The following is a 144,179-nucleotide window of genomic DNA, read 5'->3' as shown; positions in this document are numbered from 1 at the left end:
CACCAAAGGCCCGCGGGGCAACATTAAAACCCCTCCGCGGCATCCCGGGTGGGGCGCGCCCCGACACTGGGGCATCCTGGCGTCCAGCAGACAGCCCGTGTCGGGCCACGTCCCCATTGCTCCGGACACCCGTAATTCACCTTCCATTTTGTCAAAAGCCTCGGGATGAAAGAAAGTGCCCGTGAAATCGACTGCTACCACCCCCAAGCCGAGCGAGGTGCCGGGGGCGGCGGCGGCGTGGGGGGGGACGTGGGGCCCGGTGGGCGACAGTCGCGGCCGCCGCGCCTCCGAGCCCCGCTTGCTAAAATGGCTGATCCGCGCGCGGCCGGCGCAGGCGGCGATGGTGAACAAAGCGGCCCGGGCCCCGCCACCGTCGCCCGCTCGCTGGCCCCCACCCCGCCCCGCCCCGCCCCACGCGGGCCGCCCGAGGGCGCCGAGCCACCAGCCCGGCCTCCCCGCCCCCGACGCGGGCCGCACTCCTCGGGATAACAAAGGCGCCCGTGCAGCCATGACGCTCCACGCAGCGGGGCCCGAGGCAGCGCCCCCGGCCCCGCATGTTGTCCGGCTCCGCGGTCACAGCCTGCCGCCGGGCACCCCCCTCCGGCCTCGCCCGAGCCCCGCACCAGCCATACTCATCCCGCCGCTGCGCCGGCGACACCTGCCCCCCCTCCCCAGGCCACCGGGCGCTCCACGACGGCCATGTTCCTGCAGAGCCACTGGCTCTGCCCGCGGACCCGCACCGTGTCCCCCTCGGCCTTCCCGCGAACTTTGCCCGCGCCTCGGCCCCCAGCCGCGCGGCCGCTCCCTGCAGAGTCGCTCCCGGGCTGGGGCGCGCCCAGCACCCTTCCCGCCGCCACCGCCGAGACGCGCTCCGCCAGAGCCCGCAGCCGCCTCTCGCTCGCTGCGCTTCCGCAGCTGCGGAACATCTGGCCAGGGGCTGTGGAGCCGCCAGGCTGCTGCCCCTGGGGGTGACCGCCGAGCGCGGCTGTGCGGAGAGGGCCGAGCCCGGAGGAGCAGCGGGCTGGGAGCGCAGGCACTGGAAAAGTTGAGACACCTGAATTGCTTCTTCCTTTCTGGCCACCGAGCAGCAGAGGAGGAGACCGGGCGGCGAAGGCGCGGGGGCCGAGCCGGCGAGAGCAATAGCGGCGCGCTCGCGGAGGCGCGGGCCGGAAAGTTGTGCGGGTGCCGCTGCAGCTGCAGGAGCGGCGGCGGCGGCGGCGGCGGCGGCGGGCGCGGGCGGTGCGAGACGTACCTGTATTGTTCGCGAGTCTGGGCAGCGCAGGGCACGACGCGCGGCTCAGCGCACCCAGCCTCGCGCTAGCTGCCTCCACGAGAGCCGCCTGATTGGCCAACGGGCTCCGCCGTTTAAAACAACCTCCTCGCCCAGGCATTGGCTGCAGACCTCATGCATATTAAGCAGACTCCCGCGCCCATTGGGCGCGGCCTCTGGGCTCATTCATTCAAACACAACAACCCGCGGTCGCCTGCTGCGAAGGCAAAACACAGAATAATGATTTTCTCTCGAACCCACCTCCTGCACCGCTCCCGCTGAGCACAGGCGCGAGCTCTAGAACTCCAAGGACTTTGGGGAGGTGGCCCTAAGGTTCCCGCAGGCCTTGGCCTCTAGCGTGAGAAAGCGAGGTCGAGCTCAGCTGCTCTGCCCTCTGCTCCTGCAGCGTGACACTTTGGCCGCCTCTCGCCCTAGTCGTGCCCCTGGAAACCCCCTGGGTCGTTTGGCGAGGGCCGACGGCCCACCTCTGCCCAGCAGTGACGCAGCAGGGGCCTGGCTGCAGGCCCCCACTCGGTGCCCAGCCAAGCTCCAACAGCCTCTGCTGCGTCCTAGCAGAAGCCAGCGGCTTTCAAAGCCTACCTGAAAGAGGCCTGACTGTGCCTTCATGAATGGCATTCTTTGCGGCTCTTTCCAGTAATTACCAGTCTCTATGTAAGCACCTGCAGTTGAGAAAACGGCGGGCTAGGATAGCTAGGAGAAGGAAACAAAGTCCAACAAGAGCAGAAAAAAATGTGAGGAAAGGTAGTTTTTTGAGCAAGCAGTGTTACAAAGTGACACAGGTCCCCCATCACTGTCCTGTGCAGACATGTATTTCTTTCTTTTCCTGGCACTCCCCTGGTGAATAAAAGTACGTGGAATGACAGACTAAACGCCACTGGCTTGGTGGTATCAGTCAAAGTATCAGCCCTGCTTTAAAACGATCTGAGGAGACTGTTGTATTAGTCCAGCAGTACAGCACTCCGGTGTGTGTGTGTGTGTGTGTGTGTGTGTGTGTGTGTGTGTGTGTGTGTAGGGGAGTGGTTGATTTCAATAATGCCCTGCTAAAAAGTATTGAAAAATAGCTTCAGGTCCTTGCATCCTTGAGTTACCACAACTTTCAGAAAATGTTGGGAGAAAAAGATAGGGTGCAAAGAACATTTTCAAAGTCAGCAAAATCTGGAGACAGTAAAGTCTCACTTTTTATAAAGCTCATGGGCAGGTAGATGTTTCCCCCAGGTAGACAGTCTCAGCTCTAATCAGATCCTAAACACCCCCTACCCACTCAAGGAGGGTTGTCTTTCCTCCAAGCCATGCTATCTCTGTGTAATTCACCAGCGAGTAGAGTGTTTTTGTGGGATCTGACCTCTCCACCAAAGCACCCAAGCCTCTCACGGTTGCCAGGCATTTGTAGGCCTGACAACAGCTTAGACCTCTCTGTTGTACAGTGCTCTGGCCACACGGGGAAGTCAACCCTTCCAGAAGGTCAGACCAAAGAAGAGTGTCTCCAAACAGCAGCACAGCCAGACCCTCGTGTCTCCATCAAACCTCAGACTCCTCCTTCCCCACCCCTACCCCTCCAGACTTATTCATTCCCTACTGCACTGGTAACCCCCTTTCTGTATACATACTCCAGAAGAGGAAGGGTCTATTTTTGTCATTCATCTCTGCTCAAGAGACAGTCATTACTGCTAGGCATGGTAGTACAAGCCTTTAATTCCAGCACTTGGGAAACACAGGCAGGCAGATCTCTGTGAGGTTGAGATCAGCCTGGTCTACGTGGGGAGTTCTAGGTCAGCCAGGACTACGTAGAAAAATCCTGTCTCAAACGAACAAACAAAGGCAATTGTCAGCCTTGAAGGTGGTTGCCATGGTTCTATATACACCTTCCTCCTAGGCTCCTATGTAGGTGATCTTCCTTGCCTCATTTCCTTCTGCAACAGCATGCCAGAGAACAGGCTGTGTCCTAGTGGGCTCCGACCTTGCAAAAACTCTCATACTTTAAAGCCATGTATGTATGTTAAATACCTACTAATGGCTAGGCGAAGTGTGGAACACTTATAATCAGTACTTAGAAGGCTGAGAATTGAGGACTTCAAGTTTGAGGCCAGAGCTGGACTGGCTACACAGTAAGACCTTGGTCTCAAAATCATGCCTCCTACTAAATGGCAGAGGAGATGAAGTGGTGGGCTGTGGTAGGGCTGGAAGGAAGAGACAGGAAAACCAGTGTCACATCCCTGTGCCCAGAGGCACAGCCCAGTCTGGTCTCAGGTACTAGAAGGCAGTGCTTTCAGAGGGTAGCAAATGGCAGCTGGTATCTGCTGGCTTGGCACTGTCAGAAGTGCCCAGAGCAACTGAACAAGTGAGTAACTGGCTAGGGAGCAGGAGAACATTCCAGGCCTTAGAGATGGCCCTCCAGGGACCATCAGCCATCAGTCAACCCCCAGGCTCAGAACCAGGCAAGGCCTAGCCACAAAAGACAACCACTAACCAGAATCCTTTAAGCTGCTTCGCTGCCAAGAGAAGTTATGAAAACATCAAAAGTAAATACGAAAGGGGATAAAGTGTGGCAAATGCTATTTAGAGAGGGTTTCAATCTCTGTCAGTTGAAGGCCCCCAAAAGATTAAACAGAATCTTCATCATTCAACAAAAATGAGCTCCTGGGCCCGTGGCACAATCCCCACCCCACCCCTACACACAGACCCCAAACTCTTTACTTGGGTACCCAGGGATTAAATGTGACTCCCCAGAGGCCCAAGAAGGCCAGTTTCCTTTTAAGATCAATAGAAGCCCCGTGTAGTGGCACATTCTGGGAATCCAGTATTAGGGCGACTAAGACCTGAGGAGCAGAAGTTCAGGGCCAGAGGCCTTCACAACAAGACCCTGTCAGAAAAATGCAACAAAGGTGCTAGGCATGGTAGCACTCACCCTTAATCTCAGTATTCTGGAGGCTGGAACAGACAGACCTGTGAGTTCTAGGGCAACCTGGTCTAGATAGTGAGAACCTGCCGCGCCAGCGCGGGCTGGAACCAAGAGTCTCGGCGGAGGGTGTCCAGGTTGAATGAATACACAGAGCACGAGCTTAAGGTGGAACAGCTTCTTTTTTATTGTCTGCTGGGCTGGTTTTATACCATGGCACCAAGTGAGGAGGGGGCTGCGAAGGGACTGTAACCTGACCCTAGCAGGGATCAAAGACTGGTCATCATGCACTTAAAATTCCTTCCTTCCCTGCTCGAGAAGCAGAGGGAATTTATTATGTTTTCCTTGCAGATAAGCACCTCAAATGGGGGCAGGGATATCAACTCGGGGCTGCAGTTCCCACAATTCCCCCTATTTTATTTTATAATGAGGGGTCCTGTCTTAGGTCCTGCGAGAGAAGTACCTTCCCTTACCCGTCATAGGGCCCCCGATGCCCTGTCTTAGGTGGGGGGTCTCCCCACAGGTTGCCCGTCCTTGGAGACCCTCATTTTTTCAGCATCTGTAGCCACACTTCATGACTTCCGGAAGAGTCATGCGCCAGACTGAGTAACACCTGACGGTGGACAAGCTCAGTCAGGGTGAAGATATTTAAGACTCGTTTTAAGAGGAGCAGGCCTACTGCCACCCCTACTAGTCCCAAGATCCCCAGGGATAAGGCACCTCCCCATCGCTGTGCCCAACCCCCAATCTGGGCCATGGTATTCCACCATCCCTCAGCAGATACAGGTTCAACACGAGTTTCATTAATTGCAATAATTTGATGTACCAAAGAGTGGGTAAAGTTTACAAAGGAATCATTCCAAGGCCCCCTAAGGTAAGCATTAAGGCATTGCACCTCAAAGGACATATTTTTCACTTCCATAAGGGTCACACAGGCAGAATGATAAAAATGAGAACAAGAGGCTTGTTGCACCATCCACAATACATTAATCTGTTCCTGTAATAAGGCCGTTTGCTGGTTTAAATTTAACATCCCCAGCTGAATATGTGAGTTAATGGTATTTTGAGTTTCTAAGGCCTGGGTAACACGGGCAGCAAGAGTATTAACAGTCTCTGCAGTAGCTGCACTCTGGGACACGGTGATTCCTGCAACGGTGGCGGCTGTGGCTGATATGGCAATAGCTGCGATGACTGCGGCGGTGATCCCAAAGTCTCTCCTTTCTCTATACAAGATAAGCTCTCGTCCATCATGTGGGTCTTCTACCACCAGGGGAACCAGGGCAGGAATTCTCACCATCAGCACGGACTCATCCGTCGGGGACCAGCAGTTGCTCAAAAAGCAGGAGCTGGAAGAACAATTAAGGACACCATCCTCCCCGACCGACCCATTAAAGGAAACAAACATAAAAGGAGGTAGAACACAAGCTAGGCTGACAATAGAGAAATTCATTCCCGCTGCATAATTAATCTGGAGGGAGGTTTCAAAGATGTCCGATGTATTCCATCGGGCTGTGGCATTGAAGGCCAAGCCCCTTTGAAGGGCTAAAGGTCTAATATCTGTACATGCACGAGGGCCACAGAGAAACATGCCTGCGAACGTAGGTGAAACTCATGCCATATTTGGATTTCTATAGGAAAAATCAAAGGCCCCTCCCAAGGAGTTTTTAAAGGTAGGTCGGTGACCAAACCACCATAAATATTTATCTCCCTCCAATTTCCATGGTTCCTTAGGAGCACAATTTCCCCAAGGCAATGGTAAATATAATTTGAAGGACTGTGGCGTCTTCCAACATAAAGGAGCTGGTCTCGGAGGGGTAGGGAGTCCAGAAACATTTCTTTTAAAATTTATTGGGTAAAATATATCTCTCAATCCAAAACAGGGATGCCCAGAAGAATTAGAAGAGAAGTCTCCCAGAGAATAATTACTAAGGACCACACATGGTCCAGAAAGGGAGGCACTAGGCATCGCTGAAATATTGTTAATCCTCCGGAAGCAGAGGGCATGGGATATATCAAACGTTAAATTACCCAATGAGGATCTTTCTAATGCTGTATTTGCTGCAGGAACTCCCAAGGTATAATTGGTAGAGTAAAAGGATGGAAAAACAGAGCTTATTTTACTTACCGGCATCAGTATGGGTGGATTCCTCACCAGTGCCCATCTCAGGCCTCCCTCGATGTTCTTCACTTGAACCCATATTATCAGGGCCAGTAGGGCCCGACTCCACCGGCCGAACATTCCGCTCCGGCACCCAGATGGGTTTTTTGGTTCCTGGAGGGAAGACACAAATGGCTCCCCTCACCCTAGCCAGCATAGGTGTGGGTGATTGCCATTGTCCCGTGATACTATCCTTCCATATAACCCAGCCCAGAGATTGGGAGGGTTTCTGCCAATGTCTTTCCATTGCTGATAGACCTTGTTTATCTACTGTTAAGAAATTTAAAATGTATAAAATTGTAGATAATTGGGTATTTGGGGAGGTGATATACTCCCCCTTCTTTATTTTACAAAAGAACTGTTTAAGGGTAGCATGTGTGCGCTCCACTATAGCCTGTCCTGTAGGATTATGTGGAATTCCAAAGGTATGTGTAATTTGTTGTTCTTGGCAAAATTTTGCAAACCGTTGGCTCGTATAAGCTGGTCCATTGTCTGTTTTGAGAAAGTCTGGGATGCCCATATAGGCAAAAGCCTGTAGGCAATGGGCAATAACATCCTTAATCTTTTCCCCTGAATGTAGGGAGGCATAAATTACCTTGGAATAAGTACCTACAGAGACATGTAAAAATTTAAGTCTGCCAGCTTGGGACAAATGGGTAACATCCATCTGCCAAAGGTGGTTAGGACGGAGGCCTCGAGGATTAACACCTTCGTTGGGGGCATTATGAAATGGAGCACAAGCTGGACATTGGGACGTGATTTGAGTAGCCGTGGCTTGAGAACAGCCAGAGTGAAACTTTAGAGAAGAGGCATTTAGATGATACTTTTCATGAAGATGACGGGCTCGTTGTTCCTCAGAAAGGAACAATGCCATTGGGCGAGTGAGGGAATCAGCAAGCTTATTTCCCTCTGCCAAGGGCCCTGGCAGATCAGTATGGGCCCGAATGTGGCCAACAAAGGCAGGAAACACTCTTTGGCATATAAGACTTTGTAGCTGAACCAAAAGGTGGAAAACCTGAGAGGTAGGTAATATGTATGGTGAGGTTTCCAATGGCCCAACAATCCTTGCCACATATATACTATCAGTATACAAGTTGAAGGGTTGATCCTTGAAAAGAGAAAAGGCCATAAGGCAGGCCGTGAGTTCTGCAGCTTGGGCAGAAATTGGACCTAGGGGCTGCTTTTCTTTAATTGAATCAGAGACTACCACTGCATAGCCCTTGGAAGAACCATCAGTGAACACTGAGCGCACTCCCTTAAGGGGGGAAGTTTTAATAATTCTTGGAAAAATAACAGGATGATTCTTAAAAAAGGAAATTAAACGGGAATCAGGATAATGGTTATCAAAAATGGCTCCAGTGGTGGCGATGAACAAGGTCCATCCATCTTGAACCCTCTGTAGCCTTGTTATTTCCTCTTTTTGATAAGGGATTAGAAATTTATTTGGGATCCTACCAAAAACTTGTAAACTAAAATCATATGCCTTCCATAGGAGCTGTAGCACCATTTCATAATATGGAGTCACCACCTTCTTAGGGGAAGCGGGTAAATGCAGCCAATAAATGGGTCCCCCTTGCCAAAAAACTCCAGTAGGAGAAAATTGTGAAGAAAAGACCATGAAATAAAAAGGGTGGGCATAATCAAGGCGGCGGAGATGTGCTCGCTCAAGAGCATTAAGCAAGGCATATAGGGCTTCTTTTGCCGCTGGAGTCATGATCCTGGGGGAGGCAGGGGAAGGGTCCCCAGGTAGCATGTCATACAGGGGCTTAAGAGTTCCCGTAGGAATGGAAAGGGAGGAACGGATCCACTGAACATCTCCCAATAATTTTTGCCAGTCATGGAGGGTCTGTAAATGGGAGCAATCCAGCTGCAACCTCTGAGGCTGAAGCCCAATGGATTGGATTTGAAAGCCCAGATAGGAATAGGGGGGCTGTATCTGCACCTTCTCTGGGGCCAAAATGAACCCATGTTCCTCCAGAAGGGTCTGTAACTCTGCAAACATTAATAAACTTTTCTCTTTTGTTGGTGCTGCCAGAAGTATATCGTCCATATAAAGGACACTATGGAAGGAGGAAAACTTATGCCTAAGTGGATCCAAACAAGCTGCAACATACATTTAACAAATTGAAGGACTGGCAGCCCTGTTCTGGATTGTTAGGGTCAGGAATTTTTACAACAGGGGCAATCACTGGGCGGCACTTAACGCCTCCACAGGGAGCCTCCTCCTAGCAGAGCCTCCTCAGAGCCCAACCAAATGGGAGGGGCTGGAGAGGTCCTGAACTGGTCAGAAAGAGGATAGGGAGGGGGCTTGTCCTGCTCCCCAGAGGTCCCCTTTGTCTTTTCTTTTAAACTGGCCCTGCGTAATTCTCGCTGTAGTGCTGCGATTTCTCCCTCCAAAACTTCTTCTTCTGAACCTGTTGATTCTCCCAAGCTCTCTTCCAAATCAGACAAAGAAGGGTAGAGGCGTGTTTGTGCCGAAGAATTTTGCTTGCGACGAGCCCCTAAGCTCTCAGAGGAAACTCTGTCCCGGGATTCATTTCCCTCCCCCTTGTCTGGAGGTTTTCGCTTTCTTTTAACCTTTCTCTCCTCTACCTTACCGGGCTTCCCCTTAGCAGGCTGAGAAAGTGGTTTGGCCTCCGCTTCAGAGGCAATATCAGAACAAAGGGAAGCCTTAGTCTCACTATCTTGAATCTCAGATAACACCTCTTTTGTTGCTTCCAAAGCCTGCTTAACCCGGACTTTCTCTGTAAGTAAAGCATCCCTGATCAGTCTCCAAAGGGAGAACGTGGCCATTGGCAAGACCTCAGGCCCCTCCTCTCTCAACGTTTTCTGAAGATCCCTGCGCACCTGTTCCCACTCAGAAATATTGAGGGCTCCACTGGTGACGAACCAGGGACTCCATGTCTCTATAGTTTTAAGAAAATCTTCTAAAGTCTTAGTTTTTACAGCTGTTCCCTGCTCTTTCAATAATCTCTTTAACTGAAACTTTAACTCTGATTTACTCGTAATATTTCCCATATTTCTTAATTAATTCTATATAATTCCCCCAATGCGTCCTGGCCGGCTTACAGGACGACCCAGTCCACTTACCTCACTTTCCGATCTCGGTGGGACCTCCAGATGCCGCGCCAGCGCGGGCTGGAACCAAGAGTCTCGGCGGAGGGTGTCCAGGTTGAATGAATACACAGAGCACGAGCTTAAGGTGGAACAGCTTCTTTTTTATTGTCTGCTGGGCTGGTTTTATACCATGGCACCAAGTGAGGAGGGGGCTGCGAAGGGACTGTAACCTGACCCTAGCAGGGATCAAAGACTGGTCATCATGCACTTAAAATTCCTTCCTTCCCTGCTCGAGAAGCAGAGGGAATTTATTATGTTTTCCTTGCAGATAAGCACCTCAAATGGGGGCAGGGATATCAACTCGGGGCTGCAGTTCCCACAAGAACCTGTGGAATCAATGGAAGATTTGGGTTGTAGCTCACTAGTACAGTGTGTGTGTGTGTGTGTGTGTGTGTGTGTGTGTGTGTGTGTGTGTTAGGCTCTGGGTTCCATTCTAGGGCTCACATAAAGAAAACAGAGATGAGCAAATGAAGCCAGAGTGTCCATTCCACAGGAAGGTGTGGGTTACGCTGGGGTTGTCCAATCATTTAAAGTTTATCAAGGCTCTGAAGACCTCTGAGGAAGCAAGACCTTCACTATCAGCCATTGTAAATCAATCCAGTTCTAGCTAGCTTTCAGGTCTTCCAGTCCTTGACCCACCCTGCTCATCCTCCCGTGACCAACAACAGCTCTCAAATATCCCACTCCTATACCTAGAGTCCTGGCCCTCCTCCCCTGCCTTTCTATTTGCTTCCCCCAGGAGATAAGGTGTTTTCAGAGGTTTCAGAGGTGATAGCACAAGAGCTATCAGAAACCACGTGTACCTTGTAAAGACTGCAGGGTCCAGCTTTCTGGAACACCAAACAACCCCGTCCCTGCAAGGATCCGAATAAAAGCTTGGTCATAGGCTCAACAGACTTCGGTGAGCAGCACCTCAAAGAGGGGTTCCCAGTTCTATGCAGCAGCTAGAGAGAAGTCTGCTAGGAGTCAGGTAGGTGGGTGAAACTGTGCCTCCTCTCCTGCCCTGTTGCACAGTAGAAGTATAGAAGCCTCCAGGGAATCAGTGGCCTAGAACCAAACCAAGCCTTGAGCCCTGGGGCTGTGTGCAATTTATCTCACTGCTTCAGCCAAGGTGGCTGAAGCGGTGCCTTGCTATAGTACTGCCCTTACTCAGCCAGGCTAAACTGCTTCTCCTGGGACCGGTGGAAAAGAACCCTGAAGCCACAGTCATTTCCCATGCATGACACAGCCCTCTTGAGCAGCACAGGGATCACAAGAGTCCTGCTAAGACCGCTTTCATGTTGACTGAAAGGCCACTAGAAATGGGCCGACCTGAGAAACTAGCACTCATCGTACTACCTAAACCCAGACCCTTGTGGGTGGGGCACAGTCCTAATCTACAAAAGCTTAAGTGTTAATAGCAGGCCAGAGAAGGTAGGGACAGACCCTAGACCCAGACCCTTGTGGGTGGGGCACAGTCCTAATCTACAAAAGCTTGAGGGCTAATAGCAGGCGTGGAGGATAAGGACAGGCTTCTGGAGAAGGCCTTGCTCTCCCACAGTTAAGGCCCAGGGGAGGAGAGTAGAGAGGGGACACTACCATAGGGTCCCTCTACTGGAAACGTCATTCCCAGAACAGCCCTATCTTGCTGGGCCTGGACAGCTTCGCTAAGCTGTTAGCTGATGGAGTTGAGAGTGTCTCACCCAGACCTGCATCGCCTGTCCGGAGTCTCACATTGGCAGCAGCTGAGCCAGCTACCCCAAGGGTATTTTTTATTTCATTTAATTTTGTTACTACTTTTGTTTGTTTGTTTTGAGATAGGGTTTTGGAACATAGCTCTGACTATCTTGGAACTATGTAGATCAGGCTGGCTTTGAACTCACAGTGATCCTCCTGCCTCTGCCTCCCAAGTGCTAGGATTTAACTCCTAGCCTCCTAAGTGCTGGGGTCAAAAGTGTTCAGCCTATTTGTTTTGTGGTACTAAGAATTAGGTTCAAGACCTCATGCATGCTAGATACATACTCTACTACCAAGCTATAGCTCTGATCTTCATTTCAAGACTGGATCTTGCTGTGGTCCAGGCTGTCCCTGAAGCTGCTGCCATCCTCCTGCCTCAGCTTCCCAAGCACAGGAATTCCAGATACATTCCCTGGAGTTTGGACAGGCTGAAGTGGTAGCCCTTCTGTGCCTGAAGGTATGTATAGAATTTAGCTCTTTAACCTGTACTGAGAACTCAAGAACAATCGCAGAGGGTTTTTGATCCTACTGCACGTACTGGCTTTGGGGGAGCCTAGGCAGTTTGGATGCCCACCTTAGGAGACCTGGATAGAGGTGGGCGGTCCTTGGGCTTCCCACAGGTCAGGGAACCCTGATTGCTCTTCGAGCAGATTAGGGAGGGTGACTTGATCGGGGGAGGGGGAGGGAAATGGGAGGCGGTTGCGGGGAGGAGGCAGAAATCCTTAATAAATAAATAAATTAAAAAAAATAAAATAAAAAAAGAAGAATTTAGCTCTGATCCTCAGAGGAAGAAACTAATTGGCTAGCACTGTGCTCCTTGAGAAAAAGAGAAAAGCTATTACTCTTCACTGAGGCAAAGATGGGGGCAGGACACTGAAGAGGAAACGCGTGGGGGCAAGAGATGCTTTTTTGAGTCAGGATTACACTGTGTAATGTACCAAAATCTCAGAGACCCACCTGCTCCTGTCCCCCAAGTGTCAAAAGGTGCACGCCACCACATCCTGCTCAAGAGTTACAGTTCGAAAACTGCTCTTGGCTATGACTCAGTCGGTACCTGGCAAGAGTCAGGACTTGATTTATAATCCCAAAACCCACAGAAAAATGGGTACTAAAGCCGGGCGGTGGTGGCGCTCGCCTTTAATCCCAGCACTTGGGAGTCAGAGGCAGGCTGATCTCTGTGAGTTCGAGACCAACCCGGTCTACAAGAGATAGTTCCAGGACAGGCTCCAAAACCACAGAGAAACCCTGTCTCGAAAAACCAAAAAAAAAAAAAAATGGGTGCTAAACTGGTCAGTGTGATGCACACCTTTAATCCCAGCACTCAGGAATCAAAGGCAGGCAGATCTCCGAGTTCAAGGCCAACCTGGTCTACAGAGTTAATTCCAGGAGAGTCAGGACTACTAACACAGAGAAACCCTGCCTCAAAAAAAAAAAAATCCTACGGGCGGTGGTGGCGCACGCCTTTAATCCCAGCACTTGGGAGGCAGAGGCAGGCGGATCTCTGTGAGTTTGAGACCAGCCTGGTCTACAGAGCTAGTTCCAGGACAGGGTCCAAAGCCACAGAGAAACCCTGTCTCGAGAAACCAAAAAAAAAAAAAGAAAGAAAGAAAGAAAGAAAGAAAGAAAGAAAGAAAGAAAGAAAGAAAGAAAGAAAAAAAAAGAAAAGAAAATCCTAAACAGAATCAAACCATGGGGCACCACCCTTGCATGTGGCTGTACCCCAGAGATGGTAAGATGGAAGAATGGCAAGCGGGTCCCTGGAAGTTCACCAACCAGGTGAACCACCGTCTGACAAAGTTCCAGGCTAACAAGCAATCTTGTCTTTAACAAAATGCAGAAGAAGGTACACAAGGATGAGCACTAGAAGTGGCTTCTGACCTCTGAACTCTAGTACCAACAAATATCCCCCACTTCGAGTGAATGCAAACTAAAGATACTCTTCCTAGAACAGGAGGCAAGGCTCAGTGGTAGAGAGCTTGAGAGTTCACCAGGCAATACAAGTCCTGGGGTTTCTTCATAGCCAGAACCACAAATTAAATATCGCCCACCCCCACCCCCCGATTTCTTTTCTTTTTTAATTTTTGTTTGTTTGCTTTTGTTTGTTTGTTTGTTTGAAACAGGGTTTCTCTGTGTAACAGCTCTGGCTGTCCTGGAACTCACTCTGTAGATCAGACTGACCTCAAAATCACAGATCTGCCTGCCTCTACCTCCCAAGGAAGGGCTGGGATTAAAGGTGTGTGCCACCACCACCCAGCCTGGTTTTTTTTTTAACGGAATCTGTTTCATATAACCCAGGCTGGCCTCAAACTGGCTATGTAATGTGGGCTTTCCCTCTGTATGCTGTAAATATACATTATTACCAGTGCTTAATAAACAAGCTACTTTGAGCCTATGACAGTGCAGAATAGAGCAAGGTGGGAACTCCAAGCAGAGATACAGGAGGAAAAAAATGCGGAGTCAGGGAGATGCCATGTAGCCATGGAGGAGAAAGACACTGGTGTGTCATTACAGTAAACCAGGAGCCTCGTGGTAAAGTATAAAATAATAGAAATGTGTTAATTTAAGATATAAGAGCTAACTAATAAGAAGCATGAGCTAATAGGCCAAGCAGTGTTGTAATAATACAGTTTCTGTGTGGTTATTTCACGTATGGGCAGTCATTAAACAGTCTCTAACTACAGCTATGTAGCCCAGGCTTGACTGGAGCTCCTAACTTTCCTGCCTCCACCTCCCAAGTATTGGGATTATAGGGGAAGAAGGTTTTCATCCTAAAGATAGATGGAAGAGGGTCTGCGAAGACTGTACAGACTCAGAGTATTTGTGAGGCTTCTCTAGGCAATAAAATGTAAACTGCCACAGGCTTTGGAAAAAACACAACCCCTTAAATATAAGTGTTAAAGTACCCTAAGATCCAGTGGAGAACCTAAAGGCTCAGGTTATGTGCTTAGGCTTACAAGAAGAGCTACTTTGTGAGCACAGAAGTGGGGCACGGGTGTGACAGGCCAATCTTGTTCATGGCAGCAGTTGTCACACACAGATACCGCATTTACAGCAGGCAACAAGGCGTCGCCCATTCAAAACTGTGTTTAAAACTGTGTTTGAGACAGTCCAGCTGCTGTGGAAAATGGAAAAGAGGAAGAGAGATTCCTGATAGGCTCTGGGGGCATCCCATAGAACTGCCTAGATGCCGTGAAGAGAACAGAGTGGCTGTATCTTTCATAAACCTCCTTCACCAAGCTGGTATGGGCTTTTCAATGAGGCAGTTCCCCTTTTTCTTTTTTTTTTTTTTTTTTTTTTTGGTTTTTCGAGACAGGGTTTCTCTGTGGTTTTGGAGCCTGTCCTGGAACTAGCTCTTGTAGACCAGGCTGGTCTCGAACTCACAGAGATCCACCTGCCTCTGCCTCCCGAGTGCTGGGATTAAAGGCGTGCGCCACCACCGCCCGGCCCCCTTTTTCTTTTTATTATTAAAAAATGTCACATGTTTTCATTATATGCTTTCCCTCCTTCCAGCTCTACCCAAGTCCACCTTCCACTCAACACACAGCTTAACAGACAACCCCCCCCCCGGGAGAGAACAAAAAAATAAACAATGGAAATCAAACAAACAAAACCCAAAGAAAATAAAACAAAAAGTACATAAAAGACACAGAGACCTTTTTGTGTTGGTCAGTTACTCTCGGTTTTGGGGCCTGCCCTGGAGTGGGGTTGATATACCCAGTGACAATTCCTGATGCAATTCCCATTGAGTCACTCATACTCCTGTAACCCCAACTGAAGCACAATTAATAAAAACTCAGAGAGAGAAATTGGGGTTCAACCTGAAGATCCAGAAAGCAAAGCAGCCAACCACTGGCTCTTACCTTGACCTCAGTCTGAAATGGTGATCCCGCCTCCAGGAATCTCAGAATGAGACTGAACCTGAGAGCTGTCTCCTCCCGTTTTATAATCCTCTCTAGGGCTGGGATTAAAGGCGTATATCACTGGGATTAAAGGCTTGCACTGCCTGGTTTCTATGGCAACTGGTGTGACTACTAGGATTAAAGATGTGCGCTACCATTGCCTGGTCTGTATGTAAGGTTGGCCAGTGTGGTGGCTGTTTTACTCTCTGAACTTCAGGCAAACTTTATTTATTAAAATACAAATGAAATGCCACTACTACACCAAATAAACTCACTAATTTACTAAACTGGGCTTGTGTGGAGCTGTTTGCTCATTCCCAGCACAAAATGAACCATTTGGTCCTAAAGTAGAGAAGAGTCAAACTGGAAAGGAAGTGAATTAGCTTGTTGTTTAAGGACGAGGACACAGCGTTTGATTGTAGGTGCAGTATCCTAAGTCCCTTCTGGGAGTGGAGGTGAAGATAAGGAAAGGAAAAGAAAATTTTCAGTGGCCCTGGGCTGCTGCTGCTGCTGTTCCTGCTGCAGCTGCTGCCGCTGCTGCCACTGTCTGCCTGCCACTGTCGCTGCCTCTTGACATAGCTGGCTCCTGGAAGTGCTTCCCAATAGCGTCTTGGCTTTCATCTTAAAAGTCAGGTGATGATAATGATGATGAGGGCACACACTGAAGCCCAGCTTCTGGAACACTTGATTGGGGGGAGTGGGGCTACGGAGGGAAGAGCACACCAAATCAGCCATTTACCCTGTCTTCTGATCCTGCTCCCCTAACATGGCTCCTGATTAAGTGATGAGCCAGCATATGTTGCTGGCTAATTTAAATATTTATGGTGGATTTTCAGATTACTTCTTAGCATGCCAGAGTGTTGACACCCTATAAATCTTGTAACTTCCCAGGTGGAAGAGCCATTAGTGTCTAGCGTGAATTTTTCCTGCCTAGCTGTCTGTGTGGAGAATTTGGTCCCCGAGAGAGCCAAATGGTGCGTCAAGGTCACATAAGCATTTGTGGAGAGATGCTGGTTCATTTCCCAGGGCTCTGGCCATTGCACCACACCAAAAGCCTGTCCAAGAGAGCGGGGACTAGAAGGATGCTGAAGCTTTGGAAACAGATGGGGACCATGCTGCACTTTTCCCAGGCAAAGGAGACACATCATTTTCCGAGGACAATGAAGGAAACAGACAGAGATGGTGAGCCAGCCAGGTACAGGCTGAACATAGTACCTGTCATCTCCCATCATCCTACATGACAGTAAAGCTACTACATTGGGATGCTGTCACCCTGTTGTGCCAAGTATGAGACCTGGCTCTCTTGGAATATACCACTCTTCCAAATGGATGAAGGTGGAAAGCTAAGGTTCCTTAGGCTCTTAATGAACTCAAAGCTGTGCGAGCTCTCCACAAGCTGCACTCCACCACCATGGTATCACAACTTAGCAAAGAGACCTGGGAAGACAGTACGCATGCGTCCTGCTGAGGATGCGCCCTGCTGGTGCTGTGTAATGGTGGCCATGCAGCCTAGCTTCATGCTGTCTCAAAAGTCGGGAACACAAAATGTTCAGAACACATGTGGTGAGCACAGAAGTCAAAAGCATGGGCTTTCAAGTTAGCGGGATGAGTATTCAAATCATAGGTCTGTCCGTTTGCAGCCAAGTGCTCTTGGGCTGGCTGCTCACTGAATCTCTCTATGCCTGTTTCTTCATCAGTAAAATTGCTTTCTACTGCTCACCTCCTCACCTGGAGGTACAATTCTGAGACATGCAAAGGCCTAATTAGGCTGTGTGCTTAGTCCTAGACACCCAAAGATCCGTCAGCAAATGCAATTGTTCCAGAAAGCTGGAGTCTTAGGTAAAATTTTATTCCAATTCCTCACACTATTGTACACAAAGAAGGGCTTACTTTCATGACCAGAAATAAAGTATTTCAGAGAGAGAGAAAGAACACTATCCTTGCAACAACATAGTCCCAGACTGTTCTAGGTAGGTACTCTTCTATCCTCAGGAGAGGGACAGGTGTTGCTAGTAGCCCACTTGACAGGAATGCCCCCAAACTGTGATTCCAGCCTGATCCTGAGACTAGCACTTGCTCTTCGTCTTTGCATTCCTTGTGGGCATGCACGGCACACGTTATCATCTGGTGATAAAGCCAATCAAAGCAAAAGCAACTCTCAACTCCCATTTAACGTCTGCAGAAATAAGAACAGGAGTTTAAAATTCTGTCATAGAGACCTTTATGGTTTGGTGAAAGTTTGTCCACAAAAGGTTTAGTATAATAGAGGCCTTATCTTCAGTATGACAGTATTGAACGGTGGTAGGATTTTAAGAGGCAAGATATCACAAGAGGTGATGAAGTCACAGTCATCCTTGGAAGGGATTCATGTGGTTCTTTCTGGTAGGACTGAGTTAGTTAAGAGTATGGCGGGATGGGAGGCTACAAATCAAAAGAACACACGTTCTCAGCCTTTGCTGCTTAAGGAAGTTTCTGTTTTACTTGTCTGCAATGTTAGGACAAAGTCAGATATTGACGACCTGTTAGCACTTTCTAGTTTCCGAATCATGAGCTCAATAAAACAATTTTCTTTATAAAGTAGTTAGTTACAGCAACATAAAACAGTTGAAGACTGGGAAGTTATCCTGGATTATCTGCATGGGTCCCAAATGAAGTCATATATACATACATATACATATGTAACACATGTATATATGAATGAGGGACACAAAGGAATAATTGATATACATACAGAAAAATGTAATGCAAAGGTGGGGCAGAAAGATTTGGAGATGCTAGTCCTAAAAACTGGGGTACCAAGGGATGCAGGCAGCCACCAGAAGCTGGAAGAAACAAGTAATGGATTTGTTCTTGGAGCTTCAGGAATAAGTGGAGCCCTATCAACACCTTGTTTTCACCCCAATGATATTTATTTTGGACTTCTGACCTCTAGAGACAGTGAGGGATTAAATTTCTACTATCTGCTCTTTCCAGTTTGTACTTCTTTGTCATGACAATTTCCAGGAAATTAACACAAGATTCTCTGAGCCTATCTAGTCCTATGGTTTCCATACATTGCAAGCATCAGAATCCACCTCCTTAAACCATCGTCTCTATAGACAACAGGTAAAGAAAATAAAGGAAGATGGCTGAGAAAGAAAGCCAAAATATCCACCTGTTGGGAACTATCTCCATGGTGACTACTGAGGCACCTTCCAGAACCTTCTGCCAACACAGTGTAAAAACACACATCTAGTTACAACCACCTCACTGTATAGATGAGAGTTTGAACTGGGTGGGGTGGGGCATTTAGCGAAAGTCCTCTTGCCTGAGTGCAGGTTTGACTCAACCCTATCCCCAGATCCCAAGCAAACACTTAAGATTACATTGCTGTCTCTAGATGAATTTTGTTTTTAGTACCCAATTCTGTTTTGAACAAAGACTGCCAAGTATGTCAGATGTGGCAAAGCCAAATGAATTATTTGCTCATGGAGAGCACAGACCTTGGGCAGGCTGGTAACGCAAAACAAGGCAACACTGCTTCATCCTTACCTGCATCTGGGCACTTAGTCTCCTGAATAGAAGCGTAATAGTGGGGGTAGTCAGGAATGAACAGCCATCAGTGTATCCAAAAACATGCATCCTCAAGGGGATAGAGGAGAGTCCAGACAAGAACACAGCAGAATGCCACAATCAGATTTTTCCTTGTTGTTGTTAGATTTAAAAGTTTTGAAGGTCAGTTCTACCAAGAGGCCTTTGTGGTGGATAAAGCAAAGGTTACAATGAAATATTACTCCCCTTTTCCCTCTGGCCTTGATACTAACAGACAAAACATTAAAAGTCAGGTTCTCTTTCCTCCCCAAGCATCGTCAACAGAGGATGGCATTTTCAACAAGGAACCCCGAGGAACTCCTGGGAAATTAAACAAACAAGATCAAAGCCTTCTCCCCAAGGTCAGAGAGGTGGACCATTTTCCAAACTGATTCTGCATTCAGGGCAATGTGTATGACTATTTTCAGGACCACTGACTTCTTTGTATTTTGTATCTCTGTTACTTTGTATTTTGTATCTCTGCTACTTTCGCTGCAACTTTGTCAACAGCCATTAAAAGAAATATGGCCTCCCATTCCAGTACTAACCAGGTCTGACCCTGCTTAGTTTCCAAGATCAGGCACGTTTAGGGTGGTATGGGCCTACTACTTGTTCTGGCTTTTTGGAACCCATTCTCTTTGGATGAATACCTTGATCAGCCTAGATATAGTGGGGAGGGCCTTGGTCCTTCCTCGCAGCAATGTGCCTTACCCTCTCTGAGGAGTGGATGGGAGGGAAGGTGGAGGGAATGAAAGAAGAAGAGGGGAATTGGTATGTAAAATGTTTTTTAAAAAGATAAATAAAATAAAAAGATGTATGGCAAGATGGGTATAGTGGCTCAGGCTGGTCATCACAGCTCTCAAGAAGTTGAGACAAGAGGATCTCTACAGGTTGAAAACCATCCTGACTGACACATGAAAATCATGGCAATCATGGGCTACAGAGAGAGACTATCTCTCAGAACCAAAAATAAGGGAGGGAAGAAAGAGGAGGAAAGAAAGGAGGGAGGGAAGGAGGAAGACAGAGAGAGAGAGAGAGAGAGAGAGAGAGAGAGAGAGAGAGAAAGAGCGCACAAAGAGAGCACAAAGAGAGAGCGTCTAAGAAGCTTGTTTCTAGAGATGGAGTGAGGGTATGTTTTGAGAAAGAACATGGTGGCTCACTCCTGTAATCCCAGCATTTGGGAAACAGAAACAGGAGGGCCAGGAGTTCAAGGTCATCCTCAACTACGAAGTGAGTTTGAGATCACCCTGGGTTACATGAAACTAAACAAAACAAAACAGAAAAAAGAATGCGGTATGAAAGCACACACACAGCTACACATTTTGTTTGAGCTCACTCAAGTGACTACCACTCCGAGAAACAAAGTTAGAGTAGAAAAGAATGACTACAAGAACTAGATAGATTCAGCTAGAAAGGGATACCAAAGACAGGGGTGTGTGAACAAAGGCGTGTTTGTTACTTTCTTTTCACCAAAATAAACAAGAGTGAAGTGTGCAAGGGTCCTCCCAAGCATGCCACAACACCGCTCCATTAGCTGCAGCCTTTGGTGGCAGCCAGTAAGCTTCACAGTCCTGTTCAGCTTCAGAAGAGCTTTGTGGGCTGCAGCCTGAGGGGGCATGCCTTCTTTAGCAGCACTAAGGAACAAAGAAGTCACACACTAATGCCACTTGCTGTAACCTGACAGTTGTCTTGGTTTAGGATGCCCATCATTTGTTTCTCCCTCCCTCCCTCCCCCCCTCCCTCCCCCCTCCCTCCCTCCCTCCCTCCCTCCCTCCCTCCCTCTCTTTCTGAATTGTGTGTGTCTCCAGTCTTGGTACGAAGCACTGGCTGGCCTAGACCTTGTTATGCAAGTCAGGTAACCTTGAACTTACAGTGACCACCATGCTTGTCTTATGCCATGGGAGGGCTGGAATCCAGGGCCTTGTGCATGCTAGGCAAGGACAAGTGTCATGACACCTAGGCTGTACATTCACTGTTCAATGAGCATCTTCAGGACTGTGATGGAGAAGGTGTTCAGTTTCTTACTGAACACTTTTCTACTCCCCGGGGCTATGTGTGTTCCTGAACTGGATGCCTTTAACCACTCAATGACTTCTTTTTCCTAGTGGCCAGCACTTGGGTGGCCTCTGTTAGTGCAAGTACTGTTTGATCAGCTCCCTGACTAGAGCCTCATAACAGGCTGGATGCTGCTGCTTCAAGTCATCATATCCCTGGAACCTGAGAGTGTTACCTTTCATTCAAGTATGATTAAGATAAGGATTGTAAGCTTGGGCAAATTATCCTTGATTGTCGGGATGAGTAACAACTGCAGTCCCATGTTTACTTAGTGGCTTATGACTGATATAACTGTGTGCGCCTCATATATGACAACATAAAAAAAAAACCAGCAGCCTAACCCTGCAGCTCCAGAGGCTGGAAGTGTGACATCAAGGTATAAGCAGGGCTATGCTCCCTTTCCAGAGTCTGGGGGCAGATACTTCCCCACTACTTCCATATTTGAGGGGGCCTAGATGTGCCTTAATTTGTAGCAAAATAGCTCCAAACTCTTCCTCTTTCAACGCTTCTGCTTTTGTGGTGCTGGGGATCAAACCCAGTGCCGTGCACATGCCAGGCCAAGTGCTTCTGTTTTCACATGGCTTCCTCTGTGTCTCTGTGTGGACTTTCCTGTTCACAAGACTGCCAGTGCTGGGATCAGATACCTCTTAACGCTTAACTACTGACATCTGCAAAGACCGCTCCTTTTCTTGGGTTCTGTGTGAGTGTAAATTCTGGAGGGCAGAGCAGAGTAGTAGTTGAAGATCCTGGCCTTGAAGATAAGGGTGATACAGCCCACAAACCATTGTCAGTCACTAGAGGCTGTCAGAGACAAGAAAGTCATTGTCCTCTGGAGCCTCCTGGAGGAGCCAGATCCTGCGCCATCTTAGTTTCAGCTCAGGGATCCTGATTTTGGACTTCTACCTTCCAGTCCAGAAGTTGGAGATAAAACATTTCTATTTGTTTTTTTTTTATTACTGCTGTCGTTATTATTAATGTTGTAGCCCAGGCAGGCCTCAAGCTCATGATCCTCATACCTCAGCCCAAATGCTAAGAACACAGGTGTCTATCATCCCATCCAGCTAATTCATGTTGTTTGAAGCCACAGAGCAGGAGGCAGTTGTTCCAGTAACCCTTTTGTGGGCCCATGGGAGACTATGTCAGGGTATACCCAGAACTGGACCAGCCAGGGCAGTGTGGGCTACTTAAATGCCACCAGGTGACTTTCCACAACAGCTGCCACCAATCCCAGACAGTGGTTCCTCTTTCTTTTTATGCCAGCCAAGGCTTGGCATGAGGCAGCTGATTATTGCCAATCTGACATGTGCAAATCCCATCTCTTTGTTTTCATTTGCATCTCCGATTCCTCAAGAATCTGGAATGTGAGCTTCTCCTCCGTATTCACTCGATAGCCTTTTGGGTGTCTCCTTCTGGTAATTGCCTAGTCACATGCTTTGCTCATTTTCCTCTTGGGTGTCTTTCTTGTTGGTTTGCAGAATTTCCTTGTATATTTTCCCTCCATTAATCCCCTGTTGGTTTTAAACAGCAAATATCTTCTCTCCATCTGTCATCTGTCTCGACTCTATCTGTGATGTCCTTAATGGAAGGAAATCCTTAATTTTGTAGCTATCAAATCTACCTAATTCAAAGCTGCCAGTGGAGAGGTGGGCTGGGCAGGGTCTTTGGAAAGGCAGCATGAGGGCTGCTGTACCTGTGAAGGGAACTGTATGCGCAAACTGTACTTATGTGCAGTCGGCTCTGCAAGAGCGTGTACCGCTTACTGAGTGCCCATCCCACCTTGGGCCCCTGTCTACGCTGCTCCTCTGTTCTCCCGCTGATACAAGCGGTTCAGTACCAAAGCATTTAGACTTCATTGTGCACTAAAATCACCCTGAGGGGAGAGCTTGTGAAATGTAGCTCAGTTGAGAGAATGCTTGCCTAGCATGCACAGGCCCTGGGTTTGACTCTCATCACTCTGGATGTGAAGACAGGAGAACCAGGCTACATAGTGATTTTGAAGACAGCCTGGGATACATGAGATTCAGTCTCAACAAACAAACAAGCTAGAAAAACAAATTCCTGGTACTTGTTGTGTGACAAAGCTTTTCCTGGGGTGACATAACACACATCTACTCACCCAAGTTGGCGAACAATGTGTTTTATTGGAGTTACTTACAGGAATATGGGCGAGGAATTACCTGCACAAGCATAAATACTCAAAGACAGCTGCATCATCAAAGCTCACCCCAGCATGAATGACAGCTCACAAAACTAGGAACCTGGATCACATTGTATATCCTGCAGGCTGATCAACAGATTGGAGAGTGTCCTTTCCAACTAACTCAGTTGCTCTGAATCCCTTCTGGATAGCTCAGCTGGTTTCTGCCTTTTCCAGGCAGCTGGTTGGTTCTCAGAGTCTTTGAAGCTTGGTTTTTTTCTATCTGAGGAGAACTCTCAGCTTTTTATTGTTTACACTGGCAGGGAGGGAGGGAACCTAGTGAATCTGGTCAGTTTCAGGGACTTCCTGAAGCTATTTTGAGTTGTTTACCTTCCTGCTTAAGGAGCTTCCTGCAGGATGGAATGTTAACAACAGTGTCACACCTAGAATTTTGGCACCAGTACATCTGGGACACTTCCTGATAAGCTCTAGGTGGTGCTGTGGCTGATATCCCTGAACGAAGGACCTAGTACAGACAAGATATTTGACAGAGGAGAAAAATGAAGCCCAAGTTGGGGGTGGGTCATACCATTAGATAGTGGCCAAGTGCAGATTGCTTGGTGACTATTCTTTCCTCTTCATACCTGCCACTCCTATTGTCCTGTGGGATATGTGCTTTGGAATGGTCACAGGTTCTTCTTCACAGTCATCTTTCCTGACACTCTGACCATTTTGTGGCTTGTCCTGCTGAAAGCCAAGCACTAGCTAGAGGACAAGCAATGCAGCGGTGCAACTGCCACATGATTCCTCTAGAGCAGCAAGAGGCTGCTGGGTGCGTGCAGGAAGGGGAAGAATGGGCAGGGCATCAACTCTGATAGCCCCTGCCCTGTAGCCAAGATAGGAGCCTCCCTTTCTTGTTAGCTGACTCTGCTCTGGGTCTTCTGTCTTATCTAGTAAAAGAAAAACACAGACCTGAAAAGATTGCTAAAGAATGAAAACTCCAGGAAATTCCTACTGGGCATCAGAATAATCCAAGCCTTGGCACCAGTAGGGGCTTCCTTTCTTGAAGGAGAAGTCTCAGGTCTCAAAAACAAAAATAATTTGTGTATGTGGGACAGGGTCTCACAGTGTAACCCTGGCTGGCCTGGAACTTCATATGTGAACCTTATTGGCCTCGAACTCACATTGATCTGCCTGCCTCTGCTGAATTAAAGATGTATGCCACCATGCCCAGCAGATCTTGAAATTCTGGGACCCCCATCTCAGCTACATAAACATTTGCGTATTTCCTTGTGTGCTCTTTATATTTTCTATAGAATTATAGCATGGCTATAGGAAAGGTGGAGAGAAGAACATTCTTTTTCTCTTCATTTGTGATGCAAATTATAAATCAACACATTTCCCTTTATCAGTTTCTGTCCTTTGATTTTCTGTTGAGAAAGCTGTGGACAGTTGTCCTCACATTTCCATATTGCTCCTTCACTTGACAAGGGGAAAGAATGTCTCCTGGCCTGTGGCACCGAGTAAAAAAGGTGATGCCCTGCATCAGCTAGAGGACATGCAGAGCAGAGTGAGAGAAGGAAAGCAGAAAAGGTACTTTAAGAAAAGGATGCTGCTAGCTGGGGAAGGGGGGAAGGGGGAGGAAAGGAGGGAGGAGGGGGGGAGGAAAGGAGGGAGGAGGGGAGGGAGGGAGGAGGGAGGGAGGGATGGAGGGAGGGAGGGGAGGAGGGGAGGGAGAGAAGAAGCTCCAGGAGGATTTAGCTCATTGTGTTCTGTCCTCATCGGCTCCAGATCCAATGAAGCACAGTAGTGGGGAAGATAGAGGTGGGAGGGATGCTGGCAGGGGCAGGGCAAGGGAAAGGAAATGAGGGTACAGCAAAAGGAGAGGACAGCAGTAGAGGGGAGGGAACCAAGAACAGCCTCCTCTGGGCTACAAGTGGCTCTCCCAGAATGTTTCCAATGTGAGGAGCAGGGCTGGGGGCCTTTGGTGCTTTATTTAAATGAGGGCAGGAGCGGATGAAAGGAAGAGTAGGTGCCAAAGGCTTTGGAAAGGGTGATAAGCTTGCTGGGAAAGAACTGAACCTCCCTCCTGGCCTGCTCCTCTGAAGTTCTCACGGGCCTGTGCCTCTGTCCTCTAAGCCTTACTTTGGTCTCCAGAAACCCCATCTTCCAGTTGCCAGTGAAACAGCAGCCAGACTGACAAAATTGACAGGGCACTCGGAGATTTACTACCTGGGTTGCTCCCACCATGCCAAGCCACCCTTCTACTACTACGAGTGACCATGAACATGTGCCTACCAAATCCTGCTGCTGGTAGAGCCACAGAATGGAGGCATAGGCCCTGCCAGCCCAGTCCACTACCCAGGGGCTGCTTTGAGATTTTGCCCTTGCTCTGGATCCTTCTGAGGACCTTGCATCACATAGTGGAAGGCAGGCCAAGAAGGGGCAGAAGGACATGGCCCAGAGTGACCATTAAGCCACTTGGCCTGCTACCTCTGGTTTCCTAGGCTTCCCTGGCTGTCTAGCGTCTTCTAGCTGCCACCATCACCCTCTACTGAGCTTACAAGGTCTCATGCATCTGGCTTAGCATAGAGCTGGGCAAAGGCTTTTAGGGTGCTTTTCTACAGAAACCTGATAGTCTGCCATAGAGGCAGATGGGAGTTCACTCATCTCAATGTTCCCACTTTGCCAGTTTTCCCTAATCCCTCTTTTCTCTCCTTCCCAGTTCACTTGTTCAGTTTTGCTTGGGGCTGGGTCTAGATACTCTCTCCCTCAAATGACAATCAGGCCATCAGTGCCTTGGGCCTTCAGTAGAGGTTTCAGAACCCCCAGCAATAAGGGAGAGTCCTTTCCCCTTCTGCCAGTGTAGGGAGTGACTCAGATTCTAGCATGCAGGTCTTCTGTATACTTTGTACAATTCCCTCCCACCACCATTTTCCATACACTGGTTCTCTTTCCTCTCCAATTTCCTATCTCCCCACCATGCCTCAAGCGCTGGGGCCACCCTTGCCTTGGTGGCCACTCCAGAAACAGCTGTCTTTGCTGACAGTACTCAATGAGGCTGCTAGCCAGTCCCTCCTCCTGGGGCACATGCTACCTCCTGGAGTTCAGGTTTCCTCCTCCTTTTTTGGATTCTCCTCCTGGTTTCTCTCCATCACATCCGCTATGCTCTGCTACTTAGAAGTGTTAGAGAGCAAGGGGAAACTTGAACCTCATACGTGATCTTGGGAAAACTTCCTGGTCCTCTGAAACTTCACCATAGACTTCCCTAGTAACAGTGCAGCTAAGTAAAGCCCCAAAGGCAATGCCGAGACTCCGGATCGCACACCCAAACAAAGGGTGCCATTACCTTCATTGCAGCATCGTTTAGAAACAATACTGCAGCACCAAGTAAAAACAACAGATGCCATGCTGCTTACCTGAAATTCCAGAACTAGGGAAACCTGAGACAGGAGGATTGTTATGTCTTTGAGGCCAACCTGCTAGTGAGTTCCCAGCTAGCCAAGACTAGCTTGAGACCCTGTCCGTAAAACAATGGAGTTGGTAAGATGGGTCAGTGGGTAGAGACTTGTACTACCACACTTGGCAATCGGAGTTTGATCTCTAAGACTCACTGTTATGATTTATGATTTACGGTTGGTGACTATGACAGGTCCAGGTGGGAGACTGAGGTGGCTGGGAACCAGACAGATACTGTACCGTCTGTATTACTATGTGTACTACAGAGCCTGCACTATAGCACCATTCGCAAGCTGGGCAAGGGCCTAGAGATTTAAACACACAAAGACACACAGACAGTGACACAGGTCATCCTTGAAACAAGAATGCCCCCTTTATTGTGTGCCAGAGCTGCTATATAGGGATCCTTAACTGATAGCCACACCCCAGCCAAACCCACCAGAAACCACTCCCCTGCCATCAGGAACTCCCCAGGGTCTCATGCTCAGAGTAGCTACAAACACAGGAAAAACAAGTTGTTTTGCTCAGAGCAGCTGCAAGCATAACAAGTTGTTTACAGGAAATTCAGGGTCTGGGTCGATAGCCCCCAACAAGATACCCCATGCAGAGAGAGTTTGGGTATAGAGTTTATTTAGTGGGTATTGGGAATGGTATAAGGGTAAGGGGAGAGAGAAATAGAGAAAGAGAGGTAGAAGAAAGAGAGGGAAGGGAGAAACAGAAGCTGCCTCTTCAGAAGAAGGACCAACAGAGAGAGAAAGAGGAGAGAAGGCTTGAGGTCTGCTTGCCTCAGTGGGAACGGGGAGATTGTCTCTTAAAGGAACAGGGTACCCAGGTGACAGGGCAGGCCAGCAGAATTGTAATTATAGCACACGGATAGCACAAAGAAAAAACTAACTGTGGCACACACATATGTACCCCTACACAGAAAACAAATAAATACATGTAATATAAAATAGACATAAGAGCTGGGTGGTGGCACACACCTTTAATCTCAGTACTCGGAAGGCTGAGGCAGGCAGATCTGAGAGTTCAAGGCCAGCCTGGTTTACAGAGTGAGTTCCAGGACAGCCAGAGATGTTACGTGAAGAACCTCTGTCTAAAAACAAACAAATAAACAAACAAACAAACACGAATAGAAGAAAATAGATATAACAGCCTGTACATCAGTTGGGTGTGGAAGTACCTGCACAGAATCCCAGAACCAGGGAGATAGAGATGGGCGAATCAGAAGATTAAGGTCAGTCTTGCCCATACAGCACATTTGTGACCAACCTGAGCTCTAAGAGACCCTGTCTCAAAACAAAAGAAAACAAAACCAAAGCCCCAATTCCATAAAAAACTTCTTGTTTATCAGCCGAGTGGAGAAGCAATCTGTGATCTATTCACAGTGGATTATATTCATCCATATTAATGCTATGACTTGGATGAGCGTTGAAAACATGATAGTGAGTAGAAACCAGACCCAAGAGGCCACATGTTGCAGGATTCTATTTTGATGAAATATCTAGAAGAGGCACATTTATAGAGATGGAGAACCTGCAGAGAGTTGCCAGAGCTGGGGAAGGTTACACTGAGGAGCAACTACATCATGAGGGACAGGTTTCTATGGGGCCGATGGGCAAATTCTGCAACTGGGCATAGGTGATGGTGGCCCACACTATGGATAGAATAAATATCACTGAATTACACACTTTAAAATGGCTAAAATATCAATGTTCGTGTTGTGTATATTTTATCACTAAGCAAGACAAATATCCACATCCCCTTCCAACTCCAAGTTGATTCTTTTCTCACTCTGCCCTCAAAGTTCAGCTCTGCCATAACGTCTTAGTGCCGCCTCTCCCGTCGCCATGCCAGTTCCCTTTCCCCAGAACCCGCTGACCCCCATATGCTCTTTAGGTTCATGGCTGCCTATGTTTTCTTCCTTTTTCTTTGGTGCAGGGAATGGGGCTCCCGGCCTAGGCCTAAAGTCTGCCAGGCAAATAGGCTCCCACCCAGCCACAGCTGCTCACTGTTTCCTTTTTACATCCCATCATATGGCATAGGTCTGCAGCAGCGCAACTACCTAAGGCATCCTTGGCCAAGTGAATGGAATCTCTTGTAAGGTTGTTTCCTGTCTTCTCCTAATTGCTGCATTGTTTCTGGCTTGACAAAACACTCAGGATGCTAGGGGGACTTAGAAGTCTCAGGAAGTCCAAGAAAGCTACTCTTAGGAAAGCATGCCCTGGAGGCTACAAGGAAAGTAAATAATTGCAGAGGTTAAGCCATGGAGCTTCTGGAGAATCTTCAGGGAGCTTCAGGGATACAGATACCGTGAGCTGTCACTGATGCTGGGGTGGTATTTTCAGTCACGTAGCTGCCTATGAGTCACTCATACTCTACTAAGTAACCCCTCACCCATGTTATTATAAGTAACTCCACTAATTCAAGCTAGATTTGAGTGTGATAATCTTTGGTCTGTCTTCACAGCCAGGTCTGAGGTAAACAGAGGTCTGTTTGCCTCTCCCACTGCCGGGGTGTGAGATGGAGAGAGAAGGCCAACAGCCAGCCTCACCTCATGGCGTCTCATCTCCTGTCAGGGCCGCTCCAGATGGCCAGTGGGCATCATGGCAGGAAATCTTGGAATCTGTGCTCTGCCTGCTCACAGGAGACCTAGACCTCTTCTTTCTTTCCTTCCTTCCTTCCTTCCTTCCTTCCTTCCTTCCTTCCTTCCTTCATCCCTCCCTCCCTCCCTCCCTTCCTCCCTCCCTCCCTGCCTCCCTTCCTTTTCTCTGTGTAGCTTTGAAGCCTGTCCTGGAACTCGCTCTGTAAATGAGAATGGCCTCGAACTCACAGAGATCTGCCTGCCTCTGCCTTCTGAGGGCTGGGATTAAAGGCTTGTGTCACCACCATTGCCCAGCTATGAAGATTTATTCCTAATGATTACACGCACAGAGAAAGTTGCAGGGCCAAAGGCAGCCGAGGAAGGGCCCTGGCAGAGCGTGCTGTTCTACTGGCCCTGGGAAGATGACAGCATCCGAACCTTGCCTGTGCTTTGCAACGTTCCAACAGCTCAAGAAGGAATAGATACACTTTTGGGCAATTTGCTCACTAGTTTGCCGGGGTAGGAGTAAGGAGTGGTGGAAGTGGGGTGCTGTGCTGCAGCCACCTGGATAGCCAAGACTGGGGGGGGGGGCGGAAGTGCCGGGATTGACACACGGAGGCTTATTTTCAGGTGGAAGAACAGCAAGCTTTAGTTTGCCCAGCAACATTTTATACCTCTACTCCTTCTGTGGAGACCCACCAGCCAGAAAGAACACAAACATCCTTGTCAATTACAGACCACAAGGAAGTTCCGCTGTCAGTCAGTGGGGGGTGAGGGCAGCTGGATCACAACAGTGCTGTTCTTGGTGATGGTACTGGCAGGAGCCTGAAAGCAAGCAGGCCCAGGAAGAAAGGACCAAAGGCCAAAGTTCAATCTTGGAGTAGAGGAGTCAGTCACCCTGCCGTAGAATGGGACAATGAAGAAAGACACATTTCTTGAGATGCAAAGAACAAGTTTGTCTACCATTTTGTAAACCTACCTGAAAGTTCACTGCCATATTTCTCCTATTACAGTTTGTGTGCCAGCCCCAGAGAAAGAAGCCTTGGTCTAGGAATTGGGGGTCTAGGCTCTGCAGAAAGGCCTTTCTCATCTCTGCACCAGAAGGGAGTGGCCTGGCTTCAGGTGGTAAACAGTAAACACTTTACATGGTCAGTGGAGGCGGAAGGCAGGTCAGCAGATGAGACCAGAGCTACCGTGGGTGTACAGGGTGGCCTCCGGCTCGCTATGCCATACCCAGGGCAGCACAAGTGCTTTGAAGGGATGAGCTTGAAATGCCAAGGCCGCTTGAATGGCAGCCAGATGATCCCACTGGGTAGTCCAGATTCTGTAGGGCCTGGCACAGATCTGAACTCCGTCATTAGACACAGTCCTTTGAACTGGGTGCTACCCTCTTTTTCCCTCAGGTATGCAAGAGCGTTTCCAACAATGCTGGCCATCTCTATAGCATTAGGTATTCTCCCTCACATAGTAATTGCACCAGTGCTTGGAGATGAGCGGGGCAAGGATCACGAATCTGATTTAATCACTGCAGAAATTAAGGTCCAAAAAGTGCTCCAAAAGCCCAACCACCCCAGTACTCTTTGACATCGGATTCATCTGCCTATCCTTACAGTCAATAACCAATTTTTAATGCTGTTTTTCTTTAGGGACAAGTAAGCAGCTCTAAAATAAATGTCCGTTTGAGATTCTAAACCCCACAGGGAAGCTACTGGGTTTAGAGCTTAGAGTTGAAACTCCAGTTCTTTCAGGCAGCCCACAAACTGAGCCTGGCCCCAGGGTGGGTACTTGAGGGATGTGGGAGGTTGATAAAGACTTCCAGAGATCTACAGGTCTAAATCCCTGCTTCCTGTTAGGAATGTACTTTACATAAGAAAGACAATTTTGCAGATGGGGTTAAGTTCACAGCTGTGACACTGTCCTGGTATCCAGGTGGGCTGTAAATGCAATCACATGTACCTTCATAAAAGGGAGATTTCTCAACACAGACACAGAAGAGGAGGCTGTGTGAAGATAAAGGCAGCCTGGAGGGTAAGGAAGGGGTGTGTTCTCCTGCACAGCCAAAGGAAATGTTCTTTAATATCTTGATTTGGAACTGTTGGTCTCAGAACTGAGAGAGAATACGTTTTTGTCATTAAAGACAGTAAGCTTGTGGTAATTTGCTATAGCAGCTGCAAGAACAAGGCCCAGACTCTGCCCTGGAGGAGTTGCTAGTACACAAAATTGATCAATTCCACAACAGACATGTAAGTGACTAACTGGATGAACACGGCTCCTTCTGTCTGAGATCAAAGCACATTTCCTGCCACTCGGCAATGGGAACTGGAGGCTTGGTCAAAGGTATGCATGTTTTTAGAACACTCTCTGTGTAGCAGAAAAGATTCCTCCTGTTCTTTCAACCTAAAGACCATCTCTCTCTCTCCCTATGGCTTTAGGAAAATTAGCCTCCACCTGGACCTGGGGATCTGTCAGGTTCCTCAGTTTAGGGGGATGACCACATACTGATGTCCTGGACAGCTGCTCATGGAGACTCTGGTAGCTGGAAGAAGTGGATGGAAGGTGTTGGGGGTGTTTCCATAGAGTGGATGTGCATGCATACATGGATTAGTCTGTATGGGTATATGTGAGTTTGTGTGTGAACAGATGCGTACATGTGTATGGGTATATGTGAGTTTGTGTGTGAGCAGATGCATACATGTGAGCGACAGTAGATATGAACCCTGTGCATGTGAGGGCTTTTGTATGTGTGTAATGCACATATGGAGGCAGTTATGAGAGGGAGAGCACGTGTGTCCCTGTGGAGGCACATGAGCTTGTGGGATCATGAGAGTGTGGTGTCAGAGTTGCATGTGAGATGTCCCTGTGCTGAAGAAAGGAATACATAGGAACGGGCTGTTTAGCGACTGACTCAGGGAGGAGACTGTTCCTAGCCATGGACAAAACGATGAGCCCATAGGCTTAAATGTCTCTAGGTTGGAAGAACAGAGCAGCTAAGCATGGGGCTGGAGCTGCTACTTCACCTTGTATCCCGGTGATACCTGCCCAGAGACTCTCATTGGAGGCCTGCCAGGCAATGTAGGTGAAATTGAATTGCCAGTTATGACTTCTGGCCTCAAGAAGGCACAGTGTGAATTTGTCTTGCCAACCAGGCCAGCCCTGGCTGTTCTCATGGCTCAGCATCGGCTTGAGAGCCTGCCTGTCTTCAGATTGATGAATTCACTGTCCCGAGTCAGCTAAGTGTGTTATGATATGGCTTTCAGAGGCAGCAGCCAACAGTTGCTGGCTGCAGCCAGTAAAGCCCACACTCACCAAAAAGCTGGATTCAGCTAAGGTGTCTTGATGCTGAAGAGGCTGTCCTGTGAACTCTGTCTTGGCAGGAGCTCTCCTTTCCACCAGATGGCCTAGCTTGAGACAGAGGCAGAGCTCTGGATACTTCTGATCAGCAGTCTTTCAAGGGGCCCTGTCTTGATTAACCATGGCTGTCAACTTGATTGACATGAGATCATCTAGGTAGATACATGAGGATGTTTGCATCCTCCTCAGAGCGGGCAGCACCTTGCAGAGGCGGCCCAGATCTAGAGAGGTCTGTGGGAAAAGCAGGGCTACTTTTGCTTGCCTGCCTGGTAAGTGCATGCACTCTGCTACTCTGCTACGGCCCTCCTTTGCTAACATGGGAGCCCAGTTTCTTCAGCCTTTCAACACGGACTGAAGACTAGTGGCTTTCTAAGATTCCTCCGAGTCCCAATCATCCCGTTTCCCCAAGTTCCCCCCATCCTCCCCTTCTCACTCTTCTCTCCCCATCTCCCCTTACCCCATCCCACCCCACCCCCAAGATCCCAATTTTTGCCCGGCAATCTTGTCTACTTCCCATAGCCAGAAAGATAACTATATGTTTTTCTTTGGGTTCACCTTCTTATTTAGCTTCTTTAGGATCACAAATTATAGACTCAGTGACCTTTATTTATGGCTAGAAACCAATTATGAGTGAGTACATCCCATGTTCATCTTTTTTGGTCTGGGTTATCTCACTCAGGATAGTGTTTTCTATTTCCATCCATTTGCATGCAAATTCGAGAAGTCATTGTTTTTTTACCTCAGAGTAGTACTCTAATGTGTATATATTCCACACTTTCTTCATCCATTCTTCCATTGAAGGACATCTAGGTTGTTTCCAATTCTGGCTATTACAAATAATGCTGCTATGAACATAGTTGAACAAACACTTTTGTCATATGATAGGGCATCTCTTGGGTATATTCCCAAGAGTGGTATTGCTGGGTCCAGGGGTAAGTTGATCCCGAATTTCCTGAGAAACCGCCACACTGATTTCCAAAGTGGTTGCACAAGTTTGGAAGCACATATCTTAGTTAAGGGAGCCACCTTAGGGTTGTCAAGAGACTTGAACCTAGAGAGGCTCCCAGGTGCCCAGGGCGATGTCCCAAGTTAGTTCCTTGGGCAGCTCTGAGGATAGGGAACCTGAAATGACCCTAGCCTATAGCCATACTGATGAATATCTTGCATATCACCATAGAACCTTCATCTGGCGATGGAAGGAGATAGAGACAGAGACCCACACTGGAGCACTGGACTGAGCTCCCAAGGTCCCAGTGAGAAGCAGAAGGAGGGAGAACATGAGCAAGGAAGTCAGGATCACGAGGGGTGCACCCACCCACTGAGACAGTGGGGCTGATCTATTGGGAGCTCACCAAGGCCAGCTGGACTGTGACTGAAAAAGCATGGGATAAAACCGGACTCTCTGAACATGGCGGACAATGAGAACTGATGAGAAGCCAAGGACAATGGCATGGGGGTTTGATCCTACTTCATGTTCTGGCTTTGTGGGAGCCTAGCCAGTTTGTATGTTCACCTTCCAAGACCTGGATGGAGGGGGGGGGACCTTGGACTTTCCACAGGGCAGGGAAAGGGAACCCTGACTGCTCTTCGGACTGGAGAGGGAGGGGGAGAGGAGTGGGGGGAGGGGAAGAGGGGTGGGAGGAGGGAGAGGGAAATGGGAGGCTGGGAGGAGGAGGAAATTTTTTTTTCAATAAAAAATAAATAAATAAAAAAGTAAAAAAAAAAAGATTCCTCCGAGTCTTCAGATGGGAACTGCTCATTTACTGAGCAGCAAGCAGGTTCTCGGTCTCTCCAGTATGAAGACTGCCACTGTTGTACGACCTGTGTATTAGTACACCCTGTGTCACATAAGCCAGTCTTATCATACATAATCATTATCTTACATAATCAATTCCTTTTGGAATGTACACTCGCTGTCAGTCCTGTTTCTCGGGAGAATTCTGACTAATACAAGCACCATCAGTACTTACTAATTCCATGGTATTTTACGGTGCCCATTTGGGAAAATAGGGACATTTCCCATGGGCTGTGTGATGCAGAAGTAAGGTTTGAGATTTGATTGACATGTGACCAGTCAGGCACACTGGACTCCTCAAAGGCTCCTGCCAATCTCGATCATCTGCCTGGAGGAAAGGGTATTTAATGATGCAGAATCCAGTGGCTTCAGTATAGCCTATATGGATAAGCCAACAACCACATGGGACTGGTCAACCTTCCAGGTAGCTCAAATATTCTTTGGAGTTTAAGTACAAGCATTACTCTAGAGATTCAAAAGGATACAATTGGGCTCCTGCTTAGAGGGTCACAGGCCAGACCTCTGCAAAGGAGCCCACTCAGCTAGAGTAAGGAAACACTGTCCAGGAAGTCTGGGCTCTTGCATCCCTCCCTCCTCTGTTCTCTCCACTTCCCTGGATCTTCTGTTTCTGCCATATCCGTCCACTATCCCAACTGCCCAGTCCTCAGGTCTTGGCCTTGGGGGTCACATTCTCTTCTGGCCTTTGAAGAGCTCTCCTTCCTGTGACCTTGATGGCTTTCCCCTATAGACTGTCTTTCCTGTATTCTACACCCCCATCTCCCTGAGATCTCATTTAACTCTAGATCAAAAAACCCCTTGGTTTTCCTCTCTTCCCTCTCCCTCTTGAACCCCAGCCCCAGTCTTTATATGTCCGAGGTGTCACCATTCTGGAAAACACCGGGATTTTCTACCTATAACTCTCTTTGCAAGTATTTTGTGACTTTGGCCATCCCTGAGGCTGTCCACTCCACCTATACTGGGTCCCCACTCTGGCCTCTGGCAACAGCCTGCTAATTAGATTCAGCGTTTACCACTATCCTTCCTGCATCCCACTTAAACTGTCACTCAGCTGCCAGAGCCTCTAATGAAAATGCAAATGGGGATTGGAGAGATTCTCAGAGGTTAAGAAATCCTAGGTCCTCCTCTGGCTTCTGTGGGTATCAAGCATGCAGGCAGGACACAGACACACAGGCAGTCAAGAAACCCATGCACATCAAAAATGCAGACATCAGTGTTTTAGTTACTTTTGTATTCCTGTAATACAATACCATGACCAAGGCAACTTATGGATGAAGAGACTTGTTGGCTTACAGTTGTAGAGGGGTGAAAGTCTTCAATGGCAGGGACTTGTGGCAGCAGGCATAGCTGAGAGCCCACGTTGCAAACCTCAAGCAGGAAGCAGAGAAAATAAACTGGGGATTAAGTAGTGATTTTGAAACCTCAAAGCCCACCCCAGTGATGCACTTTCTTCAGGAAGGCCACACCTCCTAAATCCACCCAGATATTGCCACCAACTGGGAACCAAATATTCAAATGCTTGAAACTTTGGAGGACGTCTCAGTAAAACCACCACTGTCAGGTGGTTTGATGTAGCTGAGTTGGTGGAGTATTTGCCTAACATGCAAGCAGGAAGCCCTGGTTTCCATTCCCAGTAACATATTGACCAGCTATAGTGGCAAATACCAGTAATTCCAGCACTTTAAGAAGTTAAAAGCCATTCTTGACTACATAGGTGGGCATGAGAACTTGTCTCAGTCAAAAAGGAAAATGTGACTTTTTATCTTCAACTCCCATCCTTCAGAGTTCTAATTACTTCAAGGACTGACCTTATACTTATTCTACATCGCTAAGATCTGCCCTCTCTACTGTCGGCAGCATCCCCTAGGTCTCTGTGGAATTCACTTCAAGAAACTTCAATGCAGATGGCTGTTGTGGTGTGCCCTATAGCACTTGTATGTAAGAGATGGTGGCAAGAAGATCAGGAGTTTGCCTATTTAGAAGGCTTTAGGCCAAACTGATCTACTGGGAACCCTGCCACAAAACAGTAAAGAGGCACTGACTCCTCAGCCTGTGCTGGGAGAGGAAGCAAGAGTTCCTGTCCATTGGGTATACCGATCTCTACCACTTTCATCTTTAGCTCTAGTCACACACACAGCTGTATACATGGGCACAGAAGAGACAAACTTTCCCCCAGCCACTCCTTTTCAGGATAGACACAGGGAGCTTGCCCAGATCTCCCAGGTTTGTGTTGGGCTGGTGTCAGGTTAAGGCAAGCTGGCTGGCACAGCCAGCGTTCAGTAGTGCCAGGGGAGGATGCTTCAGCAGGTATAGCTGGCAGGTTCAGCAGGTTCATAGCTGAGTCAGCCTTTGTGGTCAGGAGATTAGAACCATACTTGGGAATTGAATGAAAAAGTAAGCACAAGGAGGATTAGATGAGCCAGGTTTCTCACGGTGGGAAAAGGCAAATGGATGCAAGTGTGCAAAGGTGCAATGCAAGAAACTCTGCATCCACCCAGGAGGAACTGCTCTGAGTCCCTGGCTTTAGAGAGTTGCCTGTTTCTTTGCTGCGCTCACAAATAAGGAACAATGGCACTTTCTGGAACTAAAGCCACTAATCCCATTTGTAAGAGTTCCATACTCATATCTAATCATCTCGAAGCTATCTCTTTACTGTGGTGAGCCTTCTGTTTCCCAATAACCTGGGCTACTTAGGTTCTTTTCTAACCGTCCCTGAGGGTGAAATAGATCTGAGAGTGCCTTCTCTCTCTTTTCAGCTAACCTATGATACAGCACTCTCTGACTGGGAAAAAAAAACACAGTGCTATAGTGTTAGCTTCAATGTGTATCAGAAAGTGAGCCTTTCTTCTAGAAATCACACCTTAAATGTTCCTGAGGAGATATTGAACACAAAATTGAAGATGTTTTTACAAAATAGCTAGACTATACTCTTCCAAAATACCAAGATCCAACCTAGTGACAGTTGTGCCACCTGTGATACAAACACTCAGGAAACTGAGAAAGAAGGATTGAGAATTCCAGCCTCGGACGCATAGTGAGACCATGTCTCAAAATCAAGCAGCAAGAAAACTATAGGTCATGTGAAACAAAGAGAGACTGAGAAACTATTTTAGGTTGAGTAACAACTGCATGCACCATATGGTCTAAGATTGGAGTCAGAAAAAGAAAAGAAAATGGGAAAATACACTAATAAAGAAGGATACTTCATTCTATCTGAGGAACAGTTAAGAAGATACTACTATCCTATGCATATATACACCAAATTTTGGTGTACCCAATTTCATAAAAAAGCATACTACTGGAATTAAAGACACAGATCACCATTGTATAGGGTTTCTATTGCTGTGAAGAGACACCATGACCAAGGCAAGTCTTATAAAGGAAAACATCTAATTGGGGCTGGCTTACAGTTTCTGAGGTTTATCCTCATGGCAAGAAGCATGGTGGCATTCAGATAAACATGGTGCTAGAGAAGGAGCTGAGAGTTCTATATCTAGATCAGTACACAGCAGGAAAAGAATTTCACCCTGGGAGTGGCTGGAGCTTCTGAGACCTCAAAGCCCACTCCCTAGTGACACACCTCCTCCAGCAAAGCCATGTCCACTCCAACAAAGCCATGCCCTCTAATCCTTTCAAATAGTGCTACTCCCTAATGACCAAACATTCAAATCTATAAGCCTATGTGGACCATTCTTATTCAAACTACCACAATGTATTAGCTAGCTTTTTGATTGATGTGATGAATATCATGACCAAAAGCTACTTAATAGAAGCGTGTGTTTTGGCATACAGTTGCAGAGGAGAAAGCCATAATTGCAGGGAATGCGTGGCACCAGGTGGCAGGAGCAGGAAGCTGGTTACATTTCATCTGCCCAGAGAAAGCAGAGAGAGAAAAGAGAGGAGAGCATAAGCATCCAACAAGGTTAGACTATAAACCTTCCAAGCCCACATCCAGTGACGAAATTCCTTCAGAGAGGTTGAACTTCCTGAAGGTTCTTTAATCTCCCAAACAGGACCACCAACTGGGAACCCAGTGTTCAAACACACAAGTCTATGAAGGGCATTTTTTTCAGTCAGCTACCACAGTGGGCTAGGTACTGATCAGTGGCAGAGCACTTCCCTAGCTTTGGCATGAGGCCCTCATGTAGGTTAGCTGTTTTCTCAAGGTTGGGCATGACCATTGCCATCTTTCTCTAGAGTGGCTGTGATCTCAGGAGGACAGGCCTATTAACTTTCCCCTGTGGGAGGAGAAGATGCTCCTCAGACACATGGAATCCTACAGAGGATCCCCCCCCCCCCCGCCCCGTGTCCTCTTTGCCCCGAGGTTAAGTAAGTGGTGTAAGCCATTGCTGCAGTGGGGCTTTTAGCTGCTCACGGGAAGTTCCTGGTGTTATAGCTGCCTTTGATTCACTGATGTTCTTGTATGTAACCCTAATAAACTCTATTCACAAAGCAGGGTTTGTATTGATTCTTTCCTTTATAATGCCCTTCTTTTTTTTTAAAAAAAAAGAGATTTATATATTTATTATGCATACAAAACTTCTCCTGCATGTACACCTCCATGTCAGAAGAGGGCACCAGATCTCTTGACAGATGGTTGTGAGTCACCATGTAGTTGCTGGGAATCGAACTGAGGACCTTTGGAAGAGCTGCTGGAGCTCTTAAGCTCTGAACCATCTCTCCAGCCCCTAAAATGCCCCTCTTGTCTAGGGTGAATGGGCATTTCTTTACATCTCCTTAGGAGCGTTCATACCATTGGTATTCTGTCCCAAGCACTGAAAACCAATGTTTTTGAAGAAGAAAGAAAGAAAGAAAGAAAGAAAGAAAGAAAGAAAGAAAGAAAGAAAGAAAGCTTGGAATGAGAATATTACTGTTAGTAAGATACTTGCCTGAAAGCATGAAGACCTGAATTTGAGTCCCAGCATCCATGTGAAGGGACAACCATAGTGTAATATCCCCAGTACTGGGGAGACAGAAGGAGACCAGTGGATCGATCCCTGGGGCTCACTAGCTGAGCAGCCTAGCCTAATTGGTGACCCCAGGTCTCAGTGTGAGGCCCTGTATTAATAAAACAATGTGGATGGCTCCTGAGGAATGATAGCCAAGGTTGCCCTCTGCCCTTCTTCACAGACATGTGTGAACATGTTCGTGTATCACAACACACACATGCAATATATAAAATCTTGATTGTTTTTTTGCTACAAAAGATAGTAAATTCTGTTTAGCTACTCAGCAATTTGTCCCAGTTCTTCCTGACTCCCCTAAGGTTATCTATGGCCTAGTCCCCAAAGCACACACTCATGGCAGGAGAGACTTTGGAGGTGGGTTGTGGAAAAGGACTTTGGAATGGAACTACAATGCTGCTTTATCTCTGTGGGTTCAGCGCAGATCCTTTTAAGGCTGACAGGAAGGTGAGAGCCGGACAATACAACAAACCAGAGGTGAGGGTCATAAGTGCAGGCCCAGAGTTGTCAGCAGTCTCTAGGAGATGGGAGAGGCAAGGAAACTGAGTCTCTTGTGAGACCCATTTGGGACATATGACCCCTAGGTGAGAGAGTCAGTTTGTGTTGTGCTAAGACCATTACAATTTGGATAATTTTTTGCAAGTCACGGGAAGTCAGTATATACCTTATTTCCCTTACTGTGGAGAATGTGTGGCCTGATTTATGTCTTTTTCACATCTTGTTCCCTTATACCTTGAAGAGAATAGTCACCTGACTTCTTGTATTCAGGACACATTTGTTGAAATTTGTTCATCCAGAGGGGGTTTTACCGAGGGCCGAAGGGTATAACAACTGTGGTCCTTCCGAATCGCTTTGCTATTGGTCAGAGTCCTATACAGGAAAGGAATCCCAGGTGAAGCTCTCTTCAGCCAAAAAGCATTCTCAGCCTGCTCTCCTGACTCCTACCAATGCCTGCACCACTGAGGCCCAGATGTTGGACGCTAGACCTGCAGGGTCCCAGAGATGATCTGCCATAGTCTTTCTCTTTCCCTCCTTGGAAGGCAAGGAAATTCACACAATGCCTCGACAGAAAAGCCTCCAGGATAAGAGCCCCTGCTTTAGTCCCAACCTCTCTATTTCCTAAGAGGGAAGAGAAGGTCCCAAAGAGGTTCCGAAAATCTACCTAATAGAGCTGGGATGAGAATACAGGTGGCTGAACTTCCAGCTGTTCCCCAGTAGGAGAAGTAGGAAGAAAGGGAACATCTTACATCGTTGAGAATATCAGAAAGTGGTGCAAGGCATGCTTGAAACAGCCTATGTAGTAATGGAAGTGTTCTGAATGCTGTTGTGATTATGGTAGTATTTGCCCAACTCCAAAAACCACCCATTGTTATGTATGGCTATAATTTATGCATTACCCTTCAGTAAATCGGAACAAAAGGCATTATAACAACTCTTGGGAAACTTGCATTTACCCAGCAAAAACTACTAGAAATAAAGTTTGCATTAGTGTTTTTGTCTAGGGCTGGGGGGTAGCTCAGCAGTAGGACACTTACTTAGCATGCACAAGGTCCAGGGCTCCATACCTAGCCCTGTACAAATTATTATTTGGTCCAATGAGATACAGGTTTTTCAAAGGCAAGGCCAGTATTAGCCCACCAAGGACTCCCTAGGAGCAGAGACTGTTCTAGAAGCACACAGCTTACTGTATTTGTCTATTGCTATGTCCCTCTGCTCTAAAGGCACTCACAGTAGGGAGATATGGTAGCAACGTAAACATCTGGAAAGACAAGAATATCAGAGACTAGCAGAAGAAATGGAACAGGCCCCAGGGACTCCATTGTGCAGATAGGAAATACACCCAGCTGAGCACTCAGTGCCAGCCGCCATGGGAGCCCCTGCCCCCAGCTGCTCGGCAGCCCTGTGGCTGGACCTCCCCCTGCCACCTCTCTCTAGCCTTCCTTCAGCTCAATCCATTACCTTCTGTTTACAGCCTCTTCAGACAGTTTTCCTTGGCTTGATGCCAAGCCAATTTGAATTAATTTTTCAAGCATGACCCTGTGAGTCACTATATTAAATGCCTTCCAGATAGTTCTCATTGCTGCATACACACGGTGTATTTGGCCAGCCATCTGTAATCATAATGAGGTGCCTAGCTCAATGCAGGGGCACCAAGTGCCAGCAGTACTAGTCTCTCAGATGGTGCTGGAGCAGGCCAGACTGCCTCATGGCCCACAGACCTTTAGCAATCAGAAGACACAGGTCAGCTACAATAGGGCCCACAATGACTAGCTTCCCTTTTTTGAAAAGCAGCCTTACGGACATCTATTTCATGTACTATATAGATCACTCATTTGAGGTGTAATATTCACTGTTTTTTAAAAAGTATATTCCCAGGTACATGCCATCCTCACCACTCAATTGTGGAACATTTTTGTCCCCCTAAAAGAAGCCAGGTACACTTCAAGCTGTTGTTCTCCTGCTGGCCCTTCTCCTGGCCTCTGGCAACTGCTGTTCTATTAGTCTACAGAGTCCTTGAGTATGAATGTCGCTTGAATGGGACCATATGCTAGACTTTATTGGTCAGCACCTCTAAAGGAAAACTACCAGGCAGCTGGAGCCTGTTGTCAGGTCCCTCCATATTGAGAGGAGGGTGGCCAGAAAAGGAACTGCTGATCAAGGGGCTTCTGAAAAGAAGCAATCCCATGCGCCCTGAAGCCAGAGGGTCTTGTGCCCTGGGAGACCTGTCCTGGACTATTGTCCCCAAAGGATTAGAAAGGGGCTGCTCCCTGTTTCCTTCGCAGGAAGATGCTAGAGAGAGTTTTGCCTGCTTGTGGGACCATGAGAAGTCCACAGCTGCCTTGGATGGTAGGTGGCCTGCTTTCTGAAGAGCTGTTCCTCCAGTACACAGAGTCCAGTTTGGAATGGTGTCCACTGCCTCCTGTCAGCCTCCTTCCTTGTCTTCTTGAAGTGAGCTGGATTTCCTCCCATCTGTGGGAGACTTATGGACAATGGTAGCAGTCTTCCCTCACAGAGGCATAACTGGACTCTCTGTGCAACCCAGAAAAAAGCAGAATCTTTCAAGGTTGAAGATTCAGAGGTTATCTGACCTAAATACAAATGGGCAGCCAAGCAGCCCAGAACAACTCCTCCAAGGACTCTTTCAAGCATTGATTGTCCAGCAACACCCTGCCCCTCCGCCCCTCCTAATCCCCTGACTGCTCTGGGAGCTGTAGCTCAGAGGTAAAGCATTTGCATAGCACAGCTCAGGGCCTCATTCTCTGCAGTGAGAGGGGGCTACAGGGAGCACTGTCCTTACCTAGTGAAGAATCCTTGTTCCTACCGCAAACTGCTGGGCCTCCGAGTTTTGTTGCTGCCCAGACCTCAAGGAAAATGTCTCTCTTTGACAGTCCCGAAGAAATTCGAGGACCAATGTTACCTCATCTTGAGTGCTGTTTGGCTAAAAATAACAAACAAACCCTACGTAGGATTATATTATCACTGTCTATATTAGAACGCGCTTGTTCTACGTCTCTATCACCCATCTCTTCATATGTATCTATCTACCCACCCTCTATCTATCTATCTATCTATCTATCTATCTATCTATCTATCTATCTATCTATCTATCTATCTATCCCCTATTAACAGGAATTGGTTCCTGCAGTTCTGGATGCTGAGAAGTTTTTGATTGCTGTGTGTCTGACATCATCCACAGGCTCTGGTTCCTGGAACACAAATATCTCCTACCTGTAGTAGAAGGCATGTTTTAGCTCAGGCACAGGGAGAAGGAAGATACCTTTCCTTCATCTTTCAGTTCTTAAAATGTTTACGCTTCTCATTTACTTTGCGCTTTTCATTTACTTTGCATTGATGTTTGTGATGTTTGTATGAAGAAGGAACTCCAAAGATATTCTTTTTATATGCGCATATCCAATCATTTGTTGAAAAGACATTAGAGCCAGGCATAGTGGCACACGCCTTTAATCCCAGCACTCAGGAGGCAGAGGCAGGCAGATCTGTGAGTTTGAGGCCAGCCTGTATACAGAGGGAGAGAGTTCTAGGACAAGCAGGGCTACACAAAGAAACTCTGTCTCAAACAAACAAACAAACAAACAAACAAACAAACAAACACAAAAAGGCATTTGAATTATTGTGGTTCGCTTGTACACAGTCAATGATAAATATGAAGATTTACTTTTAAATTTGGGGGGGGAGTGTGCTCTAACTTCCTTTGTGTTGCTGTGATAAGCAAGAAAACACTCTAAAAAATAACTTAGGAAAGGAAAGAGATGATTGGGCTTATACCTTCAGGCCTCCGTCCATCATTGAGGAAAGTCAGGACAGGAAGTGGAGCAGGAGCAGGAAACAGAAACCATGGAGGAAGGCTGCTCCCTCACTCTCTGGCTCACTCACAGGCTCAGATTTAGCTAGTTTTCTAACCTACTCAAGACCACCTGCCTCAGGATAGTATGCTTCCTTCATCAATTAATAGTCAAGACAGCGCCTTCAAAGACATGCCTACAGGCCAATCTGACCTCGTCAATTCTTCAATAGCGACTTTACTCTCAAATGATGTTAGGTTGTATAATTAAAGTCAGCTAGGACATGGAGGGAATGAAAAAGAGTAGCATTCTAGTAGCCCAGGCTGGCCTGAAATTTACTATGTAATTCAGACTGGCATTGAGACAATGCTTCAACTCAGCCTCCCAAATGAGAGGATTACTGCATAAGCCACAACACCTGGATACTTAATTATTTTTTCGTCATTATTGGTGTGAGCCAGGATGTCATGGATGTGCTGTGTCAGAAGCTTAGACCAACATGTTTGAGACTTTCCACAATGTCAAGGTTTGTTGAATAACAGGAAGTTCACAAAGCGTAGCAATTTCAACGCCAGAAATTTGCCAGATAGCATTGCTTTCTTTGATAACCCTGGAAAGGCTAACACAAATTCTTTTATTCCGATCTAAATTAGTAATATTAATTCTCAGCGCACACAGCACACAGTAATATATCTCCACATATCTATATATGTAAGTTACAAATGGCTGATAGGGCCAAGGGGCCATGGCAGAGGGCATGACTTGTTAGAAGTGGACTGAGAGAAATGCAAATACAGTCTATATTGATAAGATGAAGTGCAAACCAGCCAGGCTGTACAGAAGAGGCTGGGGTAGGAGGTGCTCCCAAAGGCTTGGAAGTGGAGTTTCACTGGTGAGTCCAGTTAAAGATGCAAAAGGACAGGACTGAGTCCAGACAAGGCTATACAGGTAAATGGATGGCGGATTCAGAAGGGTGAACAGGGGTTCAGAGGACAGCAATTCAGCAGCCTGCATCTACACTGGACCCAGAGCTGCTATAGCCCCAAGGAAAGCCAAGAGCTGTCTGGCGGTTCCTTTATGAATACGCTAGGTGGTCCAATGGCAGACAGATGTGTTGGGAGCTGTCAGTGCTAGGTACCCACTTTTTAAAAACTGGATATAGGTAAGGGAGTTATTATACTGTTTCCTCTGTCATTCTTGAACCAGGTATCCCTGATAAGATTTTAATAAGTGTATGTATCCCTGACAGTCTCAGCTCACCTCAAACTTATAGAATGGCACTTTCTACTCCCTGGAATAAGCCACTGAGCAGTAAACTGTGTGGGTGGAAGTGGATACATAGTGTCACTAATGTGGACTCTTTAGAGAGTGCAGCTTTGCTAGAGGAACTGTGTCACTGGTGGTGGGCTTTCAGAGTTTATAGCCTTGCTGAAGTTCAGGTTCCCTTTCAGCTTTATGTTTGAAGATGAAGATATGATCTCTTGTTTGTGGTTGAATATCTGATTTTTCAGCTTCCAGCTTTGGCTGCCACTTTTGTCATGCTTCTCCTACCATTATACACTCTCTCTCTGGAACCGTGAGCTAAAATAAACTCTTACTTCCTTAAATTGCTTTTGGTCATGGTACTTTATTACAGCAATGAAAAATAACTAATTCAGAAGTATACATTATATAACCATTATAAGTTAGGATCCATATGAGAGTTTTTTTTCTTTCTGTGTTTGACTTGCCTTAATATATTTTCCAAAATCATCCAGTTTCCTGAATTTTTCAGTTTTCTTTACAGCTGGGTAAAATTCCATTGTGTATACATACTGTAATGGTAGAAATAAAATAGCGCAGTTCCCGAGTGGCAGCAGTGGGCAGCAGGTCACAAGGGGCAGAGGGCCATGAGGGGCAGCAAGGCCACGAGGGGCGGTGGGTTTCAGGCAGGTCCCACGAGGAGCCTTGGCGGGTAAGAGACAGAGACGGATAGGCACACCATGCAGAGAAAGTGGGTATTTATTAAGTGAGTTATGGAAGGAAAGGGGATGGGGAGAGGGAGGGAGAAGGGGGACGAGGAGAGAGAGGCAGAGAGAGGCAGAGAGAGAGAGAGAGAGAGAGAGAGAGAGAGAGAGAGAGAGAGAGAGGAAGTGGGAGAAGGAAGAGAGGCAGACGCTGCCTCTTTGGAATAGATGTGGAAAATAATTAAGGAACTCAGGCTGGAAGCAGAAGGAAGATCCATTTGCCTCATGGATAGGAGGGGGAGGGAATGGGTGGGGTTTGTCTCTTAAAGGGACAGGACAGACCATTACACATACCACATTTTCACTATCCATTCATCAGCTGATGAACATCTAGGTTGATTCTATTTCCTTGGTATTGTGAACACAGAAGCAACAAACATGGATATGCTAGTGTCCTGTGGGTATATGTCCTTTGGGTATATGCCAAGGGATGGCATTGCTAAGTTGTATGGTATCTATTTTTAGTTTTTTGAGAAACCTCCGCAGGGATTTCCACAGTAGCTACACCAGTTTATGCTCCCACCAGCATTGCATGAGGGCTCCTCTTCCCCCACATCCTCTCCAGCATTTGTTATCATTTGTTTTCTTGATTATAGCTGTTCTGACTAGGTTGAGATGGAATCTCAAAGTTTAATTTGCTTTTAATTTGCATACACACAGGGCATTTGTGCTTCTTCTTTTGAGAACTCTTCATTTCATTAGCTTGATTCTTTATTCATTGAGCTAAGGTTTCGTTATGTAGCCCCAGATGACCTGAATCTTACTATGTAGACCAGGCTTGTCTCAAACTTTTAGTGATCCTCTGCCTCTGTTTCCTGAGTATTGGGATTACAGATGTGAGACACTTCAGTCAGTTCCCTTTGCATTTTTAGGTAAATGCAAAGATAGGACGGCAAGAAACTAACCCTTTAAGGACAAATTCTTTGAAGCAGACTTTTTTCTTTTGAGCCTGGGGTTTTCACTATATTGTGGATGCTAGTCTCAGACTCCTAGGTTTAAATTATCACCTGTATTGTGGATGCTAGTCTCAGACTCCTAGGTTTACATTATCACCTGCCTTGGCCTCTAGAGTGGCTGCGAGTACAGGCGTGTGCCAACATAGCTATAAATAGTTTGAATTTTAAAGTTAAAATTATTTCTCCTCTATTACTCATACTTTTTTAATCATAAGAAGATAATCATTGCTACTATCAAAAAGATTTACTCCTAAGTTTTCTTGCAAGGCTTTTATAATTGTCTGGTTATAGCTCTCATATTTAAGTCTTTGATCCATTTTTAGTTAATGGCAAGAATAGACGCTTTGATTTACATTCTGTTGTGCTAAAAGTCTCATTCCCTAAGGCTGTTGTTTCATTTTGAGTGTCTGAAAATGAAGTTCAATCAGTGTTCAGCTTGCTACCAGTTGATCAAGAGCATGGAGAAAAGCAGGATTCCACCCGCAGAGCCTGAGAAGCCTAAGTCTCCCACATCCACAGGTTTGGTTGGGAGGGGCTGCACACAGATTTTTTTAAAGACTCCCACACCAGCCAAAGCCCAAGCCCTTTCAAAGAGATCCTGCAGGGGAGGTGTCTGGCTACAGCCCTCATTGCCAGCAGGTACACAGCTGAATGACAGTGTTTTCTCATTCTAATCTCAGGGTCCTATTTTCTCATGAAGGCCACCTACAGTGAAACAAGAATTGCAGATCCCAGCACTCTAAAGGATTACTGCAAGTAGAAGGACAGTCTGGTCTGGGACTGATACTTCTTAGGGCCTACACAGTTAGACCCCATCTCAAAAATAAAGATAAATAACAAAATGCATGATTCTGGTATAATGATAAATCTATAGATCAATTAAATTGAATTAGGAATTCAGTAGTAGGGTCTAGAGAGATGTCTAAGTGGTTTAGGGTGCTTTCTGCTCTTGAGGAAGACCTGGGTTTGGTTCCCAGCTCCCACATTAGGCAATTTACAAGTTCTTTTAACTCTGGTTCTAGGTGACCAAATGTCCTCTGTCTTCCGCAGGCACCTGCCTGCACAGTGCACATATATTCATGCAGGAACACATAGATACAACAAATGAATAAATAAGCAAACAAATCAATCTCTGAAAAGAATTCAGAAGTAGGCAAGTCTCTCTATGCCTGTAATCTCAGCTTTGGGGGAAGCTGAATCCTTGCTATCTTATGAGTTTGCCTGAGATCCTGTTTCAAAACCAGCAAGCAAGCTAGCAAGCAAACAAACAAACAAACATCAGCTAGGGGATGGATGGTTAGCATCTGTCTGCAGTAAGGGACTAGCTGGCCACCGGAGAAATTTATATGTCTTTTAGAAAAACAGAACTAGACTTGTCACTATGTGGGTAACTCCCTGAGATGGGGGTGGGGGAGACATGGAAGGAAATTGAAAAGAAACTGAGATGATTTAACCTGCCCAAAAGGTCCAAAAGTAAATTAATTGTGCTTTTTCAAGCTGCAGATCTGCTGTTCAGAAGCTCTGTGCACGCTTGCCCTGAGAACCAAACAAGAGCACATGAAATAGGCTTCAGTCATGGAAGAAGAGATTTAAATTAGCTCCAAACAAGGGTTGGGGGTGGATGAGATGTTAATTAAGAAGATTCCTGAGTGATGACTTTGAAAGTGTCCAAGCATAGGGATTCCTTTACATTGACCTTCATTCTTCTTTTTGCAGGCTAGGGACTAGCCAGCCTTAGGCTGCTGTTTATGAACACACAAGTTGTGCAAAACACTACCTCTGGAGCTAAAGGAATCACTCCCTCTAGTTGCCAGTGGTGGAGATGCACACAGGGAAGCAGTAGACTTTTATCACATGGCACGTTCAAGTGGGAGGCTCCTCTACAGAAGACACTTTAAGTCATGAGGCTGGGAAGGTTCCTCCTTCGCTTTGTAAATCTCACTGCAGCCTTTGAAATACTATGGAAAAAGGAACACTATATACTGGGCCAGATAAGAAAGCCACAAGATGCACCCTTCCAAGGCTGGTCAAGGGTCTTTGTAGATGTGATTATACACAGGATCTCCAGTTGGAAGATAATTTTGGAATTTTCATGTAGGGCTCCTTTCAATCTTTGAATCTTTGAAAGAAAGTTACAGTCGGAGAAAGACTTTCCCCCCCCTGTTTTTTGAGAGAGGGTTTCTCTATGTAGCAGTCCTGGCTGTCCTGAAACTCACTCTGTAGACCAAGCTGGCCTCAAACTCAGAAACCACTTGCCTCTGCCTCCTGAGTGCTGGGATTAAAGGCATGTGCCATCACCATCTTGCTAGAGAAAGATACTTGAAGAAATCACACTTGGTTTTGAAGAAGGAAGATAGCAATTCTCTCTCTCTCTCTCTCTCTCTCTCTCTCTCTCTCTCTCCTTAAAATTGCTTGTTTTTAAGATTTACTTCTTTTTTGTATGAGTGTTTTGGCTTCTGTATGTATGCGTATCATGTATATGCAGCACTGTCAGAGGCCCTTGGAACTGGAGTTGTGCATGTTGAGAGCCAGCTGGTGGGTCCTGGGACTCAGACACAAGGTCCTCTGGAAAAGCAGTTAGTGCTCCTAATGGCAGAGTCATTTCCTCAGACTGTTTAAAAACAAAATTAACTTGGAGCTAGAGAGATGGCTCACCGGTTAAGAGCACTGGCTGTACCTGCAGATGTAGTGAGAGCTGCGGGCCGCTTCCTGTTGCCCAGCTCCTGCATGGTTAACTTTACACCCAAAATAACAACACACAAATTGTATTCTTCTAAACATTGCTTGGCCCATTATCTCTAGCCTCTTACTGGCTAACTCTTGATTAACCCATTTCTAATAATCTGTATAGCACCATGAGGTAGTGGCTTACCGGGAAAGATTCAGCATGTCTGACCTGGTGGCTGGCTCCATGGCGGCTGCTTCACTGCCTTCTTTCTCCCAGCATTCTGTTCTGTCTACTCTGCCTATCTAAGCTGTTGTCCTATCAAAAGCCAAGGCAGTTTCTTTATTAACCAATGAAAGTAACACATAGACAAATGACCCTCCTCCATCATGCAGACAGCTCAGATTTGATTTCTAGCACTCATGGTAGCCCAAAGCTATCAGTAACTTCAGTCTCAGGAGCTCTGACACCATCTTTGGGCCTCCATGGGCACCAGACATTCAAGTGGTGAGCAGACATAATGCAGGTAAACCACACATACACATAAAATAAACGATAAAAGTTTAATTAATTCTGTTATCATTATTTGTGTGTGTGTTTGTGTATGTGTGTGTGTAATACATATACCATGCTGTACTTATAGAGGTCAGAGGACAACTTTCAGGTGTCAATTCTCTCCTTCCACAATGAGTTTTGGGACCTGAACTCGGGACATCAATCTTGAAGACAAGGACCTTTATCAGCAGAGCCATATCACAGGCCCTTCCCTTCCCTCCCCTCCCCTCCCCTTCCATGCCCTGCCCTTCCCTTCCCTCCCTCCCTCCCTCCTTCCCTCCCTCCTTCCCTCCCTCCTTCCTTCTTTCCTTCTTTTCTATGTTTTCTTCATTTTGAGGCAGAACGTCTCATATATCCCAGAGTGCTGCATTACAGCATGTGTTCTCATACCTGGTTTCTGTGCTTCTGGGTATGGACTATAGGGCCAGTCAAGCAATTTCCCAATGGAGCTTCACCCCAGATTCAGAGAAAAGCTTTCCGAAGATGTACTTCATTTTCTGAACAACTCACTCATTAATTCAGTAATGCCTAATGTATCCAGAGCCAGGCAAGCATTGTGATAGTGAATTTTCATTGCCTTGGGTTTGTTTGATCTTTTTGTGATCTTATTTTTCAGTGGTAAAGACTGAGATATGACCCCTTTCCCATGACAGTTAGTCTTAGAACATTTTCATACATTGAATTCTAAACCATACCAATTAGCAGTCATCTCCCCCCATAACCACTAGTCCAGCCTCTCATCTGGTCCTAAGCAACCACTAATCTTCTCTCAGTCTCTGTAGAGTTCTCTGCTCTGGACTTGCAGATAAATGGAATCTGACAATCAGCAGTTTTTCACATTTGGAGTAGAAAGTTGAAAATGGATTGTCCATGTTTTTGCATAGAGAACTATGCCATTCCATATCATGGACTAATATACTTCATTGTACATGTGCAGCACAGTTTGCTTATCATCCACTCATCAATATGGACATTGGGTTGTTTATACCTTCATACTGTCTGTCAACTGAGAATCAAATCAACATAGTAGAGAAGAAACAAAATTGATTTATTTGGAGCTTCCTAGGATTTCCGCGTGTTCTGAAGTTTTCTCAGCAACAGTCTGTTTTTATAGCTTTCAACTTTAAGAGAGTTTGTAATTATGTGTGTTATGGCTTGAATGTGGAGTGCCAAACAAAGGCTTATGTGTTTGAACACTTGGTCTCCTGCTGGTGGTGCTGTTCTTGGAGACTGTGCAAACTCTTGGCTATGGGACCTAGCTGGTGGATATGAACAGGGTGGGGTCTTAAGAGTTATAGGCAGGCCCTGCATTCTGTCTAGCTATTTGCTTCCAGCCTGATACCATAATGTGGTCATGTGCCATAAACTGAGCCACCATGTTTCCTTACTGTAGTGGATTCTAACCATTTAAGTCTTGAGCCAGGGTACACTATCTTCCCATAAGCTGCTTGTGTGAGGTATTTTAATATATCAGTGAATAGCAAAATGTCATTTTGTAGTCAGAAATCATGATTAATATTGACAAAAGTTATCATGTTCTAAAATGTTTACAATTTCAGTTTCTGGGTACTCTGGAGGACAAGGTGTTCATTACATGGAAATTCACTGAATGTTAACAATGTTTAAAAGGTGAGTTCAAATTTGTGATAGGCATGTCTGCATCCCTGTTCAAATGTTGTCTGATGATCCAATACTCTTACTCTAGAGATGACTATTTCACATCTTAATGTCCAAAAAGCAGAGGGCAAGAAATAGTAGACTCTGGATGGAAAGAACTGTCAGCTTTACCTCAAAGCAGTAAGATATTGTCAAGACATTTCATTTTGTGATGCTGTGAGATTGAATCATGTCTCAAAAAAAGACACACTGAGATCCAAGCCTATGGTACCTGGGAATGTGCTCCCATTGAAAAATGGGATCTTTGAAGGTGGAATCAGGTTAAGATAAGGTGATACCAGAGTCGGGGGCATAAATACAATTATTGCTGTCCTTATAAGAATGTGAAAAGCCAAGGACAATGGCACTGGGTTTTGATTCTACTGCATGTACTGGTTTTGTGGGAGCCTAGTCTGTTTGGATGCTCACCTTCCTAGACCTGGATGGAGGGGGGAGGACCTTGGACTTCCCACAGGGCAGGGAACCCTGACTGCTCTTTGGACTGGAGAGGGAGGGGGAGAAGGGAGGAGGAGGGGAATGGGAGGAAGTGGAAATTTTTAATTAAAAAATAAAATAAAATATAGAATGATATAGGGGCACAGAACCCTTAAGGAGAAGGTTATATATGTACGACAGTGGATAATGAAGTGATTCATCGGTGAGTCAAGGGACACCAAGAATTGCTGCCAGTTACGATAGCCTAGTAGAGAACTTTGGGACAGAAACTTCCCTAGAGAATTCATGGGAAGAATGGCTCCTGACGAATGTTTGGTGAGTGAATAAGAAAGTTTGGCTCATATCTTAAGCCAAGCACAGTTGAAGGAAAGCAATGAAGGGAAGCCCTCACAGCCATGATGACCGCTGAACAAGCCAAGAGGTACTTGGGGAAGAGCCAGTATGGCGCCTGCCAAGGTCAATCAACAAAAAAGCCTGGGAAAGTGTACGTGTTGCCAGGCCGTGAGGCAAGATTTCTAAGGTCCACAGGCCCTTGTTCCTTTCATTCTTCCTTTTCAATCTAGTAATGACCCTCTGGAGGCTACAGAATAGTCCAGATCAGAGGGAAGCCAGAACTAAGGGGGTCCTTTTGTAATCTTTTTATTTCATATAATTCGGCTTTCACTGACATCTCACTAAATTTCATCCAAGGCTCTGAGGATTTTCTAAACAGTACAAATTACCTTATGTGGAAGAAACAAAAGAAAAGAGAAACATGAGAATCAAATCAGTGGATAACGAGTGCTCATTATTTTTGGGAGCAGATCGTGAAGAGATGACAAGTGTGTGTGTGTGTGCGCGCGCGCGCACGTGTGTGAGCACAAGTGCATGCGTGTGTGTGGGTGCATGTGAGTGAGTGAGAGAGAGAGGCTGAGAGAGATATAGTATGTCTTAGCACAGACAGAGTCTTACTATGTATCTGGGCTAGCCTTGAAATCATGAGCCTTCTATATCAACCTGTCGAGGACTGGGGTTATAGGCTTGCATCACCACACCCAGCTCAGAGCTGGGATATTTAGACAGTGAAAGAATATACCTTTAACCTTGTATGGCATTGAACACATGTAATGCCAGAGAACTCAGGAGGCTCGTGAAGAAACTCAGCTATATAGTGAGACTATCTCAAACAATAAATGAATCCTCCTTTTTACCACACTCTGCTCTGCCATGAAGAACAGGAATGTCCGATGTCTGAGCATAGATGAGTAACACAAATTCTGCCTATAAATCCAGGCAAAACAGGCAGAATTCTGTGTCCTGAGCAAATTGGCAAGACAGGTTGGAAGACTGTGGCCCTCTTATGTCTCCTGTTAGTCCATGGAATAAGCTACTAATTAAAGAATATTTAGGAAATTGTCTTTCACAGAACTCATATCAATACACACTCTTTGGCAAGAAGTCATTGGACACCAATTCTCAAGTCCCTATCTCACACTAGGAAAGTTGTAATGGTGTCTTAAGGTTGCTCTACCAAACTTCATTCAGTTCTCTAAAACTTAGTGCCTTAAAACATGTATCAGGCGAGCATAAGAATCTAGGCTCAATCTCCAGAACTCACATACAGATGCTGGGCATGGTGGAACTCATCTGGAATGCCATCAGTAACAAGGGGGTTGCTCAGGGTCACCAAGGTCATTACATTAACTGATAATGACATATATGTCTAGCGATATGGTATCTATCCACCCCCAAATATCCATGTCCTAGTTCGAGGAACCTGTGAATATTGTCTATATAGGAACATGATCGTCAGATGTGATTATGTTAAGGGTAGTGAGATGGAAGGTTATCCTGGATTAGCTAGGTCAAGCCCCAATGTCCTTATGAAAAGGAAGCAAAGAGGGATTAGATAATAGAAAAAGAAAGAGACAGTGGTGGAATAGTGCTTGAAATAACATAAGGGCCATCTGTAGGGCAAGACATCCACGAGTTTCCTGTGGCTGAAGAAGGCAAGGAAACAGTTTCTCTTCTAGACTATCCAGACACCATAGTTTAAACCTCTTTGTGAGCCACCAAGTGGTTCCTGAGTATCAAGCCTGGGCCCTCTGAAAGAGCAGCCAGTGTTTTTAACCACTGAGTAACAGAATAAATGTGTGCATTTTCAGCCTTTGGGTTTTGGGCATTTTTTTGTAAATCATACAAAACTAATACCAAAGCAGGCTGTGAACTCAAGGTTCCCCAGGCTTCAGAACACATGTGCACTTCTATGGAACTTGCAATGGAACATTTCATATAGAATAATTCTCCCTCAAAATGCAACTGTTTTGCTCTTTTGTATATTTAAGTATCTTCCAATCACTTTGAAGGCCTGTGTGAGCCATGCCATTAGAATCCGCTTTAAGATGGAGACTGGGTTGTGTACATACTGTGTTATCAGCCTGCAGAGGGGAGCCAGAGGCATGTGTGTTTGGATAGCCACCTCTAGCTGACAGATTCGAGGAGCTTGATTGGTTCTCATTCCCAGAAGCCAATGCTAATGAAAAGGTGAAATCACAAATGTAATGCATTAGAAAGCATTTTTTTAAAAAAATTGAGATAAAGCTCACATAAGAAAGATGTAGCCTTTAATTCTAAGACACACTACAGCATAGATGACTCGACGCTCAGTTAAATTTGCTAGGCAGAAAAGAACACACTGAATAAACCAGCTGTTAGGAGGGGCTTAGAGAAGTTCAACCCACAAAGACATACAGTGAAGAAGGAATTGTTTTGGACTTAGAGGGTATCATGGAGTCTGTGTTCAGTGGAGAGAGTTTCAATGTGAGTTGTATGTTTAAATTTTTGAACGATTTAATTTAAGTGTGAATGTTTCTTGCTTGCTACCCCTGGAACTTGAGTTATTTATGGTTGTGTACCACCATGTGGATGCTGGAATTTGAGGCTGGGTCTTCTGCAAGAACAAAAAATGTTCCTTTTTTTCACATTAACTTTTAATTTTTTTTAAAACAATCTTTTCTCATTTTACATACCAATCCCAGTTCCCTCTCCCTCCCCTCCTCCCACTCCCTCCATCTTCTACCCATTCCTCCCCCATCCACTCCTCAGAAAGGGTAAGGCTTCCCAAGGGGAAAGTCTGACACATCACATTAAGGCAGGAGCAAGGTACTCCCCACTATATCTAGGCTGAGAAAAGTACCTCTCCAAAGAGAATGGGCTCCAAAGAGCCTGTTCAAGCACTAGGGATAAATCCTGGTTCCACTGCCAGTGCCCTCACAGACAGCCTGAGCCACACAGCTATCACCCACATTCAGAGGACCTAGTCTTGGACAATGCAGGTTTCCCTGCTGTTAGTTCAGAGTCAGTGAGCTTCCAGTAACTCAAGTCAGCTGTTTCTGTGGGTAGCCACTAAATTAACCTGTCCCCCTTCTCTGTGCGAAAACTCCGTCCCTAAGAAGCCCTATATAGACCTCTCCACCCCTTCAGTTAAGAGCTGAGGTAGCCACTCTCCTGGACTCCTTCCCAAATAAATCTCTTTCTCAAAAGAGTCTTGGGTGACGACCTTCAGTGTGGAATTTAGCATAGGACACTGCTCTCAGAAGAGTCAGACTTGGCTCCTGTGGAACTCCAGTTGTGTCTCTGAGGGAGTTTTCGGGGAGATTTGACTGAGGAGAGGAAAGTAGCCCTGAATGTGCTCAGCAGCATCCCATGGGCTGGGGTCCTGGGCTTTATGGAATGAGAAAGTGAACTGAGCACCAGTGTTTATCTCTGCTGGCTTTCTAAGCACAGATGCAATGTGAGCAGCCGTGCGACAGTACCACCACCATGCCTTCCCCGCCATTGTGAACTGTGAGCCAAATAAAGCCTTCCTTCTTGAAATTGCCCATATACTTTGTCAGAGCAACAAGAAAACTAATTAGTACACTGGGTATGGTATTCCATGTCTGCAATCCTGGCACTTGGTAGGTAGAGACCAGAAGACCAGGAGTTTAAGAACAGCCTTGATTACTATGTAAAAAAGCTCAAAAGCAAGACTGACCCTGAAGTCTTAAAAAACCTACCTTCCCTTGTGACCCCTTCCTCTCATGTCTACAGTTCTTGAAGATTTCAGCCTCCAAAACTGTAAGCCAAATAAACCTCTTTTTTCTCTTTCTTTCCTTTTCCTTTCCTTCCTTTATTTCATTTCTGAGGCAAGGTTTCTCTATGAAGTCCTGGCTGTCCTGGAACCCACTACGCAGGCTAGCCTCGAACTCAGTGATCTCCCTGCCTCTGCCTAGGCAGAAAGTGTGTGTCACTACCACCTGGACTAAACCTCTTCTCTTTATATATTTCCCAGCCTCGATATTGCATTATAGCTATAGACATGGACTACTATGCGGTGTGGTGTGAGTGAGCCTCGGAAACATGTTCCATGGAAAAAGGCAGACACCGAGATTACATAGTATGTGAATCCCTTCATATGAAAAATTTAGAATAAGAAAAGTTGTGAGACAGAAATGAAATTAGTAGTTTCCAGGGGCTGGGGACAGGTATGGTGATATTTTGTTTGTGCATTAAGATCAGCAGGTGGAGCTAGCCACTAGTTAACTTAGAGGCCAGGCAGTGGTGGCACACACCTTTGATCTTCAGGCAAGCTTAATTTGCTAAAGCACAGACAAAATGTCACCACAGACAGGGGAAATGGAGAATGGCTGCAAGTGGCTCATAAGCTGATAATTTTTGTGGGAAGGTAGGAGCTGAAGCAGATCTCATGGGGCTTGGAGGGATTTGTTGACCAGGGACGGGAGTTTAGATTTACTCCTGGTGAGATGAGGAGCCTTTAACAGGAGGCTGCAGGGCTGCTGTTGGAGCAGCTACCTTTGAGGTTCCCTCTAGCTGCCGGGTACAGAATGCTCTAAAGGAGTCTGTTGTGTACAGAGGGATGGATACAGGTGACCAGGTGAAGCTCACGGCCGCCTTTAGGATCTGGGACCCCAGCAATTGGGAGACCAGTGATGCCATTTGCTGAGCTAGAAGAATACTTGACAGAAGAGGAGCAGCGATTGTGGTGACATAGGTGGACACGTGTTTCAGATGTTGTGATATCTCTAGGACGCCCTAGTTGAACAAAATGGCATAGCTCCTAATTAGAGCTCTGTTGGCATTTGTGTCTTATGACTTCCCTGTGAGGTTTCTTGGTTGGCTTCGCTGACAGGAAAAGACAGCAGAAAGAGCCCAGATGCTGATTCTGTGATTTGTATCTCTCAAGTGCTTGCAAGGAGATATTTCATACCAGCCATGTTAAATAAAGTCCAACAAATACTAATTCTTGTTCCAACTGAGGTCAGGATTCAGAGTGGAAGATGCTGCATTGGAAATATTATGGACATATTAGTTATTTCTTGCCAAGTGCTTAGGCAAATTCCACACTAACTCAACTGGGTCTTAAAAAGAACAGTGCAGAGGGCCCTCTCACATTAGGAAAACATGCAGGTGGAAGGTTCGGCCCTGCCTGACTTGGCATGCAGGATTCCTGAAACTGCTGGCTACTCTGCATGTAGATAGACAGAGAGGAGGGCTCCTTCTCATCGCAATGAGCCTTGAGAAGGAGTGAGGAGCAGGTGGCCTTTTGCACCTTATTTTCCTTCTGGACAACTGCCACATGACTAGTACTGTCCTTGTCTTCACCACTGTGTGGATCTTGGGGTGTTAAGAAAGCCCCTTAGCTCCAAGGGGAGGCCATGTAGCTCTCTGGTTGCGTACATGCCTAGCATTTTGTGAGACTCTAGCCTCAAACCCTCCCCTTCTCTCCCTCCTCCCTCTTTCCCTCTGTCCTCTCCCTTCCTTCCCTTAACTCCCTCTTCCCTCCTTCCTTTTCCCTACCCCCTTTTCTTTTGCTAGGATCCAACAGGGGCCTCTCTCACACTAGTATAACAGGGGTTTCTAAGGCAAATTCTAGCTTCTATACAGTAGGGTTCTGAGGTTCCTTGTAGAAACTGATTTATAAAACACCAGTAATCTTATCTTGCCCCCTTTGCAGTAGTATCTCATACATTCTAAACCATTTTCAGACTTTCTGTGCTTTAGGAGAGTGCCAACGTCACCTGGTTCCCAAGCCTTGTATGAGGTAATTCTGGCAACTCCTGTTCCTTGTGTTCCTTTTCATCTCTGGTCCTTACTTCATTCTCAGCCTTTCTCTGGGAACTATTTCTTCTTGGCTGGGTGTACTCTCACTTTGCCTTTAATCAATTCTACAGAACAATCCTCTCTAGGTGGGGTTGTTCCACTCTCTACAGAGGCCCTTCGCTCTAATTGCCTCCATCTCCTGGCTCAATTCCCTGTGTCCTTGAATTTCCTCATTTCCCTTGCCCTGTAACCAGGCTCGGACAACTCCTTCAATCCCGTTATGTGGCCACGGAGAATTCCTACCTTTTCCTCCTATGTGATGCTGGTCATTCTTCCATGAACCATAGGAAATGTCATGCTGCAGATTCCTTACCACCCTTCAATGGCGTCCCTTTGTTCTCAGATCAAACCTTTGCCATTGTCATGGCATTCAAGGCCTGGCCAGTCCTTGCCATATGAGAAGAGGAGAGATGAAAAGTGTTGAGGAGACTTGGAGGATAATTTGCTTGCAAGTCAAACATAGGGGGAGGGGCAGGCTCCATTTCCATAGTTTCTGTTCACTTATGAGGTACGCTCTGCCAGCTGCCTTGTAGCTGGGTCCTCGTGGACTAAAGGCTCAAATATGTGTCAATTTTGCCTGTTAGTTTTTGTTTTCTATTTCTTTTTCAATTTGGAGAGTAGTAGGCTTTCGAATATTTAATTTTGTGCAACGAGCACTTTTAACAAATCACTACTATGTCCCATGAAATAAAGGACTTTTGTACAGCAACAAAGTTCACAATTTCAGAATAAAGGTCAGTACTCTGGGCTTCTTTTCCCTTCTCTGCACAGAACTGGCCAGAACATTGAGTGTGAGGTTAGTTGTGGAGGAGGGGACTCAGTGGGGAGTTAGGTCGATGGACAGATCTTTGTTTCCTAAGCTCACTCTTCATGCAGCTGTGTGTGTGTGTGTGGGGGGGGTGTCTGTCCAGGAAGAGCCGTACAGGCATTAGGGCCTAAGGCTAAGGGAGGGTAGCAGAAACTCATGGGAGGCAACTAAAGCCTTGAACACTGGCTGGGTCCCTTTGTATTGCAGAGATAAAGGATAGGCCTTCATCTTTGCTTTCTTTCTGTCAATTCCTATGTGTTACTGGTGGCAGAGGTGAAACATCAGGGAAGGAAAGGGTTTTGTTGTTGTGTTGCTTGTCTTGCTTTACTTTGCTAGAAGGTTTTCTGTATAGCCCCAGCTGGCTTTGATATTGTGGCAATTCTCCTGCCTCAGCCTCCTGAGTGCTGGAATTGAAAGGATGAACCACCACAACCAGCAGGAAAGAACAATTTCAACATGGACAGCAGTGCTCTCCTGATGGATATCTTCAGCAGTGTCAGGGTCTTCTTTGTGGATACTACCTATTAGGGCTGTTTTTGGCCACGGGTTGTAAATAGAGACTGCACTTTAGTTTCCCGGCCACCCAGATGTGAATAATCACACAGAAACTATATTAATTACAACACTGTTTGGTTGATGGCTCAGGCATATTGCTAGCTAGCTCTTACAACTTAAATTAATCCATTTCTATTAATCTATGTATCACTATGAGGATGTGGCCTACTGGTAAGGTTTTGGGGTCTTTCTTCTTTCAGCAGCTACATGGCATCTCCCTGACTCTGCCTTCTTTCGCCCTGCATTCAGTTCCGTTTTCCCACCTAGCTCTATTCTGCCCTGCCACAGGCCAAAGTAGCTTCTTCATTAACCAATGGTAATAAAACATATTCATAGCATAGAGAGGGGAATCCCATATCAATGGGTGAAGGAGGCTGTAATGGTCTGTCCTGTCCCTTTAAGAGACAAGCCCTGCCCACTCCCTCCCTGTCTGCAGAGGCAAGAGGCTCTTCCTTCTGCTTCCAGCCTGAGCTCCTTTCTTTCCATTCCTCTCTCCTAAAGAGGTAACTTCTGCTCTCTCTCTCTCTCCCTCTGTCTCCTCCCCCTCCCTCTCTCTCTGTGCCTCTTTCTCTTCTTCCCCCTTCTCCCCTTTCCTTTCCCTTCCATAACCCACTAAATAAATACCCAGTTTCTGTGCATGGCGTGCCTATCCGTCTCTGTGTCTCACCTGTCATGGCTCCTCTTGGCACTGGCTGAACCGCCGAGGTCTCTCACCTGCCAAGGGCCGAGGACTGCCCACAACTCCCCGCCTGGGACCCACCATCCCTCATGGTCCACTGGCCCTTGGAACTGCACAGCTTTTATTTTTTTACCATTACAGAGGCTTTCTTGAAAAAGTGGCTGGTATATAGAATTGAGGGTGGATATTTTGTGAGAGGGGTTTTGTAGGTGTTTATTTGGGTAGCAACAGAACTTCATAGTCTTGACAAGCTGCTGAACCCCAGGGCCCCCAAGACATCATGGTTTTTCTGTTCACATATTTCTCCCATTGGGAAGCCACTGGGGTCACTAGTAGTGTTCTCAGCTCACTCAGGACAACTGCTATGCTCCAAGGATGGCCTGCTGGCTCTTGTGGATAATGAACATTTTGTGGACATTTTCTTGCTTGTGAAAAAGGTTGGCATTTGAAGAGTGGAGCTTGAAGGCCTAAATGCTTTTTTCAATATTGGGGACATGAGAAGTTCAGGGAAGATCTAGGTGCACAGGTGAGGAGAAAGGAGTAGTGTGTTGGCAAAATACTTGGTCAGGCATTGGTTCCAGAATTCAGATGCACTGGTAATAAGGATGTTGTGTATAGCGGACAGGGCAAGCAAGGGTCATAGCTTCTAAGTGTTGGACTTCCTGTATGTAAACCAGCTTTATGTTCAGTTGCAAGTCAATAGGGTTACAATGATTGGACTGAATCTCTCACCCAGTTCTAGGTGGGCACTTCTTGCCAATGGAAAGATTCACCAGTTCTCTCAGACTCACATTAACTCCACTTATAAGAGACTGAGAGACACACTGGGCCCCAGATATATCATCTTACAAAGGGAGAGTTATCTTATAGCCTTATTCAGGCATTTCAATTGAGAAGGTTGTTTATTTGGTGTTATGTGCTATATTATAACACCATTCTTTTCTCTTGGTTCTTGCTCCTGCATCTAGATGATCTTGTGTTGCAGAGAAGCCTACATTTTCGGTCCCGCCTCATTATCTGCTGTTACCTCCACATGACAGCTCAGTTTCATCCAGTCCTCACCACACTCCGTCTCACCACTTCCTTTGTTTCACCGGCTCTGCTCCTGGGTTCTGAAAGCCTCTGCTCTTGGCCACTCTGCAGGAGGCCTGCCAGTATTCTCCTGGCCCCTTTGACTGCAGGATCCCCTGGTTACTTTCTCAAAGTCAAGGTGCTCCCATTCACTCATTTTCCTTCCTTGATTATTGAGGTCACACATAAGGCTGTTACAAGAAATTAAGACCTCTGAGTGGTGGCGGCACATGTAATCCCAACACTCAGGAGGCAGAGGTAGGCGCATGTCTGTGAGTTTGAGGCCAGCCTAGTTTACAGAGTGAGTTCCAGGACAGCCAGGACTGTTACGCAGAGAAACCCTGTCTCAAAACTCCCTCCGAAGAAATCAGTTATCTCTGCTCTTCAGCTCCAGTTCCTGCCAGCTTTGCCCATGGGAAGGTCTACTCCTAGCACTTTGTGTGTTTGTTTCCCAGTCCCATATTTAGAGCAATGGATAGAATAAAAACAGAGAAAGGGAGAGGGAGAAAGAGAGAGCTGATAGACGGGGTGTGTGTGTGTATGTGTGATATTCATGTGTGTGCATATGTGTTGTTTGTGACCAGGAACACTGGGAATGGCAGTAGGATCCATCATTAGAAGTGACCAAAGACAGAGGCGTGGACAGGCTCCATGCTGCCACAGTGAACAGCCTTGATTTCTTTGTCCTGAGAGCTGTTTGTAGCCGTGCTCCTCTTGGGAGCTTTTGCTACTCTGCTGCAGCAGGCCCCGCTGCAGTAGGCTTTTGGTTGTGGCACTAGTGAGGGGATCTGCGTTCCCGCCGCCAGGGAGGTGGACTCTATTTGCCGAGATTCATGGGAAAAGACTGCAGCGCGTTTGTTAGTCATGGGGCGTATTTTTTTTTTTCTGATCGATTGAGCGGCTGTGAACTTTTGTAGTAGTAACCCTGTCTCTAACCCAAGTCTCAGCAACTATTCCTCAGTGCTTTGGCTCTGGACTGAGCCCACCCTCCTTATTGCCTGCTGTGGTGTCTCTGCTGGTCCCAGCAGCTACCCAAATAGCCCAGTTCTTTAGTTTGAGGCAGGGAATTTGCTGCAGCTTTCAGCAGGCGGCAGCGAATGAGGCCAAGGCGTCGGAGAAACCTCTCAGCTGGGGGACCTGCACTAGAGGAGGAAGGTGCGGTCCAAGGTCGCCGGCTGGCTGCACCCCAGCTCTGTGCCACGGTGTGTAGTGGCCTCGGAGTGGCCTTTCCTGAGCACCGTCTCCACTGCTGCTTCCCACACCCTGGCCTCTGGTGGCGCCCTACAGGGGCTTGCAGGCCTCTTCTGACATTCCCCTAGCGACGATAGGGTGGGAAGGGGTCTGCGGCAGTGAGTAGGCAAGCCACCCAATCCAGATCGCGCAACAGAACGAGTGTCTGCGAGCCCCGCCCTCGCCCTATGCCCCGCCTCCAGACTGCGGCGGAGTCCCCGAGACAGCAGAGTCGCCCAGTCTCCTGCCTTGGGCCCTGAGGAGTCCCCCCCCCCCGCACGGGTATTAAGGCGCGCCTCTCCTCTGTCCTTCCTGACCGCGCGACGGGTGCCAGCTTTGGGCGGGGCCCTGCGGTTGTGACGGGCTCCTCCTCCCCAGCTCCTCCCATCCCCGCCCCCTCGGGCCCTCCTGCGCTAACCGTGCTCCTTCAGGCCCCTGCGCCTGCTCCCAGTCATGGTGGCCTGGCGTACTGCTTTCCTCATTTGCTTCGTTTTCTCCTTGGCCACCCTGGTCCAGAGAGGTAAGGTGGAAGGGGGTTGGGGCACCCAGGGACCCCGCCCTGTGGCCTGGGGGTCGCTCTGCGCATGAGCGGCCCTGCCCCCGTCTGACCGGCCTGAAGTGGGGGCTTTGGGCGATTTGGCCATTCTTGGCCTAGGGGTGAGGGTCTGAGGCTTCAGGGACTGAGCGCACTGTGAATTATATAGTCGAAGATGAGTGATGGGACCCTTCTTACTGATTTTAAAACACTAGAATGTTAAAATGCTGGCCAAGCAGATGCCACCATTGGTGACAACAGCTGTTCCCAGGAGTGTATCTTGGGAAAACCTTGGAAAAAGCAGTCATTTTGAAAATTGGCTATGAGGCCACCTGCAGCAAAAACATCTGGAGAGCTTTCCAGGTGACTTCCTGGCTAGATCTCGGTGGGCTTAGAGTGGGGACAAAGTGGAAATGGGGCGGGAGGGGGCAACTTGTGGGTCTTATATTAATTAGTTCTCTACATGCTATTGGTGTTTGTCCCTACACTTCTAGAGACTTTGGCCATATTTTTTGGAGGAGATGGACACAGAAATTGTGCTGAATCAATGATACAAGTTTCTTCCACCTTGTGCAACACAATTTGTGCACCAGGCCCAGCCACCTGGGCATCACCTGGGATTTTCTCAGAAATGCGATATCTTGCACCCTGATCCTGACCTGAATCAGATTCAGTGTTTTATTTAGAGTAATTTGCAGAAGCATTCAAGTCTGAGTAGCATATTCTTATGATAAATACAGTCTGTGTTTGGAAATAGTATCGTAAACAAGTACCAGCAGAGTCTTCTTACATTTATTTATGTCCCGTCTCCACATCACGGAAAAAAACAAAGCAAAACAAAACTCCAAAACAGCTTCAAGAAAACCGTGTAATTGTAACTGAGCAAGAATTGTGCTTTGAGCTTTCTGAAAATGAAGGCAAATTTATCCATGAAAAACACAAGCTTAGGAAGACAAAACTTGGTCCTAGCACTGCCTTCTAGTAAGATATATGTCACATATAAGGAACACTGGTAAAGAGGAGAACACCTAGCCCAGGAAGTTATACAAAAGATACAGAAATAGTTAAGGACAACCCTGCTGGAATTGCTACAAGAACCTTTTAGCGAGCTACAAAGGTATGGCCAGTCTGGGTTCTAGGAACTGATGATGCAGAGGGTAAAGAAAGCCAAGTCTTCAGTCTCTGCAACGACAACCTGGTAGAGGGGCAAAATTATCTCAGACATCAGATCTACAGGATAGACTGCTGTGGAGAGAAGGAAGCAATCTCAAGGATAAAGAGCTGCTGAATTTTTTTCAGTTTCTCTTTGGGGTTAAAGTTTTATTAGCAAATGAGCTTTTGTAGAGAAAAGTATCCATGTGATAGGCCACCTTATCCTTAAGAGCTGTGTTCCAAACACTGTAGGAGATTCCTAAGACTACAAATGAGTTTTTGTTTTCCTTTACTGGAATTGGAACATGAAACCCTGTGCATGCTAGATAATTGCATCTTATGGCATGGGGGTTTTGAAAGTAGACTTGTAAATGGCCAAGCTTTGAGTTCAGAGAGACTGAGGAAGCGGGTAGAGCTGATGTCATAAGTGATTAATTGGCAGCTAGGCTTTGCTCCCAGGCTTCTGTGACTCCACAGTAGCCATCTTAAACCATTGGGTATAATTTAGACCTGGAGGCTGCCCCGCTGCTAACCTTCAGTGGCTTCCTGTAAATGAGTTCTCTAAACCTGTTCAATCAGTCCATATAATGACTAACAATCACAAAGGTGTCTTTGACCCAGGAATGTGTTCTTCATTGATCAGCTACCATTTCCTGGGTGCTTTCTGTGTGCCAAGTATAAAATATTATCTTCCTTCTTTCCTTCCTTTCATTTTTTTAAATGGGGTCTCATATAACCCAATTTGGTAGCCTCAAATTTGCTATGTATCCAATGTTGTCCTTGAACTTCTGATCTTCCTGCCTCTGCTTCCTGAGACCTGGGCTGATACTTGTATGCCACCACACCTAGCATTATCTTGTTTTGAATCGCCGCAATAATTCTTAAGGTTAGCTATTATCCTTGCTCCAAGTAAGGGGACTGTGGTCACATATTAGAAGAAATAACCAGGGTTCAACACAGATAAGAGTGCTACCCTGTGATATTTTCTTGATCTAAGAACACTGAGCCAGATGTAGTTTTCTTTTGAAGGTAGGGACCCAATTTTTCTGTATTGGGGTCTGCAGAGCTCTGCCAGTGTTCCTTTATTCTTGTTCCTGGTCCTCAGTAATGGATTGTGCCTCAGCAACCTCTGCAGGCATACAAAAGTCCCAGAAACACATCTGGGAATAAGGTGTAAGTTCCTCCAGGTTCTAGGAAGTAGACTCAGGTTTTAGCTGAAGTTGAAAGGATGGTTAAGAACTCATTCACACACCTTCATTTCCAGCACTAGGGAGGCAGAGGGAGGCAGGTCTCTGGGTTCAAGGTTAGCATGGTCTACAGAGTGAGTTCCAGGACAGCCAGGGCTATTACAGAGAGAAATTCTATCTTGGAAAAACCCAATCCTCGCAAAGTCACTCTCTAAAGACAAAGGGGGAGTTAACTTCAATATGTATCTTACTTCTTCTGAAGTATCTTCTGAGGACAGGTTTGTCATCTGAAGGTATCCAGAGTGTGGAAGTTGTTCTTCTGAGCACCAGGGAGAAGGACTTCAGCTGTGTATGTAAGAGTCTTAACAGGGGCTGTTCCTTAGGAAGGCCTTCCAGGAGCCAGACTCTTAGTGCGTCACACACATTCATTAGCCAACCCAGGAAGGTTGACACTGTGACCTGCTCTGCCTTTTGACATACATAATGATGTGTTGCAGTCTTGAAAAACAATGGAGCTGGGCCATGGTGGTGCACGCCTTTAATCCCAGCACTCAGGAGGCAGAGGCAGGCAGATCTTGTGAGTTCGAGGCCAGTCTGGTCTACAGAGCTACAGGACAGTAAGGACCATCCAACCAGTAAATAGACAGCTCTTAAAGAAAGAAATACAAATGGCTAAGAAATATTTGAGGAAGTATTTGACATCCTTAGTCTTCAGGGAAATGCAAATTAAAATTGCTTGAGGTTAGAATGGTGCTGATGATGGTGTGGGAGGGCCTTAGTCACCATTGATGAGAATGTGCACAGGTGCATCCATTGTGGACAGCAGTATGAGACTCCTCAAAATCTGCAAATAGAACTCACATAGGATTCAGCTCTACCATGCCTGTGTATGTAACCAAAAGCCCTTAAGTTAACAGACTACACAGATACCTGCATACCATCTTTGTTACTATACTGTTCCCAATAGCCATGATATGGAACCAGTCTAGATGCCCATCAACTGACAAATGGCTAATGAAAATGTGGTACGTTTACACAATGGAGTTTTGAAACAATTTAAAACAATTTTATTACATAATAATACTTATTATTGGGGGCACATACATGCCACAGGGCACATGTGGTGGTCAGAGGACAGTTTCCTTTAATTGATCCTCTTTTCCCATCATGTAAGTCAAAGAGATCAAACTCAGGTCATCAGGCTTGATGGCAGGTACTTCTACCCACTGAACCATCTTACCCACCCCACAATGGAGTTTTATTCATCTTTGAACAAGAAAAAAATATATTTCTTGCTGGAAAGTGGGTAGAACTCGAGGTCATCATGCTAAGCAAAATAACTCAGAAAGACAAATACCCAGAGGTTTTCTCTCAGATGCTGAGTCTATATATGTATGCATGCATATATTTACATTTATGTGACATGAAGATAAACCAAGACTGTTGGGGAGAGGTAGGGGAGTAGTAATGTGGCAAGAAAAAGAGAAGGTAATGGGGAAAAGATAACTATCACATTTTTCTCAGATATGACATATATACCTAAATGTTGAAGGAAGACGCTCAGCCCCAAAATAATCACACAGATACTATATTATTTAAATCACTGCTTGACCCATTAGCTCTAGCTTTTTATTGGCTAACTCTTACATCTTAATTTAACCCATTTCTAGTAATCTGGGTATTGCCATGTGGCTGTGGCTTACTGGGTAAATTTTCCAGCACCTGTCTCTGTCGGGATTACATGGCTTCTCCCTGACTCTGCCTCCTTCCTCCCAGCATTCAGTTTTGTTTTCCCCATCTACCTAAGTTCTGCCCTATCAACAGGCCAAGGCAGTTTCTTTATTCACCAATGGTATTCACATGATAGGCATGGTCAATCGGAAGTTGTAATTAACCAGACCAACTTAAAATAATATTCAGCTTTAATAAACAGAAGAAAGAAAACTTACAAATCAGGGTTCCAGCTATCCAGGAACGCAGAGGCCAAAGAGGAAGAGGCAAGCGCACCTGGATGTTTTTATTTGTTTGGTGTGGCCCCAGGGGGACACACCCTAAACGGAATGTGATTGGCTGAAGTTCCCCATCATTCACAGCATACAGAGGGGACTCCCACATCACCTAAAGGCAAGAAGGAAGCAGAAGGAAGACTAGGAGATGGTAATGGGCAATAGGGAGGGTGAACATGAGTGAAGTACAACAGTATATGGATGAAAATGCCATAGTGAAGCCCATTACTTTGTATGTTAATTTAAACAATGAAATAAAAGTAGTGTGCAATACCTCACTTCCTACATGGAAAATGTGTAGCTCTAAAGGGTTTAGGAACCTTCTGGCAAGTTTCTTCAATTAACCATGGGGATAATCCTCCTGATGTGGCAGTTATTAGGATTAAATAAGTGTGAGTGTCTGAAATGCTCAGCACAGGACCTGTCTTCCAGTGAATCCCTTTCAGGTTAGCACATATTAATCCTACATCTATATGTTCCAGGCCACATTTAAGATATACACTTTGCAAATCTTGACAGCATTGTTTACATGAAATTTTCAGAGATTGCATATTTATAAAAACAAAAAATAGATTAGTGGTTGCTAAGGATTAGGGGAAGGGGATGGGAAGTGACTGCTTAAAGGATAAAGGCTTTGCAGAGTGATGAACATGTTCTGGAAATAAAGAAAGGCGATGCTTGCACAATCTTAAAGTACTTCAAAAACCATTGAATTATACATAGTGAAAGGGTGACTGCATGGTATATAAATTATATATTTGTTTAAAACAATTAACAAGGCTGGAGCTTTCATTGGTAGAACATGTGTTTAACATGTGCAAGGCCCTGGGTTCCATCTCCAGTACCTCAAAAAGAATGAATAAATAAACTTAAGAAGTAAAATGGCTGTGGCAGCCCATGTCTGTAATACCAGCAGCATTTGGGAGGATGAAGTAGGAGGATTGCTGTGAGTTTGAGAGCAGTCTACACCTTTTAAAAATTACAACAGTCTGGACTACATGACAGGTTCCTGGCTAGCCTTGGATTATAACCAACCAAAGTAAAGCAATGCAAGCCAAAACACCACACCACACCACACCAAAAATAAAAATAAGAAAAAGCACTGAATGATCTCCTAACTATGCCAGGTGTGGTAGCACATGCCTATTAATGCCTATTAATCTCAGTGTTCCAGAAACTGAGGAAGGAGGATCTTGAGTTTGGGGCTAGCCTTCTGCCTCAGCAAACAAACAACCAGAAGTAGGTGATGTGGGAGGTCCTTCTGTCTATGTGTTGCTTTTATTGGTTAACGAATAAAAAAACTGGCTTGGCCTTATAGGGCAGAGTAGAGCTGGAGGGGGGGGGAACTAACCTGAATGCTGAGAGAAAGAAGGCGGAGTCAGAGAGAAGCAATATAGCTCCGCTGGAGACAGATGCCATATGGCGATACACAGATTAATGGATATGGGCTAGTTTAAGATATAAGAGTGAGACAGAAATATGCTTAAGCTATTGGCCAAACAGTATTGCAAATAATATGGTTTCTGTGTGGTTATTTCAGGAATCTGGGCAGCTGGGAGCACATAAGCAGACTCCTTCAACAAGTAGGTACACACAATTGTGTGTTATGACTGGTTGTCAATAGTTGGGCATGGCCACAGTGGCCCCAGGTGCTGCAAAGCTGAGTGGCCAGGCTGGGATCCTAGCAAGAACCTGTAGACTGACTCAGGGTATCAGGTTTGATAGATGTGCCCCAGAAAGTATGCAGGATTGACTTCAAGCTACTTAGCCCTGTCTGTCTCAGTCCTGGGACTTGGGCATCATGAGGACAGAGAGAATTTTCTTTCCTTTAGTGTTTCTGGGATCAACATTATGCAGTTAGTCTTCTACAGGATCTGGAGACTCTTTCAGTGTTGCAGGATATTTGATCACACTGTGAACCCAGAGATTGCATTATTTACTGGAAAAGACTGTTTCTAGTTGTGGTGTGGCTCAACCCTAGCATACACCTTTAATCCAAGACCTTTCTGCTTGAATATTGTAAAGAGGAACAAATAAAGTCAGCTATAGGTCAAGAGGCAGAACAAGCAACCATTGATAGGAAGTGAACATAGGATTATTAAGGAAAAACCTTAGAGAGTGAAAGGAATCAGGAATATGGATAGAGAGATGCACAGGAAGTAAAAGGGAGGGCCATTCAGTTTGAGGAGGGTGTTTGGAGACAGCGTAGAAGGAGGCTTCTGGAACATTGGTGGAGGAGGAAGGTCAGGTGGGTGCTTTTTCTGCCTCTTGGAACTAGCAGCCTTTCACCCCAGTATCTGGCTCCTGAGTCTTTATTGGTAAAATCAAATGATTGAGATTTTGTTAAAAATAACATTTCAGTCTTCAGAGCTCTGTTAAGTTTTCAACTCTTTTCTTGATGTTATAGGCCATGTCTTCATCCCTCCTCACAAGGTAGATAACGGGCAACTGTAACGAATGCACAGAAGCCGTTTGAATGGGCATTTGTGGGTACCAGGGAAGGGCCTGGCGTTGCTGTAGTGAGATGACAATGAAAAGGCTTGTTTTGGCTGCCCAGAGGGGCCTAAGATCAGGAGCTTCATTGAGGTCAGGGAATATACTTTCTATATTCACTGACTTTCCTTTTCCAGTGGTGTCTCCTACCTGATGGTTTTGCTTTTCCAGCTTTGTATCCACTGTTACTTTGGACATTTTGCATGTCATTCCTCTGCTGCTCTTGGATGCCTGGGAAGCCTGGCTCAGAGACTCCTGAACCTAATCTAGACTCAGCCCTTCCAGAAGCTTGCTGAGAGGTTCAGTGAGTGGTGATTTGATCACCATTGGATGATCTGTAATCCCAGCATGCAGGAAGTGGAGACAGGAGAATCAGGAGTTCAAGGCTAGCCTCGGCTACACAGCAAATTTGAGGCCAGCCTGAGTTATATGAAACCTAACACCACTCTCCAGCACTTCTGGGTATATGCCCTGAGTATGACTTTAATCAGCTAGCCTTGGAAGTTCCGAAGTGTTGCTTTCATTGCTCTCTATGTGCTACGACTCACATAGGATAGTTGAGATTCTAGGTAACAGTACAAATTCTGCTTTGCAAATGGAGGAGTGTCCAATGATCTTTAGCCACAATTTCAAAACTGTGGCACAAACTCACTGAGCTGTCATGGTGCAGCTAAAATGCTGCTTTCCCCAGTACTGAGGCTTTCCCCAGTTCTCCTAGTTGCAGTAACTGTGTAATGTAAATATGAGGCTAGTCTCTTTGGTTACTTAAGTAGCAAAGATCATTCCATGCATTTGGTGTCATGACCATCTCTTTTTTTCTACCCCTTTGAATGATGCCATGCTGTGCAGTCAATTGTCACATTTTCTCTCTAGTGAGGGGGCTGAGCTGGTTGGCTCTGAAAGTTTTTCTAGGATTTTCTCTGTGGGAAGGCTTCCTATAGAGAGCATAATGCCCAGCAGGGCAGTTTCCTTGGAATTGGCAGAGCATGGGTCTTCAGGAGTCTAGAGTAGCTCTTCAGCTGGGGCAGCCTGGGACCCTTTTCTACATCAAAACAGTTACTGAGGTTTAACTCTTCCTATATGTAGACCACAGGGCAGGTCCTTACCCATATATGCCTTTGAAATTATGCCTGGAAATTGGGGGGAGGATTGCTTATTGTTAGGAAACTTGTCTAGCATATTTGAGGTTCTTGGTTCCATGAAATGGGGTTGGGCAATAACAGAAAAAGAAAAGTTGATTCATTGGCAATGGATAGTTTGTTGGGGGAAAGTGGGTGCTGTTTTGTGCTCTGTAAGGTGTTTGGCACCATCTCTTGTCTTTAACCAGCAGATACAGGTTGCAGCCTGCTCACCTGTCTTTCCCCATGAAGGTAATTGCTGAGTGTCCAGGGTGCTGGAGGGCAGAATCTCCACTGGTAGAGCACCACTGATCTTGGCACAGATGTATATCTTGTGCCTTCCAAGATGGCTCTGTATGTGTTTGGTGCTAGGGGTGGAAATGAGAGCCTTGTACATGCTACTCAAATGCCCCACTGCCAAGTCACACTCCAGCCCTTGACAACTCTTTTTCTTTTGAGACAGGGTCTCTATATGTAGCTCGGGCTGGCCTTGATCTTACATACTTCTCCTGCTTCTTCTCCCAAATGCTGAGACTAGGGTTTAAGGCAGCATACACGACTTTCGGATATATACTTTGGAATTCCCCTTTCTGACTTCAGTATACTCATGAGTCACCAAAGGTTTCGGTCTTCATCACTGCCTCAGGATAGATATGTTGGAAGAAATGAGATCACAGGTCATCTTTGGGGGTTGGCATCAACTCTGCTGATGTCAGAATCCATTCTGGAGTCTTTGGTGAGCTTTGAGCTCCTGCTGGTTACGTCAGTGGTCACTAAACTCTTTAGGTGGATTATTTTTACTTTTTATTTATTTAGTTTTATTTTATTTTTTGCTTAGATAGCCAAAGAGAACTAATACCTTTCATGTTAAAAGGTGGAAACAGATCCTTCTTAATACATTTTATTTTGGGGAACCAATGAAAAATGATAAACAGGAAATGAGCCAGAGACTTGCTCAGACAGTACTTACTTGGTTACAGCAATAATCTGTGGTCTTTGTATAAACTTGGATAATGTGTGAAAGTGTAGAGAAAGCACAAACTCCATCAACGAGGGACAGCCTTCCTTGCCGAATTGCCCACTCTGGGCAGTACTATCTCTGAGTAGGTGAGCCTGGACTGTATAAAAAAGATAGCTGAGCAAGCCAGGGTAAACCAGCCAGTGTTCCTCTATGGCCTCTGCATTAGTTCCTGTCTCCAGGTTCTTGTCTTGATTTTCTGTCCTGACTTCCCTCAGTGATGGACTGTTGGAAGTGTAAGCTGAAATAAACCCTTCCCTCCTCAAATTGCTTTTGGTCATGGTGTTTACCAGAGCAACAGGAAGCAAGCCAGAATAGTCTAAAAAGCAGTGCGTTCCATTATGGCCTTTTCTATGTGTTTTGATGACCCTTTCTCCAGCCCTATCCTATACATTGGTCCTTTCCCTCCCACAGCATGCTGATTCTGCTTTCATGTCCCATGGGTTTTCCTACCCTCTTTTGTTTTCCCTGCCTGAAAAGCTCCCAAGATTTGTACCCTCACATGTAAATACATATATGTAAAAATTAAAATCTAGGTTATGTGTGTGGTAGATGACAACATGATGTTTTTGAATCTGGCTTATTTTGTTTAATCTAATGATCTGCAATTGTTCCCATGATGTGGGAGTGTCATATCAATCTGTTGCTTTCATTGGTTAATTAATAAAGAAACTGCTTGGCCTGATAGGTTAGAACATAGGTGGGTGGAGTAAACAGAACAGAATGCTGGGAGGAAGAAGAAGTGAGGCAGACGCCATGCCTCCCCTCTCCAGGGCAGACGTGATGAAGCAAGCCGCCAGGTCAGACATGCTGAATCTTTCCCGGTAAGACTGGTGCTACACAGATTACTAAATATGGGTTAGACAAGATAAGGTGTGGGTTAGGCAAGATAAGTCACCACCTCGTGGTGCTACACACATTAATAGAAATGGGCCAAGCAGTGTTTATATGAATACAGTTTGTGTGTTGTTATTTTGGGTAAAGATAGTTGGTGGCTGGGAGCCGGGCGGCAGGAACGCAGCCCGCAGCTCTTACTACATTCCCATTTCTGTGAAAACATTATGATTTTATTTTTCCTTGTGGTAGAATGGAATTCTGTTGTATTTATCTACCATCTTTTCTTTATCAACTCAGTAGGCTGCTCATGTTTCTTGGCTGTTGTGAATAGTGCTGCATTAAATATAGATGGACATGATTTATGAGAAAAGATATGAAGCTAGCTAGTTTTTAGTTTGAATTATGTCATGGATTTTTTTTGTAGTGGTGGATAAATGTGTAAAATGGTTAAACTGTAAAATTCAGTGTGGGGAGCCACACCTTTGGAATGGCTATTCTAACTGTATAGGAATTCATTGAGATGGATAGACTTTGGGTCTGGTCAATCTCACTGCCTGATAATTTTTCTTTTCTCTCTTCATTTCTTTTCTCTTCCTTCCTTCTTTTTTTTGGGGGTTTTGTGAGACAGGGTTTCTGTGTGTCCTGGAACTTGCTCTGTAGACCAGGCTGACCTCAAACTCACAGAGATCCACCTATCACTGCCTCCAGTATGGGATTAAAGGTGTGTACCACCACTGCCTGGCTCCATGTATGTTGTTTTTAATTTGCAAGTCCTTTATAACAAAAGTTTTAATAAATAAAAAATACACTTTGATGGCTAATACACTGTTTGCTGTGTCTTATGCCTTATAATCTGATAAATATCAGCTAGAACCCATATAATGAAAAGCACTTGGATTCAAACCCTTCTAGTATCTAGAGTTGTAAAAGACCAAAAAGGCTGATGCTTCCTATTTGCAAAATTAATACCCAAGAGTGGAGTTTCTGGGGTTCACAGTCCTTGTCACTTCATTGTTACGAAGTGGTGCCCAGCTGTCTCCCAAAGCAGCTGTGCTGGTTCTGGCTACTAGCAGCACATTAAAATAGCCATTGTGTAATAGCCTTGACAGTGCTTGGCCTTGTCAGTGTTATCATGATATAGGTCTACAGGATTTACATGTTTATATTACTCTGCTTTAATTTACATGTCTCCTGTTACTGCGTGGCTTGTTCAAGTTGATTTCTTCTTTAATGAATTGCCTGGTCAAGCCTTTGGCGCGGTTCCTTGATTATTATTTTCTCCTGGTTCCCACTCATAATGCTTTATTTTCCTGTGTTCTTGGCTGTGTTTTTCTTCTGGCACACTCATCATTATTATATATATATACACATATATGTATGTGTGTGTGTATTATATAATTTATAATATAATCCTTTGGAGTCTAGAATACATATCCTTTCTTCCAGAGATTTCTTTTAGGATTTTGTCAGTTGCCTTGTGTGGTGAGCTCAGGCAAACCCAAAACAAGATTCTGACCACTTTGCTTGGTGTCTGTCAACAGCTCCAAGATCCTTTCGGTCTCCTGGGATTTAATTTAGGAAAAGCAGCTTTGTTTCTGAGTCATTCTTATCCCTTGGCTCTAACATTTTGGGTCTCAATTTAATTTGGGAATAATTTTCTATTACATTTCTTAACTTAACTGTGTAGATGATTGGATTTGGTGCCTTTACCTGCCTTGGAAAGCTTCCGCATGTGTGGCTCCCACCTGTCTGCAATTCTTCTGTCTCATAAGCTCCATCAGTTGTCTTTGATTGCTTGTTTATTTTTTAAAAATATTTTTATTCTTTGAAAGTTTTGTACATGTATATCCAATGTGTACTGAGTGTATCCATGTGCCGCTCCCTCCCTCCAATTCCCCCTAGTTCCCAACTTTGTCTTTTTTATTGTTATTAATAGTCTTCTAAATCCAGTTAGTGCTGCACATAAGAACATGAGTGTGTAGCCTGCCACTGAGGCGTGAGCTACCTACCAGTAGCCACATTCACAAAGGAGAGTGCCTCTCAAAAGCCATCAGCTTGCTGATGCCTCCTGTAAAAGTTTCAGGCACTGTAGGCTGGCCTCCAGCTCACTGCCTCCAAAGTTCATAGGTGTGCGACACAACATTTAGCCTGTTTTGTCAGTTGAGCTTATGTATGCATGTGTGTGTGTGTGCATGCACGCACATGCACCTGAGTGTGGAGATCAGAGGACAACTTACTGGAGTCAGTTCTCACTCTCTTCTGTGTGTGTTCTGGGGATCGAACTCAGGCTACAGGCATGGCAATGGTCTTCTTCACCCACTGAGCCATGTTGCTGGCTCGACACACAGGAGTTTTATACTTCCCATCTCTGAACTGGAGAAGCCTCTGTGTAGCAGGATGATTTCCCCTTCCCATCTGACATGTGAAAACACTCCCATTTCCACATACCACGAAATCTGTTCATCTACAGTGTACAGTGGTTTGCTTTTCAGTATATTCACGCAGTTGCCTAGCTATTGCTGTTGTCTAACCATCTAATTTTATAACATTATCACCTCCAAATGAAATGTCTCTCTCTACCACCCATGTCCCTCAGCCCCTAGTTTTCAAGGTTTTTCCATGTAGAGCGATAGACTGGTACTAAAGCTCTTTCTGGCTGAATGGCTTTCCACTGCACAGACGAACACTTAAATGTTGTCTGTCTGTTCCTCACTGGACAAATACCTGGGTTGTTTCTCCTGCGTGACTGTTGTGACTAACATGGCTATAAACATTCAGTACAGGTTCTCGTGTGGCTTAGGTTTGTGTGGACTTTCAGCCGACTTAGGTTTTATTTAGAAATTACCAAATCATGTGCTATCACTATGTTTAGCCTTGTCAGGAAGAGCTAGACTGTGGAGTCCAGCAGTAGTAGACTGGGTTTGCTTCCTCGCAGCCTCCCCAACACAAGGTAGTTTTGTTTCTTTTCTGAGTCTGACCGTTCCTGAAGGTGTGAAGTGTTAGGTCATTGTGCCTGTGGTCACAACTTCTTCCTGCGCTTGTTGGATCCTGTGTTCTGGAGTGAAAAACTGAGCTGGAACTGGGAGGCCCTGGCCCTGCCCTGCCCTGCCTCCCAGGGGTCCTTTGTCCTTTTTTGTTAGTTAAGTTTAGTGGTCCCAGACATTTGACTGTGAATTGGCCCTCTGTCCCTGCACCTTCCCTCCTGCTCTTCCTCTCTAGAGCAGGGACTAATTAGACCTGCTTTCGCCCTGTTTTCATTCACTCTCTCCTTCCTTGATTCTTCTCATTCACCTGTGGTGTTCACGTTTTCTTTCATCCTCTCTCCCCTGCCCTCTACTATTCCAGCTCTAGCCTTCTTTGAGTCACCCTTTAGTTTCTCAAGCTGGAATGTGACTTCTTTTACTTGTCCTGTACAGGGTACATGCATTCCCCACTCCAGAATCCTGAGATTTGGGATGCTCTGAAATTTGGATTTCAGGTTTTTGGATAAGGGATGCTTAATTTTCAAAGTTTGTGTACATACTCCAAAATCTGAAAATCTGAAGTCTGACTGTGTAGCCCTGACTGGTCACTCTGTAGACCAGGCTGGCCTTGAACTTACAGAGCTCCACCTGCCTCTGCCTCCTGATTATAGGAGTGTGCCATCATACTTGGCTTAGTTTTACTTTTCTTTTGATGTTATTGCTGCTTGATGGAGGAAGGTCATTGGTTAAAAAATAAAGAAACTGCCTTGGCCCATTTTATTGGTTAGAACATAGGTGGGTGGAGTAAACAGAACAGAATTGCTGGGAGGAAGAGGAAGTGAGCTCAGAGACGCCATGCTCCCCTCTCCCGGGCAGACGTGATAGCTCTGCTCTCTGAGGCAGACGATGCAGCCAGCCACCAGGTCAGACATGCTGAATCTTTCCTGGTAAGCGCACCTCGTGGTGCTACATAGATTATTAGAAATGGGTTAAGAGGCTGAAACTAATGGGCCAGGCAGTGTTTAAAAGAATACAGTTTGTGTGTTGTTATTTCGGGGCATAAGCTAGCAGGTGGTGGCGGGAGCTGGGTGGCGGAATGCAACCCGCAGCTCCCTACTACAGCTGCTGGTTCATATTATTTCAATGATTCACTCAAGATATTATTATTGTTCAGTTTAAATTACCACAACAGATCCTGACTGTTAATATTTTTTTATTTTCATAATTTACTTATTTGTTTGTTTATTGTTTTAAAATAGGGTTTCTTTGTAGGTTTGGAGCCTGTTCTGGAACTAGCTCTGTAGACCAGGCTGGCTTCGAGCTCACAGAGATCCACTGGCCTCTGCCTCCAGAGTGCTGGGATTAAAGGTGTGTGCCCCATGTCTGACTATTAGTATTTTTAATGTATTTTTTTATACTTTGAAATTAAAATACAACTGTATTGTTTTCTAACTCACCCCCTTTCTTGCTCAAATTTATGGTCTTTATTTCTTCACTTGTCAAATCTCTCTCTCTACACACACACACATACACACACACACACACACACACACACACAGAGAGAGAGAGAGAGAGAGAGAGAGAGAGAGAGAGAGAACTAAATATTTAAACACAACATTTAGGTGTTTTTTTTTTTTTGAGACAGGGTTTCTCTGTAGCTTTGGAACCTGACCTGGAACTCACTCTGTAGTCCAGGCTGGTCTGGAACTCACAGAGATTGGTCTGTATCTGCCTCCCAAGTGCTAGGATTAAAGGTGTGTGCCACCACTGCCTGGCCATTTAGTGTTTTTGTTTTTGTTTGTTTTTAGGAACATATCAGATTCCTAGGAGTTATAAGCAAACCTAAGCTGCCTAATGTGGGTGCTTGATCCTTATGTCTCAACATCTCCAATGCAGGACGAGAGGCATGTCTAGTCTCCACTTGGCTTAAAATTTTTTAGGTTCATTTTTTTATTATTTTTATGTGTATAAATATGTTGCTTGCATAAACGTATGTGCACCACATGCATGCCTCGTGCCCTCAGAAGTCAGGAAGGTGTTGGATCCCCAGCACTAGTATTACAGATAACTGTAAACAGCCACGTAGAAGTTGGAAACCAAACCCAGGTCCTCTGCAAGAACAACAAATGCTCTTAACTGCTGAGCGAACTCTCCAGCCCTCCACTGCGATTTTATCTTTTTTAAATTTTATTAACATTTTTTCATTTATTTTACATACTGATCATAGTTTTCCCTCCTTCCTCTCCTTCCCTTCTTTCCCCCAGACTTTCATCTACTCCCCTCCCCGTCTCCATTCATAAAGGGGCAGGCCTCTTATGGGCATTTAATGCCCTTGCAGAGGACCCCAGTTTTGTTCTCAGCCCCCAGGTCAGGTAACTCCAGCTCCAGAGGAGCTGATGCTCTCTTTGTAGGCGCTACACTAATATATATGCATAACCCCCAGTCCCCAGTAACATAATTAAAAGAATCATAAAAGTTTCTTTTTTGTTGTTTTTTGTATTTTGAGTTTTTGGTGTTTTTTTTTTTTGAGACAGGGTTTCTCTGTAGCTTTGGATCCTGGAGCCTGTTCTGGAACTAGCTCTTGTAGACCAGGCTGGCCTCAAACTCACAGAGATCCGCCTACCTCTGCCTCCTGAGTGCTGGGATTAAAGGCGTGCACCACAGTTTTTTGCATTACTGAGATTTCTCATTCAAACTTGGTCTATGTAGTTCTTTTATCTTTGTGTTTGTTTTCATAAATTTATTTATCTTCATTCCTTACATTGCCAAGCATTTTATAGTATACATTTCTGTTATATATAGGATCTTTCCCCTCTCCTCCATTTTTCTGATGATTTCTTATATATCTGATATTAGCAGCAATACACTTTATCTTCTATTTTCTATTTTGTGTGTGCATGCATAATGTAGACAGTTTCTAGGGATAACCTATAGCTTCAGGCCTCCACACACACACATGCGCACAGAGTGAGAGAGAGAGAACATTTTACTGACTGAGTTCCATCCCAGGCTCATCTATTTTTTCGCCGTGGAGCCTGAACTGGTAGTTACAGCCATCCTTCCACCCTTCTGCCCACCTTCCTAAGCACTAGAAGTGCAGGCCCGTGCCACTGTGCTTGGTTTATTGTGTTGTAGTGCGTGGAAGCAGGCGGTGCGGAACCCTATAAACAGCATGATTCTGTGTATATGATTTTCTTGGAATTACGTCACTCAGAAGGCAAAGAACAAATTAGTGATTATCTGGGGTTTGGGAAGGGTGCAGGATGGAGGCATATGAGAGGTGGAGACAAGGGCATGTGTTGTTAAAGGTGAGGAGAAGGGATCATTATGGTGATGGAACTGTTCTTTTTCTGGGCTGTGGTGATAATCACATAACTCTACACATGGGATAAAATTGTATGGAGATAAACAAACACTTTCAAATGGAATGGAGATAAAATAGGGAAAGTCTGAACCCAGTGTATGGTTGTATGGACTTCAGTATCTTTTAAATAAGAATATAGTATATTTTGGCATAATATGACCTTTGAAGGAAACTGAGCAAAGCACAAGAAACCTCTTTATGTTACTTCTTACAATTCGGCGAGTCCTGGTTAACTAGGTGAATTTTGAGATCGTGTCACTCAGGATTTCTGGAGACATCTACTTGATATATAAAGCAAGAGGCAGTTCAAAAACATTGTGTCCAGAAAGGAGGCGCCAAGGGAAAGGGAGGAAAGAGTTGGCTATGAACTCTGGTATTTAAACAGTTCTCAGGAAGATCTATTGGATAGAGAGAGATGCCTGGCAGGAAGCCCCCTGGTGCCCCCCCCCGCCAGTGCCACCCCCAGTGCAGAACTCGGAAGCCTCTGTGAGTGTGATGACGTAGATTTGGAGGGACATGAGAACATTAGCTGAAATCATAGAGGCAGGGGGAGTCACTTTGGGAGGCACACCTACACTGACAAGGTAGTCATATCCATGAAGGTCCCTGAAGTGGTGATAAGTGACACAGGATAAGAAGCAGACAGGAGGAGACACGGGACAGAGAGAATCTCGTTCAGTGGCCTCAAATTCACTAAAGGGTCAGGAGGATAAAGCCAGCTTCTGTGATGTTCCTGGCTCAGTGGATGGTGTCATCATTTAGTCCAAAATGCCAAGGCTCATCCTTATCCTGCTCTCACCCTGCATCCCTCACACAGATCCTCCCAACCCTCCCCAATACGGCCTTCCTCCTCTGCCTTCCTCTTTCTTTTCTGGCCATTCCCTGCCACACTGTCTCCATAGGCTCCTTGGAGGCCATGTGACTCAGGCCTGACTTAGGACCTTTTCTCTGCCTGCAGACCTTCTTTTCTGTTCCTTTGCGTGCAAGGCAGAGGATGGCCTCCTTGGTTCCATTGTTTCTACCAAACTCTCATTGTCTAATCCTCTTTCTCCTTGGTACCTGTTAGGCCATCAGGGTTTGGTGTCTAATTCATCCCATGCTGATATTCTGGCTCAAAAATCCTGTGAAGGGCATTAACCACAGATTTTCTGTTAAGCAAAAGCTCCTTAGATTATTTGTGTGTGTGTGATGTATATGTTTGTGTGATTCGTGTACGTTTGTACACATGCCATGGCTAGAGGTCAGCATCATGGTCTTCAGTTGCTCTCTACCTTAGTTTTTATAATTTTGTTTACCTTTTATGTCTACTTTGTCTGTATATGTGTAACTGCATCTAACTGCATCACATGAGTGCAGTGCCTGCACAAAACAGAAGAGGGCACCAGATCTGGCACTGGAGTTACAGGTGGTTGTAAGCCACCTATTCTGGGAACTGGGTCTTCTGAAAGAGCAGCAAGTGCTCTTAAGCACTGAGCCATCTCTCTAATCCCGGCCAATTTACCAATTGACTAGGGTGGAGTGACTAATGAGTTCCAGGGACCACCGGTCTCCATATATGCTTATCCAGTGCTGGGTTTACAGATGTGTGCCTCTGCACTCAGCTTTTACATGAGTGCTGCTGATCTGAACTCCGGTCCTCATGCTTGTTCCGCCGGAACTTTACTGACTGGAACTTTACTGACTGAGCCGTCTCCCCAACCCGTTTGACTGTTTTAAATAGAATAGGCTTTTCTGCCATTGGAATCATAGCATCGGAGCCAGGTCTCTTGCTTATGTGCTCGCAGTTGGAAGCACGCTTAGTTTCATGTTTGGGCAGTCAGGCTGAGGCTTTGGTTGGGAGCCAGGTATATTTATGGTTCATAAGACATATGACCTGCCCCTCTTCCGTCTCACTCTGAGCACTTGGCTATTTTTCATCCTCTTCTCAACACTGATTCAGATGCGAGCTGCAAACTTTTCCTTCGTTCCCCGACTAGAATATCTTTTACATTACCTTTCTTGTGAGTGTAGGATCTTGACATGCATTTAAAACTATTTTATTTTTATGTGGGTGGGTGTTTTGCCTGCATATATGTCTGTGCACCACATGTGTGCCTGGTGCCCTTAGAAGCCAGAAGAGGGAGTCCAGTCCTCTGGAATGGGAGTTACAGATACTCATGAGCTACTATGTGGATTTTGGTAGCCAAACCCAGGTCCTCTGCAAGAGTAGCTAGTACTCTTCAGCACTGAGCTGTCTCTCCAGTGCTGCAATTTTCCTCTCGTCAGTACGGTGGTATGGTTTGATCTGTAATGTCCAGGTTTTTGAGTTAGAACATTTGATTTCAAACTGGTACTGCTGCTGTAGGATATTGTGGCACCCTTGGGCCATGTGAACCAGCTAGCAGAAGTGGGTTACTAGAGGCAGACAGTGAGGTGATAACCGCTTCTGGTTCTGGTCTGAACTCTCTGCTTCCTGAGTCACCAAGGTGTGAGGCATGGCTTCTGCAAGCTCCTGTTGTCTGTGGACCCAGCCTCTCTTATGCTTCCCCAACCATGATACACTGCATTCTTAAGACTCTGAGTCGGTATAAGGCCTTCCTACCTAAAGTTGCTTGTCAGGCATTTGTCACAGATATGGGAATATAAATTAAAAATGGCTCATACAAATGGAGAGATGGGACTGGGGTGGAGCTGATTTGGTACAGTATTGGCAAGAAGGCCTCTCTTTCCTCCTAACATGACATAAAAGACAGCCATGGAGATTACACCTAGGGGATGGGAGTAGAAAGATCAGAAATTAAAAGTCACCCTCAGCTCTATAGTGAGCTTGAGACCAGACTAGTATAAATGAGATTCTGCCCAAAGGAATTGATAGCTCTTTTATATATTCAACTTGATTTGTTTGTTTTGGTTTTGAACGTTCTTCTTTTCCTTCCTTCCTCCATACGTTCTTTTTTTTTTTTTGATATAATGTCTCATGCTATAGCCAAGACTTGTCTGGAATTCCCTATGTAGACCAGGCTGGTCTTAAACTTTGATCACTTGAATGCTGGAATTATAGGCACACACTACCGCATCAGGCTAAATTCAACAGGGGGAGGGAGGAGGAGGGAGGAAGAGAGGGAGGGAGGGAGGGAGGGAGGGAGGGAGGGAGGGAGAGAGAGAGAGAGAGAGAGAGAGAGAGAGAGAGAGAGAGAGAGAGAGGAGAGCATTTGCAAGTGAGCATGCACCATAGCATGCATGTCAGAGGACAACATCACATGTCAGCCCTTACCCTGCACCGTGTTTGAGGTACTTGATGAAAGCCTCCTGTTTTACCCCTAGCATCACATAAAACTCAGGCATAGGGATTCCACTTGCATCATTTTACTTAGATGCATTCCAGCTGTAGCACGGGTCAGTAAGTACTTCATTCCTTTTCCCAGCTTAGTGCTAGCTCATTGTGTGGCTGGACCACTTCTCTAGCATTCTGCTCCATACAGAAAAGCTGGAGTCACCTTGTTGAGGATGTTTCTCAGGGCTGAGACGAAAGCTGCACAATAGTCATGTGTATTGACAGCAGTTGTTAAATGAATAAGAGCAGGTTGCTTGTTTTCCAGTGGCTGGTGATTTTAAGTGTCTTTTCCCAATGGGGAGTCATCTGGGAGGTGGGCTAAAGGGTGGGAAGGCGAGAGTGAGTGTGATAGAAGGAAGATGGCTATAAGCTGGGGCTGTGGGTAACCAGTGAACAGCACCTCTTCTAGACACCAGGTCTGTTCAGGCTACTAGCTCTTTGTGAGATCTCTTCTCCTCTTCTTTCCCCTCCCTTCTAGCCCCTCCACTCTGCTCCTCTCTTCTCTTTCCTGTGTCCTTTTCTCCATCTCTCTCGGTTCTCCTCTCTCTTCTCTCCTCCTCCTCTTTTTTCCTTGTTTCTTTTTGTCTTCCTTTCAACAGACTAAACTTGTACCAATGATGCTATTGCTTCTGCGTCTCATGCTGGAAGCTGGATGTTTGGGTTGGGTTGTCTCTGTTCTGTAGTGTCACATGTGAAGCATGGTGGCATATGATTGGGCAGCATACTTCTTTGTTGCTGTTGGGGAACTTCCCATTGTGAGTCTACTGCCACGTGTTTCTCCTGGATGTTCTGGCTGTCCTCTTTTTATTAGTATTCCAAATGAAATATCTGAGAAATCAAGGAGGGGCATTCCTGAGTTCTGGAGCATACATATGTTTAATGTCTTAAGAAAGTTCTCGGGATTTCTAAAGCGCTTCTACCATTTTATACTCTCAGCGGCAGTGCATGGCAAACCCCATTCTTCCTAAGGTGAAGATAAACTTCCAGAAAAACTAAAGGGGCTAAAATCAGAATAACAAACAACTCTCGTTCAGAGGAGCTGTAAACCACTAACTGCTGAAGGACGTACAAAGAGTGGGCGTTTTCATGCACTGCTGCTGAGAGCATGACATGGTAGAAGCACTTTGGAACCCCTCTTATGTCCTGGGTCTTTATGGACACGCGTGTGCTTTTTTTCTTTGGATCCCCTCTTATGTCCGGGTCTTTATGGACACGCATGTGCTCTTTTTCTTTGGATCCCCTCTTATGTCCGGGGTCTTTATGGACACGCGTGTGCTCTTTTTCTTTTGTTTCCCAGGGGTTTGGAGAGACCGAGGATACAGATATGCATGTTGAGGACATAATGTTTTAAATATACAGTGTGGAGTCCAGCTTGACATTCTCTGATGTCTTCCTATTCTTCGCTTTCTTGCCAAAGAAGCAGATAGCAAAAATGATGGTTTCTCTTCCCTCCAAGCCTCTGATCCAAGACTGTGAACCTTTTAGCCTTAGCCTTACCACATAACCAAGACCAGCTCATTGAAGGGGAAATAAATGGGCCTGTTGATATTTTCCAGGACGGGAAATGTTAAACATCTATTTGAGCCACAGGGTGGGAGGCAGGAGGTTTGAATTGTTTGGCTGGTCCTCCAGTGCTCAACTGTGTGGGTGCAGTAACATCATCACCTTTGCATTGTTCTTTCTTCCTGGGAGAATGGCACCTGTAGTGTTCGCACTGTCCTGGTTCTTGTATCCCCAGGAAATCACTAGCTGCTGCTTTGTCTGCACTCTTGGACCAACACAAACCCTACCTCAAAGGGCCGGGGCTTTCGTGGGAGAGTGAGAATGTGGTAGACTGGGATGAGGTGGTGGCTCTGGCTGTCACAGCCCCTGCTGAAGGAAGGGCATAGGAGGAGCCTTTCTGTCTGGTATTCATAAACAAAGCTTGTCATTTGGGACTTTAATGTGTTGCTTAGGCTGTCTTTTCAAGACTAGATATGATATTTCCATAGAGCAGGATACACAGATTGGTGTGGTGCCAAAGTGTCAGGAAGCAGTTTCATAAGGTATATGGATGGTCCTGCTGCTTTTTTAGCTCCTACATGGAAGAGTAGGGATCAAACCTCTGCTCTCTGTAATTCGGTCAGCCATCATTGGCTATCTGTTAGGCTGGCAGGCATGAGTTGTAAAAACATGAAAATGTTATTGGAAAAGGATGTTCCAGCTCAGGAGGAAGCCTGGGCTGGAGGCTTGCCGACTTGAGTTTAAACATCTTTTTCAGTAGAACTTATCATAGCCAGAGAAGCTGGAGGTGGGGGTGGGGGTGGGCAGCATAGGGAAGAAACCTAATTATGCAAATTTTGATCTTAACGCTTTATTCGTATGTTTCCTGGCAGGCTGTTCTTTAATCTCAAGAGCAAGATTGCTCAGAATTACCATATATTCTCGTTAATTGCATTAAAATTATAGCAAAGGTTGTTTTTGCTATAATCAAGAGTGATTTTGATTAATACTTAGGAAATCAAACGCCTCACCAGCAGTGGGAATGAGAACAACCTTCTCAGTCAGCAGTCCTTTTTCTTCCTTCCCTTCCCTCCCTCCAAAAGGCCAAAGATACAAATGCATTTGAAAGGATTTTAAGGTCTATTTGCTTTTACAGATAGCCATTTTTAAAGAAACACTCCAAAGAGGGAGTCCATTTTCACTCTCTTAAGTGTGAAGGCTGTAAAATAGTTTTTGAGGAAGGCAGAGAGAGAGAGAGAGAGAGACAGACAGACAGAGACTGACAGCAGTGCTGGGAGCACACCCCTTCTCCCGACAGGCTGACTGTGGACTGCCAGATATTCCAGGCACTCTGTTAGGGCAGCAGAGCATGCTGGGAAGATCCAAAAGAAACCTGCTGAAGAAGACAAGCCACTCCTGCAGGGAGGACATTAAAATTACAGACAGATATGAGATAAGAACCAAGAGGAAATGAACTAGAGAATGAGGAAGTCCATAATGCTTAGGTCGAGGCCCAGAGTGGCGGCTGTAGGTGTGACTGGTTGGGAGTGGTTGGTGGTAGGCAGGAGGTGTCATCAATAGTGGCTTAGGCTGGAAACCACCACCTACCACACTACAAGGGCCATCTACACAACCAGGACACTTCAGAACAAGTTTGTTCTCAAGGCTGCAGAGATGCTCACTCATCCTTAAACGTTTTTGATTCATAGAGACATGGATATGGCAGAGTTCTATAATGCCCTCACTATTCCTGTTATTGACATTGTCACAAGAGCCCTATTGATAGATTGCTATTAAAATCCATACTTTATTCATATTTCTCTTGGTTTCTTCCCAACAATCTGTAGTTCCCCACCCATGGCCGGAGTTGCATGCATGAGTGTTAGGATTTTAAACTGCACTGCCCCCTATGGGCTCATGTTTCAGCTTCAGCCTATGGTATTGCTGGGAAGTGGTAGCTACTCTGAGAGGTGAATCCTGGTTGGAAGTGAGGACTAGTTGGAGGTGGTGTGTTCAGAAGGCAGACATATCGCTTGCTTTGTCCTCAAAGCATGGTTTGGCATGTGTGCTTGTGCGCTTGTGATCTGTTCATAAGTGTTCCTTAGTACTACAGGGTGGGGTAGGGGCAGGTCACTGAGGGAGAAAAAGATGCTGGAAGTTCCACATTCTCTAAATTTATCTTGTGATGTGTTCCAAATGACTCCCTCCCTCCCTCCCTCCCTCCCTCCCTCCCTCCCTCCCTCCCTCCCTCCCTCCCTCCCTCCCTTCCTCCCTCCCTCCCTTCTTTCTATTCTTTGAGTGCTGAGGCTGGGAACCAGGACTTTGTGCATGCTAGACAGCCAATCTATCAGTGAAGTGTCTCCTAGCACCATGCCTTCGAAGGATACATTCATGTCTGATCCTTGGCTCCCTCTTTGCTTCCTGGCTACCATAAGATGAGAAGATTTCCTCTACTAGCTTTCATACCGTGTTTGTTTGCCTTACCACAAGCTCAGGGTGATGAAACCAAGTGACCATGGCTTAGCAACATTGTTTTCCTTCTTAAGTTTATGGAAAGATGATTAACACAGGGGGACCCAGGAGTGGGACTGTCTCCATGTCCCACCATTAGGACCTGTGCATTTCTGTGTTATTTCCTTGTTCATCTGCATGATTTCTGCTCCCAGGATAGGTGTAAAGAGAGATATGTCTTCATTATCTCCTAGCTCAAGAGAGATTCAGCACTCTGACCAAATATAGATGCCATTTGTCCCTTGTATTTTTCCTTGCCAACCTCTATTCTTCTTGCTTTTAGAAAACGTTTCCAATGTACACAGTTTCCAGGAAGTCTTTCCAGATTAACCCTTGCTGTTTCTTATGCATGGTTATGTTTGGACACTACAGGTAACATGTTTTGGATTCCTTTCCTAGGGCTACTGTAACAAAGGGTAGCTAAAGTACACAGCAACATTTGCTCACTAACAGACTGTATATATGACGGTATGTGCTAGCTATTTTTCTACTGCTGTAATAAGACAACATGACCAAGGCAAATTTTAAAAAAATGTTTAATAGGGAGAAGATTAGAGTCCATGATGGCATAGTAAAGAACCGGTGGCAGGAACAGTTGAGAGCTTACATTTTGATCTATAAGCAGGAGGCAGAGAGACACATTGGGAAACCTCAATGCTCCCAGTGACCACCTCTTCTAACAAGGATACACCTCCTAGTCCTTTCCAGAGAGTTCTGCCAACCGGGGATCTGTTGGCAAGGGCTTCTGTCCTGCCCAGTTCCTGCAATTGTTAACTCCCAAAAAAATCACACAGAGGTCTACATTTGTTATAAACTGTTTGGCCCATTAGCTCAGGCTTTTTATTAACTCTTATAACTTACATTAGCCCATTATTCTAGTATATGTTAGCCACATGGCTTGGTACCTTTTTCAGTGAGGCAGGTCACATCCTGCTTCTTCTGTGGCGGGGTCACAACTGCAGAGGAATGGACTTCCTCCTTCCCAGAATTCTCCTGTTCTTATTGACCCACCTCTACTTCCTGTCTGGTTGTCCCACCTATACTTCCTGCCTGACTACTGGCCAATTAGTGTTTATTTAAAATATAATTGACAGAATACAGACCATTCTCTCACACCAGGGATCAAGTATGCAAGCATGTGAGCCTGTGGGGGCATTCACATTTAAACCACCACACAGTATATACTGCAGAGATAGGTATAGAGTAGGGAGAACCATCTAGATTTGTGTAAGTACACCTTGTGATGTCACAGTGACAAAATTGCCCAACAACATATTCCTCAGAGCCATCCCCTGATTTGATTTTTCTGTATTTTCAGGCCGGAAAGAAAACAAATGTATTTAGAGCACTGCAAAAAGAGCATAAAGGCATGGTAGTAACAGAACTTGTCAGTTCCCTTTAACAGGGCTTTTGCATTTGAATTTATTTATTTGTGTGTGTGTGCATGTACATGTATGCCACAACACATGTGTGGAAGTCAGAGAAGTACTTTCAGGAAATGGCTCTCTCCTTCCATCCTGTGGACCCCAGGGTTTGCACTCATGCTGTAAGGCTTGGCAGCAGGTGCCTTTACCGACTGAGCCACCTAGCCAGGCCAATTAATGCTGCTTTTAGTTTCAGGTTATGTGGGATTTCCCTCTGTATGCTGTGATTACCATTAATGAATAAGGAACTGCTTTGGGCCTATAGCACAGGTATAGGGGAATAGAGGTAGGTGGGGAAAACTAAACAGAATGCCAGAGGTGGACACCGGAAGTTTTAGCTGGTAAGCCACAGCCACATGGCAATACACAGACTAATGGAGATGGGTTAGTTTAGGATATGAGTTTGCCAGAAATACGCTTAGGCTATTGGCCAAACAGTATTGCAAATAATATGGTATCTGTGTGATTATTTTGGGGCTGAGCAACCGGGAACAACCAAGCAGCCCTCCTTCTACATTCAGGCATTTATTTTTCATCAGTTTGTGTGTGTGTATGTGTGTGTGCGTGTACATGCGCGCGTGCATGTGTGTGTGTGATATGTACCATGGCACATGTATGGAAGTTGGAGGAAAACCATGGAGTTGGTTATCTCCTTCTACCTTTATGTATATTCCAGGGATCAAACTCATATTGTCAGGCTTTCACAGCCTCTGCTTTACCCATTGAGCCATGTCTCCAGCTTTTCCTGTTTTATTAAGCAGGGGATACTTGTATCACAAACTGGACAACTTAATATTTGAAAGGAAACAATTTTTGCACAAATCTGAAAAGTAGAATTCTCCAGACCTCAAGACATCAGCAGAGCCATGCTCCCTCGCTCTCTTGGCTTCTAGCTGGAATCCTTCCCTGCCTCTTTCTAGTTTTAGTAGTGATCATCAGTCATTGGCCACACCTTAGTGTGCAGCCGTATCTTCACGTGGAGTCCTCCTCTGAATCTGTCCAAATTTCTCTCTTTGTGGAAGAACACATTAGATTAGGACACACATTTTTTTAAGACAAGATCTTGTATAGCCCAGGCTTGCCTTGAGCCCCTGATCAGCATATCTTAGTGTACTGAATGCTAGGTTTTGTATGTATGTATCATAGTAATCCAGAGTGATTGCATCTTAACTTGAGCTTAATCCCCAAGGACTCTTTTTCCAAATATGGTCACCTCTTTAGGTTCTGATTGCACATGAGTTTTGGGGGTGCAAATTTCACTCTGATAAATGAAGCATATAAAACTGTCCTGAATCCCCCAGCAACCCACCAAAGAACACAGCTGCCTAATTATGACTCAGTGCTGCGAGATTCACATGGAAAAGCAGGCCAGGAGCCCATTGTGGTCTCCTTCCTTGACTTGCTGCTCTCCATCCCTAAATCATCTAACTAGTTCCTTGTGAATAGATGTGAGCTCTTGGAAGTTCCTGCTCTGGCTTTTAGGTTAGTATGACCAAAAGATGTTTCCCTCGGGCGGGTGGAATGTCATCATTTGTCACCTTACCTTTCACAAGTCCTCTCTAAGCACAATAATTGGAAGAAGCTGTGCAAATGACAGGGGCATGGTACAATGTTCACAAATGCCAATGTGTAGCAAAGGCCTAATAACACACTAGGTGTGAATTATGGACCGTAATTAAGGCCTTTGCCAGTCATATTGTCCAATTAGAATATACATAATTGTAAGTAGGACTCCATTTTTTTAAAAAAAATGAATAATTGCTTGTTGAAAGTGTGACATTAAAGAGTTAGCAGAATAGGATCTGTAAAGATTTCTAAATGAACAAAGGTGAGCCCTTGGCTTATTTCAAACAGATGTCACCTGCTTTGGAAACTTCCCTGGGGCAAAGAATGCAATGTTCTTACTATACTCCGGGCCTGGGATGGTGTCTGGATTGTTACATACATAGGAGAAAGGGTAAAATCATCTCCTATTTCTGCTATAAGTGATTACCATGAATTTTAGATACCTAAATCAACACAAATCCATCCTTTACATCTGGGGTATTGGATGGCTGAAGGAGCCTCACTAGACTGAAGTTCAGGTTAAGCAAGGTTGTGGTCTTTTGAAGGCTCTAGTGATGTATCAGTTTCTTTGCATTTTCCAGTCTTTTGAAATATGTCTTCACGGCATGGCTCCTGGTCCCTTCCACCGAGCCACTGATGACATGCAGTTTGGCCATCACTCTTCTTTCCTTATAGTGACCCTTGCCTTTGTTTTGAGCCCACCCAGGAAATGTAGGATAATTACTCTAGCTCAAAGATCCTAGACCGTAGCTTGATTACATTTTATAGTGATTTCTGCCGCATAAAGTAACACTAGAAATGATTCCACGTACCACAGGGGCATTGGGTATTGTGTCGGTACTGTTGTATCATGATGTCACAGTGCTTTTAAAACATAATTTTTATTTTACATATAAGCATAATTGTTGATGGGGTTTCTGTCCTGCCTGATTTCTGTCCTCCCACCAGGTTCCACAGCTGTTTAGCCCCAAAGAAATCACACAGAGGCCTATATTAATGATAAACTGATAGCCCCATTAGCTCAGGCTTCTTATTAACTCTAATAATTTATATTAACCCATTCTTCTTATCTATATTAGCCACATGGCTTGGTACCTTTTTTAGCGGGGCAATCACATCTTCCTTCTTCTGTGTTTGGGACAGGACTGGGTTTCCTCCTTCCCAGAATTCTCCTGTTCTCATTGACCCACCTCTACTTCCTGTCTGGTTGTCCTGCCTATACTTCCTGCCTGACTACTGGACAATCAGCATTTATTTAAAACATAATTGGCAGAATATAGACAATTGTCTCGCACCACATAATAGTTCCCTAGAAAAAGATATCCTATCTAGACAACTATCATATATGTTTTGATAAATATTAGTTAAGATTTTATGAAAAACAGAAATGAAAATCCTAAAATATAGCTGGGCAGTGTGGTTCACACATTTAATTCCAGCACTCAGGAGGCAGAGACAGGTGGATCTCTGTGAGTTCAAGGGCATCCTGGTCTACAGAGCAAGTTCCAGGACAGCCGGTCTGTTACACAGAGAAACCTGTCTTGAGAAACCACTACCATCTCCAACAAAAATAAAATCCTAAAATATGTGGGTAAAGTGAGGGGTCAGCTGTTGTGACACAGACTTTTGTGGCAAGTGTTTAACTTTTTTCTTCCCCTAAGTGATGGTTAATGAGTATACAATAAACTACTTATGTTTTAAAATGGACAGTCTGGTAACCCATGTAACTGTCACTGTGAACATCAACCCCAAAGATTCTTCACAATTTTGTTGTCACTTTCTCTCCTCTTCTCCCTGAGCATATAGCAACATATTTGTTTTTTTCCATTGCCTGTTTTCTGTTTTCTAGAAATGGGATTACACAGCACACCAAAAGCACTTTTCTTCTATTGTCTGGTCTCTGCTCTTCTGCATAAGTCTTCTGGTATTCCATATTATGGCATGTGTCATTGATTTGTTTGCTTTCCACCCAGATGGAAAATGGGTATTCAAAATGCTGGGTTAGGTGACTTCCTGTGACAAACACATTGAGTGTAGGGCTTGTGTCTCAGTGGCCATACTACAGGTGTCTGACTTCAGGCCTCTTGGGTCTCCTTTGTGCAGAAAAGTTGGAACTCTTTCTCCCAGTGTCCTCCATAGGGATTTGGGATGATAGCCAGAGCAAAATGGTCTTCTTGCTAAGGGTTAGGGGGCTTACTGAGCAACATGATGCTTAAGCAAGTTTCTAAAATTATTTTGTGAGATTATAATATAATTACATTTCTCCCATGTCTTAACGCCAAAGCCTTCCATATAGGTTGGAGGGATGGCTCAGTGGTTGGAAATATATTTTACTCTTCCAGAAGACCTGAGTTTGATTCCTAGCACCCATGTCAGATAGTCTGGATCTCTAGCTCCACAGGTGCTCCTGCCTCTGGCCTCCTCAGGCATTCTCTCACACACATACACATGCCGAAAATAAAATCAAACTTTAAAAATGACTCCCATATACCCCTTCTCATTTTCTTTCAAATAGATGACTTCTCTTTTAATTAACTATTGTTACATGAGTATACACACACACACACACACACATATTTCCTACACACATAGATATAACCTACTCATTTTATGTAATGTTGCTTGTATGCTTATGTTTTTAGAGCTGATCATTTGGTATTGAGTAACCAGTTGGCGTGTTCCTTTCCCAGGGAAGACTATTTCTCCCACTCTCAGTATTCCTTAGGTGCCTATAGTTCTTTTTGTAAGGGTGAAACTTTGAGGGTTCCCCCCACTTTGGCATGTCTATTGTTATTGTCCTTGTTCAGCTCATGTTCAGGCAGTAATTGGTGAGACATTATGGCTGTATCTTCTGACATTCCTAAGAGACACAGCCTCACAGCAAACTCCCTGAACCTCTGGTTGGGCAATTTTTTTTTTCTTGTCCTTGTGTTCTGTCACTTTTCCTGGGGAGTTGTGAATGAACATCTGTTCACCCCAAGTCTAGCTTGGGAATAAATGAATTTATTAGGGGTTAGTGACTTACAGGGACATGGGTTATTCAAAGGCAGCTGCATCACCAAAAGTCTGTCACAGGGGCTGGGGAGATGGCTCAGTCTGTAAAAAGTACTTGCTGCACCAGCTCAGGATTCAGCTCAATACTGAGCACTCATGTACAAAGCCAGCGGTAGTGGCACATACTTGTGATCTCAGCGTTGGGGAAGGATACAAGCAGATCCCTGGAGCCCACCGGCAGGCTGACTTACCTTAATTGGCATGGGTATCTATGAAAGACATTATCTTGAAAACTAAGGTGCGCTGCCCTGAGGAACAACAACTCAAGGTTGACTTCTGGTTTCCAAGAACGCAGAAAGGTGCATATGCACCTGCACAAACCAACATGCACAGACGCATCTGCACATACATCTCCAAAGATTTCTTTTGAACTTCCACCCGGCATGGGTGGTGACTCACCAAAACTATCAGTAGAGCTCTCTGCACAATTTGCAGGCAGATCTATGGAAGACTGTGACCCTGCAGAGGGACCCGAAGCATTTTGTTAAGTCTCATGAGCTTCCTGAGTCTTGTGAGCCTCCTTTCTCAACCCAGGAAGGGGTTAGGAGTCACTAGTGTTGTAATTTAGAAAAAGTGGCACATGTGTGGGAAAGATGCCATGCAGCAGAGCTCAGGTGAAGGGGGTTTGTATATGGGGAAAATGAATGGGAAAGAGGGGGAGGGGAGAGGGGAGAATGGCCTGTGGGCACAGTAGCAGAAGAGGAGGGGGCAGATAGACAGACAGATGAAGACAGAGAGAAAGGGAGATGGGAGGTGGCCAGGGCCCTTTTAAAGGAGAATGTAGTGAATGTTCACAGGAGGTGCTCTCAGTGGCTACAGCTGAGGATGTGTACCCCAAGGTCAGGCCAGTGCACATGCCTGAATACTAACAACTAGCTTAATGCAGAGTAGTGCATTCGGCCCAAGAAGTGGAAAGAGTACAGTGTGCAGTGAAGAGCACAGGGCAGGGTGTAGAAGTGGCAGGTTGGAGCTAGACTGGAACAAAAACCCTTGCCATTCCTTGGCTGGTGCTGCCTCACTTCAGTCCACGGCCATCTTTCCAAGTCCTCTTGCATTATGTATCTTCCTCCTGCTTTCTTGAGATAGGGTTTCAATATGTAGCGCTGGCTGGCCTAGAACTTGACGTGTCGTTCATGCTGTCCTTGAAATCACTGTGTATGGCAAGCCCGCCTTGAACTTGTGCTGAACTCCTGCTGTCGACTCCCAGTTGTTGCTGGTATTGCAGAGGGGTGCCACTGAGATGGCTCTCTCATCTTATAAGGATGCCATTAGATTAGGAGCACACTGCTGAGCTCATTTAAACTCCGTTACTCCTCCTAAAATCCTTTCTCATGAGAGGGCTCAGTAGTAAGCACTTTTGCTCCTGCAGAGGACCTGGGTTCAGTTCCCAGCATCTACATGATGGTTCACAAATGCCTGTAACTCCAGTTCCGGGGAATCTGATGCCCTCGTCTGATCTTCAGGGGTTCCTGCATGCACATCGTGGGCAATTATACACTAATTAAATAAGTAAGTAAATAAATAAATAGAAACTATATTAAAGCTTTTTTGTCCAAATAGAGACCCATTTTGAGGGATGAGACTGCACCATATGAACTAGAGGAGTACAGTTCATCCTATACCCTAGGTATAGAGTGTCACTCTTTGCCTTTGCTGAAGAAAGGTTTCCTCTTTCATATTAGCTGCATCCAGCTCACACACTGGGAATTCCCACTAGTAGTGCATCTTGTTATGAGTAGCAATAATTAGATGAGCCAGAATGTGACAAGGGGGGGGGTGGAGTGATAAAACAGGCAAAGTAATTTCACATTATTTCCAGAGTGGCATCTCATGGGAAAGCTGCTTAATGGGCTGCCTGTTCTATGAGTTGGTCAGGCATTCAGGTATGTGGCTTTTGGGCTCTACCTTGGGCTCAGGGCTAGAGAGGGAGTTGGCTACCTTCCCAGAGTCCTGCTATTGTTGGTGAGGATCAAGAAGACAGAATCTCTAGCCTGAGTGGAGACTGGGTCAATCACTTTGGCTAAGGGACCATCCCTAGGAGGATTGGCTCACCTTAAACTTTACTAAAGAGATAGGCAGAATGATTGGTTTTTGAAAATGAGACACTATACTTTTCCTTCCCAGGATCCCTACCCCACAGTTCAGAAGCTATGGACCGCAGCCATGTAAAGGTCATAAGTGTGCCTGCTTTTCAGAATTACTCAGAAAAGCATAAATTTTCTTTCACTTTTTAAAATATATTTTCTAAGTGTGCTTTCCTTACTCTTTTTCTAAAGCCTCCACCCTCCAACCCCCATATGTGGCTGCGTGCTAGCCATATGCCAGCTTAAAGGTCATGACTTTCCCCCTTCTCCGTTCTCTTCTTCTGGGGAGCTGCTAGGGTTTTGTAGCTTGCCAGTCCTATGATTTTTTTCTTTTGAATGCTAATAAAATTGTCCTTGTGCTTCTATTTGAGTCTATTCTTAAAATTATTTTATAATAAATTCTTTTATTAATGCAACTAGGACCCCCAGAGGGGACCTTGATTGCCCCTGAATCACTATGGGAGGAAGACTGCTAGAGTTCAGATTGCTAATTCTGAGTCCCGTCTTCAGGGGTTTGGGAGAGGTACATAAGGGCATTGAAAAGGAAGTGCACCTTGCCTATTAGGCTGTGGCTCATGGACTCTTCATGGATGTTTGCAAGTTTGGCACTAGCAGAATTCCCAGGTTGTGGACAGGGCCCACATTACTTGGTTGCTTTGGGCAGGTTGAGTATGGTACACTGAACTGTTCCAATTACGGGGAATGGCAATGATGCTCGGGGGATGTATGGAAGGGTTTAGAGGGAGGAAAGGGAGGGGGAAATGTAATTATAATCTCAAAGTAATAGTCTCATTCAGGGCTTACGGTAGAAATCAGTGCTAGAACAATTGTCTGACATATGTGAGGTCCTGTGCCCAGTGTCACATGCAAGAAAAAATAAAATAAACTTGAAAATTGAAATTGAAAAATATACAACAGTAAGTAAAAAGCCTGAAGCCATTCCGTTGTCCTTATTGCATATTATTAAAGAAATCACGGATGAGAAGATACTTGGAGGAGGCCCCTTTCAGTAGTGAGAAGTGTTTTTAGGTAGAGGGACGTGTGAGCGCCCTGAATAGAGGAAGAGCCCTCTGAGGACCACTGACTAAATGAATTCCACAAGTCTTGGGCAAGCTAGAGTCTTGTAATCCCATACTGAGATACAGTCATCCATCGCAAGTGTGGCTAGCAGCCGCAGCTCTGCAACTGGCCTCCCGCAGACAGTTCTACACACTGCAGAGGGGTTCTTTGCAAAGTGTCACTTTTGTCAAATGTGCTTCCTTGACTCAGTATGCAGAGTTGACCTGTTAGAGTGAAAGCTGACCTCGCTGACAGACTGACAGAAGGTTTCTCACCCCCCAGTGGAGGCCTGTAATGCTAGAGAAAATGATGTGAGGAGGAGCGCTTCCATCCAAGCAGGAGTGAATGGTTAAATGGTTGAAATGGGAAACTAGCTGGTGCTTATTGCAGTCCCCAGCCAGGATGGCCACATTGAGATTTCTGCAACCTGGAGTCTTTTACCCTGCATGGTTAAAGGATCTTTCAAACAAACTTAATTTATAGGCTTGAAATGAAAACATTTTCTGAATTTTCCAGGCATGTCAGTGGCATCACTAGGGAATGATCGGTCTGCAAAGGCATGCGATGATAGGAGCAGAGGGCAGAGTGATGCACGCTGAGGGTAAAGACCATAAGCCAAGGGATGCAGGTAGCCTTCAAAACCTGGAAGAGGCAAGAAAATGAACTGTTCTTCAGAGGAGCTCCTAGGAAGACTCTATGTAACTTGCTGGTGCCCAGATTTTACATCATGTCAGACTTGGGGCTTCCAGGACCATGAGATCACAGTGTGAGTACTGTCTGTGTCTGTTAATGAAGGTGCTAGTTGGAGAATAGAAATCGTGAGCTCTCTGTCTATGCATTTGAGTGCTGTGTGCATAGAGATAAGCATAATATTTCATGTGCTGGCCTTAATGATGCGGTACCTGTTACTTGAATCTGGCTTGGTTCCTGTCTCAAGGGACACAGTTGAGCTGAAAAGAGGCATAGGAAGGTGACAAGTGAGATTCTACAATTCTACTTTAAAACATAACAAATGGATTTTTTTTTTTGAAACAAAGTCTTGTGTACGCCAGGACAGCCAGAATCTCTCTATAAGGCCAAGAATGACCTAGCCACTACTAAAGGCAATTTCCACCTTCGAAAGACTGAGATTATTGTTGTGTACTAGTATTCTAACAACTAACACAGGTATCTGCGGTGTTATGGTTTAAACCCAGGGCGTTGTGCAAACTAGACAAGCTCTCTGCCAACTGAGCTACATCTGTAGCCTAAGGAAACTTTCTGTGGGCTCTTTCCCCTTCCTCCCCACTGATTAAGCACGGTCCACAATCCAGATCCACCATTTTTAGTGGATTTTTCTTGCATTGTACTCTCAAATCACGTATATACTTAGTTAGCATCACCATACAATCCAAGAGTTGTGTTGTATGTTGAGAACCAAGTACAGGGTGGTAATAAGGGGGAAAGGCTTGGTGAAGAGCCACACTTTCATTTCTGAACCTGCCGATTTAGAGATTTAGTTGGCAAAGTTAAGCAGGTCCAGACCTGGTACTACTCCTTGTAGCCCAAGACAGAAATCTCCCATTTTCTGCAGAAGCATAACATGGTGTTTTCCTCCTTTTAAGGATTTGCATTGTGAAAGCAGCCAGGCTACAGCTGGCCAGATGACACACCAGTCACAGAAGGAGGTTAAAAGTGGAGCATGTATTTATGCCCAAGGACTGGCTCTTTATGTCATTAATCCTGGTTCTTCGACTGCTTTAGTCTCTTTGTAGAGTGCCACAGCAGCACCCAAGGCTGTAAGGTCTTCGCCCCTCACTGTGTCCACAAATATTGAATTTGAGTGGCTGCAGCAGAACCCCAGTCTGTCATTGAACGTGCTGGCAAAGGGATTTGAACAAGTCACTTCCTGGCAGTATGATAGCCATGATACTGTTCACGGATGAAAGCTGAAGTTGAACTGAGAAAGGAACTGAAGAACTGTGGGATATGGTGGGGTTATGTCTTTGAGTGGTAACAGGTAGTGACCCTTAACACAGTATCTAAAAGATGAACACAGACCATAGGGACAGATTCAAGTAGTTCTAGAGTTGACACACACGAGCACAAAGTTCTGAAACCTTAACTCTTCCGATTATTGAACTTCAAAAGCATGTGATAGAGGCTTGTAGGATGGGTTAATGGAAAAACTTTCTCTCTCTCTCTCTCTCTCTCTCTCTCTCTCTCTCTCTCTCTCTCTCTCTCTCTGTGTGTGTGTGTGTGTGTGTGTATGTGCGTGTGTGTGTGTGAAGGAATCTGAGTCATGTAGCTTGATTCGAACTCAGATCCTCCTGCTTCAGCCCCTTGAGTGTTAGAGATAGCAGGTGTACGGCACAATGCCTACACAAGCTTGCTGTATCTGACCATCCTTTCCTCTCCAATTCCTTTCCCTTCACTTACATTTCTTTCTCTGAGATAGAATGTCACTCTGGAGGTGACACTGGTCTGCTATTTTCTATGGAGCTTAAGTTGGCCTTTAACTTGCACCAATCGTTTTGCCTCAGCCTCCTGAGTGCTGGGGCTGTGGGCATGTTTGAGTGTGCCACTCTAAAGAGGGAAGCACGTGTGTCTCTCCACAGTGTCAGAATTTTCTGATCAACAATAAATAGACAAAATATGGTAGTTTCATTGCAGAATTTGCCACATTCTCCTACTTACCCTGATAGGCCTGACTCGGGCCATGTGGGTTCTTTTATTCCGGTCTTAATTTCAAATCACACATCATATAGTGACAGTCTCTCTGCGTGCCTTTCTCCTTGCACACACACATACAGAAAGAGAGAGAGAGAGACAGAGAGACAGAGAGAGAGAGACAGAGAGAGAGAGACAGAGAGAGACAGAGACAGAGAGAGAGGGGGAGAGAATGATTGTGAAGATTTAAAGAGGTAGGGTTTCAGAACTGGGAAATTGACAGAAATGCAAAGTAGTCTTCTCTCTGTGTGAGTGAGATGATGAACTAGCTAGAGCTTTTTGGAGAGGCACTGGGTCTCTTGACTGCTCTCCAAGGGTGTGGGTTCAGGATCAGAGATTCAGTCACAGTTCACGAAGGTACAGGATCAGTGGGCATCAGATCCACAGCAGATCCAGGTTGGCAAACAGGAGGGTGATGGACAGGCAGCAAGGCAAGAAGGCTCTATCAATGGAGGTGAGCGGAAGCCTCTTGGCAGTCAGGATTCTCTGCCTCCAGGTGGAGGTGAGAGAGTTGTACTCTACTCTTGCTGTGCTTTCTCTCATGAGTTTGCGGGCCTGGTTTTCTCTGATATGATTTTACTAGTTGCAATGAACCCTGATAAATTTATGGGGTGACATCCCATTCTACTCCCAGTAGTAAGTCATTTATTAGTCTGTACTGTGTGGGTGATTCTGGGCAAATGGTGCCCATGATCTGCCCACCCTGGTACACACTTAACATCCTCATAATGGACAGAGCACAACCTGAAAACCTAGTGTGGAGTAACTTAGAGTGGGCACAGCCTGATGTTAACAAGGCAGGAGCCGCCATACCTGGCCAATTTTACTGTCTTTAATCATTTCATCCCCCCCTACTTTGTCTCCCCCCCCCACTTTGTCTTCCTTTCTGACTTTTTTTCTTAAGAACTCACTCTGTAACCCACGCTGCCCTGCAACTTTCAGTACTCTGATTGGCCTCAAATTCATGGCCATCCTCAGGCGTTAGCGTCCCAAGTGCTGACATTAGAGATGCCATTCACCATGTCCAACTCTTTAGCCATGTTAAGTGTATAGTTAGTGCTTTTAAATGTATTCATGCCAGAATTTTGTGCTCTCTTGGCACTGATATGGTGAGCTGTGTGAAGCCATCTGTGCTTAAAGGTGGAATTTCATTATGGCTTTCATGGGGTCTTGATGAATACTGTTTGCTGGACAAGTTAAACATCAAAATACCTGGACAATGTGAGAAATTGACTTGGGTGTCTACTACTTTGCCACCAGTAACAATGATTTCTGGGAGAACTTGCTCCTCAATAGGGGTGTAGCTAAGTAAATGGATTCCTATTGTGTACCCAGTCCTTGCCCAAACAGCCTACACTCTGAGCACCACAGATCATGCTTGGATGACAGCAGAAGTCTGATCCGGATGAACATCTACTCCTTTCCTTTTCCTACATGAACCTCATTCTTTGATCAGCAGTTAGGTCCAGAGAAAACGTCACCTGACCAAAATCACCAAGTTTCTCCAAGAATTTTCTCTTGTCCTAAGGGAGTGGTGCTTAGCCACTCTTTTCTAGTTGAAACAAACATGGCCTCTCAGGAGGCTAAGAAAAGTTAAAAGGCTCAGGAAGGTCATGAAATTTACAAGGCTCAGGAAGGTCTTAAAACTTAGAAGACATAGCAAGCTTAAACTCACAAAGTTCGCAAGGCTCAGGAAGATGATTCTTTTGTGCTTTGGGTGATGCAGCTGCCTGTGTTTTTATCTTTTTGTGTGATATGTGTGTTTATGTGCATGAATATGTATGTTTTGTTTAAGTGCATATATGAAATGGCTTATGTGTGGAAATCACAGGACAACCTCAAGTGTTGCCTTCCACCTTGTTTGAGATAGGATTTTCTTTTGTTCACCTTTATGTATACGAGACTACCCCTTGAGCTCCCAGGGATTCTTCTGCCTCTGCCTCCCATCTCACTGAGGAAGACTGGGATTTACAGACTCACACTACCATGTATGGCTTTGCATGAGTTCTGAAGGTGTGAACTGAGGTCTTTGTGCTTGTGTTAACACTTCATCCAGTTACCCATCTCCCCAATTCTTTTTGCTTTTAGATGTTAGTTTTATTTATATGGAAGCATGCGTGTCTGTGTGTATATGTCGTAAGCATATGGGTGTCTGCTGTCAGATCCCTTGGATCTGGAGTTAGAGACAGTCATGAACTGCTTGACGTTAGTGCTGCGAAGTCTACCGGAAGAGCAGTGAGTGCTCTTAACCACTGTGCCATCTCCCCAGCCTTCCCTAATTCTTATATCTACATTTTTACGCAATTAGTTTCTAGATCACTTTTAACATGTTGTAGAATTGAAAACCTTTTCCTATTAAGCAGCCTCCTATATTTTTGCCCTTAGTCCCTGACAAGTAAGTCCTATTCTGTTTTCTGTCTTTAAAAATGTTGCTACTCCAGGGACCTTGAGTAAGTGCTCTCATAAAGTATGTGTGTATTTTTATGACAGGCTTAATTCATTTAGCATACTTTTTAAAGGTTCATCCATGTATCAATCAATTTGTTGATTGATTGACTGATTCATAGCTAGAGTTTGAAACATGGATCTCATGGCTACTAATACACAGCACTGTCTTAAACCTTCAACCTTCTTGCTGTCATTTTATTTTTAATCTTTTTTTATATTTTCTAAAACTTACACAGCTAGCATGCACAACTTGAAAATAGTCTTAAAATGTAGATGAAACATTGAGAGGCCTTTAAGATAGGGCCACATCAGGCCAGATGGCTTTGATATTTAGACTTGTGGGATTTTTAGTCAGTGTAATGAAAACATCTCCGATCTTCTGAGTGGGGAAGGTGATGCTCCAGAATCTATTTAGAGAGGAAGAAGAGTGTCTACATTCCCGTGGTCTGGAGAATGTCTGGGAGTCTACTTTCTACTACAAAGTCCCAGGAAATGCCATGTGTAGTGGGGAAGATGTTGTGTGCCTGAGCTAGGTTCAGAGGAGCAGGTGGTTCTTAGGCATGCTTTAGAAACGACTTTACAGTTCTTGGTGATGGTGTGACTTAGAACATGAGAGGGAGAGAGAGAGAGAGAGAGAGAGAGAGAGAGAGAGAGAGAGAGAGAGAGAGAGAGAGAGAGAGGGAGGTTTGGAGGATTTGGATCTGAATAATGGATAGTGTGGGCAGCTGCCAGTCAATGAAACTGATGTGGACTCCAGGTCTGGAATTTGGCTATGAGACTTGGGGAGTGACTCAAAGAGGAGGGAGCAGAGCTGAGACACCCATTTGATGAGTTTGGTCATGAGGAGGAGGGAGCCATAGCAGCAGGGCTGAGGTGGAGAACTGAAGTCAAAAGAGGGATTTCTAGTTTAAAAGTGGAAGATGTTAAAATAGATGTGATACTTCCCAAATCGATCTGCAGATTCCACTCAATCCTATTAAAATCTCAGCAGCCTTATTTTGTGGAAATGGGCAGGATGCTCTTAAAATTCACATGGAAACTCAAGAAACCCAAAATAGCCATGCAGACTTGCTAAACAAGAGACAAGTTAGTGGGTTCCAAGTTCCCAGTTTCAAAACTTACTATAACAGTAATGAGGACAGAATCCCCTTGGGTAGGAGTAGAATGTGCAGGTTTAGGATTCTGGACAAAGGGGTGGGCCACGGATAGGCTGGGACTCTGTCATTGCCTTTCTTTCTCAGCAGGGTTTGGCCAGATGGACATGTTGATGGTGTGTGACGAATGCAGACTGGGATTCTCCATGCAGGCCTGCTTATGAACACAGAAGGGATGCCCGTGGCTCACACTGGACTTCGTGAAGTGATTACTTTGTGTTTTCTTGCCTCTGAGGCTGTGTGGGTTCCAGTGGGCTCTCTGTCTGTGTGGACTGCATTGAGTTCTGTTCAGGCTATCTCATGGGGGCCAGAATGTAACCCAGACTTCGTGTGAGCTTAATGAGCTGTCTTACAGTGAGAGTCTCCTGCTACTAGTGTGAGGCACAATGAAGAAAACCCACCTTATTTATGTATTCATTTATTTAGTATGTGGGACAATGTTTGTATGTGTAAGGGACAATGCACATGCATGTGAAATGCCCATGTATGAGAAGGCCAGTGGTCAACCTTGACTTTCATCCCTCAGGAATTGTCCACATTGCTCTTTTCAGCCATGGTCTCTAGCTGGCCTGAAGTTCATCCACGTGGTAGACAGGTTGGACACTGAGCCCCAGAAATGTCCCCATCCCCTTGTTCTTGCTACTGACTGAGCCATCTTCCCAGCTGCAGCCTGGACTTAGTGATCTCCAAGGTTTCTGTTTGCTCTGCCAGTCTCTGATTTGGAAGTGTTCATTTAAGAAGCACAGACGAGACACAACTTCCCACTCCCCTAAGAAATTACACAGAAAGCCACTGCTGTTTATGCCAGCTGCAGGCGAAGGAAATGCCACGTGCATTGTTAGTAGTTTAGAGGCTGTGGTTTAGGAGAGCTTGAAGATGGCCTTGTCTGAAATGCTGGCTTATGTTAGAACAGCAGGCTCTAAATGTTCATTGGGCAGGAAGGAGTTTAGATGAGAACATAGCTTTGTTAGACTGCACTAGGCTTTTGAACAGTTGAGCACGACCCTCCTGTAAGTTAATTACTCATCTATGTCCATGGGCTACCATTTATTCGTCAGTTTAGTTGACTCTACTTAATACCAGATATGATAATAAAGGTAGTTAATATCCGGGATTCCTGTGTGTCAGAAAGTGTGTTTTAACAAATTCTTTATGTACACTGACCAGATAGTCCTCATATCCCCTACCAAAAGTAGGTTCTCTGTTGTCAGATCCATTTTAAAGATGAGAAAGATGAGGCCTTGAGCCCTTAGATCTTTTATTAGTATTTTTTGTGGGTGCATATGTGTGTTCGTGTATATGTGCATGTATGTGTGAGCATGTGTGTGTGAGTGTGTAGATCAGAGGTTGGTGTTGGTGTCTTGCTCACTAGTTCTCTAGAGTCTCTCACTGAAGGGAGTTTGCTATTGGCTAGTCTGGATGGCCAGCAAACCCCAGGGATCTTTCTTCAGCTCCCCATCTCTGGGATTCCAGGTGCTTGCTGCCATGTGTGGCTTTTTCTGGATGCTGAACTCAGGTCCTCATGATCCACAACTCTCCATGGTGGTGGAGGAGAGCTAGATCTGCATCTGGACCATTTGGCTCTGAAGCAGGTCATCAGTACCAGTAAGTTCAGGTGTTGCCCCAGAACAGCCTTGTCTCCATGTCTCAGCAGTGGCTTCACCTTCAGCAAGGCACTTGGAGTTGGCACTCCAGCCCCAAGAGCAGCATACCTCACACCATAGGACTGTGACAACACCTTAAGTGTCCTGACATCTCATGGCGGAGCCTTGTTGCCAGAGGCTGCTCATTCGTTCAGACCATACAGAAACTGTATTATTTGCAATAGTGTTTAGCCAAAAGCTTAAGTGTATTTCTAGCTAGCTCTTATATCTTTTTTATTTATTTATTTATTTATTTATTTATTTATGATTTCTGCCTCCTCCCCGCCACCGCCTCCCATTTCCCTCCCCCTCTCCCAGTCAAGTCCCCTTCCCTCGTCAGCCCGAAGAGCAATCAGGGTTCCCTGACCTGTGGGAAGTCCAAGGACCACCCACCTCCATCCAGGTCTAGTAAGGTGAATCAATTTCCAGTAATCTGTGCATCACCATGAGGACCGGAAAACTTCTGGTGGGCACTGGCAGGGACACCATCGTTTGATATGCAGGGAACAGGTCACCTATGTGGGATCAAGTGGTTTCTTGTGGACACCTAGGCAATGAGCTAGAAAACCTCATGAGCTCAGGAGCCATTTCTACTTCTGCTATATAATTATTATTTTTTTAATTTATTTATTTTATGTGTAACAATATTTTGACTTATATAAGTATACCACATTTATGGCTGGTGCCCGTGGAGGCCAGATGAGGACCTAGGAACTGGAGTTACAGATTGCAGTGAGCTATCATGTGGGTGCTGAGAACCGAACCTAGGTTGTCTGCAAGAGCAGCTTTTAGCTGCTGAGTCTTCTCTCCAGTTACCATGCTGCCTAATCACTAACCACTGTGGCCAGTGGGCTCTCATTTCTAAGGCAGGGAGTATGGTCTCTGAGACCCTGGGACAGTATCTGGAGACAGCTACCCCTCCAGTCTTTGTTGAGATGTAAATTACAAAACATAAAACCCACCATTTCAATATCTCTACTTGAGCTTTTTCAGTAGACTCACTATGCTGTGCATGCATCCATCTGGTGCCAGAAAATTCCTGCCACCCTAAAGTGGACCCCATGCCCATTAGCAGTCTAGTCCCTTCGCCTCCAGCCCCAGGCACCCACTCACTCTCAGCTCTGCTTCTGCACAGGAGGTTCTCTCTGGGGACATTCAGTGCACATTTGTGGTTTCCTTGGTGAACATCCACCATAGACATTGTTTTTTTGTGTAGAAAGAAGAAAGACTCTCCTTTTAATTACACACCCATCAGTGTAGTGACTTTTACAATTTGTACAAATCCTACCCTGACATTGGAAGTCAAACAGCTTGCTATATAGGACACTTAGATGCTTCCTGGCAATATACAAAAAGACTTTGAGCCCTGGAGCCTGCAATTGAAGGATGCCATGTTTATCAGTGTTCCCCTTCCCTGGCAGGCCCTGGAGCCTGCAATTGAAGGATGCCATGTTTATCAGTGTTCCCCTTCCCTGGCAGGCCCTAGAGCCTGCAATTGAAGGGTGCTTGAAATCAGCTGGCAGTTCCAGTCCTCAGTGGCCACTGTGCTTGGGCTTTCGGGTGCTGATTCCTGTCTTCTAGTGAACCACTGCCTTCTTGTCATTATTGTCCTCTCTGACAGAGGCTTAAATTTATTCATGAAACTAGTTGGAGCTCAGGTGGCAATGGTGAAATGCATTTAGTAATCAGAATAAGAGGCAAGCTATTTTCCCATTCCTTTGCAATGCTGCTGTGCCTAACTAACCCAGAGGATATTAATTGCTCAGCTTGCTCTGAGGTGGGGAAACATACATTTATCAAGACAACGTGTTCAGGTCTGCATTGAGTAACTTGAGTTAAAATGCTGCAGACATTTCAGGTAGATTGGATACTAGTATTTTTGGCTTGTTTTGGCCTTCTGAAGCATGGGGTCTGGATAGGAGACTTACTTGTTTGCACTAAGGGCAGTGAATTATTTTCACTGTGCGATCTGGAAAGTTAAGCTCAGCTTTTCATGCTTGCATAGCGAACACTTTGTTGACTGAGCCAGTTTCCTGGCTCTCCAAATCTGTTCTTATTTCTTGAGCCTAAGTGATCAAGAAACTAACCATAGGCAAAACGGCTGGCATATGATTTGGTCACTGAGGTCTGATTCTGATAGTGAGCTTTCCTTGCACTTTGATTGCATAAAGATTGATCAAGTCTGTTTGTTTTGATACATAGCACAGTGCTCTTGGAGTCATGTAGACATAGATTCTAGCCCAGATGAGAGGCAAGTGAGTGTCATCATGGCCTTCACGGACACAGATAAGTCCAGAGTAGGTTTTATGGAACCTCCATTAAGGCAGACAAATGGAAAAGTTGCTTTACCAGACTGAGATGTCTCTGTGTTCTTTCTCCTTCACATTTACAGAAAATGGTCATGATTTCAAAGTGTTGAAACGGAAGCAGTTCGGATATTTATTCAGCTAGGCTTTCTACTGTCTGCCTTTTAGAAAACCTAGACACTGCATACATGTACAAAACAAAGAGGTAGAAGAGAAGTCATCCTTAGAGAGCAAGGGGTCGGCTGTCACTGGCCACTAGAGAGAAGCTCATCTCTGATTAAGTCTCAACATTACCTCTGAAATCTTTGGCTTGGAGGCAGTCCAGGAGCCTCTGAAGTTCTTAACCAACCAGCAGGTAGGAGACACAACCTGGAGGTGAATTTGCCTTTGGTCTAAACCTCAAATGGACTGTCACCAAATCACTGTGTACTGGTAATTGGGGAGAGGGCAGATTGGAATTGGAGAAAACACTCACCTGAAACATTGGTTTAATTTTCACCTTATTTTATGTAGTGGGTGGCTGCCATGTTGGATAGGACCTGCCTGTAGAAGATGCTCTTAAGCCCTTACCTGGAAGAGGGTGCTCAGGATGAACAAAGTGAAGTGGGCAGAGACAACTGAAGCAGGAGTGATTAATTAATCAAACCCATATGTAAGGCTCCTTAAGGGCCCATCAGCAGTCTCTCTGGGATCACATATTTCCATCACGTCTTTGGCAGGTGCTGGTATCCAGCCAGCGCATGACATCACTGACTAACAAGGTCCTACTTTGCCTTGTTTTACAACCTTCATTAAGATGCAGCCTTGGCTTCCCATACCACTGGTAAGTCAGGTTGCAATGCAGGTCAAGTTTGTGTCCCATCCCCAAAGGAAACCATGGGAGAGGACAGACCCTGGCTATCCAGATGTATTTGGATAGAGCCAACACTGTATTCTGTAGATCCTCTCAAGGACAAACACAAATTCATAGAGAACATTTCCAAAATTCTTCTGTATCAAAGAAGACACTGCCGACATGTGTCATCAGCTCACAGCATTGTTTCCCCATTAAAATTCTTAGTGGCCTTCTACTGCAGATTAGGATTGAATGCTGGAACATCGGCTAGTCAGATTCCAGGGCTTAGGAGTTGTGAACTGGGCCTAAGATGAATCAGCTGCTTCCTAAAGTGTGCTGGTGCCAGAGGAAGAGCCTTTGGGATACCTGCCAGCATCCCAAACAGGCTTAAGTTAGAGCATGGCAGAGCAGCACCTGTATGACACCCTTTGCAATGGGTGGTCTATTGTGAGGATATCTGTGCCTGTTTGGTTTTTAGTTGTGCTGGATTGTAGATGTTGTCTTGTGGTGCTTCATGTGTATTCCTCAGGGGCCTTACTATTGGACTACACTCTGACCCTAGTTGTAGGTTTTGAAGAAGTCTTAATAGCTTAGGATTGAGCTTGAGGGTGAGTGTTTTGTCCATAGATTGGTTGGGTCTGTTGAGTCCAAAGTCAATAGGGGATTAATTAGTAAATACTGCAATACCGTCATATTGCTCTTAACCCCTTACCTAATGACACATGACCAGATATGTCAGGAACTAGCAGGGGAATGGCCCGGTCTGCGTGTTAGTAGCTCAATATGCTATTGTGGAGTGTGTCCTTTTGTTGTAATGTGGGGAAGGAAGGGAAGAGTATTGAAAGAAGACCCAGTGGAATAATAATCTTATGGTTCAGGAGACCTTGAATTAGTATAAGAAAAATACATATACATATTTTAATTGTTTTTTTTAAAGCAAGGAGGCAGAAACTAGATAGGAAATTCTTCCTTCTCCTTGACCTCTGTTCTCAGTTCCTTAGACATAACCTGTATTAGCAGATTCCCTGTATGAACTTAGAGAACATTTTTATGGTTGTGGATTTAGATATGAACACACAAATGGAAGAAGATTTCTCTGTCTCTTGATGTATTTCGGAATGTATCTCATGTTAGTATACAGGCATTCCCCATTCTTTCCTAACACAGCAATGCGGTAACTCATTGTGTGGAAGAGCTGCCTTCGCACAGCTGTTCATCTCTGCTGACCACTATTTTGTCTGCATTTCTTTTTGCTGTTGTAAGCAGAGCAACAATGGGTGTCTTTTTGAACACCCTTATTTATGTCCATGTTACAAGTATTTTTCCCTAATACACACTTAGAAGTGGCATTATTAAATTGGAAAATGCACATATAAAAAATACTTAGATGTTGAAATAACTACAGACGTCCAGAAAATTCACAAGTATGATATGTAGAGTTTGGTCCCCCAACTCAAATCTCTTCGGTGTACATTGGTTGCCCGATGCATTAGCTGGCATCTAGGTAAGGAAACCAGCCCAAGCGTGGTCACATTACTACTGTCTAATAGACCCCCATTCAAGTTTCTGTAGCTACTCAAATAATGTCTAGTGTAAACGTTAGCATATATCATTCATCCTAAATTCTATAACAATTTCTGTGTGTTTTACTCTCATACATATGTGTTTCTCCAGATATGTTTCCTGGCCTATTTCTGGATCAGTTTCAGATATTGTACCTATGATCTCTTCATACATCAACATGTATCTGCTATAAACAAGGACATCCTCTTCCTGATAACAAGAGGATTTCCATTAAGATCAGGCAGTTGGATGAAAACCAGCATTCCCATCTGGTCCACAGACCTCATTCACTTTCTCTGATTGATCCAATAATGCCCTTTGCAGGTTAGGATCCAATCAAGGAGTATTGGATTTAGCATTATCATTTCTCTAACCTCAGGATGTAAATCTCCGACGACTTGTTTAGCGCCAAGAGCACTTATTTTGGGGATTTTATCTATTTTTATGGATGCTTTTCACTGATTGCATCCCTAAAGTTCACAATTTTCTTAACATGTTCACTGCCCTTTCTTTCCCCTCTGGTATCTTTTATGAGTTTGATTGAGTTTCATTGTTTATGCTGTTTTAAATTTTTCTTTAACTATTTTGAGGTTATGTATTTTTATTCAATAATTACTCAATTTTTGCTGTAGGAAAATGATCTTTTAGATAAAATTTATTTTTGGAAAATTAGATTTGAAAAAAATTAAAAAGCAGCAGAGAATTCCTATATTCCTCTGTCATTACCATTTACATTAGAACCCGTGCTAATCCTCTGTTATTAGCCAATATCCATATGGTATCAGCTTTTCCTAGTTTCTGTCTAGGAGCCCAGAGCTCATACTGTTTATCTGAAGTCATTGTCCACATAGGCTCCACAGGCAGGGCTGTTTTCTCAGCCTCTCCCTGATCGCCAGGGTTCTTAACAGTTGAGAAGGGGGCCCAGTTGGATGTTTTGCACAATATCCCTGAATTGGGGTTTGTCTGTTGTTTTCTTTCTTTTTTTTTTTTTTGGTGTTTTGAGACAGGGTTTCTCTGTAGCTTTGGTGCATGTCCCGGAACTAGCTCTTGTAGACCAGGCTGGCCTCGAACTCACAGAGATCCGCCTGTCTCTGCCTCCCGGGTGCTGGGATTAAAGGCGTGCGCCACCACCGCCCGGCTGTCTGTTGTTTTCTTATATTTATACCAAGAATATGAGGATATGTGAGTGTGAGAAGACCATTAGAAGTAAAGCACTGTTTTATTTCTGATGGTTTAGTTGCTTTTAAAGATGGTCTCACCATAGCAGGTATGGTGGCACACACCGTTTTAGGCCCAGCACTTAGGAAGCATAGGCAGGAAGTTCTGTATAAGTATCCATAATTATCCACAATTAGTACTAGGCCTAAGTAACTATCAGACTCATCAGGACACAGAGATGGATGTGTGGTCCACGTCGGAGGACAGCTTCTCTTAGGAATGTGAGCATGCAGATGCCTCCGACATGCTGGCTTCAGTTTGAGGCTGTAGTTGTTTAGATTCCTCCCAACCATATGCCCAGATTCCCTTTTCTCCATACCCTCTCCAATGTGTGCTGTCAGTCATCTCTCTGCCAACTGTTGTCAATTAGAATAAAGTTTACCTGGGGGAGTAACTTAGTAGTAGAGCCATGTTTGCCATACCCAAGCCCTTCCTTTCCTTTTTGTGGGCAGTCTTGCTAGGTAGCACGGGCAACCTCAAGAGTGTGATCTTCATGCTGTATACCGCCATGCCTGGCTTTGTTGCTCCTTTAACTTGGGTTTCCCCAAAGACTAGAGTGCTGTACATTATCTTTTTATTCATCTGTTGACCGAAGATATGATTTCTTTGGGGGAATGTCCCTTATCCAGTTTTAACTAGTTTACTCTCTTGCATTGGTTTTTGTGGTGCTGGGAATAGAGTTCTAATTCTGGTCTTCTGTGTTTCCCACCAGCAGTTCCTGAAGACATTACCTTTAACGCCATGTACATTCTCAAAAAGCAACTGTCTGTTAGGGTTACACCTGGGCGTATATCTAGGTTGTCTATTTTATGCTACTGTGTTCTACCTTTCTTTCTGACAGCTTTGTAGCATACAGATTGAGTATACCTTGCACAGCTTTTAGATCATTTTGGATTTCTGATTTTATATTAGACTTACCCAACTGTGGTTTGAGGTCAGGGGCCTGATGCTTTTATGTTGTCAATGTCTGGCCCTCTCACTTTTCATACTGGCCTCCCTCACATGCCTTTCTCTTACTTTCAACTGTGTCCTGGGATCTGTGACTTGTGATTGTTTTCTGTTCTTCAGGTGTTTGTTTAAATCGAGACTCACACATGGGGAAATGGCTCAGTCATTAAGAATTGGTTCCCCGCATCCATGGTGGGCAGCTAGCAGCCAGCTGTAACCCATCTATCTCCAGGGGATCTGACACCAACTTCTGACCCCCAAGAGCACACATGCATACAATTTTTTTTTGAGATAGCGTTTCCCTGTGTAACAGTCCCGACTGTCCTGTCCTGGGACTCACTCTGTAGCCCAGACTGGCCTTGAATTCAGAGATCCATCTGCCTCTGCCTCCCAAGTGCTGGGATTAAAGGTGTGTGCCACCACCGCCCATCTTAATTTTTAAGAATTAAGAACAAATGAAAAGTAAAATCTAGAATCTCCATTTGAGACAAAGTATGTGACATTCGTCTTTCTGAAGTAAGCTTTTTACATTTAATGTTATAGTCTTGAGTTTCGTCTATTTTCTTGCAAAGTATATGACATCATTCTTCATGTAACTGAATAGTATTCAGTTGTGTACATATACCACATTTGAAAAATCCATTTATCCACTGATGGATATCCAGGTTGATTCTAAAACTGGCTGTATTCACTCGCGCTGTAAAAGCACATCATCTGTGATGTTAGCTGCGGCCTCTTCACTGTGATATGAGCATGAACAGATATTGAATTTTGTCAAATGCATTAGTGCATCTATTATGATAATCATGGATTTTTTGTTAGTATTCTACATATTGTATGTATTCCATATATTGATTTAGGATGATTTTTTGTTGTTGTTGTTGTTGTTTCGAGACTGCATTTCTCTATAGCTTTGGGGCCTGTCCTGGAACTAGCTCTTGTAGGCCAGACTGGCCTCAAACTCACAGTGATCTGCCTGCCTCTGCCTCTGCCTCCCAAGTGCTGGGATTAAAGGCGTGTGCCACCACTGCCCAGTTTAGGATGATTCTTTTATCTCTGCAATGAATCCTATTTGACAGTGGCGAAAGGTGTTTTTAATGTGTCACTTGATCTTATTTGATAGTATTTGGTTGAGGAGGAATTCTGTCTTTGTATTTATGTTGTCCTGTGGTTTTCCTGTAGTGTTCTTGTCTCTCTTTGAAACAAGAAAAAATGAGTTTAGAAACAGTTCCCCCTACCCGGGGGTGGGGTCTGTGGAAAGATTTGTTATCTTTTCAGTTGTGGATAGAATTCCCTAATAGTGTAGTCTGGGAGACTTTTTATTACTGACTTACTCTCTTTAGTTATTTTTTGATCTATTCGTATTTATTTCTCCCTCAGTTGGTCTTGGAAGGTTACATGTGTTTGTGAATTCAGCTGTTTCTTCTGTGGGGCTGGAGAGATGGTGTAGCAGTTAAGAACACTATATCTCTAGAGGATATGGGTTTGAATCCCAGTACCCACATGGCAGATCACATTCATTCATAAGTCCAGTTCCAGGGGATCTGACACCCTTTGCTGGCCTCCGCAGGCACTGCATGCACACAGTGCACAGACAACATGCAAGTAAATGTCAGTCATTTCTTCTAGATTACCCACCTTGCTAATGATTAGCTGTTCATAGCAGGCCTTTAAGATCATTTGTGTTTCTGTGATACCAGTTGCGATGCCTTCTCTTTTATTTCTGAGTGTGTTTGGGTCTTCTCTCATTTTTATTTGTTATTGTAGCTGAAAACTTATGTAAAGATAAAACGACAATGAAAACAAAACAAAACAAAAAGGCCCAGGTGAATAAGGAGTTGAAGTCCAGCCTCAGATACAGGAAATTGGAGGCCAGTCTGGACTCCTTGAGACTGTGGAACCTATCGGGTCAGCTGGTCTTACCCATGTCCCCAAGGCTGGGGCTAGACACTCATGTCACTGTGTCCTTACACTCACACAGCAGGCACTTCGTCCACTGAGCTGTCTTCCCAGCCAGCCTGATTTTCTGCATTCTGTTTTCTTTCTTTCCATTCGGAACTTATTTTCTTTTCCCCTTTGCTGTGTTTGGCTTTTCCTTTGTCTTACTTTCTAGCTGTCTGAGGAGTACGATGTGAGCATGTGAGACTTTCCCCGTTTGGATGGAGATTTCCTATCAGGACTACTTTCGGTTGGAGTGTATCATGCCTCCATTTCCCTTTGTCTCCAGTTACTGTTTGCTTTCCCTCCTGATTTTTTTCTTTGACTTACTGATTATCAAGAAGAGTGATGTCTAATTTGTACATGTTTGTGAGATCCTCTAGCTTTCTCTCACTGTTTAGATTTAGTGGCCAGCATTTTGACTTCTTGATGAATTAGCCGCTTTACATTATTTAATGATCTGTTTCTTTGGACCATGTTGGAGTGCTTGACTTCCGTTTTATTTTTTTCTGATGTAAGTATAGATACTCTAGCTTTCCTTTGTTTTCCTTTGCATTTTCATCCCTTATTTTTTAAATGGCATAGATCATGTTAAGAGTATATTTCAGAGTGCACCTCAATGGTAGAATGCGTGCTCAGTACATTCTAGGTTCTGGATTCAGTTCTGAGAGACACAAATAATAATAGTAAGAACAAAGAAAATATTTCAGGCCAGGCAGTGGTGAAAAGAAGTCTTTAAAGAGACAGTAAGGGATGGTGCATGCCTTTAATCCCAGCACTTGGGAGGCAGAGGCAGGTGGATCTCTGTGAGTTCGAGGCCAGCCTGGGCTACAAGAGCTAGTTCCAGGACAGGCTCCAAAGCTACAAAGAAACCCTGTCTTGAACTCCCCTCCCCCAAAATTCAGTATTACTGTTTTACTTTAAAAACCACCTAAATTTAAAATTATTTTTTTTATTTGTAGGATATGGAGACTTGGATGATTTTAATCTGGAGGATGCACTGAAAGAAACTTCCTCAGTAAAGCGTGAGTCAAGCAAACAATCATGAAAAGCAGCTACCAGTGATCACCGAGGACTGCACTCACCATTTTCCCTTTAGGGAAGCAGGCACATTCAAGAAAATTAGCTACATCTTTTCCATCTGTTTTCTGTTACACGTTCAGGGCTTTTGTCATAGAGACATACATATGTCACCATACTTTATTATTTAATGGATATTGCGTGCATGAGAGGATGTGTATGCCCATCTTAGCTTTTTCCATGCTCTACAAAAAGAGAACTTTGACCTGTTTCAGTTTTCTCACTTTTTTTTGTTTGAAACAGGATCTCTCTCTGGCTGTCCTGAAATTTACTGTGCAGACCAAGTCATCTTTGAACTCACAGAGATCCACCTGCCTCTGTCTCCTAAGTGCTGGGTTTAAAGGCATGCACCACAACAGCTTGAACCTACATCATCTGAAAAGTTATTTTCTCGTTTATTTTTATTTCATTTTAAGTGTTTACGTGTACATGAGGGAAGGTGTGATAAGAGTCCAGATACTGTGGAGCTGGAGTTACAGGTGCTTGGGAGCTGCCTGACAGGGATTCTGGGAAGCAAACTTGGGTCCTCTGCAGCAGCAACAGTGACTCTTAAGCACTGAGCGGTACTTCCAGCTCCAGAAGCCATGCCATTTTATCATTCCTCTCAGTGGGATTCCTTGGAGGCCCTCACCTGTGTACAGTGACCTCAGGAAATGATACCAAGGCTAGTCTCCTCCTGATATGATTTCTGCAAGCCATGAAGTGGCACACACACAACATGCACGGGTACACACACATGTGCATGCACACACACACATATATACAATACATATATTACTTAATTTGCTCCTCTTCTTGTTCTCCCTCCTCCCTTCAGAGAGATGGGACCACTTCAGCACCACAACTAGAAGGCCGGGAACGACCAGAGCCCCAGCAAATCCAGCAGGTAACAGTGAAGTGAAAATGAATGAACTTTATGCCCTGGCAATGCTGAAGCATGCATGGGCAGCCCATATCTGGCTGTTCTGTTGAACTTGTCCATATTAGGTTTCATGGTCTAAGTTGATGAGGACGATTAACCAGGTCTCTTCCTCAAGAGGACACCGGATCTCTTTACAGATGGTTGTGAGCCACCATGTGGTTGCTGGGAAGACCTTTGGAGGTGCAGGCAGTGCTCTTAACTGCTGAACCATCTCTCTAGCAGGCAGCAAGACTTGCCTAAATGGGACTTGAGCAAGTCAAGGTTCTGCTGAGAAGGGAAGTGAGGCATCTTAGGCAGTATCAGAATGAGCTGTATAGAGGTTTTACACATATATGAAAGCCATCAAAGGCATCCATCTGAATATTAGACTTATTTCAGCAGAATACTGTCTGCTTGATTATTATGCCATATGTTAAGATAGTAAATTTACTTCATTGATGCTTTGGGTGATTGAGATGTAGGCTGCCAGAAACCAGGTACAAGAGGAGGAGAATCACATCTGACTGAAGCCACAGGCTAGCCATTTAGTTTCCTGGTAGGGTCCGTTCTTACTAACTACAGTATAAATATGAGCTATTCTTGGTCTGGCAGAGGGGGACAGCCTCAAACCACAGAACTCTTGAATGGAGATGCTCAAACATTTTCTCTAAATTCTCTAAATTTTTGACGATCTCAAGAGAATTTGTTTATGTGGGCCACATCTATAAATATTTCTCATCTGAGAACTTAAAAATGAAAAACTGTTATTAATCTAAAGAAAATAAAATAACATATGCATCGACATATGTGGCAGATTTCTATGAGAAATAACATTGCTTATAAGATGAAGACACAATTTAGAGTACAGAGTAATGTCTGGCTTGATAGGATACACCTGGAGTCTGTGTGTGTGCACACGAGCGCACGCATGTGTGTTTGTGTGTGTGTGTAGTGCTTTGAGACAGGATCTTACTATGTAGCCCAGGATGGCCTGGGACTCACTAGATAGATCAGAACTCACTAGGTAGACCAGGCTGGCCTCAAACTCACAGAGATCTATCTGCTTGCCTCTGATCCCACACCCCATCCCCAGACACAAGCCTGGGTTTTCTTCCTGTATTACACTGGACCTCAGGAGCTTTTAGCAGCTCAGGATAGCAGCAGATAGAAGAATGGGGACCAGAGATGTGCGCCACCTCCCCAGGCTCCTCCTGGATTCTTATATCCGGCAGAAAAAGGAAAGAGAACTTAATGTGACTTTGAGACTAGTCGAGACATCCTCCTCAGATAGAACACCAAAGCCCAAACAGTGGTTTTTTTTATTTCGTTTTGTTTTATCCCAGATTAAATGTGTGACATGTAACTCAGCTCCATTGAGCCCCATTGGACTCTCCTGTTCTTGGAACTGGTCTTCTGCCCATTCATTGTTTACTAACACCATGCACTGGTCACTTGGAAACACTGGTGTGCTGACTAATGCATGTGCCCATATTTCACTCTGTTGTATTTCAAAGTCCCACTGATTAGCATTGCCACCCACCTCACTGAAAAAAGCCCTCGGCAAGTTAGACACAGGACCCTTAAATAAACTTAGCAGTTTAAAGCATTTAATTTTTTTCTAAGTTTACCTGTGATGACTCTCACATTTGTCTTTACTAAGTGTTTTTAAAAGTGTTTGAAATTTTATTTTGATTTGGCTTTGGATTGGAGAAAAATTTACTTATTTCCTTTTTTATAGTCTGACAATGTAGCCAAGGCTACTGTTTATTTTTTTTATTTGTACGTCATCTTAGAGTAAGCCCCATGTTTTCTTCATCCAGGCTTGGTTTGTGTATCTGCCGTTCTAGTCAGATGTGGATAGTTCCGTCACTAAAGCACCCTGTGACCCCCTGGACAATCACAGCTGTCCTTCGCTTCCATCCTCCTTTCCCCTCTTCCCTAATTCCTAGCTGCCACTAATCTGTTTTCCATTTATAAAATGTCATTTCAAGAAGGTTATGTAAATGTGATGCAAAAGTAGACAACCTTTGGGAGTTGGCTTTTTTTGTGTAGCTTAATTCAGTTGGGGTGCATCCAACTTGTTGCGTGTATCAATAGTTTATTTTTATTGGGGAAGAGTTTTCATAGTATGGAGGTACCAAAGTTGGCATAGTGCTTTCTGTGTGGAAGGAGTTCTGAGTTGTGTCTAGTTTGGGACTACTTCTATGAGTAAAGTTGCTGTGGAATTTCTTGTGTGGCTGCATCTGTAAATGTAAGCTTTCCTTTCTCCAGGAATAATGCCCAAGAGTATGATGGCTAGACCAGGTGGTATTCTCATACTTTAAAAAAAAAACAAGAAGTGGTTGATTCTTCAAGGAAGGTTATATTAGTCTCCATTCCCTCTAGCATTCTGTGAGGGATCCAGTTTTTCTACAATTTAGCCACCTTTGTGTAGAAGGTTATGTATTGCTGTGAATATGTTTTATTGCTACTGGTTAATAAAGAGGCTGCTTTCGACAAATGGCTTAACAGAATATAGCCAGTCTGGAAGAAGTATATATAGAGAGAGTAGGCGAAATCAGAGAGCAGCCATGTAGCTGCCCGCAGGAGACAGATGCACCAGGACCTTGCCAGTAAGCCACAGCTACGTGGTGATACACAGATTAATAGAAATGGGTTGATTTAAGATATAAGAGTTAGCCAGAAATACGCTTAAACTATTGGCTAAGCAGTATTGCAATTAATACAGATTTCTGTGTGATTATTTTGGGAGTCTGGGTGGCTGGGAAATGAACAAGCAGCCTCCTCAACCCCTTTGGGGGTTTTCGCTATTTGACATCCTAACCATTGTATCGGAGCTTTAACCTGTGATCCACATGCTTATTTGTCCAGTGTATTTCTTGTAAGTGGAATGTTTGTTTATGCATATTCCAGTTTTTAATTCACCTTAACTCATCATCTAAAATGAAAAAAAAAATGAAACATGATTGTTGTTCCAACTTGTTTTTGACCTGGGACTGCTGACACTACCTTTAATCACAGCACTGGTGAGGCAGAGGAAGGTGGATCTCTGTGAGTTGGAGGATAGTCTGGTCTACTGAGTGAGTTCCAGGATGCAGTAAGAGCCTATTTCAAAAATAAATTATGTCTGGCTTGTCCTTTCATCTTGTGCCCAGTTATTAATCAGATTGCTGTTTCCTTTGTGTTGTGGGGCCCTCTGAAGGAAGTAATTTTGACTTGACTGATGCATTAGCTGATGGAGATGATGGGCGCCGAAAACCAGGTACAGGAGGAAGAGGTGAGTCATTACTGGCTGAACTACAGGCTAGCCCTAGCACTCTCTGCTGCTCTGTTCACTTTTATTTTATTGGTCTGGTTATATTTGGGGGTATTTATTTTTCATGTGCATAGGTATTTTTGCCTGCATGCATGTCTGTGCACTACATGCATGCAGTGCATGTAGAGGCCAGAAGAAGTCATTGAATCTTCTGGAACAGCAGTTACAAATGGTTTTGAGCCATCATGTGGCTGCTGGGAATCAAATCCAGGCCCCTGGAAGAGAAATCAATACTCCTTAACCATGGAATCACCTCTCCAGCCCTGAATCTGTCTTATTGACTTTAACAGCCCTGTGTACCACAGGAGAACCCTCAGACAGAGGCATTTAAGCATTTTGATCTTCATATTTCCCTAGTTATTGAGGATCTCAAGAGATTTTGTGTGTATTTTATCTATTGATGTTTATTATGTAAGAACTTAAAATGGAAAAGACTTCACTAATCAATTGAAACTTAGCATTAAAGACCTGCACATGCTGGCTGTGGTGGTGCACACCTTTAATCCCAGCACTTGGGAAACAGAGGCAGGTGGATCTCTGAGTTTGAGACCAGCCTGGTCTACAGAGTGAGTTCCAGAACAGATGGGTTACATAGTGGGACCCTGTCCCCAAAATGCATATTATCATACATACTTTAGACTTTCTTACTGTTGAGTTTTAAGAAGTCTTTACATATTCTAGACATTAACTCTTAGATATGTCTATTCTATATCTTACATTTTTGTTCTTTGTTAAAGAGACTTTAACAAAGTCTTCTCTGGAGTGAACAGTTTTAAGTTTGATTGATTATGCTTCTTCTGCAAGGTCTGAGAGCTAGAAACTCTGTATTCCTGGGCCCCATAGATTTTCCTATCTTTTTTCCTTAAAAGTCTTTTTATTTACTGTAAACATCAACTTGCTCAAAATTGCTGCTTTGTGCATAAGGCTACCTTTCTATTGAGATGCTTTAGAAACTCTGAAAAAAAATCAATTTTTGTTTGTTTAGTGTGTTTTGACACAGGGTCTTGCTGTGTAGCTCTGTCTGGCCTGGTACCCAGTTTGGCCTCAGAATCACAGGAATCTACAGTGGATCTACTGTTTCAGCATCTCCAGGACTGGGATTATAAACCTTCTAGACCTTTTGTGTTTTATTTAGTGTTCTTGTGTTTTATTGAGGATCTTGCATACATATTTATAATAGATATAAGTCTGTATTTTTTGTCAGGTTTTGGCATAAAAGTAATGCTATAAGTATGATTTACTAATTTCCTAGGTATTTCCTGATCCACTGAAGTTGACCATCAGGATAAAGCATCATAGGTCCTATTTAGCCACATTCTGGTCTCAGTGTCTCCTACAAAGCAGCAATCCAGATGTCACTTGGTGCCAGGGTATCATTTAAAATCTGAGGTTCTGTGAGCTTCCTTTTGCTGCCCTTGTAGGGATGAATGACCACATACCTTGTTGCTTAAACAACAGGCATGCATCTTATAACCACTGAGGGGAAATGCAGAAGGAATATGATAGGCTGCAGTAAGCATCCTAGCAGGGCTGCATTCCTTTTGGACGCTATAAGGGGGAATTTGTTTCTTCACTTTTTGTCACCTACATTCTTTGGCTTATGGCTACTTCTTCCATCTTTAAAAACATGAACATGTTAGAGTTTTCTTTTTTTCCAGTTTGTCTGTTTTTGTGTATTTGTTTGTAGCCCAGGCTAGTTTTAAAACTCCTTATATAGTTCAGGCTGCCCATGAACTCCTGGATGCTCCTGAGTCTGCTTCTCAAGTGTTGGGATTGTAGGTGTGCCCCACCACACTGGCTTTTTTGGATCTTCTTTGCTTACAGTCCTGTCACTTCCACACACAGTTGAGCATCCTTCACATTTGGATGTCTTTTCTTGTTCTTGCTGGTACAGCTGGTACTCTATTGAATAGAACTGGTAGAGTGGGCATCTTTGTCTTGTTCCTCATGTTAGAAGAAAAGCTTTCAGTGTTTGACCCTTCACTGTGATGATACCTGTTCCCTTATCCTATGTGGCCTTCATTTGATTCAATGGCACTACTTTGCCATAGTTACTTTTCTAGGTGTTGTGAGGAAATACTCTGAGAAAAGCAGCTTAAGGGAGGGTTGTTTTTGTTCAGTTTGAGAGTGTACAGCCCATCATGGTGGAGAAGACACAGCATCAGCAGCATGAGTTGGTCACATTGCATCCATAGTCAAGAAGCAGAGAGAGAGAGAGAGAGAGAGAGATGACAGCTTGTGCTGAGCTCACTTCATGCTTTTTGTACAGTCCAGAAGGTGCCATCCACGGTGGGTGGATCTTTTCAAGACAATTAGCCTAGTCAAGACAATCCCTTACCACATAGGTAGAGGCCTGCCTCCAAGATGGTTCTAGAACTTCTCAAGTTAACAACTGAGATTAACCACACCATAACTTCTATAGCTAATATGTTGAGAATTTTCATCAAAAAGCTGTTCAGTTTTATCAAAGTCTCTTCTTTGCCTACTGAGATGATTACATGATTTCTATGCTTCATACTTTTAATGTTTATTGATGTAAGTTCTGCTGAACAATCCTTGTATCCCAGGCATAAATCCAGTTTTGATCATGGTGTGTAATCTTCTAAGTGTGCTGTTGAATTCAGTTAATTCAATACAGTTAATTCTGCTAATGCTTTCCTGATGGTTTTTGTCTCTGTTCATGCAGTTTTGCTTGTTTGTGGCATTCTTGTCTGGCTTTGGCATGAGGGTCATGTTGGTCTCATGAAGTAAATTTGGAATTATTCCCTCCTCTTCAAATCTGCAAGAATTTGAGAAGGATTAGCTTTAATTTTTCTTTGAGTTCTTCAAAGAATTCATATTTATAGCCATCTGTTTCCCAGATATTTCTTTGTTGGGAGGTCTTTGATTATTCAGATTTTAAATGATTATTCATCTGTTTATATTTTTAGTTTTCATAATCAAGTCTTAAGTGTTTGTGTGCTTCCAGAACTGTCCAATTTGTTGGAATATATTGTCCATTATATTTATTTAGTATTAGTTGCAACATCTCCTCTCTTATTTATAATTTTGAATGATTATAGTGAAAATAAAGATTTTTAATTTTTTTTTGCTTTTTTTTAAAAAGCCAACTCCAGCTTTCCTTCCCTTCTTCTACCCATTTCTTTGTCTCCTTTTGTTTTGTGGAACAAATCTAAGACATCATTGTAAATAAATGTATGCTTACCTCTGAACTGCAATTCCAGCTCACCGAATTTGAACTCCATTAAAGCTTTCTGTGGCTTTTCTTTTCTATAATCCGTTGTCCTTCTTGCTTTCTCCATATTCTCCTGCTCCTTCTGTGCCTCTTCTTCCTCGTCTTCCCTCTTTTGAGACTGGGTCTTACTCTCTTAGTAAGTAATCCTGGCCGGTCTCTAATGCAAGCTTCCTGAGTGCTGGGCATGTACCATTTTACCTGGACTTTCCAGCTTTTTAACAGTTTTTTTCTCTTATGGGTCATGGTTCTGTTGTCAAACGTGTGAACTCTTTACCAAGCATTCAGTTCTGAAATGCTTCCCTCTGAATTTTTTATGATTTTATATTTAAGCAAATGTAATCCATCCATTAGCATTTAATTTTATATAAAGTGAAACCCATTGCTTTTTATTTTGGAAGTCTAATTATTCCAACACCTTTTGCTGAAAAGATTCTTTCCTCTGTTGAGTTGCTTTGCATATGTATAAAAATGCCAAAGCAGATCTGAGGTCTTTTGAGCTCTTCATTCTACTCTGTTGCCCTGTGTATCTATCTATCTGCCACATCTTGACAACTGTAACTATAAAATGAGCCTTAATACTAGGTAGAGTGATTCATCCCACTTTATCCTTTTCAAGGTTTTGAAAAGCTAACCTAAGGTTTCTGCCTTTCCAGAAAAAGTTTAAATCAAATTTGACTATTTCTAGAAAAAGAAATCAGTAGGACTTTTATAGGCTTGCACTGAATGTGTGTGTGTGTGTGTGTGTGTGTGTGTGTGTGTGTGTGTGTGTGAGAGAGAGAGAGAGAGAGAGAGAGAGAGAGAGAGAGATCGATCGATCGATGTGGGAGCTGACATTTCACTCTGTTGAGTTCTCCATTCCATGAAATCAGTATGTATCTCTGTTTAGATTCTCTTTATTTATAACTTTCTACCTACAGGTTTACTTTATCTGAATATAGTAGTTTTCACACTGTTTTAAAGGTATATATTTCATTATTTTGTTTTCTTTTACTTTATGAATGATGGGTTTTGGATTCCATATGTTCATTGCTATTACATGTTGCTGTCAGTGATTCCATTCCCAATGCTGCTGAGTTCTCCCACTAGTTCCCCTGTTTACATTCTTTGTGGTTTTCTGTGAAGATGATCCAGTCATCTGCAAATATGGACAGACTGATTCCTTCTTTTACAATCTGCATGTTTTCTCTGCTTTTAGTTGTAGAACTTGTACCGCTGTGTGACAGTGAGCTTGCTTTGCTCCTGATCTTACAGGAAGAGAAGTTAGTCTGAAAAACCCAAGGACTTCTTTATTTCTAAATTGGTGCAGAAGGCCTTTTTCATAAAATGTTCTAGATGTTTTCATGTCAGTGATATGCCTATATGATGTTTCCTCTCTAGGTGGTGCATTGATTTATTTTCAGGTCTTATATAGCTGAAGTCTCACATTTCCATGGTCTAAACAGTTATTGAAACCCCAAGCTGTCTGTCTTGCCTGTCATTCATTGTGACATCTCATATATATATCACTATACTTTGTTTTGATTTCCCACCTCTCTCTTACCTCCTCTTTTTTATTTGTTTGTTTTCTTCTGTGCATCTTGTGAATGTCTTGTGCCTAAGGAGGACAGAAGAAGGTGTCAGATTCCATGGACTGGAGTTACAGACAACTGTGAGCAGACATTTGGGTGCTGGGAATTGAACCTGGACCAAAGTCTCCGGTGCTCTTAAGCATGGAGCCATCTCTCGAGCTCATGTCCATTATTTCTTTTGACACTTATGCTTTCCTCTCCACGAACTATCACCAAATAGAGTGTCACAAATGTTTGCCAAACTGTTTGAAAATAGCTTTTATCTTTAGATCGCTGATCTATTTGTGGCTGATTTTTATATATGGTATAACATGACGGGCAGCTTTGCTCCTTTGCTTCTATGGTTATGCTGTTTATTTCTGTGTATTGGCTGTAGCATTGTCATTACCTTTCCCTTTGAATGTCTTCAGTTAGAGAAATAATCATGGACAATTCTAAAGTTTAATAGAAGAAACTGTAGTGGCATTTCAATTGTATTTTAATAAATAAAGTTTGCCTGAAGATCAGAGAGTAAAACAGCCCCACTGGCCAACCTTACAGACCAGGCAGTGGTAACACACACACATTTAATCCCAGTAGCCACATTAGTTTGTCATAGAAACCAGGCAGTGCATGCCTTTCATCCCAGTGGTGCACAACTTTAATCCCAGCCCTAGAGAGGAATATAAGGCAGGAGGAAACAGCTCTCAGCCACAGTCTCATTCTGAGATTCCTGGAGGCAAGATCACCATTTTTGGACTGAGGTAGAGGTAAGAGCCCGTGGCTGGCTATTTTTCTTTTCTTTCTTTTTTTTTCCTTGGTTTTTGAAGACAGGGTTTCTCTGTGTAGTTTTGGAGCATGTCCTGGAAATAGCTCTTGTAGAGCAGGCTGGCCTCGAACTCACAGAGATCCGCCTGCCTCTGCCTCCCAAGTGCTAGGATTAAAGGCGTGCGCCACCACCGCTCAGCCTGTTTTGCTTTTCTAACCTTCAGGTTGAACCCCAATTTCTCTCTCGGAGTTTTGATTAATTGCGCTTCAAGAAACTATTGAAATCTTCATGAGTGCCATGTAACTGCTGTGAAAGGAAGCCATATTTCTAAAACAATCTGCTATGTGTGTCTGTGTCTGTATCTTAACCTCTTTGAGTTTGTAAGAATATTCTCTATACATCGTAGAAAGTGCCAGTTCACTCATCTCCAGGCATTTTCTGTAGTTCAGTTTCTGGATTAATAGTGGAGGAAACCATGGTTGAAACTCTTGGGGTTCATGCTTACGCTCTAGAACTCCCTAGCCCATGTGCTTAGGATATCTGGGATCATGTTTTGCTCTGCTAGTCAAGGGGTGAGATGTGGAGTTGCATTCTTCTCTCAGTCCCCATCCTATGAAGAAGAGTGGTCAGAATCTCACTTAAAACCTTTTCTATCTGTTTCGCAGCTTTTCCCAAGTGGTTATGAGGTCATACAGGGCTTCAAGCCCTGAGACAAGAATACGCTATTTTCATGGTGTGACTTCTTAAAACTACGATGTGAGTATACATTTTGTTATTAAATGTATGACTCTTGCTGTCTTCCCTCCCGTTTTCAGAGAGATGGGACCATGTCACCACTACCACAACTAGAAGGCCAGGAACAACTAGAGCACCAGCAAATCCCATGGGTAAGACAAGCTCTCTGAGGAGAGAAGTAAGGAAGGATTTTCTCATCATCTGCTTGTTTAAGTGAGTGTTTTAGTCAGGGTTTCTATTGCTGTGATGGAACACTATGACCAAAACCAAGTTGGGGAGGAAAGGGTTTATTTTGCTTACACTTCCACATCATTGTTCATCACTGAAGGAAGTCAGGACAGGAACTCAATCCTGGAGGCAGAAGCTGATGCAGATGCCATGGAGAGGAGCTGCTTACTGGCTTTCTCCCCATGGCTTGCTCAGCCTGCTTTCCTATAGAACCGAGGATCACCAGCCCAGGGATGGCACCGCCCACAATGGGCTGGGCCCTCCCTCACCACTCACTAATTAAGAAAATGCCCTACAGGTTTGCCTACACCTTGATCTTATGGAGACAATTCCCTAAAAGGGGTTTCTCCTCTCAGATGACTCTAGCTTGTATACAGCTGACAGAGAAACCCACCAGGACAGTGAGTGATTGTTTTGTTTGCTTGTTTTGTTTTGTGGTCCCCAGAACCAGATGGTTTTAACTTGGCGGATGCCTTGGATGATCAAAATGATCTTGATGACCGCAAAAAACCAAGTGTAGGAGAAGGAGGAGGTAAGACCTAGCTGCTCGAATTTACGGACCAATGCCACAGTTCCTGGGAGGGTCTGCTTTGTTGTCTGTAATAGAGTTCATGCCATCTAGAGAACTGTAGATCAGGCCACTGCAAGTTGCAGAACCCTACAGTAGTCATGCTGAAACTTTTTGATTTAGGGATTTCCCAAATTATGGGGACTCTCAATAACTTTGTCTATATGGGTCATATCCCTCAGTGTTTATCATCCGTATATTTAAAACTTAAAAGAACAGTATTATCGGTCTAAAATGATTAATACTAAAGCCACACATATTAACATAAATAGCACAGTTTATGAGAAATTACTATGCATGGCATGATAAAAAGCAGTTTAGTGAGAAGAGTGGCATTAGTTTACATTTCTTAGAAATTTCTAGAATGCTCATCTTTCTAGGAGATACCTGGATTCTTATATTCAGATATGCACTTTGAAAGCTGTTTTCTGATCTGCACATGTGTCCTGTGGTACATGCATGCTTGTGCACGCACATTTAGGTGTGCATGCATACATATGTAGACACACAAATAATAAATGCAACTAAATTTAAAGGGGTTTTAAAATAAATATGTAAAAGAACAACAAATAAAAGTGTTTTAGTAACTCTTCCTCACCCAGTCACCCTTCAGTTAATTTTCTAGCTGCCCTGACCAAATACCTGACAGCAAACAGAGGAGTTCATTCATTCATTCGGCTGCCTTATGGTTTCAGAATTGATTGGGTCTCAACAAAACTCAACTGGTCACGTTGGATCCACACTCAGCATGCACAGAGAAAGAGACAGGAAGTGGGCTAGTGAAACTCAAAGGTCACTTCCCAGTGAAATATTTCCAAAAGCTGAGGGTCAAGTGTCCCAACACATGAGCCTATATGGTCATTTCCCATTTGAACTGCAGCACCCAGTCAATGGACTTGTGCCCATTTGTTGTTCTGAAACATTGAAGGTTAGTTTGGAAAACCTTGTTGTCTTGAGGTTTCTCAAACTTCAGTGTAATGCCACACTTTATTATGAAAACCCAAAAGCCACATCTACTACTAATACCACCAGTGTCACTGGAGAGTCTTCATGTCGTGGGATGCTATTAGACTCGCAGTAGCTGATAAGGGCCTCACTTAGAACCTCATTGACAAGTACCATCAGTGCCTGGCCTGAACTGATAAACCCATTTCATTCAGTTTTAAGAAATGCTTCCCAATAATCAAGTTGGTACAGCACTCATTCTGCAACAAGAGTGGTCTCTTATGACACAAAGCAGATAAAACAATTAGAACTGAAACAATCATACAAGTGACTTTTGTGAATCACCTCTAGTACTTTAGAATACAGCAGAAAGGCTTTAAGCACACTTTGCATTTCAGCGATAGGACATTCAGGAAGATGTGCACTTAATAGTTGACTATAAATAACAATTCTGCTTCTTGTGTTAGATAGCTATGATTGTGTCACAAATTATAAGAAAGTTAGACTTTTTTTTAAAAAAAGAAATTAGTTATGATTTCCTTTGTTTGGTTAAGAAGCTGAGTTTCCTATGTAGAGTCTCAGATAGCTGCAGTCCAGGTACTGGGATGGGATCTCATCTGGGCTAAGGTTTTCTTCATAACAAGGTCATGTAGTTTGTTGATGGAGTGTATTTCCCTTCAGCCATAGAGATAGTGGCCCCTTTAAGATCAGTAGGAGAAAGAGGACAGATTTCAGCTTCCCGTTTCTGAGCTCAGGAAAGCCCAAAACAAGCTTGGAAAGAGATCCCTTTGTTAAGTCAGGCTCTTAATTAATTTGACAAAAATCTCATCTTTGGCATATGATGCAACTTAATCACTAGGATTATGTTCATTTTCCTTGTGGTCACACAAATACTCGAGGTGACTGGAGGTTATATAGAGTACTTGCATTGGCAGTGGCAATCTTAGGGCCTCCTGGAACTTAGCCTATCATATCCATTCTCTTTCTTCTCTCTCATCTTCCTTCTCTTCCTTCTTCTCCCCCATCTCTCTTTAGTTTTGGCACCAGGCATGGTTCTCAGGGCCTTATGTGCTGTATCACTGAGCCATACTTCCAGCACCACAAAGAACATCCAAGTGTCATTGGCAACATTTATTAAGCCGATTTCTTGATTCTGAAATAGTTTGGTCACTGAAATGTCTTTTTTTTTTCTAGGTTTTTCAGACAGGGATCTTGAGGACATACTGGGAGGTGGAGGATACAAACCTGATAAGAATAAAGGTAGGAAGATTTCTTCATCCAACCTTACACACCTAATTCCCATTCAAATACTGACCAAGTAAAGCTGCCATTCTTACTCAGCCTCTGGAAAATAAGCCTTAGACATTTCCACTTGTTACTTGGGGTGGCTTGTCACTCTTGGGGTTGGGGGCCCATTTGTAAGCCATCCTGGAGAAGCTGCCCTTTTCCTTCTGGATTTTTAAGCCAAGGCGCTGCCTGAGGTAGTGTCCCCACCATGACAGAAGCATATTTATGGGACAACACCAAAAGCCTGTGGTAGGACAGTCAGAGGCTTCATGGCATTAACAAGACAGCCTGCCCTACTTGGAGATCCAGTTTTCTGTGCAGGGGGAGGGTGCAAACGTCACATGAGAATTATTTTAAAGAAGCACCTAGCAAATCATCCCATTTAGTAGTACCTTTGCATTAAAACTCGTTTAGGACTGGTACAAATTTTCAAATGGTTCCAGAAGGCTCCTGCATTCTCCTTACCCAGTTTCTCCCAAGGATCTTTGACTGCAGGTCCACAGTCGTAGATTATTTAAAATAGGCAGCTGACATCTGTACAATAAAGTCACCCACTTACCTTCTGGGGATTTTGTCAGATCTCATCTTACATGCACTGGCATGTGTGTGTATGTGTGTGTGTGTAAAATTTAATCACACATGTAGATTTCAGTAGCCATCACCACAGCTGGGGAGACATAATCAATCCTCTTCTTCATGCTGCCCCCGAATAGTCACGTTCTTTCCAAAGTCACATGTTTGCAGTTCCCCCAGGTAGTAATAATTGAAAGCTTTCATCATTGCATAAGTCAAATTGTGTCTTAAGCATGGGGTGTGAGGTGTGAGCAGACTTGTGGAGTGTTGATGTTGGAACCTGTAGGTGTGGGACGCGACAGCTGCGACCTCTTGACTACCGTCGGCTGTGATAGGATGTTAGGATGATAAGGTGTGGTGTTTGAAACCCTTTCCTTATTAGTCCCTGCTGTGATGGGAAATCGTGGCAGTGTCCGAAGGCTGCAACTTGTGAGTGTATCTGGATCGAACACTTTAAGGGTCCCTCCGCAAGTCCTGGCTGAAGTAGTAACATTTGCTTCTTTCTTGCAAGCACTGTGCCTTTCTTAGGGGAACAGTGTTCTCTTTTGCTTAAAGTGTACGGTAGTCACATTTGTCCCCAGCAACGCCTTTCCAGATGGTGTCATCTCTAGGAAAAAGCCCTCAAAACCTCTAAATGAAACTTCCAGGTGTCAGGAGAACATGGAGCATTTAAAGGGCAAACCCAGCAAATGAGCCAATTACTCCTGGGTGACAATTGCTATTTCCAGATGGGGAGATGAGAGCAGCGGTTGCGTGTTAGCTTGCACAGGATTGAAAGTCTGAGTGACATGCCAGGGGCTTTTCTTCATTAAAAGTACTTCTTTTAGCAAGGAAGAAGTGTTAGGAAATTCTTTAATTAGGCTCCTATTGGAGCTTGTCTTGTAAAGAATAATCAATTGTTGGCTTCAGTTATTGCCTCTGTCATCATAGGTGTCAGGGACATGGATGAGATTCACAGACACCGTTCCTTACACCAAAACAAGATCCCGAAGGGGGGTGAAGGGAAAGCATCACATTTACATAAATTATAAACTCAATTAGTGCACTTCCCAGACTTGAGTCTTCAAGACATAGCTTCAGTTGTTGTTCTTGAGTGGATCTCTGAAGTAATATATTATCTCTTGTGTGGTTTCCTCAAGATAGCATTATGGCAGACTGTGTCTAGCTCAAAATGTGTTTGTTGTGGGGTCCTCTTGCATCTATTAAAGTGAGTCACTTGTAAACCCCCCACTTCTTTCTTGCCCTTCCTGAACTCAAATTGTTGTCCTTGTTTGCCAACAGCCTCCTCCTTTTTCTAGCATGGATGGAAGAGGTTCCAGAAAGGTCTCTTTGGACTTGTTTCCGCAATCTTTCCAGCTGTCACCTGAGGAAATAGGCTAGAGCGTCTGCTGCTCTACAGTGTAGAGATGGGGCAGACACTCCCGGGCCCACCACATGCGGGGAGTGTGGCATGAATGGAGGGGAATTCTGAGGAACTCCCCTCAATATGTGAACTGGGTGTTTTACTGTCCCCTATCAGATTGGGGCAAGAGAATGCCAGGGAATGGATGACTGGGGGCGTTTCTGCGGCAGTGAGGGTACCTTTCCTGGTGGTTAGCCCAGGCAGTCAGTATGTTTTGACATGCTTTTTTCATTCGATTTTATTTGTTAACTGGAAGTCTTTGCAGCAATGTCTTTCCCCTTTTTTGTTTATTCTTTTTTTCCTGGCAGGGTCTTATTATGTAGCCCCAGCTTGCCTGGACATCATGAGTTTCCTGCGTTAGCCTTCTAGATTCTAGGTTCAAGGGAGTCACCACCATTCACAGCGTTATTCATTGATTTAAAACATTATACTTCTCTTTTTGAGACAATAAAAGCACATTAAAAAATATCTAAAAGCTCTAGCTGTGTCTTGTTGGGAGTCTGGGACACTCACAATGTCCTTAAACACTTGAATACCTCCCCAACAGTTGTAGACATAATCACTCTACTGTTCCGCGGTTCTGTGTGTCCTTGACAACCGGATGCGTCAGGCACTCAGTGTGAGCCATGAGCTAGGCTGCCGTCAGAGAGGGGCAAGCACATGTCTTGTGTCCCTGTCTCTCCTGGTAAGTGGCTCTGTAGGATTCAAGGCTGACATCCATCTGTGCATTGTTGTCTTTGTATCTGAGACTTCTCTGTGCACAGCAGAGCTTTTTTCGCAGCATCTTACTCCATTCTCTTTTGCTCTAATAGAATGCCCGAGGCAGAGTAATTAATAAAGGAAAGAAGATTATTTACCTCACAGTTCTGGGAGCTGGAAGGCCAAGAGTGGTGGCTATCTGCTTAATCTCATGTCGTACCCTAACATGGCAGGGAAGCAAAAGGGCGAATGAGTGCAGACCCATGAGACAAAACACAAGGGCAGGCTCTCTTTGTAAAAACCCAATCTTGTGGTAACTAACCCAGCCCCAGGACAAAAGCAGTACACTGCTGCAGTGGCAATCAGCTTTCCCCACGGTTTCCATGGGGACAGGATTTATTCAAACCACTGCACACAACTTCCTTGCTGACGTAATGCCTCTTATTCTGCAGGGTCCATCCAAGTGATGGCGCTTGCTCTACCTATGTGGTTCCTATCTCTATGGGACCAGCTGTAGCAGTGGTTACCATTGCAGCGGCGGTCTCGGCAGCAATGCTAGTCACTGTAGTTACATTTAGGGTCCCTGGAGATAGCTATTCTCTCCAACTATCTGTGTGAATAGATATGTATCCTGAAAACAAATTTTAGTAGAATGTATACCGTAGAAGGGGATCTTGGGCTGTCTTCACACTCAGGGCAGTCCTCTTGCCCCAGCCTCCCAGGAAGTTTGACTGTGTGCTGGGATTACAGGTATGTGTTCCTATACCCAGCGCGTGCTCCTTTTAAAACCAGTGTCTATTCAATAAACTCAGTGTGTTTTTCTCTGTTCTGGAGATGACTTTGAAATCCTGTCAGTGACTACTCAGTACTGTATTCCACCATCATTTATTTATGCTGTAGCCTAGTTTGTGTACTGGTTCCTCGGCTTTTCAGCTCTACACAGTGCTTTGAATGCTGTGGGGCCAACTGAAAGGCCGCAGTTGTTTCTGTCAGACCAATTCCTGACACTAACATTGCTGGGTCATAAGATGCATACATTTAAAAAATGTTACTCTAAATGACATTACCAAATGATTTCCCATTAAGGTGGCACCAACCTCCAATTGCCCTGCTAGGAAGTAAGCAGGTATCCATTTTCTCCAATACTAACCTCAATCCACCAAGCATTATGGTTTTGTAATCTTTGTGAATTCAATCAGAACAAAGCATTTGTCCTAGTCATATTTTTCATTTCCTTGAGTCTGTGTGTTATTAGAAACTCAATATATTTTGTGATCTCCTCTTCATGTCCTTGGCCCATTTTTTCTCATTGTTTTGTAACAATTTATTTTATATTATAGAGCCCTTTTTCATATATTACCAAACATTTTATTTAGTTACTTGACAGTTGATGAACTACTGTACCAAAGGTCATAATGAACGAAGTATGTTGCTGTGAACATCTGTATACAAGTACATAGAAGTTTTGACATGGGCACAATTTTCAACTGTCTCAAGGATGCCTGGGCATGGGCATGTGCTCAGCATCTGCTGGAGCCTCTGTGCTGGGTCCAGACATGATGAGAAGGGTCGCCTGGAAGACAGAGCAAACATGCTGCCTTGTGTCTCTCATTCTTTTTTGATAAAGCCCCAGAGGTCAACCTGAGAGCTCCACCCTCATGACCTCGTTTAATCGTAATTGTTTCCCAAAGGCTTTCCTTTCAAATACCATTAACATATGACCCTAAAGATCAAGCTTTTGGCATCAGGAATTCTAGGGAACATATTCAAACCGTGAAAGTGATATTGTTAGTGCATGCCATAACTTTCTTCCATGTTTCCAGGAGCTGCTAAGTGTTTCCACGGAAGCTGGGCAATTTCTTACCCTTACTGGCAATGTATGAGGCTTCGAGTTTCTCCACATCCTTCTTTTCATTTCCTCCCCTCCTAAAGTGTGGGGATGTTATGGCATGCTGAGATTCATTTGCATTTTTCTGCTAATTAAGTTTCCTTCTCTGATACGCATTTGTCAGTACTGGGGGAGTTATCATTTGACTTTTTTGTTTGTATATTTGTTAATTTGTTTTGAGAAGGGCCTCTGCTCCCAGTTCCTCTACTTCAGTCTGCTAAATGTAGAAATTACAGGCATGTGATTTCCCTTCATAGGTACCCCAGGTTTCTCTCTCCCTTTTCTCCCCATCTCACTCTTTTGTTTGGTCTCTGAGACTGTGGCATCCTAAAGCCCAAGCTGCCCTTGAGTACATAATCCTTCTGTATTAGCCTCCTTGTGCAGAACTTTAAGTGTGTGCTACCACAAGCAATTTATTGCTATTATTTATAATGCTTTTGAGGCACAAGTGTCTCTGCCTATCTTTCTCTGACTCTCTCATCTGCTCTCATTCACTTGCTCAATTTTGCTTATACGTTTACTACTGAAGCTCTTACTTTTCATAGAATCTTTTCTATTTTGTATTTTGGACTTTATGATCATGTTTAAATGCTACCCTTTGTTCCTAAGGTGGTATAAATGATGTCCTAAAATGTTTTGTGGTCTTATAATTTTATCCACTTTATTTCTGTTAGAAATTTATTTTCGTGGACTATATTGAGTTGTTTAATGCCAGTTGGATTTGTCACTTGCCCTTATATTATCTTTATACACTGCATTTTGTAGAGAGCAGCTTGGGTCAGCCTATGCTCCAAGAAAATGAGTTTACCTCAGAGACCAAAGAGGGATGAAGACCATGACTTTGGCCTGAGCAATTCCAGTGATAGGCCAAGGTGGCTCACTTTGGTTCAGGTTCATATGACAGAAAGATTTAAACTGAGACACACACACACACCCTCCCTCTCTCTTTGGTCTCTAAGTTCCACCCATTTTCTCCAAGCATAGGCTGACCCAAGCTGCTCTACAAAATGCAGTGTGTAAAAGATAGTATTAGGGCAAGTGACAGATTCACCTGGCATTAAGCCACTCAATGTATGTGTGCGTGTGTGTGTCTGTGTGCATATTTTGCACATAACATGGAAGCTAGATGTCAATGTTGAATGTCTTTCTTAATCACTTTCTACCCTAGTTTTTGAGACAGGGTCTCTTCACTGAGCCAGAAGTTCAGCAATTTGGCTAGGCTTGCTCTCCATACTCTGTCTTGAGATGAAAGGAAGAAAGTCGAATCACTAAGTCCAAACTCCAGGAAGCTAGTGACATGAACACATTCACAAAGGGCACCTGTGTGGATGCTTAACTTTTGCCCTTGGCAGTGAGCACTGTAGGGCAGCAGAGGGGACTGACAGGCCAGCACCCTTGGCCTCTGAGCACTGGCTGCTGGGATCTCAGTGCTCGTGGGTCTGTCCTCAGCCTCTCTGCTTTCTCCTGCACCAGTGATGCTGTCATGTCGGTGCTTAGCTGCGTGTGGGGTGATGACGCGTGCCTGCAAGTCTGTCACTCTAGGGCACTGGCTTTCAGCCTTTGGCTCATGACCCCCTGGGGTTGCATATCATATATCTTGCATATTGGCTATTTACACTAAAATTCATGACAGTAGAAAAATTACAGTCATGAAGCAGCAACAAAAATAATGTTATTGTTGGGGTCCCCACAACATGAAGAACTGTAATAAAGGGTCGCAGCATTAGGAAGGTTCCAGGGTAAGGCAGGAAGATCTGGAGTTTCGGGCTGGCCTGGGCTATATACCCTGCCTCAAAAGCAGAACAGAACAACAATGCTGGTGCTGTTTTCATATTTTATTTAACTATTTAATGTTTTATGTGTTTGGGTGTTTGGTCTGCCTTTGTGTCTATGTACCGTTGCATGCCTGGTGCCTATGGAGGCCAGAAGAGAGTGCTAGATCCCCTGGAACCCGAGTTATCCATGGTTGTAAGCCACCTTGTGGGTGCTGAAAATTGACTCAGGTTCTCTCCAAGAGCATCTGGTTCTCTTAAACCCCTCTTTTAGTAAGTAGGCAATCAGAGATGTTTATAAAATGCTTTTAACTAGAAGATTCAGCTCCACGTAGTAACATAACAAACTTCATTTTCCCTCCCAAGACTTGTTTTTACAGTAGTTTTAAGCTCATAGCAAACTGAGTGGAAGGTACAGAGTCCCCGCATCCCACCTGCTCACCCCATAACCTTCCTTTACTCCAGCGGAGTGTTTTAACACTTAGAAACCGAGACCCTTTGACTGGTGAGGAAAATGTCAGTGCTTGTCGCTTCCACCGTCATAGAAGAGCTTGTTGTCTCCACATCCTAGAAGAGTCTCTCCTAAAATAGTCCTACCCCAATTTCCACCAATTTCCTGAGAACATCATCTTCTGTTAATGAGCATGAGGCCCTAGGATGAACTCAAGACAAGTTGACATGGCAACCTGTTGCTTGTCAAGGAGTTGTTCAGCAGGAATGGGGGGTCTCTCTCTGGGGAAGTGTGCATGTGTTAGCCTAACAGTTTTATCATGTGATGATAATATATCACCATAATCAGAGAAATCATTCTATCACAAGGAACTCTCTCCTATGTCCTTCCGTCATTCTCCCTAACCTAAATTAGCATCAGTGTTAATCTGTTCTGCATCTCTATAATATTTGAGAACTTTTTGGATATGAAAATATTATATGTGGCCTTATGTCTTTGTATGTGTTTATGCTTCAACTATTTTGGTCTAGATGTGCAGCAGATACTACTTGGTGTTGTAATTTGCACTCAGGTCTAATTGCTTTTTGGTCATCCTTCATCTGCATGCAAGCCTTTGCTCTGTCCCTTGTAAGATGGGGATGCTAAGTGAACTGTCCCTATTGGATAATGAAGAACTAAGCTTGAAGCCAGAGCCTAGGGAGTATTGTATGTAACAAGAGCTCAGTGTATAGAAATAATCATTTCACTAGGCCTTCTGGAGGCCTGAACCTACTCATCTTGGGGCCTTAGGGGTTAAAGCAGATGCTAAATGCCTTTGTCCTTTCCCCAGGTGGTGGTGGTTATGGCAGCACTGATGACCCTGGATCTGGTGGGTATCTATGGCCCAAAGTTTCTGTTGGAACCACAAGGAAAAATAAGACTGGCCCACTCTGGTCTTAGAGTTTCTCTTTCCTGGCCTTCCCCAAATGTTTCCATTAGTCAGCTTTCCATCACCATGAGAAATAAAAGAAGATAAAGCATATGCTGCTCGTGGCTTTCGAGGTACTAGTGCATGGTCTCTTGACCCGGATGCCTTTGGACCTGTGGGCAAGTGAACTATCATGGCTAATACCCATGGTGGAGAAGGTACTCAGCCCACCTCATGGGTTCTTAGCAATACATAGCTGGCTGTTATAACAAAGCTCTGAAATCCATTCCACTGCAACTCCATCCCTTATTGAGGGTGGAACCTCATGATCCAGTTACTTTTCAAAGCTAGTATTGCTCCTCATTGTGCATAAAGGAAGCCTTCACCTCATGAACCTGTGGAGGGATAGTTCACATCTCAATCACCAGTTACCAATAGAATCGGGAGGCAAATAGCAGAGAAGAGCACCCACTCAGTGGACGTAACATGAAGAGCTAAGCCCTGGGATAGGTGGCCCAGTGGAAAACCTAATGAGACACAGATAATTGGGTATGTCTCTGTAAGAGAGGACTGCAATCTGCCTCTCGTGTTTCTCAAGATGAAAGTCTTTATGGAAGACCAGAAGCACTTGGTAAATCCAAGGGGCACCATGTCATTGCTATGCCATGGGTATCTGTGGCATAGCTTTTCTGCCTGCACTTGGAAATTATGGACATCTGAGTCAGCATAACTGGGGACTCTCAGAGCAGCAGAATCCTGAATGAACTTTTGGCACTTGGAATTGGGGTCTTGTCTACTCAGTTCTCTCCCTTCTTCCATGTCCAGGCATGTCGACAGAAACTGGCACCATTGCAGGTGTGGCCAGTGCCCTGGCCATGGCCCTGATTGGAGCTGTATCCAGCTATATCTCCTACCAGCAGAAGAAGTTTTGCTTTAGCATTCAGCGTAAGTATGGATCCAAGCAGGGAAAAGGGGCCAGGCAGGTTCTCATCCTTTCCCCCACCTGCTCAATAGCAGCAGGCTTCCTAGCAGGCACGTCTTGTACATTCTTAGAGGCAAAATCAGGCCAAGCTGAAGGTTATCCTTGTCTGGAAGAGCGCATGGAGCCAGAAATGAGAGATCCTTATGACCTCAGATCTCTCCTAGGGGATGTGGGGCCTTTAGAGGCCCAGGGTCATAGCCCCTGTACTGACAATCAGAATAGTATAGTGTCCTCGAGTCTCTTTGACATGCCAGTGGACATCTCCAGGCCTTTTGTGATTCTGGAGGTACCCTTTCTGCTCTTGATTTCTTGATATGTCACCACTCGGATGCCCTCTGCTCCTCTTCAAGTCAGATCATTTAAAAATGTATGAACTCCTAAGTTGTTTGAGGAGTAGTAATGGAAGATCTCCCATCGAGTGATTTTGACTTTCTATGAGTTGGAATTGTAGAGGCCAGATTGCTTTTGTTGTAGGCTGTAGCCACAAGTATGGCACCTGTGGCTGAATCACATAGTTACGGAGGCTCTTAGGCTATTTTTACTCCATGGCGTGGAGCCTCTGAGGATGCTGTTGAGGGAGAACAGAAGGACCAGATTTGTTGGTTTTAGTAGCACAGCATCACTATGTCAAGTAGAATGTCTCCAGTTTCGGGCTGGCAAGGTTTACTTCAGGGGAGGGTGCGTGACTCGGCCATACTTTCTCCCTTTCCTTGCCTTTCTCAGATTTTTTTTTTAATTTCTGGGAAGCTTAGGGCCATTTCCTTTGGTCTCTAAATGTCCTTGGCATGGGCTTCTGCTTTTGGTGGCCCCTGGACCAGAGATTCTCAGGAAATTAACCTGGCTTCTGGGATTCTTTGTGTGTGGGCATGACGACTGTTTTATCATCTGACCACAATATTGCCTATTCCTTTAGCTCTCAGAGCATTTTTGTCAGGGATGCTACATGCTTGGTGCTAGGGTGGGTAGGAACACGGAAATATTTGGGGATGAAGACTAGATTTTTCCTACCTAAGCATTCTCAAGATGGCCTTGTGAAGAGGTAAAAAGATAACGCTTTGAACCTGAGCTGTGGCAAAGTTAGGAATTAACTGAGGGAAACATGCTATTCTGTGTGACTGATCAAAGTCATTAATATCATTTAGCAAATAGTTTTTTATTAATTTCTAGCCAGTCTCCTGCTCAGTGATGCTCTTAGACAGTGATGGGTAAGCCTGGGACCAGCTGGAGGCCTGGATCTGTCTTCACAACTGCCGAACATCTAATTCTGTTGGAGGCACTGTAACAGGTCCATTTGTGCCATGGTTTTCTCATCATTTCTCCTCCTGTGTGGTTAGGGAAGCCAGTCCAGGATTCAGCTTTAGCAGCGAAGAGGTTGCAAGTCCTTCAGACCCAAAGCCTCTTTCCCTGCCCCGATGTGGGAGCCATCAGGGCATACCAGAGCAGTTCCCTAGTGAGCAACTCTTCCTTACTCAGCGTTCTTAGCTTCTTGTGGTTTCTAGGACCGAGAACTGTTGTGATTGCAAAAAACTGAATGTGATGGCCATGCCCATAAACCCAGCATTAGTAAGACTGAGGCAGGAGGATTGGGATTCTATAGCAATCTGTGCGACAAAGTGAGTTTCAGTCTAGCCTGGTCTATAGTGTAAGGCATTGTCTCAAACCAGGTATCCATAGGACCACACTCCTTGCAGAGACCTTGGAGAAGATGCTGCACCACATCTTTTAGCTTTCCAGGCGATCCAGGTGCTCCTTGGCTTGTGACTACATTACTTTAATGCTGTCTCCAACTTAAATCCTGAATGCAGGCATTCTGAGATCCTTACTTGTGTTGGCAAGATCCCTATCCCAGATAAGCTAACATTTACAGGCTTAACAGTGAAGTCACAGGGACTGATGGGAGAGGCCTAGCATAGCTTCATGAGGTGGACGGGTTTCAGTGAGGCCAGAGAGGCACAAAGGGAGGGAGACTGCGAGGGTCTGGGTCCAGCCCTCATCTGTCCCACTTGCTCTGTTAAGGAGATGGTGGTTAGGAGCGCTCCCAAGCTAAACAAGCAGGCTAGGCAGGCTGACTTGCTTACATGGGGCTGGGACCTTAGACTTCATTGTCTCTCCCGCTCCTGCGTCTGTCCTCCCAAGCTGGAAGTCTGCGGTCCTGCGGTGCCTACTCTTGACAAGCCCCACACGTTTCCCTCTTCTGGTTGCCCGTCCGTTCCTCTTTGACTGTCTGCCTTGCACCTCGCCTTCTTCAGGGAGAACCGTTGAAATATACTGGACTTCCCCACGTTCCCTGATGATTGATTACAAGTCACAGCCCAGACCCTGAACTGAACTTGACATTTAAAGTCCTGGCCATTTGGTTTCTCCTTGTCCCCAGGAAGTCTTCCTTCTCCATAGCCATTTCCCCTTTCTATGTGCTCTGCCTTCTCCAGGATACAGCCTTACTGTTCCAGCCTGGGGTGTCCTCTCCCAGCCTTTGTCGTTTCCCCTCTGCATCCCTCCTTTCTGCTCCTACTGTTCCGGCATGGGGTGGCCTCTCCCAAGGAGCCTTCTCTCTGGCCAGTCTGGGACTGCAGCAGCCGTGCTGCATTGTGCTGCCACAGCGCCCCCTGCTGACCTTGTTCGAGCCTGGATTAGGCTGCAATTTCCATGTCTGACTAGACTCAGCTTGCACCTGTCTTGACTGTCCATTCTGGAGCTTTGTGAGGCAATGTCACTGCCACTGTGATAGTGCACGATCAGGAAGGATTCCAAGGGTGCTTGTGTGGGTGGTTAGCTTTGTAAGAAACAGGTGTGTGCTTCTGATCTCCACTGTCTGACTGGATTGCTGATTAGAGTCAAGCGTGGCCTCCAGTGATTGGAAAGCCCCAGGGAGATGGATGTCAGGAGGACCTGCCCCTACCTCTTTGGCCTCCAACCTCTGTTGCTACCAAAGGGGTTCCCATTTTGGGAACACTCAGTTCCCCTGCCCACCCTCAGGGCCAAGTATCGGTGAATCTCATGTAAATACCCGAAGGGTTTGTTGCCCAGAGCTGAGTTCTTACTCCAGAGTTCTAAGCTTCGTGTCTTGCCTTTGGATGCAGCAGAAGGGCAAGGTAACCATGCGTTTTGACTTCTCATGTTTCTTGTGCTTTGGCCCTGGAAGCCTCACTATTCCCTTCTCCCTGCTCTCTACCTAGCCTCTCTCCCCGGCATTCACCAATTTGCCTGTGACCATACCATCTGTAGCCTTTCCTGACATGTTGTAAGGCTGCCATCTGCCACCTCATCTATTCCCAGGCCCAAGATAACTGGAGTCAGGCATGTCCATGGGGTGGGGGGCACTCATACCCATGGGTGAACATATCCCAGAAGCCACTGGAGGAAAAAGGCTATCTCCTGCTTGCCAAATGGGGGTATGGGCAGTGGACTGGAAGTCCAGGGCACGTCTTCCAGCTCCTGCCCATTGGCACTGGGGCCATCGCCTGCCTGGCTTTGCATGGTAGTTAACCCCTGCTGGAGAATACTACCTACATTTTTCACAGGCCCATCTGACTTTCCCTTTGAACCCAACAGCTATTATGCCCAGTAAAATCCAGGAAAATGACTTGTGTCCAGTGAGTTGGTCAGTTAGAATCAGAACCCATTTTCCCTGCAGGCCCTCAGTTAAGAGAGAAGACACAGAAGACTCTGGCACTTATACAAATAGGGGTATAGCGCTGCTCCAAGTCCTTGAGTGATGGGTGACCTTTGACCGAGTGAAGAGGATGCTTTGTTGAGTTGCTTCATTGTCCTTGAGGATAATGTGTGGTGGTGGTGGGGGGGAGACACTGATTACAAACTAGACTGGAACAGCTGCTCGTACACCCTGGGTCCTCCAAGTATGAGGAAGGACAATAGTCATTCCTGTGGCTTCCTTGTGCATGCAGTCGCTGGGAAGGTCACATGCTGGCGTTTCCAGAGAGAGCTTCTGTGCATCTGTATCTGCCCCTCCTTACCCTGCATCCAGCAATCATTCCCTTAACTCTTGGCTCCCTCTTTACCTCCCTGGACTCTGGGCCTCATATGGTTTTATGGATGGTCTGGAGCCCTGTCATCTGGTACCTTCTTTGCCTTGACATGGTGGCAGTGGTCCTTTATGGAAAGGGGCAGGGGGATTGTTGGGTATTTGATGCATGATGCTGTTTGCGAGGATGGTGATGGTCCTGGGCAATGTGCTCCTTGGTGGCCAGTCTTTGATTCAAAGATGATGTGCTGGGATTCAGGGACGGGGCTGATTCTGGCAGGGTTACTGTCATAGCAGACACAGTCAGGAGTTCTCAGTCGTGAGGGCTCCTTTGTTCCCTCCTTGACTTTGCTCTTGCTCTTTGCAGAGGGCCTCAATGCAGACTACGTGAAGGGGGAGAACCTGGAAGCCGTTGTGTGTGAGGAACCTCAAGGTGAGGACTTCTCTATCAGTGCCCCCCTCTGAAGGCTTTCCAAATTCAGTGGCTCCAACACTGAAGACACCTGGGTTAGGGAGGCCCATAAGAATCTGCTTCTGGAATGTCTGCTCATTACAAAACCTTCAGGGGCCCAGGTCTGCCTGTATCCTGTGACTGGTCAGCTGGCCTCCCTGTTTCTTAAGAATTGGGACACTGGCACCATGGTGATGACTTCTAGGTACTTTTGATGCTCAGCCCAAACTGTGGAATCATCTGAATGTGAGCCCAGGACACCTTACCTCTTTGCCAACACACACATATGGCCTGGGCATGCTTATCCATGGGAAAGGTTTGCATCTATACCTCTACTCTGTTTTCAACTTTTGTATGTTTGTGACAGAATCTCAGGTAGGCAAGATAGCCTCAAATTCACTTTGTAGCTAGGAGTAGCCTTGAATTTCTGATTCTCTGCTTCTACCTCCTGAGTGCTGGGATTGCAGGTGTATGTTCACCTGTAATGGTCTCTAGAGCTTTCAGTTAGACAAGGAGACACATAGTTCAAAGCCAGTTCTGTTATCCTCTGTGGGGTTATTGAGCACTTTTGGGGTTCAGTGGCTACCAGTAATTAGAGGCTACATATGGTAAGGCCAAAGGAGAGGGAGAGGACCATTCCTGTGGCCCGAGATTGCTCCTGGGGAGGCATGGCTTCATGAGGCAGTGAGGTAGCCTGCTCTCCCAAAGCTGAGCCTGTGCTGGCACCGACAAGGAGACAAAAAGAGCAGAGCTACAGGATGGCAGCTATGGAGGCTGGTGCTGAGGAGGGATGAGGCTCTACCTGGTCTGTAATGGAGAGTGAGGTCCCCAGGCCACTGCTTCTGCAAGTTATTTGGTAGTGCAGCACCACAGATATGGAAATGGCCTGGGTGCGGTGCAGAGGTGTGGAGTCTGTCGCAGCTGTAATTCTTCCACCAACCCTGATGAACACCCAAGGGCTGTGATGAATGCTTTAGAGCCACTAATCCAGAAGCGTGCCCATTTTCTAGATGAGGAAATGGAGGCAGGGCTCTTTGTGCAGCCTGACAGGCATCTGCCTTTACTCCCCTTGACCCAACCTGAACTTTGCATCCAGGACTCATGGCAGTCCCTACAGGGCTCGGTGAGCAGGCCTCGGAGGTGCTGACCTGCCCATGCAGCACAGAATTGAACTGCTAATGGGACTTGGGTAGAGCAGAGGTCGCAAACTCCCCTAACACATGTCTTCTCTTCCCAGTGACATACTCCAAACAAGAAACACAGTCTGCGGAGCCTCCACCACCTGAGGCACCCCGGATCTGAGGCCCTGTTCAGTGGCAGGTGCACAGGAAGGGTGCCACCGCTTGGGACCCAGCTCCAGATTTCATTTGCTGACCTTTTCCTCAAGTTTCTTCTCATGCCACTGGCTTCTTATTGTACTGAATTTTCTGTACAAACAAACCTTAGGTGTTTGTGAGTGTCGTTTCTGTGCCCTGTCCTGCAGAGTATGGTGACTCCGAAGAGACTTGGTGCTGAGACCCAAGACCTGCCTTGAGCAGATCACGAGCATTACAAGTTGCTGGGTCAAAAAGACAGCCTGTTCCAGCCTTAGCATGGGAAGAAGGAGGGAGACCAAGGTGAGGGTGTCCCAGAGGATGGTGGAGACAGCGCTGAAGGAGAACATTTCTGCGTAAGCAATCCCTAGGTCCTATGAGACTCTTCATCTAGAATGCTGGAGGCCTTGCTGGGACACTGGCCACTAAGAGCTGTGAGCAGGTTGCTCAGCTAGTGTCTGGTACAAGTGGAGCCTCTGCAAGAAGCAGATCGGCCAGCACCAAGTGCACCACACACACACACACACACACACACACACACACACACACACACACACCTAGGCGTTTAAAAACATTTTGTTGTTCTCTCCACAACTTCGGGTTTCTATTGCTCAGCTTCCAGAGAGCTTGTCCAGGTGGGGCACGAGCTCTTTATTTATTTTAGTGCAAGCATGCATCTCACAGTCACCTCACCCTGAGTTTAGGAATCCGGAGAACGTGGGAGCTGTGACTTGCCGGCTTGATTCCCATCTGATTCCACAAGGGTCTCTGGCTGGCCTGGTAACTTGTGCATTGGAAACGCGTTTTCTACCAGGTTGGGGTAGGTGCTCACCCCTGCCTTGTACATTATCTTATTTGGGTAGCAAGAGCTACAGAGCCTGAGAATGAACATGGAAACCAGAAGCATGGTTGCTGCTTTATAGGAGCAAATGGGGACGGGGGAGGGGGGTAGGGAAGCTGGTTTAGCTGAGTGGAATGTCACTGCTGCCTTTGTAGTCCTGTAGCTTGTCCTCACTGCTATAGTGAAGAGGGCTCTGGCCATGTTCACTGTGATAAATAACAGAAAACCAAGAACTAGGGCTTCACCAGGCCCAGAGATGCCTGCTACCACCTAGTTTGGGCCAGCTCGGCTACTTCCTGGATTGTTCCTTTGACTTTTGGCTCTTGGCTTCTGTGAGCTCTGCAGTGAACCCTGCAATTGAAAGCTAAGCTAATTTAATGTGAACTAATAGTTTGTCCTGTCAAAAAGCACTTCAGAAAACAGCATGTGTCACTGGGAAAGCAAGATCCTACTTACAAAACTCACAGTTCCTCTGGACGACATGATGGCCCCATATATTCCACAGACTGTGAATTAGCTCCTTCACATCCGCTGAGCTGGGATAAGGCAACACCCACCTTAAGAAACCACTGAAACCTTGTGCTGTCTAATGCATGCCGTGAGTGTGTTTGTCCTTTAAAGACTATTCATGGTGGAGGGCTGGTGGTGTCATGTCTCCAAGCAGCCTGAACACTCGTTCTCTGTGTGTACCTGTGGGCTATGAGATGCCCCTTTTGACTGGCCTTTGGTCCCAGGCAGACTAGGTCTGTGGATCTGATAGGGAGGCTGGAACACTGGAGAAATGGCACCAAGACGGAAAAAAAACATGGCCTCAGGAAGCCCCCTTTGTTCTTCAGCAAGTTAATTAGCAAGGGATGCTTGCAAGATGTGTCGGTTTCCAGAACCTTCTAACTTGCTGGTCAGATTGCTGTCAGCTTCCTCAGAATTGTGCCTCACTGACACCAAGGACATCAAGAGACAGCGATGCCACCTTCTGGCCAGTGCTGAGCTAGAGGTGGCTTAAGGAAGACTTTAGTATCTGGCCTGTTGACGTGTAGCTAAGGTAATCTCAGGGGGGTTGTCTACTTTACCTTTATGCTGAGGCCTGTCTGATGGCAAAAGCCCTTGAACCCCACAGCCATGATGTAAAATAAATGCCCTTTTGTGAAATTGTTTTCTCAATAGCACTGGTTCCAGTGAAAAAGAGCTCTACTTTGCTCTCCCTTAGCTACCTCGGTGCCTTCTGCATAAAGCCCTTCTGCATAAAACCCATCACTCAGCCCGCAGGCGCTAGCTAAGTGGCTGGACAGGCCTGGGCGGGCCATCGGCCTCCTGTTCATACAGTCTCATCCCAGGGGCCGGGCTCCTTCTTCCCACTGGCATTTTATACTTGCTGGGGCATTGTGGCCTGCAGAAGTCATGGGACTGGTCTTCTATGTCCCCACTGAAAGCTGAGCTGGCCAACTTGGGCTAGTCCCAGGTCATAGACGGGAGAAAGTGAATAAAGTGGAAGAGCCAATTGCCAAGATCAGAGCTCTAGAGGTATGACTTGACAGGAAGAACTTCAAAAAAGCTCAACATTCTCAAGTGGCTTGATGCAGGGGACTACCCACCCTGCTGTGGGACAGGCCTGCTGTCTCAGCCATTTGGGTTGTAGTTAGTACCAGTTCTCCGAGGAAAACGTGTTGGAGACTGCCAGAATCCCTGTACATCGTTTTATGTGCTTGTGTCCAAGTGTGAATTGTAAATGGTCTAGTGTTTGCATTAAACAAAATGGAATCCAACAGCTTCTTGTGTCCCAATGATATCCATCTTTTCCTACTGTCATTTGTGATATGACACTGACTTCATTCCCCTTTCCCCAGCCAAAGGTGTGTGTTGGGCAGGTTGGCGTTTTGCTATTAGTCCCCTCCAAAAGTGTCCAATTTCAGGACTGGTAGGCTCACACGGCATAGGACTGTCTGATGTACTGGAATGAGGGGAGGCCGGAGCAGAGCACCTTTGCCATAGCATCAGTTCCTTCAAGAGGATGAGCATTGGCTCTACCATCCAGGTAACTCTGGAGCATCCTGCTCAGACCTCAAAGTGAGCCAGGAAAGAGTGCGCTTTCTTCCATGGGGCGCTATTACAGGTGGGAGTCTGGGAGGCAGTCCAACCCTCTTGTGCCTAATATTGGGCTCTCTTGCTAACTCAGCCATGATTCACATGAAGAGGGTGAGTAATGCCCTTAAAGAATGGTGGCACACAGGAGGTGGTGTAATTTCACACTAGGTTTTAGAACCTTGAAAAAAGTACACAGTCCCATAGA

General features: G+C 45.0%; 2 protein-coding genes and 1 long non-coding RNA gene across 7 annotated transcripts in view; 1 reads left to right on the top strand and 2 right to left on the bottom strand.

Annotated features, from left to right (window-relative positions):
* Hmgb3 (high mobility group box 3) overlaps positions 1–1,337 on the bottom strand; it is a 4,794-nt gene extending 3,457 nt beyond the window's left edge. Inside the window, exon 1 of one of the 4 annotated variants that reach the window (XM_075958105.1) lies at positions 1,253–1,337. Coding sequence is in view for 1 of the 4 variants with exons in the window: in XM_075958107.1 (XP_075814222.1) it covers positions 141–147 (7 nt within the window). In the remaining 3 variants the exon portion in view is untranslated. Of the gene's footprint in view, positions 1–140; positions 364–740; positions 798–1,054; positions 1,219–1,252 lie in introns of those variants that run through there. The other 3 variants (XM_075958108.1, XM_075958106.1, XM_075958107.1) reach the window with 3 other exon arrangements.
* Positions 1,338–5,101: 3,764 nt separating this feature from the next.
* On the bottom strand, positions 5,102–9,515 carry LOC142841155 (uncharacterized). Its single transcript, XR_012909021.1, has 3 exons — positions 9,436–9,515; positions 6,313–6,459; positions 5,102–5,533 (listed from the first exon to the last, which is right to left on the bottom strand). It is a non-coding gene; the product is annotated as an uncharacterized LOC142841155 (long non-coding RNA).
* Positions 9,516–62,213: 52,698 nt separating this feature from the next.
* Cd99l2 (CD99 molecule like 2) lies at positions 62,214–143,657 on the top strand. Of its 2 annotated transcripts, XM_075957262.1 has the most exons (11): positions 62,214–62,612; positions 112,983–113,045; positions 113,918–113,986; positions 117,204–117,278; positions 123,684–123,755; positions 124,277–124,363; positions 126,539–126,604; positions 134,246–134,284; positions 135,149–135,268; positions 139,655–139,720; positions 140,976–143,657. In XM_075957262.1, exons 1-11 carry the CDS (start codon positions 62,546–62,548, stop codon positions 141,038–141,040), a joined length of 789 nt encoding a protein of 262 aa, XP_075813377.1. In that variant the 5' UTR covers positions 62,214–62,545; the 3' UTR covers positions 141,041–143,657. The 2 variants fall into 2 exon arrangements, with proteins under 2 accessions (XP_075813377.1, XP_075813378.1); XM_075957263.1 differs by lacking the exon at positions 117,204–117,278 and having other exon boundaries at positions 62,294–62,612.
* The last annotated feature ends 522 nt before the right edge of the window (positions 143,658–144,179 follow it).

The sequence above is a fragment of the Microtus pennsylvanicus genome, chromosome X (assembly GCF_037038515.1).
Source record: "Microtus pennsylvanicus isolate mMicPen1 chromosome X, mMicPen1.hap1, whole genome shotgun sequence".
NCBI lineage: Eukaryota > Metazoa > Chordata > Mammalia > Rodentia > Cricetidae > Microtus > Microtus pennsylvanicus.
This window is presented reverse-complemented; position numbering and strand designations above follow the sequence as displayed.

Bases quoted from the DNA above. Each gene is read 5' to 3' on its own strand.
- Cd99l2 (XM_075957262.1), top strand. From the start codon at position 62,546: ATGGTGGCCTGGCGTACTGCTTTCCTCATTTGCTTCGTTTTCTCCTTG. The intron at 123,756-124,276 runs GTAAGACAAGCT...TGTGGTCCCCAG, and splicing joins AGCACCAGCAAATCCCATGG to AACCAGATGGTTTTAACTTG. The intron at 134,285-135,148 runs GTGGGTATCTAT...TTCCATGTCCAG, and splicing joins CACTGATGACCCTGGATCTG to GCATGTCGACAGAAACTGGC.